This window comes from Hypanus sabinus, chromosome 17, assembly GCF_030144855.1.
Source record: "Hypanus sabinus isolate sHypSab1 chromosome 17, sHypSab1.hap1, whole genome shotgun sequence".
Classification (NCBI taxonomy): domain Eukaryota; kingdom Metazoa; phylum Chordata; class Chondrichthyes; order Myliobatiformes; family Dasyatidae; genus Hypanus; species Hypanus sabinus.
The window spans coordinates 70,247,257-70,391,435 of record NC_082722.1 but is presented as its reverse complement, the minus strand read 5'-3'; the positions used below and the strand labels follow the sequence as shown (position 1 = coordinate 70,391,435).

The 144,179-nt window shown below is 44.6% G+C and overlaps 1 protein-coding gene across 2 annotated transcripts; it reads left to right on the top strand.

The window, feature by feature from the left end:
* Positions 1–44,894: 44,894 nt before the first annotated feature.
* Positions 44,895–139,410, top strand: hprt1l (hypoxanthine phosphoribosyltransferase 1, like). 2 transcript variants are annotated; one of them, XM_059993275.1, is made up of 10 exons: positions 44,895–45,147; positions 55,045–55,166; positions 78,751–78,857; positions 98,297–98,480; positions 106,347–106,412; positions 113,883–113,900; positions 116,137–116,219; positions 118,287–118,333; positions 121,032–121,108; positions 130,897–139,410. In XM_059993275.1, exons 3-10 carry the CDS (start codon positions 78,850–78,852, stop codon positions 130,942–130,944), a joined length of 531 nt encoding a protein of 176 aa, XP_059849258.1. In that variant the 5' UTR covers positions 44,895–45,147; positions 55,045–55,166; positions 78,751–78,849; the 3' UTR covers positions 130,945–139,410. The 2 variants fall into 2 exon arrangements, with proteins under 2 accessions (XP_059849258.1, XP_059849257.1); XM_059993274.1 differs by lacking the exons at positions 55,045–55,166; positions 113,883–113,900.
* The last annotated feature ends 4,769 nt before the right edge of the window (positions 139,411–144,179 follow it).

Sequence of the window (144,179 nt, the reverse complement as noted above, 5' to 3'; positions counted from 1 at the left end):
CAGCAACTTACTGTGGCCAATTGACCTACCAACCTGCACACCTTTGCTTTATGGAGGGCACCAAAGCTCAAACGTAGTAACTGCCGGAATGTGCAGTCTCCAGTTAGACAGTAGGAGAGGTCAGGATTGAACTCATATTACTGGAACTAGGAGACAACATCTCTACCATTATCCGGAAACAGACGGTAACAGGCCCCTCTGGCACAATGAGCCCGCGCTACCCAATTAACCTACTAACCCGTACATCGTTAGAATGTGGGAGGGACCTGGAGCACCCGGAGGAAACCCAGTGGTCATGGGGAGAATGTACAAACTCCTTACAAACACTGGTGTGAATTGGACCAAGGTCCCTGACACTGTAATAGCGATGTGCTAACTGCTACCCTACTGTGCTGCGGTGCAGTTTAAAATTCAAAGTACATTTATTGTCAAAGTATGTATGCAGTACACAACCCTAAGATAACTGTGCTATTAAAAGCTTTGTGAAGTGTCTGGGGTCTCCTGTACTGCAGGAACAATCCAAACATATCAGTGTTATCATTACTGGTTTAATTAAATAAATTTAATTAAGCAGCTGTTTCCCGATTTGAACTCACATCTCTGGTTCACTCAACTTTAGCTCACAGTCCAACCCTTCTCTGCTATTCTCCTTCAGTCCCACCTCTAGATAAAACTATGGAAAATTCCTAATGCAATGTAAGAGGAATAATCTGAGATGAAAAAATGGGAACATCCTGTTGCAATTTCACTTTTCCACTTGGATCCAGATGTTTATCATGGGATGACAAATTTCCACAGTAGAAATGATGTGGATGCTATGGAGAGGGTACAGAAGAGGCTTACCAAGATGCTGCCTGGATGAGAAGGTACAGTACGTGAAGGAGATGTAGATCAAATTTGGGTTGTTTTCTCTGGAGTGGTGAAAACCGAGAGGAAGCCTAACGGACATGGATAGAATTATGAGAGAGGCATAGATAGACAGAATCTCTTTTCAGGGTAGATACATCAAATACTAGAGGGTATTCAGTGAAGGTGAGATGGGGCAGGTTCAAAGGAGAGGTACAGGGAATTTATTTTTAAAAAGAGTCTAACGGGTGCCTGGAAAATGCTATCATGGTTAGTGGTGAAGACAGGTACAATAGAGGCAATTAAAATGTTTTTTATTAGACAGATGAATATGCAGAGAATGTACCAAATGCCATCTCATTCATTCATTAAGTGCCCTGTCATGGGTGACTGTGGTCTTTCCATAACCATGATTGTTCTTGGCAAACTTTTCTACGGAAGTGGTTTGCCATTGTCTTCTTCTGGGCAGTGTCTTCACAAGACAGGTGACCCCAGTCACTATCAATACTCTTCTGAGATTGTCTGCCTGGCATCAGTGGTTGCATAAACCGGTCTTGTGATATGCACCAGCTGCTCATACGGCTGACCGTCCGCCAGGTGCTCCACCTTGCCCAAGGGCGACCTGCAGGCTAGCAGAGGGAAGAAGCGCCTTACACCTCCTTTAGTGGAGCCGTATCTCCACCCTGTCACATGTGCTGGTAGAAGGGTTTAATTGTCTTTAAGCACAAGAGATGCTGGAAATCTTAATTAGTCTAGGAAAGCATTGTGGACTGAAAGGCCATTTCCTGTACCGTACAGTTCTAATTTCCATGTCTTCGGTGCTTCGGGTATAATGGGACTGAATTTGAAGATTCTGGATGATCCATTCCCTCTCTGTTTTTGCTTATTTTGAGTTGCAAACCAGGTGACATGGTGATTTGCACATTTACTCCAGGGTATACAATAGTATGCCCCATCACTTGCTTGAAAGTTAACCATATTTTGCACATGTTATTCAAAATACATCCAAGTGCAGGTATTTGGAAGTCATTCTAGAGTTAAAAGTATTATGGGGTCAGTCTAATTTCCTGTAAGTAATGATATTCATTGTCAGAGTGTCATTTAAACTAGAATAATCATGAATAAACTCTTCTCAGGCTTCCAGCCGAGTACAGGTATCGATTTTAACTGATGTTTCGATGACAGACTCTGCCATTCTTCATCAGGGGTGATATCTGAGCATGTTTAGTCCGGTGATATTTATACCCCCATAGTCCATCCTTCCTGATTGGTTAGTCCTCATCCAATCAGGTTTCTGAAGTCCCACCTTGTTTACAACCAAGTTCTACTTACTTAGAGTGAGGCCTTCATCTTTGTTAAAATTCTTTTCCCCTAGTTTTATTTCAATGGCTTCCTTCTCCAGGTGGCCCCAAAAACCAGTGGAGCTGCACAATAGTTTTGTGCCATCAAAGTCAATCCAATGGCCTTTGGTGCAGGTTTGCGCCAAGCAACCCATTGGCCAATATACGCTGTGCCACATTCACAGGGAATCCTGTAAACATCAGTTGGCCTGAGACCAAGATTATCTTTGACCCACATAAGCTGTGATTTGAGCTTCCTTATGCGTTCATGGATAGAATTGTTTTGATATTTCTTCAGGATTCTGGTGATCCTTCCAGAAACTGTGGAAATATCAGGAAGACAGGCAGTAGTGATTGGTTCCCACTTGTTCTTAGTTCTCCTGGTTTTTCCATTGGCCCTTTTAAGGGCCCGATTGATTTCCTTTACCTTGTAGCCATTCTGTTTTACCTTAAAAGTGAAATTTATAGATCAGATCACAGCGAAGACCAACCAGCAGATGCAGAAGTGAAGGAGCAACAGGAACACGGAACACGGACATTCAGCTTGTGATTAGGTCAGTCTTATATGGAACTTTTCACCCGGGTGATTTGTTCTGAAAAAACACCACTTCACCAGCTTAAATCATCAGAAGCTCTTGTTTGGCGAGTCCATTTTGTCTGAGTAAATACCTTGATTGTGCTGAGTTAGTCTTTTGGTCTTTGGAAATTTAGCCATCTGTTGCTGGAATTAAGTAACTTTTTTTTTCTTTGCATTCCTGGCAAAATTCCAAGAAGCCAGGCTTTTTGATATTTTAGTCCATAATTACCAGGAGGCTTGTTTGTCCACCACAGTGTTTTTTGTACTAACCTCACCCCGAAGGCACAAGTCCAATTTGTAGTCCCCACCCACTCCGCCTAACAGATTCTAATTCCAATCTCTCTCAGATACTGATCCTCTTAAAGTGAAAGATCATCCCCTGTAACAATCTCTAGTCCCTAGTAACCATCTCTAGTCCATCATAACCATTCTTAGTAACTACCCCTAATCCCTAGTAAATATTGTACCAAGTAACTATCCCTAGACCCCAGTAACTCTTGTCCATAACTCCTAGTAAACATCCCTAGACACTAATAAGTGTCCTTCACCTCTAGACTTCAGTAAGTAATCCTGGTGCATAGTAACTACTGTTCCCTAGTTTGATAAACTGGACCCTTGGCCTCACAATTTATCTCATTATGAGGTAGATTGTGAACTTGCTGTCATCCTGCACTTCACTTTCGCTGTAGCTGTTCCACTTTATTCTGCATTGTTATTCTTTTACCTCAATGCAATGTGGAATGATCTGACTTGTATGAACAGTATGCAAGATGTGTTTTTAAATTCTTGGGGCAACACGAGGTGTAGCAGTTAGCCTAATACTATCACATTACCAACGACCTGCATTTCATTCCTGTCACGACCTGTAAAGAGTTTGTCTGTTCTCCCTGTGACCATGTGGGTTTCCTCCGGGTGCTCCGGTTTCCTCCCACATTCCAAAAACATACTTTTTAGTAGGTCAATTGATCACATGAGCAACTGTGGGCTTGTAGCTTTTGGGCTAGAAGGACCTGCTACCATGCTGTATTTCTAATTTATAAAAAAATTAAAAATTCCAATTCAATTTTTCCAGACAATCTAAGGTCAGATCCAACCTCCCTCATTGTTCTTTGTAACTTAAACATCTGATACCTAATGTCATATTAGCTTTGGTGGGGGGGGGGGGGGAAGTAGGAAGAAATATTTTAGAATTAAAAGTTCAAAATTCAAGGAAAAGAATTTTAACCCCATCATTTCTACAGACACTGCACGGAACTCTAAAAATAACATTAAATGCAAAAAATCATGTCAACAAAGCAGAGAGATCTGGGGATACATGAATCACAAAGCATTCACATGTAAGTACACCAAGTAGTTAGGAAAACTAACGGAAAGTTATGGTGGTGGGGTGGAGATACGTCTCTCCCAAAGGAGGTGTATGGTTTTCCTTCCCTCTGCTGGCCTGCAGGTCACCCTTGGGCAAACTGTAGCACCTATTTAGCTGCCTTCCCCACCCCTGATCAGAGTCACATGAAACCATGGAAGATGGTCACATGAGCAGCCGGTGCACATCACAAGTCCCGGTTATGTGACCACTGACGCCAGGCAGACAATCTCTGAAGTGGATTGATAATGGCTGGGGTCACCCGTCTTGTAAAGACACTGCCCAGAAGAAGGCAATGGCGTACTGTATCTTTCTAAAAAATCGCCAAGAACAATCATGGTCATGAAAAGACCATGATTGCCCAGGTCATACAACACAGCACATAACAAACTAACGGGAAGCTGTCAGCCTATCCTGTCAGGAGCATGTAGAGCACTGCTGATACTATTCACAGAGTGTGGGTGAGACCATACCTGGAATATACCTTCACCACCCTGAATATACTCTCTTCCCATGACTATGTCACACTAAATGTTTTAGAAACAGCTTCTACAGTCAGATTTCTGAACAGTCCATGAACCCATGAACACTAACTCACTATTTTTATATTTCTTATTGCAACCTACAGTAATTTCTCTTCATTGCACTGTAATGCTGCCTCAAAACAACAAACTTCACAACAGTGATAATGACCCCGAGTCTGATTCTCACAAACTACCTGGCTACATCAGCTGCCATCTGCCTCCTGTGGAAGTGCCTGCAGTTTCCACATTGACCTCATCTGTCACCTCAGAACACACAAAGCCTGAGGAAAAGCTGCTCCTCTTCCACTTTGAGTCATTGACTTAAAAAGCAGCAGGTCCCCACATTTAAGGAATGGTATATTTACAAAAGAGCAATGGTATACCTACACCAGGGGAATGGTACATTTACACCAGGGGAATGGTATACCTACACCAGGGGAATGGTACATTTACACCAGGGGAATGGTATACCTACACCAGGGGAATGGTATACCTACACCAGGGGAATGGTACATTTACACCAGGGGAATGGTATACCTACACCAGGGGAATGGTACATTTACACCAGGGGAATGGTATACCTACACCAGGGGAATGGTACATTTACACCAGGGGAATGGTATACCTACACCAGGGGAATGGTATACCTACACCAGGGGAATGGTACATTTACACCAGGGGAATGGTATACCTACACCAGGGGAATGGTACATTTACACCAGGGGAATGGTACATTTACACCAGGGGAATGGTATACCTACACCAGGGGAATGGTACATTTACACCAGGGGAATGGTATACTTACACCAGGGGAAAGGTACATTTACACCAGGGGAATGGTATATTTACACCAGGGGGAAGGTATACCTACACCAGGGGAATGGTACATTTACACCAGGGGAATGGTATACCTACACCAGGGGAATGGTACATTTACACCAGGGGAATGGTATACTTACACCAGGGGAAAGGTACATTTACACCAGGGGAATGGTATATTTACACCAGGGGAAAGGTACATTTACACCAGGGGAAAGGTACATTTACACCAGGGGAATGGTATACTTACACCAGTGGAAAGGTACATTTACACCAGGGGAATGGTACATTTACACCAGGGGAATGGTATATTTACACCAGGGGAATGGTATATTTACACCAGGGGAAAGGTACATTTACACCAGGGGAATGGTACATTTACACCAGGGGAATGGTATATTTACACCAGGGGAAAGGTACATTTACACCAGGGGAATGGTACATTTACACCAGGGGAATGGTATATTTACACCAGGGGAATGGTATATTTACAAAAGAGCAATGGTATACCTACACCAGGGGAATGGTATACCTACACCAGGGGAATGGTACATTTACACCAGGGGAATGGTATACCTACACCAGGGGAATGGTACATTTACACCAGGGGAATGGTACATTTACACCAGGGGAATGGTATACCTACACCAGGGGAATGGTATACCTACACCAGGGGAATGGTACATTTACACCAGGGGGAAGGTATTCCTACACCAGGGGAATGGTATACCTACACCAGGGGAATGGTACATTTACACCAGGGGAATGGTATACCTACACCAGGGGAATGGTATATTTACACCAGGGGAAAGGTACATTTACACCAGGGGAATGGTATACCTACACCAGGGGAATGGTATATTTACACCAGGGGAATGGTATACCTACACCAGGGGAATGGTACATTTACACCAGGGGAATGGTATACCTACACCAGGGGAATGGTATATTTACACCAGGGGAATGGTATACCTACACCAGGGGAATGGTATATTTACACCAGGGGAAAGGTACATTTACACCAGGGGAATGGTATACCTACACCAGGGGAATGGTACATTTACACCAGGGGGAAGGTATTCCTACACCAGGGGAATGGTATACCTATACCAGGGGAATGGTACATTTACACCAGGGGAATGGTATACCTACACCAGGGGAATGGTATATTTACACCAGGGGAATGGTATACCTACACCAGGGGAATGGTACATTTACACCAGGGGAATGGTATACCTACACCAGGGGAAAGGTACATTTACACCAGGGGAATGGTATACCTATACCAGGGGAATGGTACATTTACACCAGGGGGAAGGTATACCTACACCAGGGGAATGGTACATTTACACCAGGGGAATGGTATACCTACACCAGGGGAATGGTACATTTACACCAGGGGAATGGTATACTTACACCAGGGGAAAGGTACATTTACACCAGGGGAATGGTATATTTACACCAGGGGAAAGGTACATTTACACCAGGGGAAAGGTACATTTACACCAGGGGAATGGTATACTTACACCAGTGGAAAGGTACATTTACACCAGGGGAAAGGTACATTTACACCAGGGGAATGGTACATTTACACCAGGGGAATGGTATATTTACACCAGGGGAATGGTATATTTACACCAGGGGAAAGGTACATTTACACCAGGGGAATGGTACATTTACACCAGGGGAATGGTATATTTACACCAGGGGAAAGGTACATTTACACCAGGGGAATGGTACATTTACACCAGGGGAATGGTATATTTACACCAGGGGAATGGTATATTTACAAAAGAGCAATGGTATACCTACACCAGGGGAATGGTATACCTACACCAGGGGAATGGTACATTTACACCAGGGGAATGGTATACCTACACCAGGGGAATGGTACATTTACACCAGGGGAATGGTACATTTACACCAGGGGAATGGTATACCTACACCAGGGGAATGGTATACCTACACCAGGGGAATGGTACATTTACACCAGGGGGAAGGTATTCCTACACCAGGGGAATGGTATACCTACACCAGGGGAATGGTACATTTACACCAGGGGAATGGTATACCTACACCAGGGGAATGGTATATTTACACCAGGGGAAAGGTACATTTACACCAGGGGAATGGTATACCTACACCAGGGGAATGGTATATTTACACCAGGGGAATGGTATACCTACACCAGGGGAATGGTACATTTACACCAGGGGAATGGTATACCTACACCAGGGGAATGGTATATTTACACCAGGGGAATGGTATACCTACACCAGGGGAATGGTATATTTACACCAGGGGAAAGGTACATTTACACCAGGGGAATGGTATACCTACACCAGGGGAATGGTACATTTACACCAGGGGGAAGGTATTCCTACACCAGGGGAATGGTATACCTATACCAAGGGAATGGTACATTTACACCAGGGGAATGGTATACCTACACCAGGGGAATGGTATATTTACACCAGGGGAATGGTATACCTACACCAGGGGAATGGTACATTTACACCAGGGGAATGGTATACCTACACCAGGGGAAAGGTACATTTACACCAGGGGGAAGGTATTCCTACACCAGGGGAATGGTATACCTACACCAGGGGAATGGTACATTTACACCAGGGGAATGGTATACCTACACCAGGGGAATGGTACATTTACACCAGGGGGAAGGTATTCCTACACCAGGGGAATGGTATACCTACACCAGGGGAATGGTACATTTACACCAGGGGAATGGTATACCTACACCAGGGGAATGGTATATTTACACCAGGGGAAAGGTACATTTACACCAGGGGAATGGTATACCTACACCAGGGGAATGGTACATTTACACCAGGGGAATGGTATACCTACACCAGGGGAAAGGTACATTTACACCAGGGGGAAGGTATTCCTACACCAGGGGAATGGTATACCTACACCAGGGGAATGGTACATTTACACCAGGGGAATGGTATACCTACACCAGGGGAAAGGTACATTTACACCAGGGGGAAGGTATACTTATGCCAGAGGCAGAGTCAACTCAGAAGGTTAATTTCTGAAATTAAAGATTGACATATGAAGGGATTGAGGAAGGCCAGGTTCGTAGGCAGTGAAGTTTTATAGAACTAGAGGCAATCTTATTACAACAGACACAGAATGTCAGAGGAACTCAGCAAGTCTGGCAGCATTATGGAGGGGAGTGAATAGTTGGCATTTCAGGCTGAGACCCATCTGCAGGACTGACCTGCACAGTTCCTCCAGCATTTTGCGTGTGTTGCTTCAGGTTTCCTGCACCGGCAGAATCGCTTGTGTTTGAGGGGACTTTATTGCCTCCCGACTATCGAGGACATCTTCAGAAGGCAGTGCCTCAAGGCACGGCATTCATCACTAAGGAACATCTCCATCTGGAATGTTCCCTTGTCTCAATTCTACCATCAGGGAGGAGATACAGGAGCCTGAAAATCTATACTCAGTGTTTTAGGAACACGTTCTTCCCCTCCACCATCAGGTTTCTGATTGGTCCATGAATCCACGAACACTACCTCATTATTGCTCATTTGCATTATTTATTTACTCAATTGTATCTTATAGCAATTTTTTTTAGAGTCTTCTACTGTACTGCTGCCACAAAAACACCAGATTTTACAACATTCTGAATGTCAGTAACAATAAACCTGATTCGGATTCACATTGTTATTCGGAATAACATTGTTATTGTTATTGTCAGTAACAATAAACCTGATTCGGATTCTGGAACAGACACAGTAACATTGTTGAGAGGGTCTTTCCCTTGTGGGATTATGCAGAACTTCGGGGTACAGTTGTTAAATCACTGGTCACCTTATTCCCAGGGATCTGTGGAGGCTGAATCCTTGGTTATAATCAGGATGCAAGTTAACAGATGTGGAAATACAGAGGGTGTGAGGAGATGGAGGAAAGTGGTGTTCAGGCCAAGATTTGATCAGTCTTGATCTTATCAAATGGTAGAATGGTTTCGAGGGACTGATTAGCTTATATCCACCTCCAGCTTCCTACATTTTTGCGCACCTGCTCTCTGCTTCCATCGCAAGCAAATGTAAGCTCTTTTAACATCTGCCTGCAATTTCCTCCGGGGGGAGGTAGAGAGGAGGGTTCCAGATGTACCTCCGAACATCTGGTGAACACCTGGATGAGCAGCTGAGAATAGACCGACACTATTGATAGCGTTCTCCACTCTTAGAGGACCCAGATAGAGTCACTCATGGGAATTCCAGCACTCGGAACCTACTGCAACGCTTCCTGCCTTTTTGCTTGTTTCTTATAATGCTGCGATGGAAATCAGATCATTGAAAGTTTTCAGTTCCTAGCTGTTCCTGTTACTTCACCAACTTCCCATTGTGGGTGGGAAGGATGTTATTTAAGAAGTGAGAGACTCTCGCACAAAGATTTAGCAGTGGCCGCACTTCAGTTGATTCCATCCGGCCTCGGCAGCAGTATTGTGAATTCTGGAGACAAAAGCGACTTTAGATGCTGGAGCCTGAAGTGATAAAAAAGAGCTGCTGGAAGAATTCAGTGACTTGGGCAGCATTTAGAGACGGAAGCGGGCAATTGATATATTGGGTTGAGGCCTCACAAGTTGCCTATCCAGTTCCTGCCACAGATGCTGCCTGATCCAAGGAGTCCCTCCGGTTGCTCATTTTGTGCATCACCAGCCCTACCTGTTCTTACTTGGGGACAGAGGTATGAAGGAGGGGGCATAATTTTAACGTGATTGGAGGAAAGTATCGGGGGGATGGCAGAGGCAGGCTTTCACACACAGAATAGTGAATATGTAGAACATGCTGCCAGGAATGGTGGTCGAGGCAAATGCGTTATGAATATTTCAGAGACTTCTATAGATACAAGGATGCTGGACAAATGGAGGACGATTTTCAACAATTGAAGTTCTGAAGATTAAAGAGCAGGTTTAATATTTTTCAGAAAGATATTAAATCAGAACTTACTTCATGTAGGAGAAGTGTTAGATTGATTTTAGAGTAGGTTAAATGGTCAGCACAACATTGTGGGCCGAAGGGCCTGTAATGTACCATGCATATCGACTATTAGCCCCTGCCTGACCAAGAGCCTGGAGTTTGCCACAAGGTTGTAAAATAATGAGAGACGTTGATACAGAAGCCAGTTTTCTTATTCTCAGGATCCAAATGTTTAATTCCAGAGGGCAAGTAAGAGGGGATAGTTCAAAGGAAATGTGTAGGGCAAAATCTTAACAGAGAGAGGAGTGGGTGCCTGGGATACACTGCCAGAGATAGTGGTAGAGACAGATGTGATAGGGATGTTCAAAATGCTCACAAGTAAGTGGAGAGTGGAGGAATATGGATCTGTGTTTCAGCTCAATTGGTTTAGCACAGTTTCATAGGCCTAAAGGCCTGTTCCTGTGCTGTACTGGTCTATGTTTTACGTTCTAAATCTGAAGTTGTATGGGACTTTTGTACATTAAGGTGCTGACTCCATCTCTAACTGAGACAACCCTCCTTCAGTAGCTGGTATCCCTCCACAATGAGGTAGCATGGTAGCGCATTAGTTAGAGTAATGTTTTACATTGGCAGCGATCAGCGATCGTGGTTCAATTCCTGCTGCTGTCTGTGTGGAGTTTATACTTTCTCCCCATGACTGCACGGATTTCATCTGGGTGCTGTGGTTTCCTCCCACTTTCCAAAGATGTATGGGTTAGTGTTAGTAAGTTCTGTGCATTTGAAGTTGACATCAGAAGCATACTGACACCTATGGGCTGACTATGACTCCTCAGACTGAGGAAAACAACACATTTCACTCGGTGTTTTGTTGTTTCGATGTACATTGGACAAATAAAGCTAAATTTTCTCAGCCTCTGTTTTATAGTGCACAAATATGTTTTAAAATCCGTGCACTACTTGTCACTGTAATCTCTTCCAGTTCTATAACTCACCAAAGTAACTGCATTCCTCTAACTCCGGCCTCTTGTTTATCTTCACATTAAATTGCTCCCAAGCTGCCAATGTCCTAAGCTGTTTCTGACCTGCTGAGTTCCTCCAGCATTTTGTTTACAGCTCCAGGTTCCAGTATTCCTGACACTGCCCGTAAGGGGTTTGTATGTTCTCCCTGTGACTGCACGGATTTCTTCCAGGGACTCCAATTTCCTCCACAGTCCAAAGACATGACGGTTGGTAAGTTAGGGTCATTGTAAATTGAGCTGTGTTTAGGCTGGAATTAAATCGGGGGATTGCTGGTGGGCGTGGCTCAAAGACCCGGAAGGGCCTATTCCATGTTGCTCAATAAATAAATAGATCTGCAGTATTCTCTGATGTCTACACTATCTAATTTGTCTGCATAGCTGTACCTGCTCCGTTCTTAAAAGTCCTCTCTCTGGGACTTCCCATAATGCCAGGACATCAGCCATTTAAAGTTCACATTTTATTGCATTGATGTCCTGGCCTAATTCAGTTCCTGTGTTATACAGTCTTATGGTCTTTCTTCCAATGCACCTTGCTCTTTATTGTTGTATGAACTAACTTAGACTAGAGCTCTGCCTGAACTGCCAACTCTTTCCGGTAGTGTGAGATGGAGGTTGGTGAATTTTACTTCTCTTTCGTGGTCAAGTTTTTTTACAAGCTTGCAGATTCTGATGTCACAGCCTCAGGTGTTTCCTTCCTGTGTCACTGGAACTGTGTAATTGCATTGCAGTAAAGTGTCGCAGGTTTCCCTGTGGCCACACTTACAGGACAGTGATCAGACCAAACTGCACATTGACCCAGTAAGTAACTCCACCTCAGACAGAAACTCTTCTGGTACATAGAATAAAAACTGGAGAGAGAGGTGAGAACATGCAAACCAAATTTATTCTGAATGAATCAAAGCAGAAGATCATTTGATCTCTATCCTGTTGTTTGAAGACTAAGAATGATTGAGTTCCAGTGGTTCTTTGACTCACTGAGTCACAGATATACACAATATTGTTGAATTTGTTTATTCATTATGTGTCTTATCGTATGATGTAGGCGATCATGGTCTTTCCGTGACCATGAATGTTCTTGACAAATTTATCTACAGAAATGGTTTACTATTGCCTTCTTCTGGGCAGCCATTATCAATACTCTTCAGAGATCGGCTGCCTGGCGTCAGTGGTTGCATAACCAGGATGTGTGATCTGCAAACATAACAAACACCCACCACCTGCTCCTAAGGCTTCACATGACCCTGATCAGGAGCAGGTGCTACACCTCGCCCAAGGGTGACCTGCAGGCTAGCAGAGGGAAGGAGCGCCTTACACCTCCTTTGGTAGAGACATATCTCCACCCCACCACCCAGATTGTTGGATTTGGATGTAGATTTGTTACTTTTCCAGCATTTTCCATGTTTAACTTTTTATGCTCGCTTGTATTTTAATATAATCAGTAATATATATGTAATTGTTAAGTATATTTTCCTAGTATAGCTGATTCAGTATTTTTCTAGTAGCTACTCAGTCTTTCAGCTCAAGCTGGCACACACCTGAATCTGTCTATTTCTTACTGGAATATTATCTCTACTCTCAGTATGAGATGGCCATGGCTTCTGTTCCTTCATTCCTTCTGTGTTCATTCTTTGTTGTTGTAACGCTTAATAAAATGGCTGCAACCACCAAGTCAGAATACAACTCTGAGATTTGTCTTTTCCAGATAGCCATAGGATATAGAAAACAACATAAATATTTGAAATAAAGACATCAATCTCCCCTGCACAAAAAGAGAAAGAAACAAAACCGCACAAACCCCAAACCTCCCCACCCCTCTCTCGCACAAAAACTAACTGATTACCCAAACCCCCAGTCCACCAGTCAGCAACAAGAAAGAATGGGCGAGAACACGATGGAGGACATAGAAATGAAAGAGGCCCATATGAACTACAATTCAAACCATAAATCTCAGAATTCCAATAACGTCTCCACAGATTCTTATCAACGCCCCCAGTTCTACTACTCCTCTGCACACAAGAGACAAGTTACCATGGCCAAATAACTTGCCAACCCCAAAATCTTCAGGATGTGGGAGCAAACCCAGCCAGGCACAGGGAAAACCTCAAACTCTACACACACAGCACCAAAGATCATGATCAAACCCAGGTTAGAGAAACTGTGCTGATGTAGATCTTCAAATACTATAGCATATGATTTATAACAATGACAGCACGGAAACTATGTACTAACCTAACCAATTAGTCTCACTAACCTACTCTATGTCCTGTGCCCCAGCAAACAATTACCAGCTTCAAGTCTGAAATCTGAATAAAAGTCACTCTACAAACAAACTATTGTGTTTTCCTTGCAAATATAGCAATGGGTCAATAAATATGAACTATAGAATGTTAAAATAACAGCAATGATTTTTTTTGTGAATAAGTTTGTGAGGGAATGCTGCCCTCTGGTGTACATAATCAAATGTACACCAGAAAGAAAATGTAGAGATAGGGTGAGAACAACTTATGTTTGTTTTAAAATATTTTCAAAGTCAAAGTCAAAATAAATTATTACAAACACAAATACAAGATATTCTGCTGATGCTGGAAATCCAAAGTCTCACACACAAGATGCTGGAGGAACTCAGCAGGTCAGAGAGCATCTATGAAAATGAGTAGACTGTTGACATCTTGTGTCAACTCCTTTCTTCAGGACTGGGAAGGAATAAAAAGGTGACAGGAGGGGAAGGAGGATAGCCAGAAAATTATTATCAAAGTACATATACTGTAAGGTACCATATACTACTTAGAAATCCATTTTCTTGCAGCCATTCACAAGAAACTAAAGAAATACAATAAAATTTATGAAGAACTATACATAAGCAAAGACTGCCAAGCAACAAATGTGTAAAAGAAGACAAACTGTGCAAATAAATGTATAAATAATACAGTGAACATGAGTTGTAGAGTCCTTGAAAGTGAGACTGTAAGTATTTCTACCTTGCCTAAATGCTCAAAGTACATTCATAGTTGCAGCTACTCCAAAATGCTTTGGGTATTGTTACGATTGAAAATGGTTGAACCCTGACTTATAATTTTTACCAACAGAATGAGAAAACTTCATGTGGTATCAAATTCCAACTCACAAACATGAAGTTTAATCTCAAGAGCAGTATACTTCAATGCCAATAACTTTGATAGCTTCAATATTAAATTTATTGAAGAGTGATTGAGAGAAATCCAATCCCCTCTCAATTTACTTTTTCCAGTAGATTAAAAAGTAGGGTTGAATCTTTCAATCACTTGTTTAATTTTTATCTGTTCTTCTTCAAATTCCTCCTGACCTCAATGGGAACATTCTTTTACCCAGAGATCCTTGAAATTGAAGATTTAAGTAATGTGGCACTGTGATCCTAAGGTAACAAGCTCTCTCACTCTCAATGACCTCTGGAAATAGTCATTGCAGATTTTATTGAGCTGTTAGAAAGAAAATACAGGGCTGGTAAAAATAAATAGTGTTTCTACAGCAAAACTTTTAAATAAAACACTGCAGATACGGGAAATCTGAAATACAAGCAGAACCTGCTCAAATATAAGTACTGTATTGAGAAATACAATTAGTGAGTGCAGGAAGAAGAAGAAGAAAGCCCTTAACTCTGAGTGGAGTCATCACGGACGCCAACGTGACAGCATTTTTTTGGCAGGCTTTCTTATTTTTACAAGGCCAAGTTGCTAGGTCAATGCTCAACCCAGCACAGATGGAAAACATGTAAGGGAGGGAGCCAGCTAGATTTGAACTCAGGAGCCTTTGCTCTGAAGACCAGCCACCAGCTGGGTAAGTAAGTACAGGAGTTGGGATGTTATGTTGAGGTTATATAAGACATTGGTGAGGCCTTATATAGGGTATTGTGATAATCTAAAAACAATAAGACTGAAAGACTACAGAGAAAATTTACAAGGATGTTGCTGGGTCTTGAGCAACTAAGTTATAAGGAAAGGATGAAAAAGTTAGGACTTTATCCCCTAGAGAATAGGAGAATGAGGGGAGATTTGATAGAGGTATATAAAATTTTGAGGGATATAGGTAGGGTAAACGCCAGCAGGCTTTTTCCACTGTGGTTGGGTGAGACTAGAACTAGAGGTCATAGATTAAGTGTGCAAGATGGAACATAGATGTTTAAGGGGAAGATGAGGGGGAACTTCTTCACTCAGATGGTGGGGTGAGTGTGGAATGAGCTACCAGTGCAAGTGGTGGGTACAAGTTTTCATTCAGCATTTAACAAAACTTTGGGTAAGCACAACAGTGAGAGGGGTATGGAGTGTTATGGTTCAGTTACAGGTTGATGGGACGAGGCAGAGTAATAGTTCAGCATGGTCTAGGTAGACCAAAAGGTTTGCTTGTGTGCTGTGGTGCTCTATGACTCTGACCTCTGGAAATAGTCAGAAGGAAGGGTTACACATACAAAATGTTAACTGTTTCCTTTTCCACAAATGCTGAATGACTTGTCCCGTGTTTCCAACGTATTCTGTTTTAATTATCATATTTCTACAGCAACACATGATATTCCTAACTTCAGAACATTCCAAAGTGATTCCCAATCAATCTAGTACAGTCAGATGGTATAAACTCGGAAAACAGCAGTTAAAGTCTGCACATTCTCCTCTCCAGCACTGCCCACGTCTAGGACAGAATCACCTTCAACATCTTCTCGCTGACAATCAACACAAATGCAGCTCGAGGATGCGTACACCACCCACTGCTCTACTCATGACTGTGTGGCCAGGCACAGCTCAAACAACATCTGTAAGTTTGCTGATGACTCCACTGTTGCTGGCCGAGTTTCAGTTGACAAAGAGGAAGCATAGAGGAACAAGATAGATTGGCTGGTTCACAAACAGAAGAAAATCTGCAGATGCTGGAAGTCAAGGTAAAGCACACAAAATGCTGGAGGAGCTCAGCAGGCCAGGCAGTATCTATGGAAAAGAGAAAACAGTTGACGTTTTGGGCCGAGACCCTTCATCAGGTCCTGAAGAAGGGTCTCGGAGCAAAATGTTGACCATTTCCTCTTTTCCAGAGATGCTGCCTGGCCGGCTGAGTTCCTCCTGCATTTTGTGTAGGCTGGCGGTTGAGTGCTGTTGCATCAACAAGCTCACATTCACCATCAACAAGGCTAAGGAGATGACTGTGGACTTCAGGAAGGTGAAGTCAGTAGAAAACCCCAGTCATCACTGAGGTGCAACGGTGAGCAGCTGCAAATTCATCAGCATGGCAGAGACTGAATCCAATATATTGATACAAACACACAGAAACACTCCAATGGCGATACTTCATTAGGAGTTTGCAGAGAGTTGGTATGTCACAAATGACCCTAGCAAATTTCTTCAGATGTACCAATGCTGGAGAGCATTTTGATTGATGCTTCAACGGCCTGTACGGAGGCTCCAAAGCACAGGATCACACAGGGCAGTAGATACAGCCAACACCATCATGAACACAAGTCTACTCACAGACAGATAGACATACTTTATTGATCCCGGAGGGAATCGGGTTTTGTTACAGCCACACCAACCAAGAATAGTGAAGAAATATAGCAATATAAAACCATAGATAATTAAATAATAATAAGTTAATCGTGCCAAGTGGAAATAAGTCCAGGACCAGCCTATTGGCTCAGGGTGTCTGACACTCCGAGGGAGGAGTTGTAAAGTTTGATGGCCACAGGCAGGAATGACTTCCTATGACGCTCAGTGTTGCATCTTGGTGGAATGAGTCTCTGGCTGAATGTACTCCTGTGCCTAACCAGTACATTATGGAGTGGATGGGAGTCATTGTCCAAGATGGCATGCAACTTGGCCAGCATCCTCTTTTCAGACACCACCATCAGAGAGTCCAGTTCCACCCCCACAACATCACTGGCCTTACGAATGAGTTTGTTGATTCTGTTGGTCTCTGCTATCCTCAGCCTGCTGCCCCAGCACATAACAGCAAACATGATAGCACTGGCCACCACAGACTCGTAGAACATCCTCAGCACCGTCTGGCAGATATTAAAGGATCTCAGTCTCCTCAGGAAATAGAGACGGCTCTGACCCTTCTTATAGACAGCCTCAGTGTTCTTTGACCAGTCCAGTCTATCGTCCATTCGTATCCCCATGTATTTGTAATCCTCCACTATGTCCACACTGACCCCTTGGATGGAAACAGGGGTCACTGTTGCCTTAGCCCTCCTCAGGGCCACCACCAGCTGCTTACTATCAACGACATCTTCAAAAGGTGGACAGCAGCCATCATTAAGGACTTTCACCACCCATGTCATGCCCTCTTCTCATTACTACCATCAGGGAGGAGGACAGGAGCCTGAAGACACACAATCACTGTTCTTCCACTCTGCCATCGGCTTTCTGAACAGCCCATTGATCCATGAACACTACCTCGCTATTCCTCTTTTGTGCTTAGATAGATTTATCAATTTATTTATTTATAGTAATTATTTTATGTATTGCACTGTATGGCTGCCAGTAAACAACAAGCCTCATGACATATGTCAGTGATACTTTAGCCAGAGGGTGGTGAATCTGTGAGATTTATTGCCACAGGCGGCTGTGGAGGCCAAGTCATTGGGTGTATTTAAAGCCGAGTTTGATAGGTTCATGGCTTAGTCAGGGCATCAAATGTTATCTGGAGAAGTCAGGAAAATGGGGGCGAGAGGGATAATTAATCAGCCATGATTGAGTGGTGGAGTAGACTCGATGAGCTGATGGTTTGGTTCTATGCCTTTTGCGCTTATAATAAAACCGACTGATTCTGAACCCTGAGGATTGCATATGAAAGGTTAGCATTAGTCTCTCAGCAGATTCACTGTCTGGGGAAATAAACATCTCCCACATAACTACAGGGAAGTGCCTACCACAATCACCACTCTGCAGCTGCTGGTGTTATCTTTGCCTTCAGGCCAAAAATGCAAATTTCCACCTTTAATTTTTCTGGCAATCCAAAAAATGCACTGTCCATAACCTCAGTTCTATTTTAGCCTCCTTTAAAAGACCACAGTGTTTTAGAGAGAAGCAAGAAAATGCAAATATTGGGATCAGGAAAAATGAAGGTATTAGAGAACTACAGGCCCTTTGACCCATTTAGTCCATGCTAGCCCCATGTTCAGCCTAGTCCCATCTCCCTGCATCCGGATCATAGATCCATACCTCTCATTCGTCTCCCAATCCAAACTTCTCTTAAATTTTTGACGTTTTCAGAAGTCCTGATGCAGGGTTTCTACCAAAATATTGACAATTCCTTGCCTGCCACAGATGTTACTGGACGACCACAAAGTTCCTCCAGCAGATGCTAACAATGTCTAGGCAGCACAGTAGTGTAACGCTTACAGCAACAGCTGTAAGATAGGGGTTCAATTCCTGCCACTGTCTGTAAGGAGTTTGTATGTTCTCCCCATGACCACGTGGGTTTCCTCGGAGTGTTCCAGTTTCCTCGACACTCCAAAGGCACATGGGTTAGGGTTGATAAGTTGTGGGCATGCTATGTTGGTGCTGGAAGAGTGGTAAGACTCGTGGGCTGCCCCACGCACAACCTTGGACAGTGTTGGTCATTAAGCCAAACGACTCATTTCACTGTATATTGCGATGTTTCAAATAACGTGTGATAAATAAATCCAATTTTTAATCTCCTCAATTGTTTCAATGTTTCAAAATGATTTGATCTCAGTAACATTGAAAAGATATCCGTCATCAACAAGACCTGCATTGCTGATCATGCAAGATTAAACAGAGACATTTACAATGTTGTGCCGACCATGTAACCTGCTCTAGAAAATGCCTAGAATTTCCTTATCACATAGCTCTCTATTTTTCTAAGCTCCATGTACCTATCTAAGAGTCTCTTTAAAGACCCTATTGTGTCAGCCTCCACCTCTGTCACCGTCAGTGCATTCCACGCACCCGCCACTCTCTGTGTGAAAAACTTAACGCTGACATCCTCTCTGTACCTACTTCCAAGCACCTTAAAACTATGCACCTCATATTAGCCTCTTGGGGAAAAAGCCTCTGGCTAGCCACATGATCAATGCTAAACAAAGAGAACATTTCAACCCAATGACAATGATGTGACCGTATGCCTTTGGCAAGAGCGATGAAGCCCACACGGTCATGGAGAGAACATACGAACTGCTTACAGACAGCAGTGGACCTGAACTCAGGTCAGTGGCACTGTAGCGCTTACACTAACCACCACACTACCACACAGCCCACAAACCACCACAACAGGGCTCAAGCCTGCAATCTTCTGCTGACTTTGCATCAAACAGCAAAAGCTGGCACCTTATCCATTAGGCCACATGGTCACAATCCAGCGGTATGGACCAGCTGATAAAAAGGTGCTGAACAATGACAGATAGAATTTAAAGCAGTAAAGTGTAAGGAGTTGCACCTTGTGAAGACAAACCAGGGTGAGACCAACAGAGTGAATGGTAGGGCACTGAGGAGTGTGATAGAACAAAGCGAACTGGGAATACAGATCCATAATTCCTTGGAAACGGCAAACAGGTAGATAGGGTCGTAAAGTAAGTTTTTGGCACATTGATCTTCATAAATCAGGGCATTGTGTAAAGGATCTGGGATGTTATGTTGAAGATGTATAAGACATTGGTGAAGCCTAATATGGAACATTATCTGCAGTTCTAGTCACCTACCTACAGGAAAAATGTCAATAAACTTGAATGAGTGCAAAGAAAACTTACACAGACTTGAAAACTTGAGGACCTGACATCGATAGGTTGTTTAGATTAGAATTTATTCCCTGGCGTGCTTGGAATGAGGAGAGAACTTATAGAGGTATACAAAATTATGAGGGGTATATGAATGCTGGCTTTTCCCCCTGAGATTGGGTGGGACTATAACTAGTGGCCACAAGTCAAGACTGAAAGATGAAATATCTAAGTGGAACTTGAGGGGAACTTCTTCACTCAGAGGGTGGTACGAATGTGGAATAAGCTTCCAGCGGAAGTGGTAGATGCAAGTTCAATTGTAACATTCAAGAGAAGGTTGGATCGGTACCTGGGTGAGAGAGCTATGGAGGGTTATGGTGCAGACAACCAGATCAGTATGGACTAGAAGGGCCAATGGGCCTGTTTCTGAGCTGCCGTGCCTATAACTTTATGGCCCTAGTGGGGAAAAAGACTGGCATTGATAGTTCTGATTGTGAAACTGTAGGATTGTATAGAGATTGCTTCTCAAAATGATATTATTGATAAAGTTTGCCATCCTCACTCGTTCTTAATATGACTGAGCCTGAAGTAATATGACAACCCGCTCAGTTCAGGATGAGACACAAATGCTGAGCATTCCAGCTATTTCTGTCCAGTCCGTTTCTCCTTCTGGTAAACAAATTCCCTTCCCCCCACCTTTCTATTCTGACATCTTTCCCTTTCCTTCTCTCTCCTGAGTAAGAGGCTCAACCTGAGATGTTGACTCATAGATGCTGCCTGACCTGCTGAGTTCCTCCAGGATTTTGTGTGTGCTCCATTCCAGCTATGCCCACATCGGAGAACAGGGAAGAGCATAGCCCAGTAGAAGCAGTAGAGTGGCATCCTCTAACGTGTCTCTGTAATTCTCCTTTTCCCAGTTTAACACTGATACATCTGACTTTATCTTCTACTTCTCAAACTGTGGTGAATTCGATCATATTACGATCACTCTTTCCTAAGGGTTCCTTTACCTTAAGGTCCCAAATCAAATATAGTTCATTATACAACACCCAATCCAGAACTGCCTTTCCCCGGGTGGGCTGAATCACCATCGACTCTAAAAAACAATCTCATAGACATTCTACAAATTCCTTCTCTTGAATCCAGCACCAACCTGATTTCCCCAATCCACCTTCACATTGAAATCCCCGTGACCATTGTAACATTGCCCTTAATACATGCCTTTCAATTTCCCATTGAAATTTATATCCCACATCCTGGCTACTGTTCTGGGGAATGGGGTTCTATGTAACTCTCATCAGGTCTTTTTACCTTTGCAGTTTCTTAACTCTACCCACAAGGATTCTAAAATCTTCCAATCATACTGTATGTCAGCTCTTTCTAAGGGTTTGATTTCAGTTCTACCACAGAGCTGCCCCACCCCCTCTGCAGAACTGCCTGTCCTTTTGATTCAAGATGTATCCTCATATGTTAAGCTGCAGCTATAATCTTCACCACCTTTAAAGTCCAGGAGGCAGCAGAAGATTGAGAGACTCGTTCGTGAAAGGAGATAACTGAGGAAACAGTGGGAGAAAGCTCCTGGTAGCGAGGGGAAAGGCCTCAGCCAACCTCAAGTATACATCAGAATTGTGAAGAGCTGAGAAGCTAATGTAGCTGTGCAGAAGGAAAGAACAAGCAAACCATAGTTCTACAAAAAGATAATTTTAAGTTCATCAAAGGTTTGGGAAAAGGAGAGGGGAGAGAGGAGGGAGTAGGAAACACCAGAGAGACATTCTGTAATGATCAGTAAACCAGTTGTTTGTAATCAAATTGCCTTGCTTGGTGTCTCAGGGCAGAATGTGTCCGCACACATGCAACACTCCTCTCTGCCCCAGCACTCCTTCTCTGCCACCTGACCCATACCATTCCAGTGGCGACCCACTGCTCTCACTATTCCCAATATCCTTTGCTCCTGTCAGAGTTACAAGCTCACCCTCTGCTCCACGTTGACAAATACAGTACTGCACACGTGTCAATAAACTCTATTTGGACTTTATACTACTATTTGTTTTTAAAATTAACCCATGTACACAACCTCACTATTTTTTTCACTTCTGGCTACCTGAAAGAGACTATCTGGTCACTTACAAAATCACTATTGATTTGAGCCTGTTGAGCTCAGATTGCCTGCCAAGAACAACATGCTCAACCGAAGAATGTCATTGGGTTATGGATGATCAACGAAAGATGGCGAAAAGAATGAGCCAGGGCTTTTCTCTTTGGAGCAAAGGAGGGTGAGAGGTGACTTGACAGAGCTGTATAAGAGGCAATGATCGAGTGGGCAGTCAGAGACATTTTTTCCAGAGCAGAAATGACTAAAACCAGAGGCCTAACTTTAGGTGTTTGATAGAGAATACAGAGGGAATGTCAAAGGTAAGTTTGTTACACAGAGAGTGGAGGGTGTGTGGAATGTGCTGCCGGGGGTGATGGTAGAGGCACATACATTAAGAACATACAAGAGACCTTTAGATAGGCACATGGATGAAATAAAAATGGATGGAAATGTGGGAGGAACGGGTTAGAATTATTGATGTGCCTACTGCCACAATAGGTCCACAGCAGACGCAATCTCAATGGCTCTTCACACAGCCTTAGATCACCTGGACAACACAAACACCCATATCAGGATGTTGTTCGTTGACCACAGCTCAGTGCTTAACACCATCATTCCCTTAGCCCTGATCGATAAGCTCCAGAACCTGGGCCTCAGTACCTCCGTATATAACTGGAAGACTACAACCTGTGTGGATCGGTAATAATATGTCCTTCTTGCTGACGATCAACACTAGCACACTTCAGGGCGTGTGCTTAGCCCACTGCTCTACTCTTTATATATCCATGTCTGTGTGGCTATGTGTAGCTCAACTGCCATCTATAAACTTAATAATGATACAATTATTGTTGGTAGAATCTCAGATGGAGACAAGAGGGTGTACAGGAGTGAGAGATTCCAGCTAGTTGATTGATGTCACAGCAACAGCCTTGAATTCAACATCAGTAAGACCAAAGAGCTGATTGTGGACTTCAGGAGGGGTAAGGTGAGGGAACATGAACCAATCTTCACAGGGGGATCAGAAGTGGAAAGAGTGAGCAATGTCAAATTCCCGGCTGTCAACACATCTGAGGATCCAAACTCAGCCCAGCATATCGATGCAGAGATAATGAAGGCAAGACAGTGGCTATATTTCATTATGAGTTTGAGGAAGATTTATTCTGTCACCTAAAACACTCAAAAATTTCTACAGATGTACCATGAAGAGCATTCTGACTGGCTGCATCACTGTCTGGTACGGGGGGTGGGGGGGGGGGGTGGGTAATGCTGCACACGACCAAACGAAGCTGCAGATAGTTGTTAAATTACTCAGCTCCATCTTGGGTACTAACCTCCGTAGTATCCAAGACATCATCAAGAAGCAGTGCCTCAGAGGGGCAGCATCCATTATTAGGGACTCCAAATACCCAGGACATGCCCTCTTCTAATTTTTATGGTCAGGAAGGAGGCACAGAAACCTGAAGGCACACACTCAGCAATTCAGGAACAGCTTTTCCCCCTCTGCCATCTGATTCCTAAATGGACAATGAACCCATGAATACTACCTCACATTTTTATATTATTTCCTATTTGCATGTTATTAAATTCAACTATTTAATATAGGACCATAAGACAAAGGAGCAGAAGTCGGCCATTCAGCCCATCGAGTCTGCTCCGCCATTTCATCATGAACTGATCCAATCTCCCCTTTAGTCCCACTCCCCTGCCTTCTCACCATAACCTTTGATGCCCTGACTACTCAGATACCTATCAATCTCTGCCTTAAATACACCCAATGACTTGGCCTCCACTGCCACCCGTGGTAACAAATTCCATAGACTCACCACCCTCTGGCTAAAATTTATTTTTCGCATCTCTGTTCTGAATGGATGCCCTGCAATCCTCAAGTCATGTCCTCTCATACTAGACTCCCCCACCATGGGAAACAACTTTGCCACATCCACTCTGTCCATGCCTTTCAACATTTGAAATGTTTCTATGAGGTCCCCCCTCATTCCTCTAAACTCCAAGGAGTACAGACCAAGGGCGGTCAAACGTTCCTCATATGTTAACCCTCTCATTCCCGGAATCATTCTAATGAATCTTCTCTGAACCTTCTCCAACGTCAGCACATCCTTTCTTAAATAAGGAACCCAAAACTGCACACAGTATTCCAAGTGAGGTCTTACCAGTGCCTTATAGAGCCTCAACATCACAACCCTGCAACTATACTCTATTCCTCTAGAAATGAATGCCAACATTGCATTCACCTTCTTCACCACCAACTCAACCTGGAGGTTAGCCTTAAGGGTATCCTGCACGAGGACTCCCAAGTCCTGTTGCATCTCAGAACTTCGAATTCTCTCCCCATTTAAATAATAGTCTTCTCGTTTACTTCTTCTACCAAAGTGCATGACCATACACTTTCCAACATTGTAATTCATTTGCCACTTATTTGCCCATTCCCCCAATCTATCCAAGTCTCTCTGCAGACTCTCTGTTTCCTGAGCACTACCATCCCCTCCACCTATCTTTGTATCATCAGCCACAAAGCCATCTATTCCATAATCCAAATCGTTGACATACAAAGTAAAAAGAAGCGTCCCCAACACGGACCCCTGTGGAACACCACTGGTAACCAGCAGCCAACCAGAATGGGATCCTTTATTCCCACTCTCTGTTTCCTCCCAATCAACCAACACTCTATCCACGTATGTAACTTTCCTGTAATTGTATGGGCTCTTATCTTGTTTAGTAGCCTCATGTGTGGCACCTTGTCAAAGGCCTTCTGAAAATCCAAATACACAACATCCACTGCATCTCCCTTGTCTAGTCTACTTGTAATTTCCTCAAAAAATTGCACTAGGTTTGTCAGGCAGGATTTTCCTTTAAGGAAACCATGCTGAGTTCTGCCTATCTTTCATATGCCTCCAGGTACTCTGTAACCTCATCCCTGACAATCAACTCCAACAACTTCCCAACCACCGATGTCAAGTTAATAGGTCTATAATTTCCTTGCCCCCTTCTTAAATACGATCTTCCAGTCCTCCAGAACCAGGCCAAAATCAATCGACTTTTGAAAGATCATTGCTAATGCCTCCACAATCTCCACTGTTACTTCCTTCAGAACACGAGGGTGCATTCCATCTGGTCCAGGAGATTTATCTACCCTTAGACTATTCAGCTTCCTGAGTACTTTCTCTGTTGTAATCGTGATTGCGCATATTTCTCTTCCCTGACACCCTTGAATGTCCAGTATATTGCTGATGTCTTCCTCAGTGAAGACTGATGCAAAATACTCATTCAGTTCCTCCGCCATCTCCTTATCTCCCATTACAATTTCTCCAGCATCATTTTCCCTCGGTCCTATATCTACTCTTACCTGTCTTTTACTCTTTATATACTTGAAAAAGCTTTTAGTATCCTCTTTGATATTATTTGCTAGCTTCCTTTCATAGTTCATCTTTTCCCTCTTAATGACCTTCTTAGTTTCCTTTTGTAAGCTTTTAAAAACTTCCCAATCCTCTGTCTTCCCACTAATTTTTGCTTCCTTGTATGCCCTCTGCTTTGCTTTTACTTTGGCTTTGACTTCTCTTGTCAGCCACAGTTGCATCCTTTTTCCATTCGAAAATGTCTTCTTCTTTGGAATATATCTGTCTTGCACCTTCCTCACTTCTCGCATAAACTCCAGCCACTGCTGCTCTGCTGTCCTTCCCGCTAGTGTCCCTTTCCAGTCAACCTTGGCCAGTTCCTCTCTCATGCCACTGTAATTTCCTTTACTCCACTGAAATACCGACACATCAGATTTCGGCTTCTCTTTCTCAAATTTCACAGTGAACTCAATCATGTTGTGATCACTGCCTCCTAAGGGTTCCTTCACTTCCATCTCCCTAATCACCTCTGGTTCATTACACAATACCCAATCCAGTACAGCCGATCCCCTAGTGGGCTCAACAACAAACTGTTCGAACAAGCCATCTCATAGACATTCTACAAATTTACAATATACACGTATATATTAACTGTAATTGATTTACTTTTTTGTATTATCATGTATTTCATTGTAATGCTGCTACTAAGTTAACAAATTTCTCAACATACCTACGTCGGTGATATTAAAACTGATTCTGATTTTACAGTAGGTTAAAATGCCCATAAGACCATAAGATGTAGGACCAGAATTAGGCCATTTGGTCCATCAAGACTACTCCACCATTTGACCATGGCTGAGTTACCATCCCTCTCAACTCATTTCCCCTGCCTTTTCCTATAACCTTTGATGCTTTTACTAATCGAGAACTATGTCAACTTCTGCTTTCAATATACTGAATTGCCTGTCCTCCACAGCCACCTGTGGCAGTGAATTCCAGAGATTCACAACCCTCAGGAAAAATATTCCTGCTCATCTATGTTCCAAAGGGACGTCATTCTTTGGAGGATGTCGGCACAAGATTATGGGCCGAAGGGCCTGTACAGTTCTATGTTTTATATTCTGTGTAAGTTAATATGTTCCTTTATTGAATGTGGAAAGATTATACTCTGCAATGGTGGAGTCAGTGGTCTTCAGAAACAAGGAAAGAAAGCCTGCTTGGAATTTCACTTTGCAGCTAATTACTGTGGTCATGCAACGAGGGCTCATTTGATCCGGTGGGAATGCCTGTGCTCTGCTCTTTCCATGTGTAGCACATAACCAAAACCTCAAAATCTTGGACTCATGCAGGATCCACCCTTTTCTATCCTTGATGTGATTCCTGGAAGCCCTGGGGCCTCTGGTTGGTCTGCTTTCAGATCCAAATCCTATAAGCCAAAGAGGATTATTACTAACCAAAATACCAACCAGACAATTGGAAAACTATTTTAATAAGTAAATTGTGTCTGAAGTCAAACATTTTTTCAGGCTGCAGTTTTCTTCTATGCCTTATATTTTCCGCTTGTACTAACCTACATTGCTTCCCAGTCCATAGAGCCAAACACCATTCAATTGCTTCCATGTCAGATTTATTTAACATATGAACATTGAAACATGCAGTGAAATGTGGGACCCATAGCAGTTAGTGTGACACTAACACAGCCCTGCGTTCTGGAGGTGGGAGTTCAATTCTGACGCCGTCTGTAAGGAGTTTTCATTTTCTTCCTCCAGGTGCTTCAGTTGCCTCCAGAGTCCAAAGGTGTGCCTGTTAGTAGGTCAAGTGACCATTGTAAATTGTGCTGTGATCAGGAGGGTTGCTGGGCAGTGCGCTCGTCTGGCCAGAAGGGCCGGTTTCTCGCTGCATCTCTCAATAAGATAAATGTGCTGGGGGTAGCCTGCAACTGTGGTCGCACACGTTCCGGTGCCAACACAGCACTCCCACAATGCTCAGCCGAACAGCACAAGCAACAACACAAACAAAGGCAAAACAAGCCTCTTTCCCAATCTTGATCCAAGCAACACACACACACACACACACACACACACCATATTGGCCAGGCTGTTAGTGGAAGGTAGATTTCCCTCCCTTCACCATATTAGAGAAGCAGACTTTCTTTTACAATATTAACTTACACAGACACCATTATTCTTTTCAATTTCGGGTCCATCGACAGATTTCGAACATTTCAGCAGCCACAGTAGATTCAGAGTTGTGATTTGTAATACGGCTCCTGCCATTTCACTGTTATAATGCACCGAATTACAGTGTATTTTTTTAAGCTTCTGCTCCAATCTCTCTCCCTTTGGGACGCTGCTCAAAACTTCCATTCTGGTTGCTGTCTTAAGTTACTTAGCCTGGGACGGTTTACTGTGTTGAAGGCTCTACAAGAAAGAAGAATGATATTGCGTGATCACGATTTGCTGGCCGATACCGCTGGCATCCACAATGAGGGCTGCATAATAATGGGCAACATACAAAATGCTGGAGGTGTTCAGCAGGTCGGGCAGCATCTATGGAGAGGAATAAACAGAAGACCCTTTGGGACTGAGACCTTATATCAAGATTCTATCAAAGGATCCATCTATAATTGTGCAGGCTGCAGGACAGATCAGAACCAGAATCAGGTTTATTATCACTAACATATGCTGTGAAAGTTGTTGTTTTGTGCCAGCACTACAGTACAGTACATAAAAAACTACTGTAAGTTACATTAAATATATTTAGACAATAAATAAATAGTGCAAAGTGAGAGCTAAATTGAGAGGCAGTGTTTGTGGGTTCATGGACCGTTTAGAAATCTGATGGTGGAGGTGAAGAAGCTGATCCTAATGATGAAAGTTCAGCGATGGCCCAAGTGAAACAGGGGAGGTGCTGAAACAGAATGAACAGTCACAGAGTGTGATTCAGAACTGTACAGAACAAAGGAAAATAATAAATTGTATGCCAATGGGACCACTAACTAAAATCTCTCAACCTATCTAAAAACCCACATTGCCACTGCAGGTCAAAAGCAGTAACTAGAACTAGATTAATTCTGTTCCTTTAGCAGTGAATATTTAAACCACTGATCTTCATTCCCAGTATATGGACTGAGGTAAACCGGGCGTGCTGTCGTCGCTACGTTTTGATCAGGGCTTGACAAGACTGAAGCAAAAGGAAGGGAGTTAAATGCAGTTACAAAGAAACCCTAATTGTCTGGAATGTGTGCATTCTCACACGCACGATAGGTGCCGTCTTTCAGCTGCCTGCCTGTGACAGCGCCCACACTCCATGGTCGTGAAACCTGAGGCTTCGACTGTGTGCCTTCAGGCTCCTGTGTCTCGTCCCTGATGGCAGTTGAAGAGGTTACTTGAAAAGCAAACCAAAACTGCTGAGGGACTGAGTGAGGGAATTGACACTGTGTGACACTGGGTTCCAAGATGAAAAGAGTATGCTTGATCCTTTATTGTGAAACCAGCAAAGATGAGCAGGTTAGAGGATCAAAAATAGCAACAGCAAAATTAGTGGTCAACAAAAAAATATCTATTCCCTGCTCACCCCTTCCAACAGCACAAAAAATGAATATACTTGTCTGCCACACCCAGACCCATGTGACAAATTACCATAACCCATAATATAAATGCACAACACAAGATACAACACAGACAGAACATTGATACATGGCTCCCAAGTCTTTGCTCCTAAGAAGGTGGTGATGGTCCTTAATGATGCTGCCTTTTTGAGGAACTGCCTTTTGAAGGTGCCCTCGATAGTTGGGGGCTATCCACACTGGAGCTTTTGCAGTTTTTATCCAGCCTAGGCTTTGGAGCCTCCACATAACGCAGAGATCAGAAAGTCAGAAGATTCTCCATGTAGAAATAAACAGTTTGCATTTCGGGACGAGACACGTTCAAGTTCCAGCATCAGCAAAATCTCTTGTGTCTCTGCTGTTTCTGTAATAATATCTCTTTGGTTTGGTGACTATTTCTGTCAGCTGTGACGCTGGCTTTTACATGTTCCTGGAGCTATATATAAATGTGTGTAATGATTGCTATTCTGAATCATACGCTGCACAAAGCTTGCTACTTGTACTGCAATCCAGCAAACACTTGGCGTTGTTTCCACATCATTTTTTGCTGCTGCTTCCATTCTTATCTCCCCACCAGCCCATGACCTCCCTCTGGTGCCCCTTCTCCTTCCCTTTCTCCTATGAATCTATGAGTCTATGAATGAATTGGAATCTACGATTCCCATTTACATTCCAACATCACGGTCCACAGCCTCCTCTTTTGCCATGATGAGGTCACTCTCGGGTTGGAGGAGCAACACCTCATATTCTGTCTGGGTATCCTCCGATCTGATAGTGTGAACAATGATTTCTCTGACTTCTAGTAATTCCTCTCTTCTTCAGTTCCCTACTCTTACTCCCTCTTATCTCTTCTCTTCTCCTTACCTGCCCAGCATTTCCTTTTCTCCCATGTAACACTTTCCTCTCCTATCAGATTCCTTCTTCTCCAGCCTTTTACCTTTGCTACATATCACCTCCCAGTTTCTCACTTCGCCATTCACCTGGTTTAATCTATCACCTTCTAGCTTGTATTCCATCCCCTAACCTCCCCAACTTTCTTATTCTGGCTTCTTCTCCTTTACCTACCAGCTTTCCAGTCTAGATGAAGGGCCTCAGCCTGAATTGTTGAATGCTCATTCTTTGGAGGGCAGGAACAGACTTGTGGATCTTTGTTACATCCCTCTATCATCGTTTCTTCAACAAGAGGTCCTCAGAATGGGAAACATTCTTCTCAGCCAACAGGAATACAAAATGTTAACAAACATAAGAGATTCCTTGTGTTTTTGATCTGTAGAGCCTCTTTTGTGTTTGTTAAAATTTTGTTTCCTTGTTGGCTGAGAAGAAAGTTTCCCATTCCAGGAGCCTCTTGTTGAACGAACCACGGAAGAGGGATTTAACAAAGATCTATAAAACAAGCTCCTGCCCTCCTTCCCTTGACCAATGGAAGATAATCTGTGCTTACTTTGTTCTGCATTTTATTTTAGTTGCCTTATTAAAGACAATCGAGTTAAAGTCAGTCTAGTCCAATCTGGATGTAATCCAATTTCTAAGATGCTGCAGTCAGGTAAGGCAATCAAGCTTTATTACATTTTAGTAATTTTCTGAAGAACTTTTATAAATAGAAAATCACCTACTTATATATTATGAGTAGAAGATTAAATTTGAAGATTCCTCAGGGAAGAGCTACAGGAATCTGAAGTCACACACTCAATGTTTTAGGAGCAGCTTCTACCCCACCATCATCAGGTTTCTAAACAGTCCAAGAACCTGTGAACAGCACCTCTCAATTTTGTTCTCTTTTTATGCTATTTATTCGTTTTTTTGAAGATTGGGTTACCACAGTAACTTAGCAGTTAGCATAGCACTATTACAACTTGGGGTATCAGAGTTTGAAGTTCAATTCCATCCTCCTCAGTAAACAGAATTGCACAGTCCTTCACGTGTGCGCATGTGTTTCCTCCGGGTGCTCCGGTTTCCTCCCACAGTCCAAAGATGTACCAGTTACTAGGTTAATTGATCATTGTAAATTGTCCCGTGGCTAGGCTAGGGTTAAATTGGTGGGTGGGTTGCTGAGTGGTGTGGCTCAAATGTACAGAAGGATGTATTCTACGATGTAACTCTAAATAAATAAATACATTTGCAATAGTCAATTGACTTAGAAGGTGAAATAAACATTTAATAATTTGCCTACTCAAGCCCCTCGGACCTCTCTCATACACACAGACGAACAGGAGAGCACGCGTACATACATATGTGCAAACACTACACATGCACCACCACACGTAGCCTCATAAATCATGTTGGATAAAGGTCTAAACTGTTACTGTTATTTTTCATGTAGTTTAACATGCTTCCTTATATGTTTGTATGAATTCATCAAAAAGGCTGGATCCGACCTTGGCTACAACCCGGACTCTTTTGATTTAGTGGTGGAGGGGAGGTCTCTAAACAAATTGTTATCCATTCTGGACAATCTGGAACATCCTCTCCATGACCTACTGAGTAAGCAGCTGAGCACCCTTTCGAACAGACTCATTCAGCTCCGCTGTCACAAGGATCGTTACAGAAAATCTTTCCTACCAAATGGAATAACCATATACAACTGTTCATCTCTGTGTGATAGGAGAACAGACATCATAGTACAATGGTCTGTTTTATTATTTTGTACATTATTATTGCACATTGGTAAGTTATTATCATGTATATTATTATTCTGTACATTATTATTAGTTACATCTGCACACTGTTAAGTGTGTTTTTAAATGTTGCTGCTGTAATGAAGTATTTCCTGCTTGGGATCAATAAAGTATTTATTATTATTATTGCTACTACTGTTATTATTAAACATGTGTTAGTCTGTAAATGCTCAGAGTATTATTCTGTGGTAAACAAACGTCTAATATCTGTGTGTCTGGTTCTGAATCTGGGTCTGTTGGAGGCTGCCTTGAGATTAGAGGACTATGAATGTGTATGAGTGAGTGAAAGGAACAGGGTCTTGTTTCCCTGTCATTTTGTTGCTTGCTGTGATCCATATTGTTCTACCAAACATTGAAATCAATTGAATTGAATTGACTTTATTCCTTACATCCTTCACATACGCGAAGAGTAAAAATCTTTACATTAATTCTCTGTCTGAATGAGCAATGAGCAAACTATAGTAATTTGTAATAAATAGTAGGTACATTAAGATATACAACAGGAACGTCTATATAGCTTAGAAATACAGTTGTGTCAACGTGAATTAATCAGTCTGATGGCCTGGTGGACGAAGCTGTCCCCAAGTCTGTTGGTCCTGGCATTAATGCTGCAGTACCATTTCCTGGATGGTAGCTGCTGAAACAGTTTATGGTTGGGGTGACTCAGGTCCCCAGAGATCCTTCGGGCTCTCTTTATGCACCTGTCACTGAAAATATCCTAAATAGTGGGCATTCTATGTTGGCAGTGGAATATTTGCCCCCAGCATATCATTGGATACATTGGGTTTTAAAGTAAATGATGCATTTCACTGCATGTTTCAATTTGCATGTGATAAATACATTTGAATAAACTTGAATCTTTATTTTCAGTAATTTGCACTATAGCTGGTTCTGTACTAGATTTTGTTGTCTCCAGCCCGTGTTTCACCAGTATGAATCAAACTGTCTTTAGGCTATTCTTATGAAAAGAATTTCTTCATCTATCCATTTCTCAATATAAAGGTCAACCACGGCAAAGTTCTTTCTCTTTCTTTCTTTCCTTGGTCCTCCTTACACACAGAACAGTGAAAATACAAATGAGAAAATCTGCAGATGCTGGAAATCCAAGCAACACGCAGAAAATGCTGGAGGAACTCAGCAGGTTGGGTAGCATCTGCGGAAATGAGCAAGCAGTTAATGTTTTGGGCTGAGACCCTTCATCAGGACTGGGTAAAAAGATGAGGAGTCACAGTAAGAAAGTGGGGGAGGGGGAGGAAAACCCCCCCAATGTGAAAGGTGAAACTGGAAGGCGGAGGGATGAAGTAAAGAGCTGAGAAGTTGATCGGTGAAAGAGATATAGGGCTGGAGAAGGAGGAATCTGACTGGAGAAGATTGGAAACTGGCCATGGAAGAAAGGAAGGGAGGGGAGGAACATCAGAGGGAGGTGATCGGCTGGTAAGGAGGTAAGATGAGAGATGGAAATGTGAATGGGGAATGGTAAAGTTGGGGGGAGGGGCTTTTACAGTTAGAGAAATTAATGCACATGTCATCAGGTTGGAGGCTACCTAGATGGTGTTGTTCCTCCAACATGAGTGTGACCTCATTGCGATAGTAGGGGAGGCCATGGATTGACATACTGGAATGGGAATGGGAAATTTAATTAAAATGGGTGGCCACTGGGAGATCACATTTTTTTCTGGCAGACAGAGTGTAGGTGCTCGGTGAAGTGGTCTCCCATCTGCGTAAGGTCTCCCTGATGTACAAGAGGCCACACCAGGGGTACTGAGTAGAGTAGATGATCTCAACAAGCTCATAGGTGAAGTATCACCTCACCTGGAAGGACTGTTTGGGGCCCTGAATGGTAGTGAGGGAGGAGGTGTAAACTTGTTCCGTTTGCAAGAATAAGTGTCAGGAGGGAGATCAATGGGGAGGGATAAAGGGAGTCACATAGAGAGTGATCCCTGGGGAAAGCAGAAAGTGTGGGAGGGGGAGGGAAAGATGTGCTTTGTGTGGGGTGGGATCACTCACAAAGAATTATGTGCTGGACGCGGATGCTGGTGCAGTGGTAGGAGGGGACGAGGAAGGGCATCCCTGGTTGGGTGCAGAAGGATGATGTAAGAGTCCTTGGGCTTATAATAGACATCAGTAGATAAGCTATCTCCAGAGATAGAGACAGAGATGTCAAGAAAGGGGAGGAAGGTGCCAGAAATGGACCAGGTAAATTTGATGTCAGGATGGAAGTTGGAATAAACTTGATGAAGTCGATGAGTTCCACATGGGGTAGGAAACAGCACCAAAGTAGTCATCAATGTAGTGTAGGAAAAGTTGGGGAGTGATACCATTGTAGGCTTCGAACATAGACTGTTCCACGTAGCGAACAGACAGGTAGGCATAGTTGGGACCTATGCAAGTGCTCATGGCTAGACCTCTTGTTTGAAGGAAGTGAGAGGAGACTAAGGAGAAATTATTAAGAGTGAGCACAAGTTCTGTCAGATGGAGGAGAGTGGTGATGGAGGGGAACTGGTTGGGTCTGGTGTCCAGAAAGAAACAGAGAACTTTGAGCCCTTCCTGGTGGAGGATGGAGTGGTATAGGGACTGGACATTCATAATGAAAATAAGTTGATTGGAGCCAGGGAACACAAAGTCATTGAAAATATCAAGAGCACGTGAAGTGTCACAGATGTAGGTAGATAGGGAATGAACAACGGGGGATAAAACTGAGTCAAGGTATGCAATATAATTTCCGTGGGGCAGGAGCAAGCAGTAACATTAGGTCTACCTCGACTGACAGGGTTGTGGATCTTGGGTAGGAGGCAAAATGGAAGGTGCGGGATGAGGGAACTATGAGGTTGGTGGCAGTGATGGAAGATCCCCAGAACTAATAAGATTGGTGATGTGTAGGAGACGATGGCCTGGTGCTCCTTAGTGGGATTCAAAGGGTAAGTAAGAGTTGTCTGGCAAGGTGGAGTTCAGTCCTCCAGATTACTACAGCAACCCCCCCCACGATCTGCAGGTTTGATGGTGAGGTTAGGATTAGTGTGAACAGAGTGGAGAGCTGTGCATTCGGAAGGAGTGAGGCTAGAACTGGAGAGAGGAGTGGTGAAGTCAAGACGGTTGATGTCCTGTCAGCCGTTAGCAATGGAAAGATCCAGAGCAGGCAGAAGACCAAAGCGGTGTATCAAGGAAGAGGAGAGGGCTTGAAGACGGGAGAAGGGGTCATCGGTGCAGGGTGGAGAGTGTGTTGGTTACTGTTATTTTGTAGGGTAACGTAATTGGGAGAAAAGTACATAATTTACAACCACTGACATTCAGTTTAGGTTTCTCTTTAAAAGGTTGGTCTGACTTGGTGACGAATTTTAACACAACTTTATGTTTAAGCTTTGGAGTTCAATAACACCTGTTACTGGTTTCATTAAACATGAAATGCCTCACTTTGTTTTGTAACCCCCTGGATCGCCTCAGGCTTGCTCAGCTCGTTCTCGTCTAGGGGGAGCAGCCTTCGGCCCCGCCAAACTGGGTAATCAGCTGGTGTGGATGCTGTGTGATGTCCCCGCCTCACCCAAAACCAGACAGTACACCATATGCGATTAAATGAGTACAATTTATAAAGGTTACTATAACTAAGTGATTAATAACGATACAGTATATATGAAGAGAAAATTAAAGAAAAGGCGCCAAACTTATCAAAGTCCAAACCACTTCGTGCACAGCCGTTGGAGCTCAATTACTGAAGTCTTCTGGCCACCATTCGATCCCCTCCGAACTCCTCGACTCGCAGCTCAGGACCCTCCGAACTCCTCGATTCTCCAAACAGCTCAGGACCCTCCGAATTCCTCGACTCTCCAAACAGCTCAGGAGCCTCCGAACTCCTCGGACTCTCCAAACAGCTCAGGACCCTCCGAGTGGTCAACCAAGCACATCTAGCTTCATCCCCCCCCCCCTTGGAGAATCTCCCGGCCTCGGACCCCCCTTTGGGGTCCGATCCTCGCCCAGCTTAGAGCATTGCATCCTCTCTCTCGACCCCCTCGCGCCGATCTGCCCAAAAGCCCGTCAACAAAAGCTTACAGACTCAGAAGAAAGAACATTAATCCCCATTTGGTTTACAAAGGAATACCATTCTCGTTATCAGTAAATTAGCATTCCTGCTAGTTAACAAAAGGAAACCCTTTCCCAACAGTAACAAAGAAAAAAAGAAACCCCCTTTACAGTTTTATTTGTGAAAACCTACACTGGTGACCCCGATGCTCTAGGACGATTCCAAAGTTATTGAACATGTCGGCCAATGCAGCTGCTTTGTAACTACTGGAGTTTAGGGAGCAAAATGTCATCACTTGGTTTGTACAAGCTGAGGCCCAATTTGCTCTGCAAGAAATCTTTACCAACACCACCAAATTCTACTACATGGTAGCATCATTCAGCAACTCAACAGCGTGAGTTGTTCACCCAACTGAACACGATAAATACCGATCACTGAAAACTCACTCTTTACAAACTTCTGGAGAGTCAGAGTCTGAGCATACCAAATAGCTGCTCTCCTTATCTGGTTTCAGTGATGCTCGGACTTTGGAACTAATGGACCACGTGCTGTCCTTCCTGGGACATCACCATCCCTTTTTTAAAGAACACTTCATGCAGCAAAAGGCTGATCATGTTTGCATAGCCCTCGCTAATACAGCTGTGAAGGACTATAGGGAGCTTGCTAGGATGGCTGATGGTCTACACTCAGCCAGGCTCCTTTCTCTACCTCAATAAGCCCTGTTAGCAAAGCTCGCGACATAAGAATGCCCACGGCTGTGAAACAGACAATGCCAGGCCTACAATGTTATTATGCTCGCTTTGGAGGTAATGCTAGGAAGTGCTGACTGCCTTGCAGCTTCGACCATGCCAGCGCATCGGGACGTCAGAGGTCTGTGAACACCATGGGTTCCAGCCGCCAAGGCCATTCACTGTTCATAGCGGACACCCTTACAAGGCAACGTTTCTTGTGTGACACAGGTGCTCAAGTGAGTGTGCTGCCAGCAATGTCCACTGATGAGATGGCAAAGATCAACGAAACCTCGCAGGAGGCTTCAGCAAGATCCAGACTTACGGGACACGATGAGTGACCCTGCTTCAGAGATCGATATTACATGTGAAACTTTGTCCTGGCTGAAGTGGCTAGACCTCTTCTCAGTGCAAATTCTTGGCTATCGCATCTCCACAGAAGGTTTCAAAAGGTAGCTGTTATTATGAATTTCCCGCCACCCCACACTACTGAAAAACTACAGGAGCTTTTAGGCATGGTGAATTTCTATCACCATTTTATTCTGCGAGCCGCTGAGCTTATGCACCCCTGCTTAGTGTGCTTAAAGGCAATACCCCTAATCAAGTGCGTGACTAGTCAGTGGACTTGACTAGGGCAATTGATGATACGGAACGAACTCTTACAAATGCAACCCTACTGGCACACCCTCTCCACAATGTACCCATAGCCATTACTGCTGATGCTTCAGGCTATGCTGTGGGTGCTGTCTGTGAACAGTTGGTCCAAGGCATGTGGCGTCTGTTTGTCTTCTTCAGCCAGCAGCCCCATCCTCCCGAAAGGAAGTACAGCACATTTAACTCTGAGCTTTTCGGTCTCTATCTGACTGTCTGCCATTTTCTTCTAGAGGGTCACTATGTCACAGTGTACATTGACCACAGAAGTGCAAGCTCAGCAAACAGAAGTCACGGGTCTGCATTTGGCTGACATTAAGTTTGTGAAAGCTGGGTTTTCTCTCCTGTGTGATGTTTTAACCGGTCACCCTCACCTCATCGTGCCCGAGACAGACGGTTGACGAGTCCATAAATGGCCTTTCGTATCCCGGCTGAAAGGCCTCAGAGAAACTGGCTGTGCTAAAGTTTGTTTAGCACAGCCTCAGAAAGCACATGCGTGATTGGCCTGCAACCTGTGTAGAGCGTCAGCGGTAAAAATTAACCATTATTTTCAGACACCATTGGTGGCACCTTTAGAAGTCCCAGGATGATGCTTTGACCATGTCAGTGTGGACCTTGTTGCTCTCTTCCCCCCTCCGCAAAACAGAACCTGCAGTGGGCTGCAACTCTGTTGGTATACGGGCAGCCATCATGATGCCTGGTGATTTCATTCCCAACACCACGACCACCTCAACAGCTTTCCACCCTCCTCAGTAAGTTCAATTCCTTTTCACCTATTCCTACTCGCTATCATGGCACACAGCACTTGGTCTCCCTCTATAACCTATACAGCACCCCATACATTACATGGAACACGTTTGGTGATGATGGTTGGTTCTTCGCTCGTGAAGATCAGGAGAATTTTCCCACCTGGGTTGCATCGGTTTATAGCAAGGATTGATGCGCGTGGACCGATTCTACTCTTTAGGCTGGGGGATGTTCCCCAATGGCACAGTGAGCTGCGACAACTGTGGTGACCGCAAGGCTGTAGGTAGGTTGAGTATTGGAGTTTTCCCTCTGCTAGACAGACTGCCCGGCAAGGCAACGAGTCCCATTTACCCAGGTTTGGAATCTGAGTTGTCCTTCACTTAAGCTGGCTCCCAACCAAGGCTGATGAGCCTAGCTTGCCCACCCAGTCCAACCCTGACTCACCAGTTGCATGTGGACACACCATACCACACACACACACACACACACACACACACACAATAACACAGCCAGATACATATAAACACACACACACATGCGCACATTTATACACACACAGAGATACATAGACTCACACATGCATGCACACACACACAGACACACAAACACACACACACACACGTACAGACACACACACACACACACATACACACACACAAGCAGACACACACATGCACACGTGTATACACACACACACAGATACAAATAAACACAACACAGACACACACACATACACACACACACACACACACACACACACACACACAGAAACACACACACGCATGCATACACAAACTCATAGAAACACACACAGACAGAAACACACAGAAACACACTCAAACACACACACAGACACACATGTGCACACACACAAACTCACACACACACAGACAGATGCATGCACACAAACACACGCACATGTATACACACACACACTTAAACACACACAAACTCACACACACAGACACACACAAACAGATAGATACAGAAACACACACACAGGCACACACACATCGCTAGATCAACATACCACTAGCAAATAGTTAAGAATTAAGACAAAGAATATTCATTAAAGAAACATTTTTTGTCATATATTACAAATTTATAGTGCCCCCAAATATTTTATTAGTCACTTCAGTACTTGTAAAGTGTTCTCTTTGATACAAGTAGAATGCCACAAACAAAAGTGAGGGGAGATGTAGGATAATCCTTTGTGTGATGTGGAGGTGCACAGAATATAAGGCAAGGTAATTTTGTGGATGACCCTGGGTAGCATAAAGTTGCAATGTTGCTTGATTTCAGGAAATCTTTTATGAGAAAGCTGCTTCGTGTGTTTCACTGAACAGCCGCAGAAATGGAGGATTGCGACTGCAAGATTCACAAAATAATGCGGTATTATGAAAAAAACATATTGATGCAATTATGAAGTAGACACTGCAGCAGTTACATTTCATTCGGAGTTGGAGGAGGTTTCATATGTCACCAAAGACAATGTAGCAAATTTGTACAGATGGGCTGGCTGGTGGCATCACAGTTTGGTACGAAGATGCCATTGCACAGGATTGGAAAAAGCTGCAGAGAATTGTAGACACAGCCATGTCCATTATGACATTACCTTCCCTACTATCGAGGTCACCTTCAAAAGGCAATGCTGCAAGAAGATGGCATCCATCATTAAGAACCCTCACCTTCGAGTAGATGCATTCTTCTCGTTACTGCCTTAGGAACCTGAAGGCACACTCTCTCAGCAATTTGGAAACATCTTTGTCCCCTCCATCATCAGATTTCTGAATGGTTCATGAATCAATGAATGCTACCTCATTATCTTGCTTTATTTTTGCGTATTTATTTATTTTTATTGTAATATAACAAATTTTAGGTATTCCACTGTACAGCACTCACAAAACAACAAATTTCGCAACATACTCTATGTTTATGATAACAAACCTAGTTCTGATTCTGATCTGCTATAGGTAGTCATGGTCAGAGAGTATCAGAAAATAGGCAGGATGGAGGCATAAGAAACTACAGATACTGAATTCTGGCGAAATGCTGGAGGAATTCAGCAGATCAAGCAGCATCTATGGAGTGAAGTGGAGAGATGGCCCTGGTCAAGACCCTTCATTTAAACTTAAAGGTAGAGGGAAGATCATTCATTCAAGCTAGGAAGCACTGTGAGAATCATGTTCTTTGATTTCTCCAGTGATTTTAACACCATATGACCTGCTTTACAAGGGAGTAAGCTCACGGAGATGCAGCTGGATGCTCACTAGTGTCCTGGATCACTAGTGTTCCTATCCAGATGACCACAGGATATGAGATTGCAGAGCTGTGTATAGACTACTGTGGTAAGCAGCACAGGGGCCCCTCAGTGGACTTACCTGTCCACCATCTACTCCTTGGACTTCAGATACAACTTGGAATCCTGCCGCCTGCAGAAGTTTCTGAACGACTCAGCAGCTGTGGGCTCCATCAGCCGGGGTCAAGAGGCTAAGTGCAGAGGAGTGGTGGACAACTTTGTTGGGTAGTGTGGGTTGAATCAACTGCAGCTCAACATCACTAAGGCAAAGGAGTTGGTAGCGGACTTCAGGAAGGTGAAAACACCCTGCATTCCCATCTCCATCAAGGGAATGGATGTGGAAGTTGTTCAGGACTACAAGTACTTGGGAACTCACCTGGATAATAAATTGGCCCAACATACAGGGGCTCTGAACAAGAAGGGACAGACCCGACTGTACTTCCTGAGGAGGTTCCGACCATTCAAAGTCCGCAGTACAATGCTGCAGATGTTCTACGACTCAGTGGTGGCCAACATTCTATTCTACGCTGTGGTCTGCCGGGGCAGCAGGGTGAGAGCAGCTGATTCCAAGAAGATCGATGAGCTCATCAGGAAGGCTGGTTCTGGTCTGGGGGTGGAACTGGATCCCCTGGTGACTGTCTGAGAGGAGAATGCTGTAGAGGCTATGGACCATTATGGACAATCCCCCCCCATCCCCTCCATGACACACTGGAAAAACAGGAGCACCTTTAGTAATGGACTGATTCCACCGAAGTGCACCACTGAACGCCACAGGAGATCCTTTCTCCCTGTGACTATTAGACTCTACAACTCCTCCTCCTTAAGTATCTAACTATATGGTTTCATTGCTCATCCGTAATTTGCACTATGACTTTTTAATGCACATTTTGTTTTTTTCTCCATACCTTAATGCTTACATTTTAAATTTTGAAGTATATGTTTATAAAATATAAAGTTTATTATAAAGTATAAAGTTTTATCTTATCATGTTATGTGTCATGTCATATAATGTGGGCGATCATGGTCTATCTATGACCATGATTGTTTTTGGGAAATCTTTCTAAAGAAGTGGTTTTCCATTGCCTTCCTCTGGACAATGTCTTTACAAGATGGGTGACCCCAGCCATCAATAATACTCTTCAGAGATTGTCTGCCTGGTGTTAGTGGTTACATAACCAGGACTTGTGATATGCACCAGGTGCTCATATGACCATCCACCACCTGCTCCCATGGCTTCATATGACCCTGATTGGGGGCTAATCCGATGCTACCTCTTGACGCAGGGTGACCTGCAGGCTCATGGAGGTTAGGCCTTGCACCTCGTTTGGTGGGAAGATAGCCAGTATAGAAAGGTGGAGGGAATGGGTTGGACAGGAGTTGATAAGCACTAGATGTGGACAGGGGAGAGTGTAAATAGTGACGGAAGATGGAAGGTGAGAAAGAGTATGGAGGAGCTGGCAGCTTCACTTGCCCAGTGGATCAATTGTGTTTAGTGCCACATCTAAGTTGTCCATCTTCAGTCATTCTTTTCCTCATTTGACCCGAGGTTGCACTGGTGTATTGAAGTAAGTTGAACAAAACTTTTTGCTCCAGTTAAACACACAAGCTTTCCAATCAAGAACGCACCAGCAAACAATGATTCTTCAAGCAACATCTTCCACATAGTCAATAATTTTAGTTTTTCTATGTCTTCTGCCTATTCTTTTTATTTTACTTTTGTGTTTGAACCTCTTGGAGCTTGGGCCTTGCAGCCTATGGTTCGAATGAGTGAGGTAGCACCCTGCAGACCCTGAGAAAACTCCAGGAGAGAAATGTGAGCACAAGCTACACGAGGAAAAGCTCAGAGATGAGATGAGGGGCCGTGACCGACTACAGTTCTTGCTGATTAAAGTGCTGAGGTAGATTGAAACATCATGACAAATGCAGAGGAGAGTGAGTGGTTCTCGGAGAGGCCACTGGCTTGTGTTCTTTCCTTTGGAGCGGCCGCAGATCCAAGTTGCTGCCATCGGAGTGGCCAATGGTTTGAATCGTTTTCCTCGGAAAGGACAGAGGTTCGAGTTGCTGCGGTCAGAGAGGCCGCTGGCTGGAGTCTTTTTCCTCGGAGAGGATGCAGGTTCGAGTTACCGCCATTGGAGGGGCCACTGGTTTGAGTCACTGTGGTTGGAGAGGCTGTTGGTTCGAATTGTTTTCCTCGGAGGGGCCACTGGTTCGAGTTGTTTTCCTCGAGGGAGCCACTGGTTCGAGTTGTTTTCCTCGAGGGAGCCACTGGTTCGAGTTGTTTTCCTCGGAGAGGCTGTTGGTTCGAATTGTTTTCCTCGGAGGGGCCACTGGTTCGAGTTGTTTTCCTCGGAGGGGCTGCTGGTTCAAGTCACTGCTGACGGAGGGGCTGTTGGTTCCCGATGCTCTTGCAGACGTTATCGCAATTCTGAGATTTATGAATTGGACTGTAGGTCATATGGGCCTCTTTCAGTTCAAAGTTTGTTTCGTGTTCTGATCCGTTCTTTCTTGTTGCCAATTGGCTGGCTGGGGGTTTGGGTGATCTGTTCGTTTTTGTGAGAGGGAGGGGTTGGGGGTGTTTGGAGTTTGTGAGTTCTTGTTTCTTTTTCTCTTTGTGTGTGGGGGGGGGGGATTGATGTCTTTCTTCCAATTACTTATATGTTACACTCTCACTGCCCCCTGAGTGCAGAAGTTCCCCTCAGGTTCCCTTTAACCATTTCACCTTTGACTCTTAACCTATGAACTCTAGTTCTAGTCTCAAAACCTCATTGGAAGAAGCCTACTTGCATTTTTGTCCAAATCTCCTCTCAGTCTCCTGCACTCCAGGGAATAAAGTCCTAACCTGTTCAACCTTTCCCTATAACCCAGTTTCTCAAGTACTGGCAACATCCCTGTAAATTTTCTCCGACTTCTTTCAGTCTTATTGATATCTTTCCTATAGATAGATGGCCACAATGCCCCAGACGAGGCCTCACCAATGGCTTTTTATTTATTTATTTTATTTAGTGATAGAGTGCTGAGTAGGTCCTTTTCAGTCCTTCGAGCTGCATCACCCAACAACCCCAATTTAACCCTAACCAATTCGTGAGACAATTTACGATGACTACTAACCGGCACATCTTCAGACTGCGGGAGGAAAGCGTAGCAGCCGGAGAAAAACCCAGGCATTCCCCGGGGTGGACGTACCGAGATTGCTTCTGCCCGAAGGGAGTTGGAACAAGAATGAACAACCAGGGGAGATCCAAGATGGTGGCACGATGCAGCTTGCAGCGGCCACTCCGGAGCTGATTATCTGTTATTTGTGAAGTGGGGTGCCGTGCGCAATCGTAACCGATTGAAAACAGACGTGGGAGCACAGAGGAACATCGGGAAATCTCCAGGAAGACCTTCTTCGTTGCTGCTGCTGCTGTGAGGTCAGGGTCTCTGCTGGGATGAACAGGCCCCCAGTCCTCGGGGTCATGTTGCCGATGGCCGTTGGCAGGGCCGTCTTAATACGCTCAGCAGAGGATGGTACTCGGAGAAGCTGTGCCGGAGGGGATGGTTGTCGGCTCGGAGATTCAATGGACTTGGAGTCCGCTGCAGTCAGGTCGCTTTCAGTGTGTGCTGCGTCTGCAAGGCTGGGTTCGACAGAGCTTTCACTGTGTGCTGCGTCTGCGAGGCTGAGTCGGGCGGCGCCATGGAAGTCCATAGCAGGGGTATTCCCTTCTGCTGCCGGCATGGGATGGCGAGTCTGTCGGGACCCTGGGGACTTGTGGAAACCGTGTGGTGATTTCTTTTGAACTTATAGCCCTTTAACATCTTTGGACTATTTTTACTGTCCCTATGGTCTTTTTTTTTATCAATTATGCTATTGTTTGCACTGCTGTAACTATGTGGTTTTGTGCAGGTCTTGTAGCTTTAGTTTTTGGTCTTGTTTTTGTCTGGTGGATTTGGAGCTCTTTCCGGAAAACGCGCTAAGATGGTAGCGCAATATTAATACGCAGTAGCCTCTCCGGACTCTGGATTGGGGATTGCCAAACATTATGTGGATTTTCTGGTGTAGTCTGTTTTGTCATGTGCTTTTGTGATATCATTCTGGAGGAACGTTGTCTCATTTTTTAACTGCATTGCACTTGTGGTTTCTAAACGACAAATAAACTGAATCTGAATATGAATCTGAGATAGAATTAAATGTCACACACAAAATGCTGGCGGAACAGAGCAGGCCAGGCAGCATCTATAGGGAGAAGCGCTGTCGACATTTCAGGCCGAGACCCTTCGTCAGGACTAACCGAAACGATTAGTCCTGACGAAGGGTCTCGGCCCGAAATGTCGACAGCGCTTCTCCCTGCAGATGCTGCCTGGCCTGCTGTGTTCCACCAGCATTTTTTGTGTGTTGTTTGAATTTCCAGCATCTGCAGATTTCCTCGTGATAGAATTAAATGTGACAGGAAGGTATTACGTAAAAAAGGGCCGAGTTGCCTACTTCTCCACCACAATTCATCTCTGCAACTTACCTCCGCAACCCTTTGGACCTGGCAATGATTGGCAGAACAGCAAGGGCGCGTTGCTATGGCAGCAGCAGTGATTGACAGGGAAGTAAGCGGCAGGCGGGGCGGCGGTGCTCCTGTGCAGGTGCGCGGTTGCCAGGCGACGGCAGTGATTGGCGGGGTTGGGGGGGGGGTGGCGAGGAAGGAGCGAGCACCTAAAGGTGTCTTCTGAGCAGCGGGAAGGTGAAATTCGTCCGGCGGTCGGGGCTGGTAAAGCCGCCGGGACGGAGAAGACCGGCCAACCAGCGCTCGCTGCTGTTGCAATTCACCGCCAGCCGGACGGCGCAACAAATCCGCATCCTTTCCAATGGCTTCGGGGCTGTTGGTGAGTACCTACGTTCCCTTAATCGCGCGTTTTATTTCACAGATTTAAGTGCAGACGCATTTCTCCTTATTAATAGACCGCTTGATGCACCCAACAGACGTCATGCACGACTGTCAGCTTTCTACGCGAGTCAGGCTCGTCTCTGAGCCGCTCTGTTTATTTTCGCATGTCCAGTCATTGCGTGATTTTATTTTTGGTGGTAGAAGAAGGGAATTTAATCCACATTTATGCGCCTTCCGTTCACCAAGTGTGTTCGGCATTCAACGGTCCAGGAACCAGGAATAATTCATTGAAGGTATTCGTCAGCAATAAAATTTAATGCGTGCAAAGCAGGAGCTCATAAACGCTCCAAAATTCCTAAAAAAAAAATTGCTTTGGTTGTGATTCCTCCAGCGTGCGTTTTGCTGCAATCCTTTAGGAATAGGGAATATTTTAATTACTGTTTGTATCCTTTCCGATCGATACTTGGTAGGGTTATCACTTATTTCCTAGAATACAGCAGTGCATAACTCCTGTGGCGCCGAGCCAGTCGCTTGAGATGGCATTGAAACGTTTCCAGTCCCTTTCTGAAGGAACTGGGGAGGTTACTGTTCTAGACACCATCGCCCTCCGGAGCGGAGGAGGCTGAGTGAGGGGAATCTCGTAAAGTCACAGAGTGTTGGAAGCAAATCCTTCCGGACCACTCATTTGCACGGATCCGACATTAATCCCGTCCATTATTCCTATCAGTGACGCCCGCCGTTACCCATCGATGTACGTGGGGGCAGTTTACAGCAGTCAATTAAATTACCAGTCTACACGTGACTGTGGAAAGGAACCAGGGACACGGAGGGGGGAGTAGCATCATTCACGGGGCCACAAGACCGTGTATACTCCACACAACCAGCAGTGGAGGTCAGGATTTAACCCGGGTTCAGAAACGCCTAGGCAGAGTGGACACGGAGAGGAGGTTTCCCGTAGTGAAGGAGTCTAGGACCAGAGGCCACAGTCTCAGAAAAGAGATGAGGAACTTATTTCACCAGAGTGTGGTGAATTTTTGGAACTCATCGCTACAGACGGCTGGGGAGGCCCCGTCATTGGGTATATTTAAAGAGGAGATTGCTAGGTTCTTGATTAGTAAGGGTATCAAAGATTGCAGAGAGAGGCAAGAGAATGGCATTGAGAGGGATAATAAATCAGTTATGATGGAATGCCTGAGCAGACTCAATGGGCTGAATGGCCTAATTCTGCTCCTATAATGGCTGAATGGAGTTTTCAGGTAGAATTTCTACCAGTTGCCACACTGAACCAGATGGATGTACAAACATCCTCCTCACTCTCTCAGGGCTCACTCCCTCTGCGATTCCTTGTCCATTCATCCCTCCCCACTGATCTCCTTCCCAATACTTACCCCTGCAAGCAGCCAAAATGCTGCACCTACCCCTACACCTTCTCCCTCAACTCCATTCAGTGGCCCAAACAGTTCTTCCTGGTGAGGCAGTTCTCCACCTGTGAATATGCTGGAGTCGTCTGTTGTGTATGGTGCTCTCCATGCAGTCTGTTCTACGTTGGTGAGAACTGTTGTAAAATGGGGGACTGCTTTCTCGAGCACCTCTGCTCCATCCACCACAAGTGGAACCTCTCAGTAGCCCAACATTTTAATTTCAATTCCAATTTCCATTCTGACATGTCGGTCCATAGCCTCCTCTTGTGCCACAATCAACAGCTTGTATTCTGTCTGAGTAACCTCCGACCTGATGGCATGAATATCGATTTCTCCTTCTGCTTTTTTTTTAAAAATCCCTCCCTGTCCCCTCTTCTTTGTTCCCTATTCTGGCCTCTCACCTCTTCTCACCTGCCTATTATATCCTTGTGGGTCCCCTCCTCCTTCACTTTCTCTCATGGGCCACTCTCCTCTCCTATCGGATTCCTTCCTCTCCAACCCTTTACCTTTCCCACCCACCTGGCTTCCTTCTAGCTATCCTTCTTCCCCTCTCTCCCACATTTTTAAATTCTGGCATCTTCCCCCTTACCAGTCCTGAAGAAGGATCTTGGCCTGATACACAGACTGTTTATTCCTTTCCATTGAAGCTGCCGGAACTGCTGAGTTCCTCCGCCATTTTGTGTGTGTTGTTTTGTATATCCAGCATCTGCAGAGTTTCCTTTGTTTCGTAATGTGAAAGTCCAGGAAAGTGAAGCTAGCAAGAAATGTTTGCCCATGGCAGTGTGTCTGAGACCAGAGGGCATGCGCTACAAGGAGAAGATGGACAAATTGGGGCTGCCCCTGGAGTAGCAGGTGCAGAGGTTTATAATATTAGAGCTACAGCGTGGAATAGGTCTTTCCAGCCCAATGAGCCACACTGCCCAGTAACCCACCTACTTAACACCAGCTTAATCACAGGACAATTTATAATGAGCAATTAATTATGAAAGGCATAGCTGGAGTAGGCAGCTGTTTTTTTAATCAGGGTCAAATATATAATATTAGAGGGCCTGTATTTGAGGCGAGATGGGGTAGGTTCAAAAGAGATGTGGAAAACAAGTTTTTTTTCCAGAGAGGTGGGTGCCTGGAATGTGCTGCCTGGCATGGTGGTGGAGGCAGGTATGATTAAGGTTCAATGGAGGTATGTGGGCATTGTGCAGGCAGAAGAAATTAGTTTAGTTACCCATTGGATTACTAATTTAATTAGTTCAGCACAGCATTGTGGGTCTGTTCTTTGCCGTAAGAGGTTTTCACCCAAGCAGTGTGAAACATGCTGCCTGAGAAGGTGGTGAGGGCAGGGGCTTCCACAATGTTGACGAATTATTTGGAAATGCACTCAAATTGCCAAGGTATGGTAAGCTATGGGGCAAGTGCACACGCAGTAAGTAGGCCTGGTGTAGAAAGAGAGCTTGATGGTTAACGTGGACATTGTTGGTCTAAAATGCAGGGGTTCCAACCTTGGCACCCATAGATCCCTTGCTTAATGGTATTGGTCCATGGCATATACAGTGGCAGGCAAAAGTTTGGGCACCCCTGGTCAGAATTTCTGTTACTATGAATAGTTAAGTGAGTAGAAGATGAACTGATCTCCAAAAGACACAAAGTTAAAGATGAAACATTCTTTTCAACATTTTAAGCAAGGTTACTGTATTATCTTTGTTTCGTACAATTTTAGAGTGGAAAAAATGGAAAGGAGCACTATGCAAAAGTTTGAGTACTCCAGGAGATTTGAGCTCTCTCATAATTTTTACCAAGGTCTCAGACCTTAATTAGCTTGTTAGGGCTATGGCTTGTTCACAATCATTGTTAGGAAAGGCCAGCTGATGCAAATGTCAAAGCTTTATAATTACCCTGATTCCTCAAACCTTGCCCCAACAATCAGTAGCCATGGGCTCCTCTAAACAGCTGCCTAGCACTCTGAAAATTAAAATAAATGATGTCCACAAAGCAGGAGAAGGATATAAGAAGAAAACAAAGCATTTTCAGGTAGCCGTTTCCTCAGTTGGTAATGTAATTAAAAAATGGCAGTTAACAGGACCGGTGGAGGTCAAGTTGAGGTCTGGAAGACCAAGGAAACTTTCCGGGAGAACTGCTCATGGATTGCCAGAAAAGCAAATCAAAACCCCTGATTGACAGTAAAAGACCTTCAGGAAGATTTAGCAGACTCTGGAGTGGTGGTCCACTGTTCTACTGTGTAGCAACACCTGCACAAATATGACCTTCATGGAAGAGTCATCAGAAGAAAACCTTTCCTGCGTTCTCACCACAAAATTCAGCATCAGAGGTTTGCAAAGGAACATCTAAACAAGCCTGATGCATTTTTGAAACAAGTCCTGTGGACTGATGAAGTTAAAATGAAATTTTTGGCCGCAATGAGCAAGGGTATTTTTGGAGAAAAAAGGGTGCATAATTTCATGAAAGGAACACCTCTCCAACTGTTAAGCATGGGGGTTGATTGATCATAATTTGGGCTTGTGTTGCAGCCAGTGGCACGGGGAACATTTCCCTGGTAGAGGGATGAATAAATTCAATTAAATACCAGCAAATTCTGGAAACAAACATCACGCTATCTGTTTTTTTAAAAAAAAAACAACTGAAGATGACGATGGCTTCTACAACAGGATAATGATCCTAAACACACCTCAAAATCCACAATGGACTACCTCAAGAGGCGCAAGCAGAAGGTTTTGCCATGGCCCTCACAGTCTCCTGACCTAAACATCACCGAAAATCTGTGGATAGACCTCAAAAGTGTAGTGCATGCAAGATGGCCCAAGAATCTCAAAGAACTAGAAGCTTTTTGCAAGGAAGAATGGGGGAAAATCCACTAAACAAGAATTGAAAGACTCTTAGCTGGCTACAGAAAGCATTTACAAGCTGTGATACTTGCCAAAGGGGGTGTTACTAAGTACTGACCATGCAGGGTGCCCAAACTTTTGCTTTGGGCCCTTTTCCTTTTTTTGTTATTTTGAAACTGTAAAGGATGGAAATAAAAAAAGTAATCTTGCTTAAAATATTAAAGAAATGTGTCATCTTTTTACTTTATGCCTTTTGGAAATCAGGTCATCTTTTACTCACTTAGTTATTCACAGTAACAGAAATTTTGACCGGGGTGCCCAAACTTTTGCATGCCACTGTAACAGGCATAAACTGGTATAAAAGACCTGCTTCTGCACTGTATACAGATACAGTGTGAAATTGTGAAAAAGCACGGGACTGGAGGATTTGTCTTTCAAATAAATACTGTATATACTTAAGATTCTTTCTAATTTGCAATCTGTTTGGAATATTCAGTTCTGTCACTGAGGCCCTGACAACACCATGGAATAGGAATTTCAATCAACACACACAAAATGCTGGAGGAATTCGGCAGGCCAGGCGCCATCTGTGGAAAACAGCACAGTCGATGTTTCGGGACAAGACCCTTTGGTGGGAATTTCAATTTCTCGTTTGGTCTACAATTAGTTCTGCATCTTTGCTGCAAAGGCAACACTAATGGCCTTCAAGGACCCCCACCATTCAGACAACGCTCTCTTCCTCACTGCTGCCATTAGGAAGCAGGTAGAGGAGCTACAGGTCCCACGCCACCAGGTTCAGAAACAGTTATTAGCATTCAACCATCAGCCTCCTGAACCAGTGTGGATGACTTCACTCACCTCGACTCTGAAATGATCTCTACAACTTGTGTTCTCAGTACTTTTATTTATGTTTTTTGTATTTGTAAGTCTGTCTTTTGCACATTGGTCAGTTTTTGTGTGTAGTTTTTCTGTGGTTCTATTGTATTTCTTTGTTCTATTGTGAATGCCTGCAAGAAAATTAATCAGAATAGTGTACAGATACTGTATGTACTTTGATAATAAATTTACTTTGAACTTTAATGTTCCTAAGAAATGTTTGTAACCCAGACTGTTTGTAAGTTGTAACTGAAATCAGGGTGTGGGAAAGGATCTCGGAAGCAGTGATGATGGAACAGTGAGCAGGTATGGGAGGAGCCGGCCTCACAGGGCTTGGTGAGTGAGTCTGTTCACCACTTCCAGCTCTGTCTGGCTTTGCCCAGCCCCCAATCGTTGTGGCTCAGAGAGAGGGAATATTAGAGATACCCCACAGAAACGGGCCATTTGAGCCCTTTAAGCCACATCGCCCTGCTACCTACTGATTTAACCCTAGCCTAATTGTGGGACAATTTACAATGACATTTTTGGACTGCAAGAGGAAACCCGTGGGCACACAGGAAGGAACGCATAGATTTGCTTACAGAGGATGCTGCGATTCTGAATTCCGTCGCCCAAGTTGCAGCAGTACCGTGCTACCCATTGTGCTAACGTTGTGTTCCGGTGGGCATTCATAACCTGAGGTAGGAAGCCTGAGAATATCAGCCCTGGCGGAGAGAAGAGGAGATTCCCAAGGATGCTGCCAGAGTTTGAGATGTGTAGTTACGAGGAGAGGCTGATTCAACACAGAAAATGCTGCCATCACTCAGCAGGTTGGGGTCAGCATCTGTAGAAAGAGAAACAGTTGCAGATTTGGATATTTTTATCCCACATACATGGACGCATGCAGTGAAATGGATTTGACTAGGTTGCCAAAGAGAATCTACTTCTGCTAGTGAAACTTCCTTGCTAGTGTTTATTCTGCTGGCCAAAAAGCTCCATTTTGGTTTCATCAGACCATAGATTCTTCTTCCATCTGACTTCAGAGTCTTCACACGGGCCTTCTGGAAAACTAGCCAAGGTTTCATATGCTTTCTCTTAGTCACTCTCCCATAAAGCTGCGACTGGTGAAGCACCTGGGTAACAGTTGCTGTATGTACAGTCTCTCCCACCTCAGCCTCTGAAGCTTGTAAATTGTCTAGAGTTGTCATAGGTCTCTAGGGGGCCTTCCTCACTAGTCCCCTTCTTGTGGTCACTCAGTTTTTGAGGATGGCCTACTCTTGGCAGACTTACAGCTGTACCATATTCTTTCCAGTTCTTGCTGATTGACTTAACTATTCCAAGAGATAGTCAGTGACTTGGGAAATTTTCTTGTATCCATCTCCTGAATTGTAACCTTTTTGTGGAGTTGCTTGGAGTGTTCTTTTGTCTTCATGGCGTAGTTTTTGCCAGCAGTTGGACCTTCCAGATATAAACCTGTGTGCGGTCAAGTTGTTTCTATTGTAGTATTTTTACTATAATCAATTGAAACACCTGACTCCACACAGGTTCATATAAGGCTAGGACACCTTAACTAATTATGTGACTTCTAAAACCAATTGGCTGCACCAGTGATGATTGGTGAGCCGTAGTAAGGTGGGAGTGGGGTTGAACTCTTGTGCAATTAATTATTTTGTGCTTTATATTTGTAACTAATTTAGAATCCTTTGTAGAGATCTGTTTTCACTTTGACATGAAAGAGTCTTTTTCTGTTGATCAAAACTAAATCCACTGTGATAACTTCCCTGGGGAGGGGGTCTGAATATTTTTTATAGGCTCTGTTTTTATTTATTTATTGAGAGACAGCGTGGAATTGGCCCTTCTGGCACTTTGAGCGGCGCTGCCCGGCAGTCCCTCGATTTAATCCTGGCCTAATCATGGGGCAATTTACAATGCTTCATTAGCTTACTAATCGCCACATCTTTGGACTGTGGAAGGAAACTGGAGCACCCGGAAGAAACCCATTTGGTGATGGGGAAAAATGTAGAAACTCCTTCCAGGCAGCAGCAGGAATTGAACTTGGGTTGCCTGTACCGTAAAGCGTTGTCCTAACCATTACGCAACCATGTGGCCGTAGTCTTGGTCAACTTCTGAGCAAAGTCAGAATACTGTTCCTGACAGAAGGTTAGGCATGACCAGAAGTGCTCCTTGCCAAGCGCAAATGTATTGTGGAGCTTTCAATCTCCGCTGGAGAAGCGGTTCATGGATATGGCATAAAGGCTGGTCAGAGTAACTACTGTTCAGGCCTACCGTGAGCACAGTGAATTTTGAGGCACTAAAAAATGATGGAAGGAATACAACCTTCCCACAAGTAGCCGCAGGTATATGTTTTGCATGATACAAACTGAAGGCTTTATATTATTGTGCAACATTGGACTACCTTTGTTATGTATTTAAGTGTTACGTCCGTAGCCCCCTCCTTTGTGAGAATCGCCAGATCACTGTTGGGTTGAGTCAAAAGGGGGGCCCAAGACATGAGGGGGAGACGTGCAGGATGTCACGTTTCTCCCCCCCCCCCCCCCCCCATAGCAATGTAAAGCTACGGGACATGGCCATTGTCTCTTGGAGACAGATTTGTGGATTGAGATGCTTTGCTACGTGAATGCCCTCGGGCAAAGTGGGCTGGTTGAGGGGGAGAGATTGCATCACCTCCAACCTGATTGACATCAATGACCCTGCGAGTCAGAATAAAAGAGGGGCTGTAGGAACAACCCCTCAGACGCACCAGAAGAAATGTTAAGCAACCACGTAACAGCAGACGGTCATTGGAAACCAAGCCACGTGTGTTCAATTCTGTGGCTGGAATTGGTGGCTGAAACCACGGAAAACGGCTTTTTAGCTAACAACGGGGAAACCCGCTCCCCGACTCAACGGATTGACATCATAAAAGACTTGGGCAAGTTTAAATGCCTCCCTCTCTTAAACCCAAAACGCTGCAGCCTGAATGAGCTAATGACTTTTATATTTCCATCGGACAATGCATTATCCCCTAGACAACGATAAAGTTACGTTTTATTGGTTATGATCATACCTGAGCTTTAGATGTAGTATTGACAATGTATATTATCTGTATGTTTGCATTAATCTTAATTTTGTGCCCCTTTATCAATAAATACTTTATATAAAAAAATAGTACCATCAGACCTCAACAGACCTCTCTACCTTTGCTGGTAAGTGATCCAGTTACGGGAATTCGTAACATAAGTAACACCAAAGTAAACTATTTAGTGACAATGTTCCACTGGTAAACTGAGTACAAAATTAAGTCCTTGAATGATAAACCAATTTCAGTAATTCATGTGCTCTATAATAATTGCAGCACAAATACAAATGCCTTTTATTTTTTTGAAATTTTGAGGAATATAGTTTGGGTAAATGCATGCATTCCCCCCCCACCCCCGAGGATGGGTGAGACTAGAACTTGAGGTTAAGAGTGAAAGGTGAAATATTTAAAGGGAATATGAGGGGGAACCTATTCACTCAGTGATGGGAGTGTGGAATGAGTTGCTAAGGAAGTGGTGGATGTGGGTTCGATTTCAACCTTTAAGAGAAATTTAGATAGTACCTGGAGGGCTAAGATCAGGGTGGAGGTTAATGTAACTAGGCAAGGACTAGATGGACCAAAGGGCCTTTTTCTGTGCTTTAGTATTTTATGACTTTCACTCTAAATTGCTAGGCTTTAACTGTTCATTAACGAGCTTGTGTAACCCCTTCTTCATCTCACCTGCTGCACATTCGAAGGGCTTGTCACAAGGCACCTGAACTTGAGGGAGAGGTTGAGAGGTGGACAGTAGCATAAAGGTTAGTATTGCGCTTTCCTGTACCAGCGATAGGGATTCATTTCTGCCACTGGCTGTAAGGAGCTCGTACATTCTCTCCTTGATTGTGTGGGATCCTTCTGGGTATTCCGGTTTTCTCCTACATTCCAAAGATGTACCGGTTTGGGTTGGTAAGTTGTGGGCATGCTGTGTTGGTTCTGGAAGCATGCAGCAGTTAGTTGCATGATGCCCCTTACACGTACTAGGACTGTGTAGGTCTTTGACATGAATAACGATTTCATTGTCTCATTGCACGTCTCTTTGGCTGTCTATCGATTTCGATGTTGACTGTGCTGAGAGTTTAGTCTCTGCAGGCACGTTTATGGGCAACAAGACCAGCATTGGATCGGCACTGTCTCCCCACATCGGTTGCATTTGTGATTTGACTGGTCTACCACCGAATGTCTGCGTTCATGACCTGCTTCATATTTTTACTGCCTTTTCTCCTCGAAAGCTGGGATTGACCAATGAAGCACCAACTTCTTCTGTCCGAAGCATCTTTCTCCCAGGTGTTGACATTCATGTCAGTGTTCTTCATATGGAGCTTGAGTACATCTTTGTAGCCCAGCTTCTGACCACCACGCTTCCTCTTTCTTGTGACATGACCAGTCCAATGCAGCTGAGAAGCTGTGATGAGCGATTCTGCGCTGACTGTCCCAGCACATTTGGGCACCTCCACATCTGGTATCCTCTCTTGCCACTTGATGTGTAATATTTGGTGTAAATGCCTGAGTTGTGTCTTGGTCATTTTCTTGATGTGCTTCCGATACAATGTCATCGTTTCAGTTGAATAAAGTAGAGATGGTAAAACAGCTGTGTTATACACTTTGACCTTGGTTGCCATCTTAATGTCATGGCGGGACCAAAGTCGCTTCTGCAAAGCACCAAAGACTCTTGTAGCTGATTGAATCCTCCTCTCAACTTCCAGATCTGATGAGTTGGTGTTGGTCACAGCTCTTCCCAAGTATGTGAAAGATTCAGAACATTTCAGCGCTACCCCATTGACCGATATGACTGGTTGGGTCTCACTGGGACTGCACAGAGGAGGAGGTTGGTACAAAAGTTTGGTTTTGGAGACATTGATTCTTAGGCCAAAAAGAGTGGCAGTAAACAAGAAGTGGTCTACAATTTCTTGAATCACATTAACATCAGTAGCAACCAGGGCTGAATTATCTGCATAGAGAAGCTCTCTGACACATATCTCTCTTGATTCAGTTGAGGCTGCACATGTGAGAAATAAATGTAATCTTTATCCATGGAAAAGCCCCTGGAATCTTTGGCAGACATCAAATACCCATCTCCAGCTTTGCTGACTCTTAGAATGTGCTTTAAAATGATTCTGGTTGTTTCTGATGGTCTCCTGCACCTCCCCCCCCCCCCCCACCCCAACAAAGCCCTGCAGCTAGATCTTGTCCGGGACACTGGAAAAGGCCAGTTTTCCCTCACTGTCGTTGGCTGAAGTTGCGGTGACATTTCCTCCAGAACGTTTGCTGGGAGAAGACTACCAACAGCAACGGTGACCCCATTTCCTTCATGAGCTGATTATATTTTAATTTCTGAAATTGGATTCAATTGGTTTTTTTGTGTCTTAAATGGTTTATTTTGAAAGGTCCTTGCTGTATATTTAATGCTAAAGACATTCACATACAATCAATAACACTTAGGGATTGTAGTGGTTAGTGTAATCTGATTACTGAACTAGCAACCCCCGGTTCAATTCCTTTCACTATCTGTAAAGTGTTTGTACGTCCTCCCACGTCCACTTGGGTTTCCTCCAGCTGCTCCACTTTCCTCCCACATTACAAAGTTTTACAGATTAGGCAGGTAATTAGTCACATGGGTGTAATTGGGAGCATGGACTGGTTGGGCCAGAAGGACCTGTCACCGTGTTGTACCTCTTTTTTAAAAAAAAAAATGTTCACTCCTCCTCTAATCGTTCCTATCATCACCTTTCCTTTATCAGATTCCAGCACTTCGTGTTCCAGATTGTCTCTCCCCAGCACCTCTCTGTAGACTTCACCTTCCCATCCTCCCACATCACTCCTTTATTTTTCTTTGTTCACCTTTAGCTATCATCCATCTGCCACTGTCTCACAATGCCAAACCCCTTCCCCTCCCCTACGTGGTGTAACCGCCAGTCTATCTATCATCTTTTATCCCTCCTCAGTCCACCAGGTACCTAGGAGGCCTCTGTCTCACCACTCCCCCTCTGCTCTTTAGACTGGGCATCTACCGCTCTCCTCTTCGGATTCTGACCTGAAATGTCGGCGGTTCCGACTCAACCTGCTGAACTCCACCAGCTCATTGTCTGTAGCTCCACTCAATAACACCGACAGCTGGAGAGGCTGGGAAGAGGGATTTGCTGGCTGTTAGAACTGTTGTGTGAGAGCAGCTGGCTTCCTGCCTCACACTGGACCACAGAAGGAAGTGGGAGTAGAATTCCTGTGTAAACATACTTGAAGATAGGCTGGGACAAACTATTTGGCACAGGGATAGTTGATCAGTGATCCTGGGATGCAGAATACCAACAATTATTAAGATTATAACAATAAGGACATTTGGCCCATTGTGTCTGCTCTGTCATTCTATCATGGCTGATATATTATCCCCCTTAGCCCCATTCTCCTGCCTTCCCATAATCTTTGACATCCTTTATAATCAAGAACCTATCGACCTCCACTTTAAATATACCAAACAACTTGGCCTCCACAGCTGTTCATGGCCATGAATTCCAGAGATTTGCCAACCTCTGGCTAAAGAAATTTCTCCTCGACTCTCTTGTATTCTTGTTCTCTTGTGTCCTCTTGTTCTAGCTTTAATAATAGACCTATTCTTGTTAAGATACAATTGGTACTAGTTATACATTGGTATTGTTTTTTTTATTGTCACTTGTACCAAGATTTAGCAGAAAAAAAAATCTTGCATATTGTTAAAGATTAGTTTTATTTGCCACATGTACATTGAAAAGTGCAGTCGAATGTTGTTTGTGTCAATGACCAGCACAGTCCAAAGATGTGCTGGAGGCAGCCCACAAATGTCAACATGCTTCCAGTGGCAACGTTACATGTCCACAGTTCACTACTGTTATCTGGACGTCTTTTGGAATGAGGGAGGGAACTAGAGTGCCCAGAAGAAAGCAATGCTGTCATGGGGGAGAATAGAAAAACCTCATAACAGACAGTGGGAATTGAATCTTGGCTCGTGTGGTGAACTATGTGCCTGTCGGGACACGCCCCCTGCTGACTGCTCCTGTGGCTCCTCCCACAGGCCCCTGTATAAAGGAGATCTGAGGCCTGACGCTCGGCCTCAGTCTCCAGGACATTGTATGATAGACACTCACTCCTGGTTCCTTCTTCCAGTCAATAAAAGCTGATATCTCGCCTTACGTCTCAGTGTGAGTTATTGATGGTGCATCAGCTCGCTATTGTTGTAAAGTGTTTTGTTAAAGTTATACAGTGTAGCTGAGCTAGAATTTGCATGACTACACAGTGAAATTTAGTGCAGGTGGACAACTAAAATGCAAGATCATAATGAGGTAGATTGTGAGGCCAAGTGGCTGTCTAATCATACCAGAGAGCTGTTGAAGAGCGGGACAGAAGATGTCCTTCAGCTTGGTGCAAACAGAATTCAGCACTTCCTTTCATGTTCTCCCTGCACTCTCTCAAAGCCTGCTGACGTAAGTTGGCTTGTCCTTTGGGAACCTGCCGTGATCTACTGCCCATGTTTTCCTTCAGTTCTCCCCCTCGTTGACTGTTCTCTTGGGAATTGTGTGGTGGGCTGTGTGGAATAGTGATCCTGGTATCATTCTGTACACCTTCACCTGACTAAGTCTGCATTTGCTTCAGTTACAACAAGAATATCATGTTTACCGGCAAACTCCAGGCCATTATTAGTTCTGATGGCAGTGAGAGGTTCTTGTCGATAGGGTTCCTTAAGGCCGTTATAGCTGGAAGTGGTAGTGGGGGATAAACTCCCATTACCTATTTAAAAACTCCCAATGGTCTCAACAACTCTCAAATAGCCTTTGACAACAAAGTCTAGCTTCAAGCCTTCAGGTGTGGCTTAGCTACTAAGCCCAGTGGAACCATATCTATTGACAAGAGAATTGCAAAGGTGGGGATCTAGTGCCTTAAAACCAGTTGCTTTGGGCAGATGGGGCACATTAGACATGGTTGGCAGCTCTTCTAGGAAAACTATGATCTCAAAGCTCTGCTGTGTTGAGGCTATGTCCACTCATGGCGAAAGCTTCGGGACTAAACCCTGAGGAAAGCTAGAATTCTGAAGACTGTCTTATGTCGAGTTCAATGTTGATTGGCAATTCCCATGACTCTGCTGATGCCAAACTGCATTGGTCTCTGCCATTCCTTTGGGTTCATTAGCTATATGGAGAGTAGGGGCCTGCTGCATGTGCGGCAGCTTGCTCTCCATATTGTACTGCCCTGGCTTCCATATCACATGGACAGCTAGGATGCAACATCCATGGTTGACCATGAACGATGGAGAGCCTCACTCTAGTGATGGTCAGTCTTGAAATGCTAGGAGTTAACTTCATGGTTTCAACTTTTTTTTTCTGGTTGTAACGTTTTCTTTTATAGTGTAGCAGTTGGGATAAGTGCCAACCATCAGTGTTCAGTGTTTAATTCCCACTGTTGTCTGTAAGAAGTTTATACATTCTCTCTGTGGCTGCATTGGTCTCCTCTAGGTGCTCTGTTTTCCTCCCACATTCCAAATGCATACAGGTTTGGGTTAATAAACTATGGGCATGCTACTTTGGTTCTGCAGGCATCAAGATATTTGCGAGCTGCCCCCAACATAATTCTTGGACTGTGTTGGCCATTAATACAAAGGATGCATTTCACTCTATTCTGATGTAATCTTTATAAAGATGCCTTTTTTTTACGAATCTCTTATAAAAATATTCGCATCCATATTTCCTTATGCCTGAGAAAAGGGGTATCTTCGGCCGACAAATCTGTGTTGGTTCACAGTGCAGCCCCATCACTCCATTCATCTACCCTCTGACCTATTCTTCTATTCCCATTCCCATTAACTCATCCCACATCATAATACCCATTTTAACATTTGGGGCTGAAACTTTTTAAGCCTATTAACCCTTATTGAGGTATAGGCCACCAACAGCATCTCACCAGAGTCCTCAGTCCTGGGCCAAAGATTGTTTGGCTTTGTGGCTTCCACTTTCACAAAACTATTTTGCGTGTCGTCTTGGTGAAGATCCTCTCATTCCTGAGATGAGGGTTTTGGAGCTTCTGTTGGCATTTCTGTATTGTAACTCTGGATTTTTATGGAATGGAGTTGCTTGCCCCATGCCCAACCCTTCTCTGTGATGCAATGGGGACAAGGGTGCCGGGAGAGGACCCACACGCAGGCCACAAACACGTCTTTCTTAGGTACAATAAAATAGCGTTTATTACTCGCTACACAGAAAATCGGAAAATTGAGGACAAAGAGGAACACGAACCTCAGACTAGAGGACCAGGGACTAGGATCGCTGCGGACCTTGGACTTGGACAGGGGGAGCATGGACAGCTGCGGACCTTGGACTTAGACTCTGGGGACTGGAACCGCCATGGCCCTTGGGGAGCAATGGGTGAAAGGGGGGAACCCCCGCTGGGCAGTGGCAGTCCAGCCAGACCTCCCCGATGGAGGCAACGGGTAGGAACATCGAGTCAGGACTCCGCTTTCCACTCAGGCACTGAGCCGGAACTTCTTCGAAGGGTAGACATGGACAACGGGCAGGAACATCGAGTCAGGACTCCTCCTTCCACTCAGGCACCGAGCCGGGACTCTTCTTCAGGGGGTAGACACAGACACTGGGCATGACATCGAGCTAGGACTCTGCCTTCAGCTCAGGCACTGAGCCGGGGCTCTCCTTCGGGGGTAGACACAGACAAGGGGCATAAACGTCGTCAGGACTCTGCTTTCAACTCACCCCTGGTAGATTGACCTTGCCCGGACCCACTCTGGCGACGGAAGGTGAATTGCTGGTACTCTGATGTGGGCTGGATCACTCTTGGCTTGTTGTAGTGGCGGCAGTGACTTGCGAAGACTTCTTAACACTCTCGCCCCGAACGGCTAAAACCAGGGGCTTGTAAGCTGCCAGTTTGGGTTGAGGGTAGATTACCTTGATTGCCAAGCTCAAGGGACTCGTGAACCAAAATTAAAAGGGAACAAGGCGTCAATGGTCCAGATCACAACCTAACTAAATTTAAGTGGGAACTGATCCGGACCATGACATCCTCCTTTTGCCACTAGGTTTGGGACTATCCAGGGTGGAGTTTTGGGTCAACTTTTAATTAGGTTTAATATCCCTGGCATATGTCTTAAAAGTTGTTATTAAGTTGTTAAAAGCAGCAGTAGTACATTGCAATATATATAATCTTCATAAATTCCGAATGAAATATAGCTGCTACTGTGTCTTTGTAACTGCATCAATAGATTGGGCAGAGGATAGGTTCTCAGAAATGTTGACACCCAGGACTTTGAAATTGCTCACTCTTTCCACTTCTGACCCCTCAATGAGGACTGGTGTGTTTTTCCTCGTCTTTCCCTTTCTGAAGTGCGTAATCAGTTCTTTGGTCTTAGTGACGTTGGGTACAAGGCTGTTGCTGCAACACCTCTCAACTAACTGATATACCTCACTCCTGTGCACCTTCTCAACACCATGTAAAATTCTGCCAGCAATACTAGTGTCATCAGTAACTTTGAGCTATGCCTAGCCACACAGTTGTAGGTGTACAGAGTGTAGAGCACTGGGCTCAGCACACATCTCTGAAGTACACCAGTGTTAATTGTCAGTGAGGTGGAGATGGTATTTCCAATCTGCATGCATAGACTGTGGTCTTCTGGTTGGAAATTTGAGGATCCAGTTGCAGAGGGAGGTACAGAGGACCAGGTTATTGATCAGACCTGTAGGAATGATCGAATTGAAGTGTAGTGGCCAATTAACCTGTACGTCATTGAGAAATTGGGAGGAATCGGGGGCACCCAGTCACAGGGAGAGCATGCAAGCTCCACACAGACAGAATGAGAAGTTAGGATCAAGCTTGACTCACTGGAGCTGTATGCCAGTGACTCCAACAGCTACACCACTCTGTACAAGGTACCACTGGGACAGGAAACCTGCAGTAAACTGCTTTGACCTGTTGAGTTGTCTTGTTTATCAGCAAGAACCATTCAACAGAAACATAACTGTATAAAATAGATTCAGAAGAGAGTAATAAATCATTATCAGTATTTTATAAAGGCCTCAACAAGTTTTAAAAAAATGAACTTTGTGTGATTATTCAACTGAGCTGAGACAATTGCGTTTCCTTCCTCTGAGATGGAATGATGTGGGCTGAAGTGGGCTCAAAGACTTGTCTTCATAAACCCAGGCAGTACGCCAGTAAATCATAAACCCACGAAATTCTGAGGTTCTGGAAATCCAGAGTAACAGATTGAAAATGCTGGAGGAACTCAGCAGGTCGGTCAGCATTTATGGAAAGCAATAAACTGTAAATGTTTCAGGCTGAGACCCTTCATCAGGACCACAGTGTTGTTCTGAGAGAACTGCAGTCTTTCATACATTCAGTTCGAGCACTGTCTATTTTCCAAAGCAGGTGCCGGTGTCATATGAAGGGGAAAAAGCTGACATTTGTCAGTATTGGTTCACTATTATCACATGTACTGAGATACAGTGAGAAGCTTGTCTTGTATGCTGTTTATACAGATAAGACCTTGCACAGTGCATTGAACTAGAATAAGGTAAAACAGTAACAATGCAGGTTTCTGTGGACTTCTGGATTGGCTGTGATAATGCGTGGTTTTGTGAACCTCCAATCTGAATGCTGTTTGCTCGCTTTTATTGTTTGCATGATTTGTTTTTCTCTCTCTCTGGACAATTGCGGTCGTCGTGTTTTTAATGGGTTGCACTGGGTGTCTTTGTTTCGTGGATGCCCATAAGGAGACAGAGCTCAAGGTTGTATAAATTTTACATAATTTGATAATAAATGCACGTTGAATAAAGTGCAAAAGCTGATTTAACATCCAGGAAAAGAGCTAAGCAGTAAATAAAAACATAATGTACACAAAAAGTATTCAGCGGGAGGAACTATTGAAGCAGGGTACTTTTTAAGCATTAAGTAAATGAGTGTTAGCATTACGTGGTCATAATGACTACTAAAATAAATACCATAATGCAGAAATGGGTGGCAGGGCAGAGATGCATCTCTACCAAAGGAGACTTCCTTCTGCTATCCTACAGGTCACCCTTCAGCAAGATGTAGCACCTGCTTAGCCCCCTGATCAGGGTCACATGAAGCTGTGGGAGCAATTTGGCATATTGACCTACATAAATCAATGTATCTGAGTACAGGAGATGAGATGTTATGTTGAAGTTGTACAAGACGTTAGTGAGGCCTAATTTGGAGTATTGTGTGCAGTTTTGGTCACCTACCTACAGGAAAGACGTATACAAAGTTGAAAGAGTGCAGAGAAAATTTATAAGGATTTTGTCGGGGCTGGAGGGTCTGAGTTAAAAGGAAAGATTGAATAGGTTAGAACTGTATTCTTTACAATGGAGAAGATCAGGAGAAGATTTGATAGAGGAAAACAAAACTGAGGGGTATAGAAATGCATGCAGCCTTTTTCCACTGATGTGAGGTGAGGCTACAACCAGAGATCATGGCTTAAGGATGAAGGGTGGAAAGATTAGACCATAAGACGTAGGAGCAGAAATAGGCCATTCAGCTCATCAAGTCTCCTCTGCCATTCCACCATGGCTGAACCCGAATCCCACTCACCCGAATACACCTGCCTTCTCGCCATATCCTTTGATGACCTGACTGATCAGGAAATAATCAACTTCTGCCTTAAATATACACAAAGGCTTGGCTTTTCAACCTGTAAACCTGCATGAGTACTCCTAAGACCCTCTGCACCTCTGATGTTTGAATCTTCTCCCCATTTAGTCTTCACTATTGTTCCTTTTACCAAAAAGCATTATCATACATTCCCCAACATTGTATTCTATCAGCCACTTTTTTGCCCATTCTTTCTAAGTCCTGTTGCAATCACATTACTTCCTCAGCACTACTTACCACTCCACCTATCTTTGTATCATCTGCAAACTTTGCCACAAAGCCATTTGACAAAATCCACTATCAAGGTCCTATATTCATCCTCCTGTACTCCCCTTATACACCCAACTGTTACTAAGTCATTGGAGAATATCTGCAGATGACATGACTCAGTGTTGTATTTAAAGCCTGAGGTATGCAGGGTAAACAGGAAGGGAGACAATTCAGTCCCCTGTGCGGCCTCAGTGCTGCTTATAGCCATGTCTGACACACAGCTCTAAAGTTGCACAAACTGTGGTCTGCCAGTCAGGTCATCCATTATCCGGTATACAATGTTAGTGCCAATCTGCATTTAATGGAGCTTTCCCCCCAGCAATGAGGGCTGTTTGGTATTGAAGACACTTGAGAAATCAAATAACATGATCCTCACAGTGCTGCCCTGCTTTTCCAAATGAGATAGGCTCTGTTCAGATAGATGACCGCTTTATAGACTGACATATATTCCTTGTAGGCGAACTGCAAGGGGATTGATGGCTGATCTGACCAGGGGTCAGGGGTGAGCCAGGACCAACCTTTCTAGAGTCCTCATGATGTGTGAGGTCAGGGCCACTGGACGGCAGTCATACGGAACACCAAGTCATCACTGATGCAGCCAATTTATTTCAGAATTTGCACTATTAGTTAAGGTGTCCTAGCTATATATAAACCTATGTGCAGTCAAGGTGTTGCAATTGATTGTAGTAAAAATGCCCCTGTATCTGGAAGGTCCAACTGCTGGTGAGTCAGTATCTGGGCAAAAACTATACCACGAAGACAAAAGAGCATTCTGAGCAACTGCACAAAAAGATTATTGGAAAGCATAATTCAGGAGGTGGATGCAAGAAAATTTCCAAGTCACTGAATATCCCTTGGAGTACAGTTAAGTCGGTCATCAAGAAATGGAAAGAATATGGCACAGCTGTAAATATGCCTAGAGCAGGCTGAACTCAACAACTGAGTGACTGTATAAGAAGGGGACTAGTGAGTGAGAGTACGCAAAGACCCATGACAATGCTGGAGGAGTTACAAGCTTCAGTGGCTGAGATGGGAGAGACTGTGCATACAGCAACTGTTGCAAGGGTGTTTTACCAGTCATAGCTTTATGGGAGAGTGGCAAAGAGAAAGCCACTGTTGGGTGGAAAAAAAACTCGCATGAAATCTCAGCTAGAATTTGTCAGAAATCACGTGGGAGACTCTGAAGTCAGCTGGAAGAAGGTTCTATGTCTGATGAAACCAAAATTGAACTTTTTGGCCCTCAGTTTAAATGTTATGTTTGGTGTAACTGCACATCACCGAAAGCACACCATCCCTACTATGAAGTATGGTGGTGGCTGCATCATGCTGTGAGGATGCTTCACTGCAGCAGGCCCTGGAAGGCTTGTGAAGGTAGAGGGTAAAATGAATACAGCAGCAGAATACAGGGATATCCTGGAGGAAAACCTGATGTAGTCTGAAAAAGAGCAGCGATTTGGGAGAAGATTTGTTTTCCAGCAAGACAAACACTCCAAGAATAAAGTCAAAGCTGCACAGGAATGGCTTAAAAACAACAAAGTTAATGTCTAGGAGTGGCTGAGTTAGAGTACAGACCTCAATCCAATTGAGAATTTGTGGCTGGACTTGGAAAAAGGCTGTTCACTCATGACCCCATGCAATCTGGCAGAGCTTGAGCAGTTTTGTAGAGAAGAATGGGGAAAATTGCAGCGTCCAGCTGTGCAAAGCTGATAAAGACCTATTCACACAGACTCAAGGCTGTAATTCCTGCCAAAGTTGCGTCAACTAAATAGTGGCTTGAAGGGTGTGAATAACTATGCAATTAACTACCTTGTGTTTAATAATTGTAATAAATTTGGATCATTTTGTAGAGACCTGTTTTCACTTTGACATAAAAGAATCTTTTTCTGTTGATCAGTGTCAAAAAAAGTCAAGTTAAATCCACTGATTCAATGTTATAAAGCATTAAAATATGAGAGCTTCCAAGGGGGATGAATACTTTTTATAGGCACTGTATTTATTGTGTTTGTGTTTTCTTTTGCTGCATCAGATCTGGAGTATTGAATTCCCTTTACACTTGTATACTGGAGATGGCAATAAATAATCTTGAATAGGGATGTGGATGTAAGAACAGTGGAGGCTTACGGACTATGTAGGAGGGTAGGGCTAGATTGATGATGTTGTATGTTTATATAGGTCAGCACACAACATCATGGGCTGATGAGCCCATACTCTACTCCTCTGTGTTCTATTTTAAAGCACAGCATATCAAATATGAAACATTACTGATAATACTGTATAAAACATTCCTTAAGGTTGTTGAAGCCAGGGGTGGTAGTGGAAATAAGCTCCCACTATTAAATGTTCTCTATGGTGTGCATCTCATATAGTCTCTGCCATCCAGGTCCTGCTGCTGGCCTTCATGTGCAGCTTAGCTACTAAGCCGGCGGAACCACTTCTACTGACTGGAGAAGGGGCAAATGTGGGTTACTGGCCCCTTAAAAGCAGTCGCTTTGGGCAAATGGAGCTCATCAGCCATAGTTGACAGCTCATCCTGGGGAATGAAAGCTCTGAAACTCATACGCCTTCTACCTCGCAGCTTTACCCACTCATTGGGAAGGCTTCATGAGTAAAAACCCAAGGGGGGGGGGGAAATGAGGAACTGGAGTCCCTACGCCAGTCCTATGTTGAGTTCAACACTAACTTGAAACTTCTGTGACGCTGCTGCTCAGTGACAGGTGATTGACAGGTGGCAAAGGGCCAGCGTAAGTACGCGGTTGCCAAGCAAAGGGAGTGATAGGTGGGGGTTAATGAATGAGCACCTGTGGCATTCTCTAACCACTGGGAAGTTGAAGGTGGCCTGACAGTCGAGCCCAAGCAGCACTTACTGCTGTTACAATTCACCAACAGTCAGACGGCACAACAAATCTGTATCCTTTGCAATGGTTTTGGGACCACTGGTGTACATCTATGCTCTCTTAATCACAGGTTTAAGTGCAGATGCACTTAGCCTGATTAGTATACTGTACTGCTCGATGCATCCAACAGATGTCATGAAACAGTAATGGCTCTCCAGGCAAGTGGAGCTAATCTCGGAGAGGCACAGTTAATTTTCATATTCTCTAGTACTGTTATTTTTTTTTAAATTGGAAGTTACTGCAAACAAGCTTGAATGTATTTTCTTCTGTTTTTCATTTACTGACGGAATACGAGAGGTATAGATAGGGTTAAAGGGGTATAAAGAGGGGTTAAAGTTGTACGAAATTATGTGGCGTGTAGATAGGGTAAATGCAAGCAGGTTTTTTCCACTGAGGTTGGGTGAGACTGGAACTAGAGGTTGTAGGTTAAGGGTGAAAGGTGAAATATCTGAGGGGGAGCTTCTTCATTCTGAAGGGTGGTGAGAGTGTGCAATGAGCTGCCAGTGAATGTTGTGGATGTGGGTTTGATTTCAACATATAAGACGTTTGGATGTTAGGGTTGTGGTACAGGTGCTAGCCGATGGGGTGAGGCAGAATAACAGTTTGGCATGGACCGGATGGGCCAAAGGGCCCATTTCTTTGCTGTAGTGTTCTATGACTTAAATGATAATTTTGAAAAGCACAAATCTCTGCATATTGAAATCTGAAGTGAACAATATAATCTTGGAACTGCTCGGCAGGTAATGCATCATTTGCAGAGGTAAATCAATTCAAGGAGGGTTTGGCAATGTCAAGTTGGTGTTTCATTTGGCTGAGTAAACATCGTGTTGAACTTATAACTTGCTAAGATATTCCAGAGCCACCAAAAGTGTATCTGTGTGAAGGTCATGTTCCAAAGAAGTAAAATTCGTAGCCATTGAAAATCAAATCAGAACTTCAGATACTGGGAATGGAAACAGAAAATGTCAGAAATGCTCAGTAGGTCAGGCCACATCTGTAGGAGGAGAAACAGAAGTGACTTGTTAAGGCGGAGCCTTGGTGCTCTGGAAATACTTGCCCATTGGATGAAAATGCGACTCTAGAACAGTAGTTTGAATTGAAAATTATTTGTATTCAAAGTTACAAATGTGTTTATGTTGAGCATGCCTTCATGTTTTCATTGTTTTTAGATTAAATATGTTGTTGCAAGAGATCTTTGTAATAGTGGATCCCAAGTCAGCCATTGTCCTTGTTGGGATTTGTTTCTATTTTATATGCTCCCTGCGAGCATACAGTTACATTTTGTGCATATTCAGATATATATTGGTTTGTTGTGGAGCTGATCTGTGTTTGTCCATATCCAGATAGCTTCAGGGTTCCAATCACAACTGAGAAAACCTGCAGATGCTGGAGATCTAAGCAACACACACCATCTTCAGGATTGGTGTGTATCTTCAGGATTGCTGTAAAGGTGATCTGTTTCATGCATATACAGATATCTTCAAGGTTGCAGTGGAGGTGCTCAATTACTTGGGTTGCAATGATATGCCGACACCACAACTCTACATGGATGTTCAATCAAAAGAGAAATGATCAGGAATTGATTATTTGGCTCCTTGACTCTGAAATGCCAAAGCAAGATTTGTCCTCAATACCTTTATTTCTTGCTCATCCCCCTATTCCTTGATTCCTCTAATATCAAGAAAACCATAAATCTCTGTATGAACTAACTCTATGTTTAGGCCTCTGGTGAAGAGCATTCCAAAGATTCACCAAAGTGATGAATTAAGTATAAATTATACACAATTTTTATAAGAAATATCACAATTAGAAAAAAAAATTCAGTTAAGTCCTTTTCAGTCTGAAGTGGTCTAAGTGTTACTCAAATGTAATGATAATGGTTTTACCTTTTCTCTCCCACCAGATTCATGATATCCTTATTTCCTTTAACCTCATGGACTGCATTAACAAGACAGATGGAGTTATTTATTTAGCAGGAAATAATGTTCAAAACTAGGATAAAAAATTTAATAAATTAGCATTAGAAACATAGAAAAACCTACAGCACAGTACAGGCCCTGCGGTGCCGAACACATCCCTACCTTAGAACTACCTAGGCTTTACCCATAGCCCTCTATTTTTCTAAGCTTCATGTACCTATCCAGGAATCTCTTAAAAGACCCTATCATATCCGCCTCCACTACTGTCACCAGCAGCCCATTCCACACACTTGCCACTCTCTGCATTTTTTTAAAAAAAAAGCAACAACTTACCCCTGACATCTCATCTGTACCTACTTCCAAGCCCTTAAAACTGTGCCCTCTCGTACTAGCCAATTCAGACCTGGGGATGAAGCCTCTGACTGTCCATACGATCAATGTCTCATAATTTTACATACCTCTATCAGATCACCTCAACCTATTCTTAAAAAGGCATGCTCCCCAATCCAGGCAAGATCCTTGTAAATATCCTCTGCACCCTTTCTGTGGTCTCCACATCCTTCTGGTAAGGTGACCAGAGCTGAGCACAGTACTCCAAGTGGGGTGTGACCAGGGTCCTATATAGCTGCAACATGTTAATCATATCTGTAGTACTATGTGTAGAATTGGCCGTCTTTTTTTAAAGGAAATGTGTAAATATGTTGGAAGTAATCCAGGGAATGTTTACTGGGCTAATACCCGGAATAGAATTGGTTTATTATTGTTATGTGTACTGAGATATAGTGAAAAGCTTTTCTTGCATGCTGTTCATTTGAATGACTATGCATTGAGGTAGAACAAAGTAAAGCAATAATAGAGTGTAACAGTGACAGAGAAAGTGGAGCACTTGTATCCACTGACATTCTTGAGCTGGGTTGTACCCATATACGCAGCAGGTCTCCAAGGTGACTACATTCTCTTATATTGGAATACTGTAGAGAAGGGAGCTAAGAAGGATGTTGCCAGGACTTGAGGAACTGAGTTAGAGGTTGAATAGGTTAGGATTTTAATCCTGGAGCACAGGAGGAGCAGGAGAGTTCCTAGAGAAGTATACAAAATGATGAGGGTTATAGATAGGGTGAACACATTCAAACTCTTTCCCCTCAGGCTGGATGAGACTAGAATTAGAAGTAATAGTTTAAGGGTGAAAGAGGGAAATTCTTTACTCAGAAGGGGGTGAGAGTGTGGAATAAATTGCAGTTGAAATAGTAGATGTAGGTTCAATTGTAACAGAAGTTTGGAAATGTATGGATCGGCATGTGGATGGGAGGGGTTTGGAGGGATATTGTCTTGGTGCAGGTATATGGGACTAGACCAGGGGTCAGCAACCTTTACCACTGAAAGAGCCACTTGGACCCGTTTCCCACAGAAAAGAAAACACTGGGAGCCGCAAAACCCGCTTGACATTTAAAATGAAATAACACTGCATACAACGTTTTGTTTTGCCTTTATGCTATGTATAAACAAACTATAATGTGTTGCATTTATGAAATTGATGAACTCCTGCAGAGAAAATGAAATTACATTTCTGCATGCAACAAAAACATTTTGAACTCCGAAAAAAAGACGTTGGGTTGAAGGTTACTTTTAAGTAAAATACTCAACGTCTATTTGAGTCCTTCTTGTATTTATGAAAAACGCCAAACTTAAATTTGCCACCAGCAGCAAACCAAAAATAACGTCAGCCAGCTGTCAACCTGAAAAATAAAAGGACTATTTCACTGAACAATGAAAACATATGAATATACGTAAAATAATAGGCAATTAAAATATTTATCATACTTGTTCAGGTTGACTCACACCTGACAATGCAGTCGTATTTAGTAGGGATGGATCGATGCTTAGGGGAGTGACCGGGAAGGATAATGTGTTTTTTTCCTCTCTGAACTCACAGAAGCGTTTCCCAAACGATGTTTGCATTGCGATGATTGCAGAATGTAAATACTCCGAATTTATCATGTCGTGACCTTGTTTGAACTCTCTCAAATTGGGGAAGTGAGACAATGTGCCTTTCTGTAAATCTCTGGCAAGCAACGTCAACTTGCGCTCGAATGCCAAAACATCCTCCAACATGTGCAGGGCTGTACGTCCTTACCCCGTTGAAGAGCTGTGTTCAGCGTGTTCAGGTGCGCTGTCATGTCTACCATGAAGTGTAGCTTTTCCAGCCACTCTGGCTGTTCCAGCTCAGGAAAGTTGAGCCCTTTGCTGCCCAGGAAAGTTTTCACTTCTTCCAGACACGCGACAAAGCGTTTCAGCACCTCCCCTTTGGACAGCCACCGGACTTTGTTGTGCAGCAGGAGATCAGAATATGCGCTTTCCAGCTCGTCCAGTAACAAACGGAATTGACGATGATTTAAACTTTTTGCCATTATTTTATTGACAATCTGAATGACAACATCCATTACTTCTGTGCATTCCGGAGGAAATGTTTGAGCGCACAGTGCCTCTTGGTGCAAGATGCAGTGAAAAGTCAGCAGCTTTCTGTCCAGCGACTTCTGCAGTAAAGCCACAAATCCCTTGTGCGTTCCCGTCATATTCGGTGCCCCATCAGTAGCTACTGACACCAGATGGGTGGTCTTTATTCCTTTGGCTCTTAAACAATTCAAGACAGCCTCACAGATGTCCTCCCCCCGTGTTTGGTCTTTTAGAGGTATCAACTCAATCAGTTCTTCCTGTGGCCCGGCAGAGTTTACATACCGGCAGAACACCGCTATTTGTTCAATATCACCTTTGTCTTTAGACTCGTCACAGGCAATCGAGTAGGCCACAGCTGAATTGATGTCTTTAATTTGCTGTCTTGTGATGTCTTCTGCCATTTTTATGGTTCTGTCTTTGACAGTCTTTGCAGAGAGGGGCATATCCCTGATTTTCTGCACAATTTCACTCTTGTTTTTAAAGTCCGTGAATAGATGTTCTGAAATCTTAATGAAAGAGTCTTTTATATATTCACCATCTGTAAACTGCTTCCCGTGCCTGACTATTTCCTGAGCGGCAATATAACTGGCGTATGTCGTTGGTTTTCCAGACTTCATCCATTTCTGGAAATGATTTTTGCTCAGATCAACCTTCCGCATCAGTTCCGAAACGGCTTTTTTTCTCTCATCTCCATCCGGATATTTTTGAGCAAAGGCTGCGTGTTTATTCTGGAAATGCCTTGCGACATTTGACTTTTTGTTGTTTGCTAGTTTCTCATTGCATATTAAGCATACCGGTAAACCAGTCTCGTCAACAGTGAAAGCAAATGAATCTGTCCACGTATCATTAAACGTTCTGTTTTCTTCAGTCACTTTTCTTTTTTTAGAATTCTCCATAGTTGGCTTACCTTGGATCGAAAAATTAAAGAAATCGCGCACTGGCGGGTGTCAGGTATTGGCAGTGGTGACGTATATTAATAGCGATAAAAACACGTTGTAGCGGTGTGCTCACGCAGTCAGTAAACTGCAGTCGAATAACTTTATTCGAACTAAACAGCCTTGCTTTTAAGCCTCCCTCAACCCAGCCCCCATGGACGCAGATGCTGCAAAAGACGCGTACTCACAAACCCCCGTAGGCTATCTCCCTTAGCCTGAATGCTGGCTAATTGTGAGCCGTTTCGGATGTGCCAGGAAATGTGTCGCAAGATCACCATAATCTTCAAATTTAGAATTACATTTCAAAAGCTAACAAACTAACATAAAATACATTTTAATTAAATACTGACCAATTATTTCCCAAGGCCACAGGGAGCCGCAGCACAGAGGTGAAAGAGCCACAAATGGCTCGGGAGCCGCAGGTTGCCGACCCCCGGACTAGACAGAAGTCTGGGTCAGCATAGACTGGATGGGCTGAAGGTTCTGTTTCTGTGCAACAGTGCTCTGACTCTTGAGTTAGATCTGAAACTTCAGAGTTAGGATTGGCTGTAAGGGCTGGATCAGTTAGGCTGCGGTGAGTGTGAGTTGAGACTGCAACTTGCCCACTCACCCACCAGCTCCCCAGCTCCTCTGGGAGAGTCAGTGCTCTGGCACCTCTCCAGCAGGTCGCCCCACCTGACATGGAGCTGGTGTGGAGTAAGGTAGGCCAACTGCCTAGTTGAAATGCAACGCTACTGAGGCTGCAAGAACAGTGTCAACACGATGTGATTCCTGCTTAATGTCAATGTGGTGAACTACATATACCTGTCTGGACGCGCCCCCTGCTGACTGCTCCTGTGGCTCCTCCCACAGACCCCGGTATAAAAGCGATTGAGGCCTGAGCCCGGCCTCATTCTCCGGGATGTAGTATGGTGGTCAACTACTGCTTGTTCTTTCTTCCAGTCAATAAAAGGTGATATCGCGACTTCACATCTCAGAGAGAGTTATTGATGGTGCATCAGTCAAAGTGAAGAAATGATATGAAGGGCAGGTGAACGGCTGCAATCCAGTGTTGATCCAATGCAGTTTCTCCCCAGAATTCTGAATGTCACAATGAATTGCAGTCAGACAGCAGGAGTGACCTTGACGCATGATAAGCGGATTTTGAAGATGTTTCATCTTGTGTGAGAACCTGGAATTAGAAATCACTGTGTGGGGGGAGAAAATATAAGAGGTTGCCTGTTTTGAAACAAGAAATGAGGTGTTTCTTTTTCTCGCTGTCACAGGGTCATGTTTCTGTAGACCTCTCTGTCTTTAAGGGTCCCAGCAGTGTTCCGGCACATCCACATCCACATTTGGTATCTCTGACAGTTTATTCCCCTCCAAAGATGATGCTTGACTTCTGACTTTCTGAGTTAATCTGTGTTTGTGTTTGTGTGCGTGTGTGTGTGTGTCCCTCCCTCTCCCCCTCCCTCTCCCCCTCCCTCTCCCCCTCCCTCTCCCCCTCCCTCTCCCCCTCCCTCTCCCCCTCCCTCTCCCCCTCCCTCTCCCCCTCCCTCTCCCCCTCCCTCTCCCCCTCCCTCTCCCCCTCCCTCTCCCCCTCCCTCTCCCCCTCCCTCTCCCCCTCCCTCTCCCCCTCCCTCTCCCCCTCCCGAATCTGTTGTTTCTATTACTTCCCATTTTTATTTTATGGCCTTTATGTGTTGTCCATACAGAGAGTGAATATTGACCAGAACTAAATAAGACATAGGACAAAGGGTAGAAACAGGATGGTTTGGCAGACAAGTGCATGGCTGAAAAGCTGGTACAGGGGGCAGGGCTTCAGGTTCTTTGATCATTGGGATCTCTTCTGTGGGGGGTGGTTGGTGTATGAGGTATGACCTGTACAAAAGGGACAATTAGCACCTGAACTTGAGTGGGACCAATATTCTCATGGGCAGGTTTGTTAGAGCTGTTGGGGAGAGTTTAAACTAAATTGGCTGGGGGATGAGAACCAGAGTGAAGGGACTTGGGATAAGATGGAGGTTAAAAAAGCAATGATAGCTTGCAGTTAGACTGTCAGAAAGAGTAGTCAAATGATTGGACAAAATTCCAGCCAGCAGGGTGAATATTAGTACATTAAGGACGCAGAATCAAAAAGGGTAGCAAATACAGTGCTTACAGATTGTTGGGTATGATGTTGTGGGGTTCACTGTATCATGGTTGTAGTTGGGAGCTGAATGTCCAAGATTACACGATGTCTTGGAGGGATAGGAAAGTAGGCAGAGGGGTTAGTGTGGCTGTGCTGATTAAAAAAAAATCAAATCATAGAAAGATCTTGAATCCTTGTGGGTTGAGTTAAGAAACTGCAATGGTAAATGGACCCTGATGGCAGTTATATACAGGCCTCCAAACAGTAGCTGGGATGTGAACTACAGATTTCAATAGAAAATAGAAAATGTGTGTCAAAAGGATAGTCATGAGAGATCTAAATATGCAAGTAGATTGAGGGGAAATCAGGTTGGTAAGGGCTTGCAAGAGAGTGACTTTGTTGAATGCTTACAAGATGCTTTTTAAAGCCGTTTGTCATTGAGCCTACTCGGGGATCAGCTATACTGGACTGGGTGTTATGCCATGAACCAGAGGTGTTTAGGGAGCTGAAGATAAAGGAGCTCTTAGGTGGCAGTGATATCAAATGGTTGAGTTCAACTTGAAATTTAATGGGGAAAAAGTAACGTCTGACATAGCTGTATTTTAGTGGAGTAAAGGAAATTACAGTGGTTTGAGAGAGGAGTTGGCTAGAGTAAATTGGAAGGAGATGTTAGCAGGAGAGACAGCAGAGCAGCAATGGCGTGAGTTTCTGGGGAAAATGAGAAAGGCAGGATAGATGTATTCTAGAAAAAGAGAAATATGCAAATGGCAAAATAGTACAACTGTGGCTGACAAGGGAAGTCAAACCTAATGTAAAAGCAAAATAGAGGGGCATACAACAAAGCAAGAACTAGCAGGGAGATAGAAGATTGGGGAATTTTTTAAAAAAAACCTGCAGAAAATAACTAAAATAAAATCATTAGAAGGGAAAAGATGAAATGTGAAAGCAAAATGGCATACAATATCAAGGTGGGTAGATAAAGCTTTTTCAAGTATATATATATATAAAAGTCAGATGAGAGTGGATATAGGACCTCTAGAAAATGAGGCCAGAGAAATAATAATGGGGGGGGGGGACAAGGAGATGGCAGATGAACTAAATGAGTATTTTGCATCAGTCTTCACTGTGGAAGATACTAGTAGTGTGCCAGCTGTTGAAGGTTGTTAGGGAAGAGAAATGAATGCAGTTATTATATATTTTTTTTAAAAAGGGGAGAAGACACTTAAAAAGCTGAAAGACCTAAAGGTACGTGAGTCACCTGGACCAGATGAATTGCAGCCCAAGCTTCTGAAAGAGGCAGTGGTATTGTGTAGGCATTAGTAATGATCTTTCAAGAATCATTGGACTCTGGCATGGCTCAGGAGGACTGGAAAATTGCAAATGTCACTCCACTCTTTAAGGAAGTGGCAAATGAAATACAGTGTTGGAAAATGCATGGCCATGCACTTTGGCAGAAATAAATGTGCAGGCCATTTTCCAAATGGGGAGGAAATCCAAAAATCTGAGATGTAGAGCACCCTAAACGTTAACTTACAGGTGGAGTCGGTGGTGAGGAAGGCAAAAAAGTTCACATTCATTTCAAGAGGACTAGAATACAAGAGCAGGGATGTGATGTTAAGGCTTTATAAGGCACTGGTGAGGAATCACATTGAGTATTCTGAACAGTTATGGGCTCCTTATCTAAGAAAAGATGGCTGGCATTGGAGAGGTTTCAGAGGAGGTTCACAAGGATGATTCTGGGAATGAAAGGGTTAACATACCGAGGCCGGTTTGATAGTCCGGGCTTGTACTCACAGGAATTTTGAACAATGAGGGGGGGATCTCATTGAAATCTATCGAATGTTAAAAGGCCTGGACAGAGTAGATATGGAAAGCATGTTTCCTATGGTGGGAGAGTCTCAGACAAGAGGGCACAGCCTTGGGTTAGAGGAGTGTCCATTTAAAACAGAAAAGTGGAGAAATTTCTTTAGCCAGAGGGTGGTGATTTTGTGGAATTTGTTACCACAGAGAACTGTGGAGGCCAGGTCATTGGGGCTGGGCGGGGGAGGGGGGGTTATTGAAGGCAGAGATTGATAGGTTCTTGATTGGCTACTGCATCAAAGGTTACAGGGAGAAGGTTGAGGCTGAACAGGGGAAAAAGGATCAGCCATGATTGAATGGTGGAGCAGACTCGATGGCCAAATTCTGCTCCTATGTCTTATAGTCTACTAGGCCATTTTGCCCATCATATCTGTTCTGCCATTTGATCATGGCTGATTATTTCCCCTCTTGGCCCCATTCTCCTGCCTTCTTCCCATAACATTTGATCGAGAAAATGTCAACCTCTGTTTTAAATATACTCAATGACTTGGCCTCCACAGTCATAACTGTATGTGGCAATGAATTCCATATATTCTCCACACTCGTGACTAAAGAAATTCCTCCTTATCTCTGAGACATCCTTCTACTCTGTCTCTCTCCTCTCTGGTTCTAGACTCTCTTACTATAGGAAATGTCCTCTCCACATAAGACCATAAGATATAGGAGCAGAAGTAGGCCATTTGGCCTATCAAGTCTGCTCCACCATTCAATCATGGGCTGATCCGATTCTTCCAGTCGTCCCCACTCCCGTCTTCTCCCCTTACCCTTTGATGCTGTAGGTAATCAAGAACCTACCTATCTCTGCCTTAAATGCACCCAATGACTTGGCCTCTACAACCGCTCGTGGCAACAGATTCCGCAGATTTACCACCCTCTGACTAAAGTAATTTCTCCGCAATATCCACTCTGCCCTGGCATTTCAATGTTCTGTTGGTCTCAATGAGTTCCCCACATCCCCTCCATTCCTCAGTGAGTACAGACCCAGAGACATCACACATGCCTCATACATTAACCCTTTTATTCCTGGGATCATTCTTGTAACCCTATTCTGGACCCTCTTCAATGCCAGCACATCCTTTCTTAAATAAATGGCCCAAAACTGCTCACAATACTTCAAACATGGTCTGACCAATGCCTTCTAAAACCACAGTCTCACTGAAGGAGTCATTTATTCCCTGCTCAGAGGTGGCAGTCAAATCAGAAACTGGTAATGCATGCACTCTGTCTAATGAAATAAATGTTCATACATTTTATCAGATCATTTTGTTATTAAATGGAAAGGAACGTCCAGCAATAGCTGAGGCATGCTCTCAAAAAGGACATTGAATTCTAATTAGTTGTGAAACTCTTCCTGTGGTTGTTTTGTTCTTCCAAGGTGTCCCACAGAATTGGAATGTTTGAAAATGCTGTAGAAGATTGCGTGTACTCCGTAGTTTTCTTTTTCATTTTTTTTCAATTATACAGTTCAGAACATGCCCTTCCAGCCCGGTAGCACAGCTATTTAATGATAGCCTATTCACAGGACAATTTACAATGGCCAATTAACCTACTAATCAGTGTGCCTTTGACAGTGGGAGGAAACCAGAGCACCCAGAGTAAAGCCACGTGGTTATGGGGAGAACGTACAAACTTCTTACAGGGACTGTGGTAGGAATTGAACGCTGCTCACAGGGACTGTAAAACATTGTGCTAACTGGTACACTACCGTGCCACCTCATGGTGAAGATAGCAACCGACTGTGATTCTTTTTCCACATTGGATGACTGGGACTTTGGCCCCGGATTCAGGCTAAGTCTCAGGCGAAAATCGGAACTGATCATTAACGTATGTTGCGCAGGTTTAGGAGTATGGGCAATTTTTGCCCTGTCAGAGGTGGGTATCTGCAAAGAACTGAGCAGCGTTCAAGGGTTTCCAGGAAGATAGAACTGCCACCTTCCATGGGAAACATTAATCAGAAATATTCCCTGCTCGGAAATCCTTGTTATCTTGTGAGGATGAAAGGGGATTTCTCATAGTGCCGGGGTTCTCCCAGGTTCCCAGTCAAAATTTATCTCCTACCCAACATCAATAATACTGAGTTTTGGAGTCCAGTCCCAGGGCTGAAACACAGACTTTCCGACCTACCAACTCAGCACTGATATATTTTTATATTTGGGTGAGTGCGAGTCGGTGGGACTAGGTGAGAGTAAGTGTTCGGCATGGACTAGAAGGGCTGAGATGGCCTGTTTCCGTGCTGTAATTGTTATATGGTTATATAAGAGCTTTTGGCCTAGAGTGACAGGCTGGCTCCGAGCAACGAGCATCTAAAATTGAAAGTTATTTTGCTCATTATAAATTTACTCAGAAGCAATAACAAACAGAATAAATAAAATATCTGATTATATTGTAACAAACAATGCACTAAAGAAGTCAGTATCCTTGCCCAAACAGTTGGGTTATTTCGGCCTTGCCTCATTGTTCTTTGTAAAATGTTGCTGTGTGTATATAACACCATCTTGATGGTTGCAAAATCTTTGAAAATGTTCTCAAAGAGCTTTCTTTATCTCTATTTTTTCATTCTTCTGCCGCCTTCAAGCACCTGGATATTGCTGCAGGCCATTGTTTCCCTCTGCAGCCACCACCCCAAAGTTTTGTAAACAAGAGGAAGATCTGCAGGTGTTGGAATTCCGAGCACCACACAAAATGCTGGGGGATTTCAGCAGGCCAGGCAGCATCAACAGAAAAGAGTATTGTCGACATTTCAGGCCAAAACTCTTTGGTGGGACTGAAACACGATACTCCAAGCCCTGCTGAAGGTTTTGGTCTGAAATGTCGACAATTCTCTTTTCCATAGATGCTGCCTGGCCTGTTGAGTTTTCCCAGCGTTTTGTGTGTGTTACTCACCTCAAGAGTATTTTTATTTATTTAGAGATACAGTGCGGAGAACTCCCTTCCGGCCCTTTGAGCTGCAGCGCCCAGCAACCCACTGATTAAACCCCAGCCTGATCATGGGACAATTTACAAAAGCCTATTAACCTAATAGCTAGCATGTCTTTGGACAGTGGGAGGAAACCAGAGTATCTGGAGGAAACCCACATGCGCACGGGAAGGAATGTACAAACTTGTACAGAAGATGCTGGAATTGAACTCCAAACTCCGATGCTCTGAGCTGTTATAGGGTCGCACTAACCACTTCACTACAGTGGCTAGCTGTGCTTTTGTGAAGTACTGCAATTCTCAGTGAAAAGCAAAGTTAGCTCAAGTGAATCAGATCCATTTTTAGGTTTCCAAGGAGATACAATTATACTTTTTGAATGATTTGGAATTAATGATGACATTTTGATCTCTGCAGATCAGTGACGATGAAAAGGGCTATGACCCAGAGTTGTTTTGTATTCCGAAACACTATGAAGAAGACCTTGAAAGAGTTTTCATTCCTCATGGGCTTATTATGGATCGGTAAGTGAGTTTTGTACCTGGGAATTGGGCATTGTTGGAGATGTAATGTTATTTATGCAGTCTGACTCCTCTAAAAGCAGCAAGACTTTGACGAAATTACTTTGTGCTATCCGATTTCCCTCTTCTTCAGCTCTTCACCTTTTCTGCCCATCACCTCCCAGCTTCTCACTTTATGTCCCCTCCCCCACTCATCCATCTTCCTCCTCATCTGGCATCACCTATCACGCCAATGTACTCCTTCTCTCCCTCCCACCTATTCTGACTTCTTCCCCCTTTATTTCTATTCCTGATGAAGGGTCTCAGCCTGAAATATCAATTGTTTATTCCTCTCCTTAGATGCAGCTGTGTTCCTCCAGCATTTTATGTGTGTTGCTCTGAATTTCCAGTATCTGCAGAATCTCTTGTATTAAGGACAAGATTACTCAAACTGTTTATGGAATTCTTGGTTCCTTAAACTGAAGTGCAGAATACAGAAGTTCATGTAGCATCTATGGAAAAGAGTACTGTCTGAATACAGGGAGGGAATGGCTAGATTGATCTTGGAGTAGGTAAAGGGTTCTGCACAACATCGTGGGCCAAAGGACATGTACTGTACTGTTCTATGTTCCATACTCAGCAGGCCAGACTGCCTCTGTGGGAAGAGAAATAACTTAGATTCAGAGTCATCGAGAAGTAAAGCACATAAACAGGCCCCTCGGCCCACCTAGTCCAGGCTGAAACTTATTAAACTGCCTATTCCCATCAACCTCCACCTGGGCTGTAGCACTTCATACCCCTACCATCCATGTACCTATCCAACCTTTCCTTAAATGTTGACATAGAGACATAGAAAACCTACACCACAATACAGGCCCTTTGGCCCACAAAGTTGTGCCGAAGATGTCCCTACCTTAGAAATTTCTAGGCTTACCCAGAGCCCTCTATTTTGCTAAGCTCCACATACTTATCAACAAGTCTCTTAAAAGACCCTATTGTATCCACCTCCATCACCAATTTTGGCAGTCCAATCCATGCACCCACCACTCTCTGCGTAATAATAAAAAAACCCAAAAAAAAACTGACCCCTGACATCTCCTCTGTACCTACTCCCCAGCACCTTAAACCCGTGTCTTCTTGAGGCAACCATTTCAGCCCTGGGAAAAAGCCTCTGACTATCCACACGATCAATCCCTCTCATCATCTTGTACACCTCTATCAGGTCACCCCTCATCCTCTATTGCTTGCATGTTTTACTAGTGCTGGTAGCTTGTTCTACACTCCACAACCCTCTGAGTGAAGAAACTTCCCTTCATATTCTCCTTAAACTTCTGACCTTTCAACCTTAATCCATGACCACTGGTTTGAGTCTCCCCAAACCTCTTAATTCCGTATACCTCTGTCAAATCTCCTGTCATTCTTCTACATTCTGTGGGGGGGGGGGGGGGGGGGATGTTTCTTCAAATGTGTAAAGTGTAAAAGAGAGGTGAGAGTAGATATTGGACCGCTGGAAAACAATGCTAGAGAGGTAGTAATGGGAGACAATTAAATGGTGGATAAACTGTATGTTTTTTTGCACAAGTCTTCATGGTGGAAGTTACTAGCAGTATGATGGAAGTTCCAAGTATCACAAATCATGAAGTGGGTCAGGTTACTATAACTAGAGAGAAGGTACTTGGGGAAACTGAAAGATCTGAATGTAGATAAGTCAGCTGGACCAGATGGTGTATATCCCAGAGTTTTGAAAGGTGGCTGAAGAGATCGTGGACACATCAGCAATGATATTTCAAGAAGCGCTAGGAGGGGGAGAGGCAGAAGAAAGGAAACTATAGACCAGTTATTCTGACTTCAGTGGTTCAGAAGATGTTGGAGTCGATTATTAAGGATGAGTTGTCAGGGTACTTGGAGGCACGTGATAAAATAGGTCATAGTCAGCATGGTTTCCTCAAGTGAAAATCTTGCTTGACGTTATCTGGTGGAATTCTTTGAAGTAACAAGCAGGATAGACAAAGGAGAATTGGTTGATGTTGTATACTTGGATTTTCAGAAGGCCTTTGACAAGGTGCCACACATGAGGATGCTTAACAAGCTACAAGCCTATGGTATTACATGAAAGATTCTAGCACGGATAAAGCAGTGGCTGACTGGCAGGAGGCAAAGAGTGGGAATAAAGGAAGCATTTTCTGGCTGCTGCAGGTGACTAGTGGTGCAATAATGATTTTGATGATGGAATTGAGGGCTTTGTTAAAAGATTTGCAGACAACATGAAGATAGCTGGAGGGGCAGGTGATTCTGAGGAAGTAGAAAGGCTGCAGAAGGACAGAGAGATTAGAAGAAAGGGCGAAGAAATGGCTGCTGGAATACAGTGTCAGGAAGTGTATGGTCATGAACTTTAGTAGAAGAAATGAAAGGGATAACTACTTTCTAAATGGAGAAAAAAAAACTGAGGTGCAAAGGGACTTGAACAGGGTTCCCTAAAGGTTAGTTGACAGTCTGTGGCAATGAGGGCAAATGCAATGTTAGCATTCATTTCAAGAAGACTTGAATATAAAATCATGGATGTAATGTTGAGAATTCATGAAGCATCATGAGCCCAACTTGGAGTATTGTGAGCAGTTTTGGGTCACTTACCTCAGAAAGGATGTGCTGAAACTGGAGAGGGTTCAAAGGAGGTTCACGGATATGATGCCAAGGTTGAATGGCTTGTCATTTGAAGAACGATTGATGGCTCTGGTCTGTATGGACTGGAATTTAGAAGAATGTGGGGTGACCTCATTAAAACCTATTGAATAGTGAAAGGCCTTGACAGAGTGCATGTGGAGAGGATATTTCCGATGATGGGAGGGTCTAAGACCAGAGGCAACAGCCTCAGAACAGAGGTATGTCCTTTTAGAACAGAGATGAGCAATTTCTTTAACCAGAGAGTTGTGAATCTATCCTGATCCAAAACAGTCTTTTCCAGTCCTGATCTGAAACATCAATGCTTATTCATTTCTATAGATGCTGCCTGATCTGCTGTGTTCTATCAGCATTTTGTGTGTGTTACTAATATATCACATTTTTCAGTATATAGAAACCATCCAGTTAATAAAGTCTCTGGGAGTTTTGAAGCCAGTTATCAATTTGAAATGTTTCATATTGGCCAATAATCTGCATCATTTAAAATTTAAAAAACATGTCTTTTCCAAGTGGTTCATTCCTCGAGCATTTTTTGTGTATTTGTGTTGCTCTGGATTACAGAATTTATTGAATCTCTTGTGTTTAAGTATTTATCTATTTCTGGCAGCATCCTAATGTGTATGCCCTGCACTCTCTTTCTGTCCATGATACTCTTCCTGCGGTGTGGAGCTCAAGATTTTGCTCTTAACTGGCTCATAAAGATTTTATAAAGACTCATCATTTCTGCTTCCACTTTGTGTTTTATTCCCTAGTGATAAAGCCTTAAATTCTATTTTTATGTCCTCAGTGGCCATAAGAAGTTGTCTTTAATGCTCTGAACCTATTCCAAAATCACAGAGAATTACAATACAGCAAGAGACCACGACTACGGTGTGCTTTCTGGCTAAGTGTTCCAACAGTCCAGTCCTCGATCCATGTCTTTGCCTTTGCCAAATCAGTTTGAGGTCCTCCATTGGTCAGGGTCACTGATTCCCAACCTTTTTTACGCCATGGACCCCTACCATTAACCAAGGGGTCCGTGGATCCCAGTTGGGAATCCCTGGTCGGAGTTGACCATGATGTTTCATACCAGCAGTCTATGCAAGCCAGGGGCAGTACAATATGGAGAGCAAGCTGTTACCAATGTAATAGGCTCTCCAAGTGATGGATCTAAAGGAACGCCATAATCAAATACAGTTTGGCACCAGTGGCGTCACAGGAGTTGCCAGTCAGTGTTGAACTCGACATCAGACTGCCTTAGGGACTCGAGCTCCTGGTTTTTTTTTCCCCCTCTGTTTTTCTCCTGGAAACCTTCCCCAAGAGTGGGTATAGGCACAATGCAGCAAAGGTTTTGAGATCTGATTTTCCTTCTAGATGAGCTGCTAATCCTGGAAGATGAACCTCATCTGCCCAAAAGGACTGATTTTAAAGCTCCAGTAACCGGCCTGTGTCCCTTCTCCTGTCAGTAGAAATAGTTCTGCTGGGCTTAGTAGCTAAACCACATGAAAAGGCCAGGAGCTGGACTTGGTTGCCAGAGGCTATTTGAGAGGCACACCGTTGGGAACATTTACTGGACAGTTGGAGCTTATCCACATTACCACTTTCAGCTATAACAACTATAAGGAACCAAATCAATAAGCGCATTGAATAACAAGTGTCCCCAGGACTGAAACCTATTAGCCACTGCTATCATTAACATGAGATTCTGCAGATACTTGAAGTCCAGAGTAACAAATGCAAAACACTGAGAGGATCTCAGGGGGATCAGACAGCATCTATGGAAAGGAATAGACAGGTGACATTTGAAGGATCTCTGCCCGAAACATGAACTGTTTACAGTGTTCCTTTCCAAATATGGTACCTGACCTCCTGAGTTCCTCCAGCATTTTGTATTGGCAACTGCTGTCCTCAGATTTCTGAATGGACGATGAACACTACTTTGCTCCCTATTTTGCACTATTTATTTTCTTAATTATGTCTGTGGTGAACTACATATACCTGTCTGGACATGCCCCTCTGCTGACTGCTCCTGTGGCTCCTCCCACAGACCCCTGTATAAAGGCGGTTGGAGGCACTGCTCCCCCCTCAGTCTCCAGGATGTTGTTTGGTGGTTTCTTGCAGCTAATAAAAGCCTATTGTTTGCCTCCCGTCTCCGACAGTTGTCGATGGTGCATCAATGTCTCAATGTAATTTGTAGTCTGTTGCACGTATTGCACTGTACTGCAATCACAAAGAGGATTTCATGATGCATGCCAATGATAATAAACCTGATTCTGATTCTTAGTATCTCTGTGAAAACTGTCCTTGAATTTTGTTCTGATGATTTGTCTTTTCATTTATTAATTTAATATTGTAGCGCCTCATTTCCTAGCGTATCCGAACCGACTCACAATTAGATAGCCTACGGGGGTTTGCGAGCACAGAGCTTTGGAGCCTCTTCGCCATGGGGGGCCGGTTGACAGAGGCTTAAAAGTGAGGCTGAAGTTTTCGAATAAAGTTTTTCCTTCGACTGCAGTTACCGACTCCGTGTCGTAATTCTAGCGCTGCTTGTAGCACACCGCTACAATTGGTGACCCCGACGGTCCAAACGATTTTTGGACCAGAAATGACCGACGCCGCCTCTGTTCATGCGGTTTCGTTGAAACTGCCGGGTTTCTGGACACAGCGCTCGGACCTATGGTTCCAGCAAGCCGAAGCCCAATTCCACGTTCGCCGGATCACCTCAGAAGACACCCGCTACTACTACGTGGTGGGCTCCCTCGACCAGGACACAGCTGCCCAGGTCGCGGAGTTCGTACAGTCGCCCCCGGCAGACGGCAAGTACACGGAATTCAAAGCCCTGCTCCTCAGGACTTTCGGACTCTCACGGCGCAAGCGGGCTGCCCGTTTACTGCACCTGGACGGCTTGGGCGACAGACCTCCATCGGCTTTGATGAATGAGATGTTGTCTCTGGCCGAGGGACACACAGGCCTCATGTTTGAGCAGGCATTCCTGGAGCAGCTGCCCGAGGACATACGCCTGCTGCTGTCCGACGAGGATTTCAGTGACCCCCGGAAGGTGGCAGCCCGGGCGGACTTGCTGTGGAACGCCAAAAAGGTGAGCGGGGCGTCCATCGCACAGATCTCCCAGCCACACTCCCGGCAGCAAACCAGTCCAGGCCCGGCCGCAGAGCCCGCTATCCCCCGGCCCAATGACCACTGGTGCTTCTACCACCAGCGGTGGGGCGCAGAAGCCCGCCGTTGCCGCCCGCCCTGCAAGTTCCCGGGAAACGCCAGGGCCAGCCGCCGCTGATGGCTACGGCGGCTGGCCATTGGGATAGCCTCCTGTATGTGTGGGATAGCAGGTCGGGACGCCGGTTTTTGGTCGATACTGGGGCTGAGGTCAGCGTTTTACCTCCGACGAGTTACGACACCCGCAGCAGGGCACCGGGTCCCCCCCTGCGGGCCGTGAATGGCAGCACAGTAAGGACCTATGGCACCCGTCAGGTGCAGCTACAGTTCAGCCCCAGCCAGTTCACGTGGGACTTCACACTGGCCGCCGTAGCCCAACCGCTTCTGGGTGCGGATTTTTTGCGAGCTCACAGCCTGCTGGTTGACCTGCCCAGGAAGAGACTGGTACACGCCGAGACCTTTCAGACGTTCTCCCTGGGCGCGGCCCAGTTGCCAGCCCCTCACCTCGGCTCCATCACGCTGTCCGACAACGATTTCACCAGGGTCCTGGCGGAGTTCCCATCGGTTCTGGCACCGCAGTTCACAGCAGCCATGCCCAGGCACGGCGTACAGCACCACATCCCGACACAGGGACCACCCCTCCATGCCCGTGCTCGGCGGCTTCCCCCGGACAAGCTCCGACTGGCGAAGGAGGAGTTCCAGAGAATGGAGGAGTTGGGGATCATCCGGCGGTCCGACAGCCCCTGGGCTTCCCCCCTGCACATGGTGCCCAAAGCGACGGGGGGCTGGAGACCGTGCGGCGACTACCGCAGGCTGAACGAGGCTACCACACCGGACCGCTACCCTGTGCCGCACATTCAGGACTTTGCAGCAAACCTGCACGGCGCCCGGATCTTCTCCAAGGTCGACCTTGTCCGAGGGTACCATTAAATCCCGATGCATCCTGACGACGTCCCCAAAACGGCTCTCATCACCCCGTTTGGCCTCTTCGAGTTCCTCCGCATGCCGTTCGGCCTGAAGAATGCCGCACAGACGTTCCAGCGGTTAATGGACGCGGTGGGACGGGACCTGGACTTCGCGTTCATCTATTTGGATGACATCCTCATAGCCAGCGGCAGTCGTCAGGAGCATCTGTCCCACCTCCGTCAACTCTGCGCCCGACTGAGTGAGTACGGTCTTACAATCAACCCTGCCAAATGCCAGTTCGGACTTGATACCATTGACTTCCTGGGCCACAGGATTACTAAAGACGGGGCAACCCCTCTGCCCGCTAAGGTAGATGCGGTCCGCCACTTCCCCCGACCCACCACGATCAAAGGCCTTCAGGAATTCGTAGGTATGGTCAATTTCTACCGCCGCTTCCTCCCTTCAGCTGCCCGGATCATGCGCCCCCTGTTCGCCCTGATGTCGGGTCCGAGCAAGAACATTACCTGGGACGAGGAGTCCGCCGCCGCTTTCGTTCAAACGAAGGAAGCTTTGGCTGACGCCGCAATGCTAGTACATCCCAGAATGGACACCCCTACCGCCCTCACAGTGGACGCATCAAACACGGCAGTCGGTGGGGTGCTGGAGCAGCTCATCGCAGGTCGCTGGCAACCCCTGGCGTTTTTCAGCAAACACCTGCGGCCACCCGAGCTCAAGTACAGTGCTTTTGACCGGGAACTGTTGGCGCTCTACCTGGCAATCCGGCATTTCAGGTACTTCCTAGAAGGCCGGCCCTTCACCGCGTTCACGGACCACAAACCGCTTACCTTTGCGTTTACGAAAGCATCCGACCCCTGGTCATCCCGCCAGCAACGCCACCTGTCCTACATCTCTGAATACACAACGGATGTCCGGCACGTCTCGGGTAAGGACAATGTCGTGGCGGATGCGCTCTCTCGCCCTACCGTTCATGCCCTTTCCCAAGGGGTAGACTTTGAGGCACTGGCAGAGGCACAGCAGGTAGATGAGGAGATTCCGAGTTACAGGACTGCAGTCTCTGGTTTGCAGCTCCAGGACTTCCCCGTGGGCCCAGGTGAGAGGACCCTACTCTGTGACGTCGCCACCGGCCGGCCCCGTCCGGTCGTCCCCGCAGCCTGGCGGCGACGTGTTTTCGACTCCATTCATAACTTGGCGCATCCCTCCATCCGGACAACTGTCCGGCTGGTTTCCAGCAGGTTCGTTTGGCACGGTCTCCGCAAACAGGTCAGTGAATGGGCCAGAACGTGCATGCACTGCCAGACGGCCAAGGTTCAGCGGCACACCAAAGCCCCACCGCAGCAGTTCCATCCCGCCCACCGGCGTTTCGACCACATTCATGTGGATATCGTGGGCCCCCTGTCAGTGTCGCGCGGAGCGCGTTACCTCCTGACTATCGTGGACCGGTTCACAAGATGGCCAGAGGCGGTCCCGCTCACCGACACCACCTCCGAATCTTGCGCCCGAGCCCTGCTCGCCACCTGGATATCCCGCTTTGGTGTACCAGCCCACATTACCTCCGACAGAGGCGCCCAGTTCACCTCCAGCCTGTGGTCAGCTATGGCCAGCCTTTTGGGGACTCAGCTGCACCACACCACTGCCTACCACCCACAGTCGAACGGGCTAGTGGAGCGTTTCCACCGTCACCTGAAGTCGGCCCTCATGGCCCGCCTGCGAGGAGCCAACTGGGCGGACGAGCTTCCCTGGGTCCTTCTCGGCATCCGCACAGCGCCCAAGGACGACCTGCACGCCTCGTCGGCCGAGTTGGTATACGGCGCGCCCCTGGCCGTCCCCGGGGAGTTCCTACCAGCCCCGAGGGGGCAAGAGGAAGAACCCGCTGCAGTCCTGGGCAGACTTCGCGAGAAGCTGGGTAACCTGGCCCCCATACCCACGTCACAGCATGGGCGGCACCCGACCTGCGTACCCAAAGACCTACGGAACTGTAAGTTTGTGTTTGTATGAAGGGGCGGGCATCGGCCGCCGCTGCAGCGGCCATACGAGGGGCCGTTTACGGTGCTCCGGAACAACGGGTCCACGTTCGTGCTGGACGTTGGGGGGAAGGAGGAGGTTTTCACGGTGGACCGCCTCAAGCCGGCCCATGTGGACCTGGCGCAACCGGCCGAGTTTCCGGCGCCTCGGCGCAGAGGCCGACCTCCCAAGCAGGTTCTGGCCCAGGCTGTGGACATTGGGGGGTGTATCGCCGGTTCTGGGGGGGGGTTATGTAGCGCCTCATTTCCTAGCGTATCCGAACCGACTCACAATTAGATAGCCTACGGGGGTTTGCGAGCACAGAGCTTTGGAGCCTCTTCGCCATGGGGGGCCGGTTGACAGAGGCTTAAAAGTGAGGCTGAAGTTTTCGAATAAAGTTTTTCCTTCGACTGCAGTTACCGACTCCGTGTCGTAATTCTAGCGCTGCTTGTAGCACACCGCTACAATATGTTGTTTTTCTCTTAAGTGTCCTAACTCTTTTTTTTAGTTTGGTCAGATACCTTTATGGAGTCCAGGTACCAGCCATTCACTCCAACTTTTCCATCCATGTGATCTACTATATGAACCTTTTGACGGCACAACGAGCTGTCAGAGGAAGTCGTGGAGGCAGGGGGAGTAGTATCATTTAAGAAGCACTTGGATAGGTACATGGAGGGGTGAGGCTTACAGCTGACATTCCCAACCTGGGGTCCACAGACCACTCAGTTTGTGGTAGGGATCCATGGTATATATTAAAAAAAAAAGATTGATAACCCTGGCTTAGAGGGATATAGGCTGAACACAGGAAATTGGAAATGGCTGGCTAGTCATCATTGTTGGCACGGACTTGTTGGGCCAAAGGGCCTGTATCCATGTTGTGTTACTCTGTGACTCTGTAGCACCTCCTATCCACCTGGGTAGTCTCCAACCTGATAACTTGAGCATCAATTTCTCGAACTTGTGGTAACTGCTCCCTTCTGTTTTCCCCAAACCCTTTTTGCCCGTGTCCCATTCTGATGGCTCTTTCATTCATTCTCTTCTGGCTTGCCCTCATGATCTCTGGTTCCCCACCTCCTTCCCTTTACACCAAGGTCCACTGTCCTCTCCTATTATGTTCCCTCTTCTTAAGCCCTTTACCTCTTCCACCTATCACCTCCCAGCTTCTTACATCATCCCCCCCTCCCATTACCCACCTTCCCCCTCACCTAGTCTTACCTATCACCTGCCACCTTGTACTCCTTCCCCTCTCTCTCTGCGTTCTCATTCTGGCTTCTCCCTTCCTTTCTAATCCTGATCAAAGCCTCAAAGTAAATATATTATCAAAGTACATACTGTATATATCACCATATAACAACCCTGAGATTCACTGTTTATTTCCCTGAACAACATTTCATTGATTTTCAACAAGAAATGTATTGGGCTACAGTCGGGATATTGTGCAAATTCCAAGCCTTCTGCCACCTGCAGAAAGTTCACACGAAGCTTGCCAGCAACGATGCGAGGTTTGGTGACAAGTATAGGAACTTGGGATTAGTAAGACAATTCATGTGAAAGGGGAACCTTGTTGACCAGTTGGTGCAACAGCCACTTTTTAAAAATTGTTAATCTGAGAATGGGGAGCTAGGAAATTGTGCAACTGATAGCTTGGTATCCATTGTGAAGGTGAGACTGCAATTAAGAATATTTATCAACTCAGATTTCTCTTGGCACTTAGAGAGCCAATAATGACTTGTAAAGAATATCTGTTATCTGAGTGACCTTTTTGAATTGTTAAGGTAAAGAATAAATTGTAGAAGGAATTTGATAAGGTTTTACATAATCTCTTAATTTCCCTCCCACTCCATTTTACTGTTCCCTGCTCTGGCTTTTTACCTCTTATCTACCTGCCTATCACCTTCCCCCTGGTGCTTCTCCTCCTTCTGAAGGTCCACTCTCCCCACTTGTCAGATTCCCTCCTCTCCAGTCCTTTACCTTTCACACCCACTGGCTTCACCTGTCACCTACTGGAGAAAGGCTGCAGATGCTGGGAATCCAAAGTGCACACAGAAAATGCTGGAGGAACGCAGCAAGTCAGACAGCATCTGTGGAGAAGAGTAAACAGTCGATGTTCTGATCCAGGACCCTTTTTCAGGACAGACACAACCTTCGTCTTGCCCCTTCCTTTTCAGCCTTGAAGAAGGGTCCTGGCCTGAAATGTTATTGGTTTACTCTTTTCCATAGATGCTGCCTGATCTGCTGAGTTCCTTCAGCGTTTCGTGTGTGTTACATTACCTCTTGTTAGCTATCATGTAAACCTGTTGGAATTGAATCAGGTTAGGAGGAAGGAAGCAGTAAGTATTGATGATAGGTGTATAACATGAAGAAATTATTCTTTGAGAATCCCAAAAGGGATGTTTGACAGCATTAGGTCCCCAACAGGCCCTTTTGCTACCAAGGCAGCCCCACTGAAGTCAAAAATTGGGGTAGTGATCACGGACCAGAGCAAGCAGCTTGAACGCTGGGTAGAGCACTATTTGGAGCTGTATGCAACCCGGAATGTGGTGACTGAAGCTGCCCTGGAGGCACTGCCTGACATGCCAGTCATGGCAGAGTTTGAAGCATTGCCATCTATGGAGGAGCTCAGCAAAGCTATCGAAAGCCCCAGGGGAAAGATGGAATTCCCCCTGGTGTCTTAAAGAGCAGGAAGCCTAACTTGCTGCATCAACTACCCAAGTTTCTCTGTCTTTGCTGGGAGAAAGGCCACATCCCCCAAGATGTCCAAGATGGCAACATTGTCACACTGTACAAGAACAAGGGTGACCATAGTGATTGTAACAACCACCGTGGCATCTCTTTCCTTAGTATTGTGGGGTAAGGGTTATCCTATTTCGTCTTGGCACGATTTCAGAGCCTTGCATCCAGAGTCTACCCAGAGTCCCAGTGCAGGTTCCGAGCAGGCAGGTCTGCAGTGGACATGATCTTCTCACTGGGCCAGCTGCAGGACAAGTGTCAAGAGCAGCAGAAGCCCCTGTACCCAGTCTTCCCTGATCTGGCCAAGGTGTTTAACCTCATCAACAGAAGCGAACTCTTCAAACTCCTGCTAAAGATTGGCTGTTTCCCCAAGACTGCACAACATCATATCATCCTTCCAGAAGGACATGCACAGCACTGTCTGCCTCAATGGAGCAACTTCTGATGTCTTTCCAGTGCAGCGGTGTGAAACAAGGTTGTGTCCTGCCACCGACCCTCTTTGGATCATCTTTCCACGCCCCTTCACTATGCTTTTGCAGACTATACTGAGGACATCGACCTTCGCACAAGAGCTGATGGCAAGCTGTTCAACATTGCTTGCTTGCACTCCAAGACCAGAGTTAAGACAGTCCTCGTCCACAAGGTGCTGTTTGCAGACGATACAGCATTGACATCACACACTGAAGGCAGTCTCCAACAACTGCTGAACCGCTTCGCCCATGCCGGCAAGGAATTTGGGCTAACCATCAGTCTGAAGAAGACCAGCATCATGGCCCAGGGTGCAGAATCACCCCTAAACATCACCATTGATGGTTGCTTTCTTGATGTAGTTGACTCCTTCACCTATCTTGGGTCGACCATCACCAGCTCCCTGTTCGTCAAAGCAGAGGTGAACAGCTGGATTGCCAAAGCCAGACTGATCAAGTGAGTGTGGAACAACAGACAACTGACAAAAGAGACCAAGCTGTGCGTGTACCAAGCATGTGTGTTCACACTCCTCTACTCCAGTGAGGCTTGGATACCATACATCAGCCAGGAGAAGAGGCCAAACTGGTTCCACCTACGCTGCCTCGACGTGTCTTGCACATCTCCTAGCAGGACAGGATCACCAACACAGAGGTTCTGCAGTGGGCTGACACCTTCAGCATCCACGCACTACTCAGCCACAGACACCTCGGGTGGTTGGGTCATGTCAGACGGATGGACCAGGGATGCATTGCCAAGGATATGTTGTATGGTGAGCTGAGTGAGGGTTACCACCCTTGAGTAAGGGCCACAGTCAAAAATGGTGTACAATGCACTGAGATAGCGAGGACCAACATGCTCATCAACAAGGCAGCCAGAGTTGCATCACCTAGAGTACCTTCCTCCTTCACCTGCAGCTGCTGTGAACGAGACTGTCACTCTAGGGTGCGGCTGGACAGAAAGTGTAAATAGCCCCAAGTCTAAACCACCAAGAACCACCTGAAAAGTGTCACCCCATTGTCTCGCGAGATGTACGGATGCCGACAACGATGATCCCTGGCACTGGAGTGTTGGCGATTCCCTCTTTTTGTTAGTAGTTTAGATATTCAATGTCACAAAGATTGGTGGTACAGTATGTTGGGCAGATGGGATCAGGAAACTAGAAAGCTTTTGAAACTTGGTCGAAGGCAAGCATACCCAGATGGATTTCACCGTATGAGATAATTCATTTTGGATGTGATAGATCTGAAGATTATTCAAATGAAGTTGCTGATAGTCCTGATTGAGAATCCTTATGTACAAATGTCATTGTTACCACTAAGGTTCACATAATAAGCAAACTGTTGGTTGAATTTATAAATTGGAGGTGGACGGGAGAAGGTCTCTCAAAACAGTGAGGCCACAGTTGGAACACGAACACACACACACACACACACACACACACACACACACACACACACACACACACACACACACACACACACACAGACACACACACAGACACACACACAGACACACACACAGACACACACCCCTTCCCACCCAGCATTGTAGGCAGCATCTATGGTGGATAATAAGCACTCAACCTTTCAGGCCAAGACCCTTCATCAAGACTTCATGAAGGGTTTCAGCTCAAAACACTGACTCTTTGTTCCCCTGAATAAATGCTGCCTGACCTGCTGAGTTCCTCCAGCATTTTGTGTGCAGTGCTCAAGATTTCCAGCATCTGCAGAATCTGATGATTTTATGATCTGGAAGGTGGTGTAGCTTTGAGTCTGGCATGAAGGAAGGACATATTTCTCTCCGAGTGGATTCACCAGTGATACTAAATCTCCAGGGGTAATATTGGGAGGAGGGAATCTGTGATACAAGTTTGAAGGTCAGTAAAAGAATGGACCATCACCTTAATTTCCTGCTGTTGTCAGAGTCTGGAGACAAAAAGCATAATGTTGGAGAGATGTAAGAGAAATTTTTATTTATATATAAAACTAGACCCATCTGGCCCATACTCTTGTATACCATGAACCTGTCCAAATACCCTTTTAACGTACCTGCCCCTCAACCATTTCCAGTGGCAGCTCATTCTATATAGACAACCCTCTGGATGAAAAAAGTTGCTTCACTTCCTATTACCTCATGAGGAGCATAATCAGAGATAAAGTTGTGTTGTGTTGAAATTGTGTAAGATATTGGTGAGGCCAAATTTGAAGTACTGTGTGCAGTTCTAGTCTTTTATTTACAGGAAAGATATCAAAAAGATTGAAAGAGTACAGACAGTATTTACAAGGAGCTGAGTTACAGGGAAAGGTTAGGACTTTATTCCCTGGGGCGGGCGGGTGAGGTGGGATTTGATAGAGGTATACAAAATTGAGGGTTATAGATGGGTGAATGCATGCAGACTCTTTCCATTGAGGTCAGATGGCACTAAAAATAGAGTTCATGGGTTAAGGGTGAAAGTAGAAATATTTAAGGGGGATTTGAGGGTGATCTTTACTCATGGTGGTGAGTGTAGAATTGGCTGCAACCAGAAGTAAAAGAAAACAAAAGAAAAGTTTGGATAGGTACATGGATGGAGGGGTAAGGGGGCCTGTGGTCCAGCTGTGGGTCAATGGGACTCGGCAATGGGCCGAAAGATCAGTTTCTGTACTGTAGTGCTGTATGACTCCCTTCTCACCATCAACATGTGTCCTCTTCTTTACTCCCCAGCCTTGAGGGTGAAGGAGTGGAAAGACCAAGTCCATTCATTATCCTCCTCATGATCTTGTACACATTAATCAGATCAGCCCTTGTTCCCCTACGCTCCAATGAGGAACATCCCAATCTGCTCAACCCCTCCCTACTACGCAGTCCCTCAAACCCTGGCAACCATCCTCAAACCACCTCCCCACTCTTTCCAGCCTAATGGCAAGAGCATGATGGCCAAAACTGAACACGCTATTGCAAGCGTAGCCTCGCCAGCATCTTGAAACCATTAGTAATTCGATTAATAATTAACTGGATTCTTGCCGGTGGAGATTTCATTTTGTTTATTTATATAGCGATATACCATGAAGTAGGTCCTTCGAGCCATGTCGCTGCAGTAATCCAGAATAACTCTAGCCCTAACCTCAGAGCAGTTGACCATTTAACCTACCCGCTATGTCTTTGCATTGTGGGAGAAAACCAGGGGGAGGACGTACAGAAACTCCTTATGGAATGGCACTGGAATTGAACACCCAACCCCAGAACGTGCTCCGCTGTAATAGCGTCGTGCTAACTGCTATTCTACCATGGCTTGAAGAGACACAGAGCCAAGAAATGAATGAGGGAAGATAAATATCAAGCATAAAAGCTCTGGAACAGGTGGGAGGGGGTGAAAAGCCTGTTGTGTGTCTGTTCTCCTAGTTGAGAACAAGAATGGTGTTGAGTAGTGGTCCAGCACTGAAAGGGTAGGTCGTGAAGCAGTAACAAGGGTCATAAACTCGAGAGATGCCATTAGTAGGTTGAAGGCAGAAGTTGGAAGAGATGTTTTTCACATGGAGGTTTATGGAAGCAAAGAAAAACACATTTGTTTGTTGTGAAAGGCAGTTAAAGCAATGTTATACTGAGAATTGTGCAGGCAGTAGCTGAACAAGCATATACAGTCAGAACTGGAGGAGATGGCTGTATCACAGCTTGAATTGTCAACTCCACTGCTCGAAGCTGCGGGAAATTACAGAACGCTGTGAACACAGACATCATAGTCTTTCACACTCACCAGCCACTCTGCCATTGACTCCGTATACATATCCCACTAACTTGGGAAACCAGCCAGCATAATCAAGGATCCCCTTCCACCCAACCCATGCTCTCTCCTCCCTGCGTCCATTAGGCAGAGGAGTGACAACATACACCGCCAGGATTCAGGATGGCTTTATCCCACTGCTATTAGGAATTCTTGAATGATTGCTCTGTGCTGCCCTCCAGTGTTCGCTTGTGCTCGGTGGAAGACAAGCTGGACATCCCATCCCATGCACCATCAATGTACAGGCCGTGCCACTCAGGGACTTAGACTATTTAATTTTTTTTGGTGACTCTGCCTTTCTGCCATCATAACTATATGTGCTACGTGCTGTTGGTACTGTGTTTTGCAGCTTGGCCCTAGAGGAGCACTGTTTCGTCTGGCTGTATGGTTGAACGACAATTGAACTTGAAGCTAAATACTTGATCTCTCAATCTATCATGAATCATTTGCACTTTATTTGTTTATCAGCGCTGCACTTTCTACGGTCTGCTATATTTTTTCCCTCTGCACTACTTTGATGTACTTGAATATGGAATCAATCTGGATAGCATGTGGATATTTCAGTGCATGTTATTTCATTTTTATTTAGAGGTACAGCCCAGAACAAGTTCTTCCGGACCCACGAGCCACATTGCCCAGCAACTCAGTGATTTAACTCTAGCCTAATTTACAATGACTAATTAACCTGCTAACTGGTATTCCTTGTAATGTGGAAGGAAACCGGAGCACCCAGAGGAAACCCATGCGATAATGGGGAGAATGTATGAACTTCTTGCAGACGGTCAGCATTGAATTCCGAGCTTCACCCTGAACTCTAATAGCATTGCTATGCTGCACTAGCGTGATAGATAACAGTAATTAACCAGTTACTAGTTGTTCTAGTAGTGGTGTAATGGAATGAGAGTTATAAAAACCATCGCAAGGACATTAAAGGTTATGAGGAGAAGCTAGGGAAAATAAGTGAGTCATGATCAGATGGTAGACTGGGCTCAGTAGGATAGATGGCCTAATTCTGCTCCCTTGTCTTATAATGTATGACAAACCAGAAGCAGGAAAAGTACCTTTCAAGATCTTGCATGAATAAGTACATTGCTTGATATGTCAAAAATGATATCAATATTCTTGGGCTTAATGACTTACTGGTATCCTTGGGGGGGGGGGGAATAGAATTAGTTTTTGTTGCATATTGGATGTTATTTCTTAAGAAAATTTGTCTTTTTATTCCGGACTCATTTAATTAACTTCACCCAGCTACTGTTTTAATAGGAATTGTCTCTGCGTCTTAAGACATAAAACTAAGGAGAATGAGTCATGCACCCAAACCTTGAGTCTGATCACAATTCATCAACATCATAGTCGACCTTGTAGCTTGGCTCTGTTATCCTGCACTATCCCCATTTTCCCTGGTTCCATTAAAATCAGTCTCTGTTCAAAGTAAAAATATATGTCACCATATACAACCTTGAGATTCATTTATAGACAATAGATGCAGAAGTAGACCATTCAGCCCTTCGAGCCTGCACCGCCATTTTGAGATCATGGCTGATCACCTACTATCAATACCCGGTTCCTGCCTTGTCCCCATATTCCTTGATTCCCCTATCAAGCTCCTATCTAGCTCCTTCTTGAAAGCATCCAGAGAATTGGCCTCCACTGTCTTCTGAGGCAGTGCATTCCAGACCCCCACAACTCTCTGGGAGAAGAAGTTTTTCCTTAACTCTGTCCTAAATGACCTACCCCTTATTCTCAAACCATGCCCTCTGATACTGGACTCTCCCAGCATCTGGAACATATTTCCTGCCTCTATCTTGTCCAATCCCTTAATAATCTTATATGTCGCAATCAGATCCCCTCTCAATCTCCTTAATTCCAGCGTGTACAAGCCCAGTATCTCTAATCTCTCTGCGTAAGACAGTCCTGACATCCCAGGAATTAACCTTGAATCTACGCTGCACTTCCTCTACAGCCAGGATGTCCTTCCTTAACCCTGGAGACCAAAACTGTACACAATACTCCAGGTGTGGTCTCACCAGGGCCCTGTACAAATGCAAGAGGATTTCCTTGCTCTTGTACTCAATTCCCCTTGTAATAAAGGCCAACATTCCATTAGCCTTCTTCACTGCCTGCTGCGCTTGCTCATTCACCTTCAGTGACTGATGAATAAGGACTCCTAGATCTCTTTGAAAAAGAGATCACTTGTGGCTAGTCACAGGAAATACAAAGAAACAAAAAATAATAAACAATAAATATCCAAACAAGAGATGAAAAGGCCTTGGAAGTGATTCCATAGGTGGTGGGAACAATTCAATTTTGGGTTGAATGAAGTTGTGTGCAGTTATCCCCTCTGGTTCAGGAGCCTTATAGTTGGAGGGTAATAACTGTCCTTGAACCTGGTGGTGTGTGTCCAGAGGCTGCTGTACCTTATCCCCGAAGGGAGAAGAGAACATGGCCTGGATGGTGGGGGTCCTTGATGGATGCTGCTTTCCTGCGACAGTGCTCCATATAGATCTGAGGGCTTTATCTGTGATGGACTGAACCGAAACTCCAGGGTAGAGATTCAAAGGTTCCATCACCTTGTAGGTGAGGAATCTTCTCCTCAGCTCAGTCAAAATGACAAACTCCGTATTCTGAAAATGTGATCCTAATTTCTAGACTCCTCATTCTGGGGAAGTGTTTCACTCTGACAGCTCAGTAAGAATTATAGATTTATAGCTTAGCTTTATTGGTCACATATAAAATCAATGCCTACAGTGCAATGTATAATTTAAGTCAATGACTATCACAGTCCAAATGTGTGCTGGGGGGAGCCTACAAGAGTCACAGTGCTTTTGACACTAAGGTAGCATGCACACAACTTATAACCTTAACCCGTATGTGTTTGGAAAGTGGGAGGAAACTGAGGCACCCATAAGGTCATGGGAAGGACATACTAACTCCCTACAGTGGTGGGAATTGAACCCTGATTGCTGGTATTTGTATTGCATTGTGCTAACGTGTTGCTCAATTTGCAGATTCCTATGAGATCACCTCTCAAACAGTGGGCTTGTCTTCTGCTTTTTTATCACCAATTTTTATTGCAACACCCACAAATTCCATTCAATACAACCAGTTGCTGATTACATTTTGACTGTTTAACCCAGCCACCCCTCAACCCTCATCACCATTTCCCCCCTCCACCCCTCATCCTCTTCATCATCCCCACCTCCTCTCCACTCCTACCCCCTCTCTACCCCCCATCCCTCTCCCCTCCACCAACCAACTGAATAGTAATGCACGCACAGACAGTGCATTCCTTTTTTAACAGAAGATCATTTAAGTTAGATATCAAATTTATCCACATTAAGATTGTGTTTGGTCATGCATCATTTACTCTTGCTGATGATAATTCCAGGTAAGCAATGTCCAAAAAGCTCCGAAGCCAGTGAGTACTTAAAATATCATGAGGAGGTTTCCAATGCTGGACTACAATCTTCTTAGCTGCAGTCAGGCCTGCCAGCCAGATTTTGCATGCCCTTTCTGCAAGGGAAAGGTGGGAGTCGTCATTTAGAAGATGTACAGAGGGGTCCTTTGGTAATTGTACCCTCATTAGTTCTGCTTCTGACCTATAGACCTCTGGTCTACTAATCCAGTAATTTAACCGTCATGTCGCCATATCATCTGAAGCTAGGTTTGGTATATGAGCTGGTGTTGTAGGGGGTCCAGTGCCATTTGACAATAATAACCCATTTGTTCTTTCTCTTCGCAAAAGGACCGAGAGGCTAGCCAGAGATATAATGAAGGATATGGGTGGCGATCACATCGTGGTGCTTTGTGTACTGAAGGGGGGTTACAAGTTCTTTGCTGATCTGTTGGACTACATCAAAGCTCTGAACAGGAACCAGGAAGAGTCACTCCCAATGACCATCGATTTCATCAGGTTGAAGAGTTACTGCGTAAGTACAGCGGCTTCCTGAATTGGGAATAACTTGGCGTGCGGACACCTGATCTTACACAGACTCTCTCGCAGTTCAAAAGTAGTTTTCAATATGGTAATCAAAAATATGTCATGGTATTCATTTAATAACTGAATTACTGGTAGAGTATGGGTCAATAATACAATGAAATCAATTATAGCAGTGTATGTAGAGAGGTTATTATAGAAAATAGTTGTATAATGTTGGGCACCCTGTTATAGGAAAGATATTGTAAAACTGGAGAGGATGCAGAAGAAATTTTCAAGGATGCTACCTAGAAAGACTAAAGATTAGAAACGAGAGAAAGTCTGCAGATGCTGGAAATCTGAGCAACACACAAAAAATGCTGGAGGAACTCAGCAGGCCAAGCAGTATCTATGGGGGTGTGGGGGGGGGGGGGGAAGTACAGTCAACATTTTGGGCCGAAACTCTTTAGCAAGGTTGGAGAAAAAAGCTGAGGAGTAGATTTGAAAGGTAGGGGAGAGAGAAATGCCAGGCGATAGTTGAAATTTGGAAGGGAGCGAAATATGGCAAAGAGCTAGGAAGTTGATTGATGAAAGAGACCATGGGAAAAAATGAGAGAGGGGGGAGGAAGAGCTCCAGAAGGAGGCGATGGGCGGGCATGGAGAGGGACAAGCGGGTGGAAAGATTAGCTTTATATGTCATGTGTACATTAAAACATACAGTAAAATGTGCCTTTTGTGTCAATGACCAACACAATCTGTGGATGTGCTGGAATAAGCCCGCAAGTGTAACCATACTTCCTCCACTGATATAGAATACCCACAGCACTAACCGGTACGTCTTTGGAATGTGGGAGCAAACCAGTGCACTAGGAAGAAACACACAAAGTTACAGGGAGAACGTACAAATTCCTTACCGACAGCATCGTGAATTGAACCCCGATCTTCTAATTGCTGGCATTGTAAAGAATTACATTAAACCCTTATGCTACTGTGCTAGAGGGCCTGAGTTACAGGGAGAGGTTGACGATGCTGGGTCTTTATTCCCTGGAGTGCAGAGGAATGAGGGGTGATCTTGTAGAAGTTTATAATATTATGTGGTTTATGGATAAGGTGAACAGTCTTCTCCCCAGAATTGCAGAGTCTGAAACTAGAGGGCGCAGGGATGAGATAAGAGGGGAGAGATTTAAGAGACCCAAGAGGTAACTTCCTTACCCGGAGGTTAGTGAGTGCCAGGAATGAGCTGCCAAGGGAAGGTGTTAAGGCAGTTGTTAAGAAGCATTTCAGTAGGTACTTAAATGGCAGGGGTTTTGGTGGGTTTATGAGCTGAATGCAGGCAATGGGGGCTAGCAGGGAGAATGCTGTGATCAGCATGGGCCAGTTGGGCTGACAGGCCTGTCTTCCTGCTGTATTGCTTTATAACTCTGTGCTCTAACATGGATGTTTCTGACTTGAAGAGAAATTAGATTACTGGCAGTCCTCAGGAGTAGAACTCTTACATAACCCAGGGACTGCCTGTTCTTTGCCTCTGACTATTTTTGTATTGGTGTAGGTGATGTGTTCAAAGTTGCAGGGTACAATGGAATAGCAAATGTTGGCAATGGATCTCATAAGGTACCAGGATCTGGATTGTAGTCACTATGGTCCCTGATATTTATGGAGTAGAATGTCCAGGCATTGCGGTACCAGAGAAAATGGCTCTGAGTGTGTCCCGATTTCCCCAGTGGCACGTCGTTTTGTTCCTCAATGGTTCTCCACCCAGAATCAGTCACATGGTTAGTCATTGCTTCCTCTACCCTAGGAGAAGGCTGCACCAAAGGATGCAGTGCTGGAATGGGGTTAAGTGTGTTGCCTGAGTGGTGTTGGTAGCATCTGGGCCATCAGTCAAAGACAGATGTTAGGGTTTTGGGGACTGGTAAATGAGCAGAGGTTAATGAACTTTGGCTGGGAGAGAAAGATAATAGTTGTAGAGCACTACAGCACAAAATTAGCCCTTCAGCCCATCTAGTCCATGCCAACCTGATCTTCTACCTAATCCAATCTATATCCACCTGGACCATCTCTCCATACCCCTCCAATCCATGTATTTGTCCAAACTTCTCTTAAATCAAGTCAAGTCAAGTCACTTTTATTGTCATTTCAACCATAACTGCTGGTACAGTGCATAGTAAAAATGAGACAATGTTTTTCAGGACCATGGTGTTACATGACACAGTACAAAAACTAAACTGAACTACGTAAAAAAAAAACAAAAACAGAGAAAGCTACACTAGACTACAGACCTACACTGGACTGCATAAAGTGCACAAAAACAGTGCAGGCATTACAATAAATAATAAACAGGACAATAGGGCAAGGTGGCAGTCCAGGCTTTGGGTATTGAGGAGTCTGATAGCTTAGGAGAAGAAACTGTTAGATAGTCTGGACGTGAGAGCCTGAATGCTTCGGAGCCTTTTCCCAGACGGCAGGAGGGAGAAGAGATTGTATGAGGGGTGCATGGGGTCCTTCATAAAGCTGTTTCCTTTGCAGATGCAGTGTGTAGTGTAAATGTCCGTGATGGCAGGAAGAGAGACCCCGATAATCTTCTCAGCTGACCTCACTATATTACAATTAACCCCATATCCACCTCTTTCACTGACAGCTCCTCCACCATCTGAGTGAAGAAAAACCCTCATAATTTTGTCATTTTGCCACAGCAGCTCTAGGGATCCAGGTTCAATCCTGACCTCTGGACCTTGTGAAGTTTACACCGTGATCTTGTGGGTATTCTGGTTTTCGCCTGCATCCTGAGGATCTGCTGCTGGGTTCCTCAGCCACTGTTGACTGTAGGTTTGTGACACAAAGAGTCAAAAGGAGAGATGGGTGTGTATCGGGGGAATAAATCACAGGGGCGCAGGGAAATGCAGAGCGGTTTTTGGAACTCTCATGGCATGGATCTGCTGGGCTGAATGGCCACTGGTTGTGTTGTTTTACTGGAAGAATACTTTGGTCAGCTGTCTATTCTTTACCTGTGCACTGCAAGGAGCAGTTACATCAAATGTCTAGATGTACACTCAGTTGCCACTCTACTAGGTACAGGAATGGGACCTGGTTGGTGTGGTCTTCTGCTGCTGTAGCCCGTCCATTTCAAGCTTCGATGTGTTGTGTGTTCAGAGATGTTCTTCTGCTCCCCACTGTTGTAATGCGCAGTTAATTGAGTTACTCTTGCCCTCCTGTCAGCTTGAACCAGTCTGGCCGTTTTCCTCTGACCTCTCTCATTAACAAGATGTTTTCACCCACAGAACTGCTGCTCGCTGGATTATATTTTTGCAGCATTCTCTGTCAATTCTAGAGATGATTGTGCATGAAAATCCCGGGAGATCAGTTTCTGAGATGATCAAACCATCCCATCTAGCACTTACGGTCAAAGTCACTTAGATCACATTTCTTCCCCATTCTGATGTTTGGTCTGAACAGCAACTGAACCTCTTAACCATGTCTGCATGTTTTTTTAAAAAAAATTTGAGTTGCTGCCACTTGATTGGCTGGTTAGATATTAACATTAACAAGCAGGTGTGCCTAAGGAAGTGGCTATTGAGTGTAACAATGATAATATCATGTGTCTGTTTCCCAGGAGGTGTGACTGAATAATGTTCATAGTAAGATTTTTTTTTCCCCCTTTCCTGGAGTACTGTATGTAGTTCTGGTCTTTTTATTGAGGAATGATATATTGGCTTTGGGGGCAGTGCAGAGGAGTTAATTCTGGAGATAGGGGGTTAGCCTGTAAGGAGAGTTTGAGTCATCCATGACCGTACTTGTGTTAAGACAGAAAAATGAGAGGGAATTTTGCAAAAACACAGGAGCTTATATAAAATAATAAAAATATTAAATCAGGGAAGTTTGATAGAGGTTTACAAAATTGTGAGGGTATAAATAGAGTAAATACAAGCAGGCTTTTTTTCCTGCCTTTGAGGTTATGTGAGACTGGAACTAGAGGTGATGGGTTTAGGGTGAAAGGTGAAATATTTAAGGGACCATGAGGGGACCTCTTTGCTCAGAGTGCAGTGAGAGTATGGAATGAGCTGCCAGTGGAAGTGGCAGATTCGATTTCAGCGTTTAAGAGAAATTTGAATAGGTACACGGTTGAGAGGGATATGGAGGGCTATAGTCTGGGAACGGATCAATGGTACTAAGCAGATTAATAGTTTGACGTGGTCTAGAAGGGCCAAAGGCCCTGTGTCTGTGCTGTACTGTTCGATGACTCTATGAAAGGGATAGATAAAGATGGAGGAAGAGAAGTTGATTCCACTGGTAAGTGGGTAATACAGTAACAGAGTGGTTAGCATGATTCATTGAAGTCTTTGCACCAGCACCAGCTCTAAGATCAGGGTTCAATTCATCCTGCCTGTAAGGGGTTTGTACATCCTCCTCATGATTGCTTGTGGTTCTTCTGGCTGCTACAGTTTCCTCTCATCTTTAAAAGACATACAGTTTTGGGTAAGTGTGTTGTGGGCATACTATGCTGGTGCCAGAAGCATAGTGACACTTGCAAGCCGGCCTCCCAGCACGTCCTCGGACTGCATTGATGGGTGACGCAAACAACTCATTTTGATGTGTATTTGAATAGACATGTGGCAAATAAAGCTAATCTTTAAAAGTGTGACCAGAACTAGAGGCAGAACCTCAACACTCAGAAGAATAGATTTAGTATTGAAATGAGGAGAAATTGCTTTTCCCCAGAGAGTAGTGAAACTGTAAAATTCTCTGCACGTAGAAGCAGTAGAGGCTGCCTCTTTAAATATACTTAAAGCACAGTTAGATAAATTTCTGCGTAGCAAGGGAGTTTAGAGTTGTGGGGAAAAAACAGGTAGGTTGGGTTTACATAACAGCCAGGTCAGCCATGTCTAAATTGAATAGCAGATTAGGCTCAATGGGCCAGATGGCCAACTCCTACTCCGGTTTCATCTGTTCTTGCGTCCCCTGGCCCAGAATGACTTGAGGCCAATTGTACCATTTCTGCAATTGCTTAGCCCTGTTGTTTGATGATGTTCGGACTGGGGAATGAAACCAGTGCCTTGCATTTCTGTGCAACACATTTACACATGGATCCCATCAAAAGCACCATCTGGCTGATGCATACCCTTGAGATAGCATTACTGCCCAGCTCTGAATTCATCAGCTTAAATATTGCATTTGTTTTGAGGTAATAATTTGTTAAGTACAGTTGAGGGAACACATGGACTATTGCCAAATGTGTCTTTAGGAACTATAGAAATGTGAACAGCAATCTGCTGATAACTTGCCTCCTGATTTCCTGAAATCTTTATACCAGCTATGAGGGACATCAGTAACGTGATGAGATGTTTCCCACTTACCTGAATGAGTATATTCTCAGATAAAGAATCTTGGCCTGAAATATCGACTGTTTATTCCTCTCCATAGAGGTTGCCTGACCTGCTAGGTTCCTCAAGCACTTTGTATATGGATTTCCAGCATCTGCAGAACCTCTTGTTTTTATGAGTGTAGTTCCGGTAGCACTCAGCATTATGCTGGGTAAATGTGGACCCTGTCGACCCCCTTAAACACTTGTTTGCTCCACTGGTTGTAATTTGTGTCTTCTTCAGAATGCACTATGGGAGTTTGTCAAAAACCCTTCACAAACACGGCATCTGACACCAAGAAAGACGACAGGGACAACTGAAGGTTCTTTAACACCATTCCTTCATCGTTGCTGGACCTAATCAGATTCTGATTCAAATTCATTTATTGCATCTATATTGAAACATTGAGTGAAATGTGTCAATTTGTGTTAGCAGCCATCACACTTAAGGATGTGCTGGAGGCAGACAGCAAGTGTTGTCCCCCCATTCCAGCACCAAGGGAGCATGCCCAGTGTTCAGCAGAACATCACAAGCAGCAGCAACAGCAAAACAATAGCCAAACAAGACCCCTTCCCACCACACACACACCCTTCCAACCCAAACAACTTTCCAACACCTCCAGCAAACTTTCCACCTGATCCACATCCTGCTGTGGTTTTGGATAACATTCTTCCCTATCCACAACATGAAAGCTGGATTTTCCTGATGGCCACCAATTTTTATTTAACTTCCCATTCCCATATTCCTCCTCCACTACCATGATGAGGCTGCTCTCAGGTTTGAGGAGCAACGTCTCGTATTCCATCTGGAGAGCCTCTGATCTGATGGCATGAGCATTGATTTCTCTTTCTGGTAATTTCTTCACCCTTTGTTCTTTCTTTTTCTATTTCCCTATTCTAGCTCCCTGCTTACTCCTTCTCTTCTCCCCACTTGCCTATCACCTCCCTCTGATGCCCCTCCTCTTTCCCTGTCTCTCATTGTCCCCGGTCCCTTCCTCTCGGACCCCTTCATCAGCCTTTTACCTCTTCCACTTAACCCTCCCCCCCCCCCCGAACTTCTCACTTCCTCCCCCTTCACCAACCTAAGCTGGTCACACCAATCACCTGCCAGTTTGTACGCCTTCCCCCCCCTCCCACCTTTTTGTGGCTTTTGCCCTCTTCCTTTCAATTCCCGATGAAGGGTCTTGACTTGAAACGAAGACACTTTATTCCCCTTGGTAGATGCTGCCTGACCTATGGTTCCTCCAGCATTTTATGAGTTTTGAGGTATCTGCAGACTTACTAATCGCTCATGCTACACTCAAAAGTTCAAAGTATGTTTATTATCGAAGTGTGTATACTATATATGTACCACATCAAGTCATTAACCAACATCACAAACAAAAGGTGGCAGTACACCACTGGTCTCCGACTTTGCCAGAGAACCATCCAGCACCCTCCATCCCTGCTGGACCCATCTAGCCCACACACACTGAGGGCTCTCTTCGCCACTGAATAAACAGGCTCCTACTCCAGCGACTGCCAGCTCCTCCTCCTCACTTGGCTCAGTGCAAATAATGACTCCCTGGAATTCTTCACTCAACAGCACAATGGCAGCATCTTTCAACAGAAGGACTGCACAGTGCAAATGTGGGGCTCACTTTAACCCAGAGAGTGATTGAGGATGGGTGATAAACGTTGGCCGTTATCAGGAGCAACACATCCAGTAAACAGAATAAAGCAAAGTAGAAACAGCTCATTGTAAAACTGCATCGCCACCCACAGTAGATTAGAACCAGAGACATTATAATGTCATGTGATTTATTTCTCGGCAGCAATAGAGAAGTATATATAGTATAATATATAGGAGGCCTTTATGGATCACAGTCGAATATAGATATTACGTGGTAGCTGTCTATGTAAACCATGAGCAGTACAATATGGAAAGCAAACTGTTGTCCATGTAGCAGGCTCTCCATCTCTATGCAGCTGATAAATCCGAGAGAACGGCAGAGACCAATATAGTTTGGCAGCAGTGACAGGAGTTGCCAGTCAGTGTTGAACTCAATGTAGGTCTGTATTAGGGATTCCAGCTCCAAATTTTTCCTCTGGGGTTACCCCATGAGTGGGTACAGCTGCAAGGCAGTATCGGTTTGAGATTAGAGTTTTCCTTATCCTAGATGAGCGGCCAGCCATGGCTAATGAGCCCCATCTGCCCAAAGTGACTGGTTCTAAGACACCAGTAACCCACTTTTGCCCCTTCTGTTGGTAGAAATGGTTCCACCAGGCTAGTAGCTGAACCACACATGAGGGCCAGGATCTGGACTTGGTTGTGGGAGCTTTTCATATATGAATGGTATGTGTATGTAGTGCAAAAAAAAGAGGTGGTGTTCATGGGTTCATTGTCCATTCAGAAACCTGAGTTTACCTTGATTTGGAATGATGTCGAGTGAGACCAGAATTAAATGCTGATGAAGCTCTTCTGATAGTTGTTGACACAATAAAACTTAATTGCTTCTCACTGTTTTATTGTGCATTATATAGAACGATCAAACTGCAGAGGAAGTGAAAGTTATTGGAGGAGATGACCTGTCTTCACTGGCTGGGAAGGTAGGTATAGTTCTCTCATTGATGTTGGAATGGTTTACCCAAAGCATTGATGTTGGGTACCACTTCAGACTAGGAGAAATTTGGTACTTCTAATACAACAATGATGGTTTTGTTAACAACTTTCTCCAACAAGATAACCGTTAGCTTAATAATTCCATAATGGCTTTTTTATGCATCCTTGAACTATCCTCTACCAACTCAAGTCTCGTTCTCACAAGTAACAAGATGGATAGAGTGACCACTTCCAGTGCAGGAAATTTCTGTAGATTTCACTTGTTACACTCACCATTTGATGACCTCCTGTACCCACCCCCACACATTGTTAGAACCCTTGTCCTAGTTGGCAGATCCCCACCATGTTGCCCTGTTTTCTTTGAATTTCTTCAGAGTGCTCTACTCGACTCTTTGCTTCATTCTCCTAACTCTGCTCTCGTGTGCATTGTCCCCCAAAGTCTCTGCACCCCGGAGCCTCCTGCCTGGATGGATAGAGTCTGCAGATGATTGTAAACTCAGCCAGCTCCATCACGGGTACATCCCTTCCCACCAATGAGAACCTCTTCAAAAGGCATCATCAAACAGGCGCTGTCCTTCATTAAGGGCCCTCACTGTCCGGGACGTAGCCTCTTCTCATTACTACTATCAGGAGGGGTTACAGGAGCCTGAAGACACACACTCAATGTTTTAGGAACAGCTTCTTCATCTCTGGCATCAGATTTCTGAATTGCCCATCAACCTGTGAACACTGCCTCACTATGCCTGTATTTATTTTATATTTCAAATTTGGTAATTATTTTATGTCTTATTTTATGCACTGCTGCCACAAAGCAAGCAATTTCATGATCTTTGAAAGTGATAATAAGCCTGATTCTGATTCTGAATCTGAACTCCTTCCTCTCACCACCTTCCCTTTCCACCACTGGCCTTCCCATTAACTTCGTTTCTCTAACTTCATTGATGTGCCTCCTTTTATAATGGAGGTGCACTCTCTTCATAAGAAATAAAAGCAGGAGTGGGCCAAGCAGGCCAGGAAAACCAGCTCCACTATCCAGTTACTTCAAGGAATGATCACCATTCCCACTGAAATTCTGGCACTGAAATTCTCAATGCCAGAGCAACCACAGCTCACGGGTGTTCACCATGAACTTCCCCTTCATCTCTATCCCTGGAGGCTGACCCTTCATCCTAGGACTTTACCTCGATGGTCTTGACTCCCCACGGGGAGAAGCATTGCCACTGCCACTGTCCTCTCAATCCCATCATGCCTTGAAGCACACACAGAGCAAGGACTTGACATATTCCTGACTCCATTCAGATTTATTTATCATGTGGACATCAAAACATACGGTAAAATGGATCATTTGCGTTAACAATCAAAACACCTGAGGATGCATTGTGGGCAGACATAAGTGTCGGCATACATTCCAGCAACAACATAGCACACCCACAATGCTCAGTAGAGCAAAATAGAACATAAAAACAACAGGTCAAAACAACAGCCGAACAATCCTCTTTTCTTCCTTCCTGTCTCCCTCCCTCCCGTCCACATGCGTGGACACTCCAAATCTAGGGCAGCCCTACAGGCTTCGGCAATCAGGCTTCAATTTTTTCTCAAATTATGACTCCTGGACTAGTCAGTGATAGGACCCTGAACTCCAGGCTCAGTCTCTAGCTTATTTGGCTCACCAGTGGCCAACTGATCTGGGAAAGCCTGATGTCCTTGTCAGCCATACACGTTGCTGGCCTTTGAATGCAGAGTGGAGACTTGGGCTTGACCTATAACTCTTCTACATCCCTGACCCTAATCTCTAATTGGACCACTAACTCCCCAAGTCATTGTCCCCAGACCCTAACCTGATCTCTAACTCCCCTCTCTGCCCCCAAAACAATCCCTATGAACTTAAAATAAAACAATTCATTTTAAGCAATGATCTCAATGGAGAAAGCAGCTTGGAGCCGTCTTGCCCAGACTGCCTTTCATCAAATATCTGACCAGAATATGATGACTTTCTCAATTTCAGGGGTAATTATTCTAGATGGCAGCTTCTGGGTATGGTACCTAAATCCAAATGTGTTTTTTTTCCCCTGGTAAAATCCAATTCTTTCATTTAGTTGCGTAAATTATTAACTAAATGTCATTCCTCCAATTGGATGACCTCTGGAGAACACATGAATCTGTTCTCAATACTCTACAGCAATCGAAGGTTGTGCTTGCTTTTACCCTGCTATTACTCAGCATTACTCAAGCTATTACTCAGATTTAATCCTGTCCTTGGATGCTGTCCATGTGGAGTTTGCATGTTCTTCCTGTGTGTGCCTGTGTTTCCTCTGTGAGCTCCAATTTCAGAATCAAAACTGGGTTTATTATCACTGACATGCCTGTCACCTTTTCATTCTGGCTTCTTTCCCCTTTCTTCTCAGTCCTGAAAAAGGACCTCGGACCGAAAAGTTGACTGTTTATTCATTCCCATAGATGCTGCCTGCCCTGCCAAGTTCTTCCAGTATTTTGTGTGTGCATATGTGTTGCTTTGGATTTCCAGCATCTGCAGACTTTCTCCTGTTTTTTCCACTGAGTTTGGGTGAGATGAGAGCTAGAGGTCATGATTCAAGGGTGAAAGGTAAAATATTTCAGGGGAACATGAGAGTGGTGAGAGTGTGAAATGAGCTGCCAGTGGAAGTGATGGATCCCGGTTTGATTTCAAGATTTAAGAAATATTTGATAGGTACATGGATGGGGCAGGGTAGTAATGGAGGGCTCCGGTTCAGGTGCAGATAGATGGGGCTGGGCAGAATTATTATTAACGATGTGTATGTCTGAAATTTGTTTTTTTTTTGCAAGATTAGTTTAGTGCAAAGACATGAAAAAATTACTATAAATAATAATGCATTATATTTATTTTACATTATTTCCACTATAAATAGTGTAAAGGAGAAAAGGAATAATGAGATAATTCTTCCCACATCCCAAAGACGTGTGGGTTGGTAGGTTAGTTGACCACAGCCTCAGCTAAGACTGCACAAATTTTGTTTTTACTGCCACTTTTGAATGAACTCCAAACACTACTGTTTATTCCAAATCTGCAACTCTCCCTGAACCATCTGGTTTTCAAATCAAAGTCTTTTAGACAAGGCTGCTTGATTGGTTTCACTAAATCCCTTTTGAAGAACAGTTTTCATGAACCATTATCTTTCCATTCTATGGTTAACTGGTCTCTCTACCTTCAATCATTACAGAAACCACCAGATGTAACCACTGTATGGCTGCTGTTATTTTTTTTTTCACAGAAACCTATCTTGCCTTAAAACACCGGGCAATTCCAGACATTTCAGAACCACCTTGTTTAAGTTGGAAAATTTAAAAGATACAACCAAGTCCAATCATTCATTCTTAACTCCCCAAAGTCTCCATAATAAAACTGCCAGGTTAAACCAACACCCACACAGTCTCCTTCATTTTCAGAGTGTTTTACTCTTTGTAAACTAAAATGTACACAGGATATTTTCTGAAAAATTTAAATCTGCTTTTTAACTTTCAACAATTCAGTTGTTGGAAATTGTCTTTTTCTGGTTAATCTATAACTTCTCTCATTGTTTAACAGCTCCCATCAAATGTCTCTTTTTCTAATGAAAATAGAATCTTATGGTAGTTCAACTTCATACCAGGTGTTATTCTGGTAGCTTCTACTTCTATTGGTTCAACATTGTGTTTTGGAACCCAAAATTGCTCAGAGTATTCCAAAAGTGGTTTCTTTAATGTTTTATATAGAATAGTCATTATCAGTGCCTTAAATAGAACAAAAAATAGTAGAGCAGAGTACAGGCCTGAGAGCCAAGATGTTCTGCCAACCTTTATAAATCTATACCACCATCAATCTAACCTAACATTTTACACAGCCCATAACCCTCCATTTTTCTTACAGCCATATGCCTATCCAAGAGTCATTTAAATGTCTCTTCCTGGGCTGAAGGGCCTGTAATCTGCTGTTAATGTACTGTGTTCTGTGTTCTATTTGCCATCCTCCAATCCTCCAGTACTACCCCTTGTAGCCAGGGTGAACACAGGGATCATCATCAATGCCCCAGCAATGTCTTCACTTCCTGGAGTAACCTGAGGTAAATCCAGTCCGGCCCCAGGGACGTGTTTCTAGATATTTTTTTCAGTAGCCTCCAGCATCCCCTCTTAACCTCAGCATGATCCAGTACATTAGTTAATTCTGTACTGGTCTCAGATTCATCATTCTGTGGTGAACACTCAGGCAAAGTATTCATTAAGGATCTTCCCAACCTCCTCCATCTCCAGGCATATGACATTATCCCTCATCAACTTCTTCCCTGATTGCTCCAACCTTCACTTTAGCCGTCCTCCTGTTTTTCATGTACGCCATTCTTAATCCTACTCTCCTATTCACCAAAGCCTTCTCATGTGCCCTTCTAACTCTCCCCAGTCTCTTCTTTAACTCCTTCCTGGCCACTTTTTAACTCTTGCAGACCCTGTCTGGTCTTTCCTTCCTAAATCTTAAGTATGCTTCTTTCTTCTTCTTGATTAGAAATTCCTTTACTCTACCCTCCTTTCTCTGTTTATCCAGCACACCATGCAAGTGGTCCCTAAATAATCTCCCCATTTCGGCTGTGCATTTTCCTAATAACATCTGTACCCAGTTTATGCTGCTACCAATTGCCATCATGAGCCTTCCCTCAATTAAATCCTTCGCCATATCATTCATTCCTGTCCTTGTGCACAGCTGTGCTAAAGGTTGGGAATGATGGTCACTGTCTCCAAAATGCTCGTCTACTAAAATGGTGTACTTAATTTGAAAAAAAAAAAATTTTTCCATTTTCTACCTTGCAGTCCTGGACGTCGCAGATATGATAGTGGTGCTAAAAAGGCTTTTAGATAGGTACAAGAGATATGAATTGTGCTCAGGCAGAAAGGAGTGGGTTAGTTTGACGTCATTTGTGGCACTGTGGTTACGGGCTGAAGCACATGCTGTGCTGCTCTGTGAAGTGCAGCTGTTCCAATGTTCACTTTTTTTTTAGGCATTGCCTTTTGAAGATGTTGTTGATGGTGGGGGAGGATGGAGCTGGCTAAGTTTACCGTCCTCTGTATGATGAGTGTGAGGGGAGAATAAAAATAGAGATCAATATAAATAGGGGTGGGGGGGTGTGGTGTTCATGATGGACACCAACTCAGTGGGCCAAAGATCCTGCTTCTATACTCTTTTATTGAGATACAACACGGAGTGGGCCTTCCAGCCCTTTGAGCCATGCTGCCCAGCAATCCCATTTTAATGCTTGACTATTCATCGGCCAATTAGAATGACCAATCAACCTGACCAGCCAGTACGTCTTTGGACTGTGGGAGGAAACCCACACGGTCACGGGGAGAGCGTACAAACTCCTTACAGGCAGCGGTGGGAATTGAACCCGGGTCGCCTCTACTGTAAATTGTCATGCTGACCACTACATTACTGTGCCACCCCATGTGGCAAATAAAGTCTTAGTTCTGCTTTGGAGCCATGGTCAATGTGCAAAATCCAAAATAATCTGGGTTTTTCACTCTTCTTCCTTTGGAAACAACAGCACCACCAACACTCTTTTTTTTTACACAGCTGCAAGGACCAGCCATTGCTCTCAGCAAGAAATTTTTACACAGCTTGAAAAGTGCACAGACCTTTAATTTCTTTTTGTAGCATACATACTATGAATACTGAGAATGAAAGTTGAAAAATCACATACTTTTGATTTTATTAATTGAAGGGTAATGGAAATGCAGTACAATAAAGAAACTTTCACATTTTGTAAACATCTACCTTTTATTCTATTTGCGTGGCAACGAAGGCTATGTGTGCAGGAGCATTTTGGTTACTGTATTGCCGTGCAACCATGCAGCTTAGAGGGAACAATGATCAGATCTGCATTGCCCATTCTATTTCTGCATTTATTAATCTTTAATTCTCATGTGGTAAATGTACATTTTTTTAAAGAAGAAAAATGTTGCAGAAAATGTTGTGTATGAGAGATTCCAACCTCATCATGAAAAATAGTTGTACACCACAGAAATGGACCCTTCAGCCCATATTACCCCTGCTAATCCTCTTGACCAGCTCCACTAATTCCTATTTAACTGCATTAGCCTCGCTTATTCATGTGTTTATGTATCTTTTAGACGTGGTAATTGTATCTGATTCCTCCACCTCTTCTGGCAATGCATTCCAGACGTCAACCACCCTGTTTTAAAATATATTGTACCTCTCCCTTCATAGTCCATCAATAGGTGACATAACATTAAATTAACTGCTAGTGCAGTGATCTGCAAAACAGACTAGGAGTCTGAAGCTTGAATCCAGGGATGACATGAAAATTGGTGGCATTGTTGAGAGTGAGGACAATTTTGAGCCTGTAGGTAAATTGGAAAATTGGGTTGGAAATATGGCAGATAGAATTTAATCCTGACGAGTCCAAAGTGATGCATTTAGGAAGACGGATAGGGGTAGAGGTGCCAGATGAAGAGACAAAATCAGATACAATTACTACTGTGTGTATATGAAGCATTTTGACAGATACTTAGAAAAGTAAGGCACGGAAGGATGGGGATCTATTGTGGGTTTTAGTTTAGATTGGCAAAAATGTCAGTATTGGAGTTTGAAGTGCCTGTTTATGTGCTGTACAACTCTATAACATCATAATATCCATAAAAAATATTTTTAATCCATTTATGGGAGTTAGAATGCTAGATCATAGCTTCTGGATTTAGCAGTATGGAATCTTGGAGCTGTTTAGAGAATGGATGAGCCCTTTTCACTTGTTTATTATGTATTGTGTCATATGACATTGATGTGACCATGGTCTTTCCATGAACTTAATTGTTCCTGGCAAATTTTTCTACAGAAGTAGGCTGCCATAGCTGCCTTCTGGGCTGTGTTTTCACAAGATGTGTGACACCAGCCATTATCAATACTCTTCAGAGACTGTTGGCCTGATGTCAGTGGTCAAATAACCAGTACTTGTGATTTGCAGCAGCTGCTCATAAGACCATCCACCACCTGCTCCCATGGCTTCATGTGACCTTGATCAGGGGTGGGTGAGGGAAGGGGTGGAAGCTGGTACTACACCTTGCCCAAAGGTGAACTGCAGGCTAGCAGAGGGAAGGAGCACATTCCACCTCCTTGGTAGAGACGTATTTACACACTGTCACCCACTTCTAGGTGAATTAATCATCTTTCTAGAAGGCAGTCTTAGCAGGAGAAGAAATGGAGGAGGGTTGAGACTAGAAGAGATGTGGCTAAGAACGTTGATTAGTGAAGACTAATATAATGAGGTAATCAAGGCCAAGTCAAAACCCAAAGCCTGTGCCCAGATCACTTATCATTCTCTCAAAATTGTGCATACTGGTAATTTAATATTTAATGCAAAGTGAAATGAAATTAAAATTATTTTTGTTTTCTCTCTCCCAACTGCTAACACATGATGCAGAACATCTTGATAGTTGAAGTAAGTTGCTTGTATTCTGATCTATTGCAGCATTGTTTAATATTTCATTGGAAGCATTATTTGTAAGATTTATATGTGATTTATAACCATTTAGGGATTTGGAGGGGGAAAAGCTTACTTTGCCCTGACTAATCAAGAATCTATCAACCTCTGCCTTAAATAAACACAATGACTGGGTCTCCACAGCTGCCTCTGGCAATGAATTCCACAGATTCATTATAATCTGGCTAAATAAATTCCTCTTTATTTCCATTCTAAATGGATGTCCCTCTATTTTGAGGTTGTGCCCCCACATCCAAGACTTCTCCACTATAGGAAACATCATTGCCACATCCACTCTATCTAGGCCTTACAACATTCAGTAGATTTCAATGAGATCCCACCCCTCCATTCTTCTAATTTCCAGCAAATACAGGCCCAGACCACTAAACACTCCTCATATGATGAGCTTTTCATTCCCGGATTCATTTTTGTGAACCTCCTTTGAACCCTGTCCAATGTCAATACATACATCCTTAAAGCTGCTTGCAACACTCCAAGTGAGGCAGCAGAGCCTTATAAACCTCAGGTTTACATCCTTGTTTTTATATTCTAGTCTCTCAAAATGACATTGCATTTGCCTTCCTCTCAACTGGCTCAACTTTCAAATTAATGTTTAAGGAATACTGCATGAGGACTCCCAAATCCCTGTGCACCTTGGATTTTTGAATTTTCTCCCCATTTAGAAAATAGTCTATTCTTTTATTCCTTCTACCAAAATGCATAACCATACACTTCCCTACACGGTACTAAATCTGTCACTTCTTTGCCCATTTTCCTAATCTGTCCTACTGCAGCCTCCCTACTTCCTCAAGATGACCTGCCCTCCACCTGTCTTCATATTGTCTACAAACTTGGCAACAAAGCTATCAATTCTGTCATCCAAATCATTGACATGCAACATCAAAAGAAGTGTTCCCAATGGCTAGCTCCAAGGAACACCACTAATCATTGGCACATAATCAATAAATGCTTCCTTTATTCCCACTCTTTGTCTTGCCAATCAGCCAATGCTCTACCCATTTTTACTTACTAGTATTTTTCCTGCAATACCATGTGCCCTTAACTTTTTAAGCAGCCTCATGTGTGGCACCTTGTAAAAGGCCTTTTGAAAATCCAAGTTTAAAATATCAACTGGTTCTCCTTTGTCTATCCTGCTCATTTCCTCTAAGAATTGCAAGCAATTTATCAGACAAGATTTTCCCTTGAGGAAACCATACTGGCCTATTTTATCATGTGCCTCCAAGTACCCTGAAACCTTATCCTTAACAATTGACTCTAACATCTTCCCAACCATTGAGGCTAGGTAGGCTAACTAACCTATACTTTTCTTTCTTCTGCCTCCTTCCCTTGAAGAGTGGAGTGACATTTGCAATTTTCCAGCCCTCTGGGACCATGCCAGAATCTAAAGATTATTGAAAGATTATTACTAATGTCTCCACAATCTTTCAGAACCATGGGCTGTAGTCTGTCTGAGTCAGGTGACTTGTCTACCTCCAGACCTGACTCGGTTTGTATCGCTGATAACACAAAGCCACTTGGGAGCTGTTGCTATATTGAAGATGTTACATGACTATGTGGTGGTTTTTACGTACTTTAAATAGATGTTCAGCATGAACTAAATATGCATGAATAGGACACATGCTGTGCGCACACTAATATCCAAAATTCTTGTTTCCAAGATTTCAGGGAAAAAAACAGACTTCTCACATTTTTTTACATTCCCCTTTCACCACTTTCTCTTTTGCTCTCACCACCTTCACTTTTGTTCACTTTCCAGCATCTCCCTCTGGTACACCTCCTCCTACCCTATCTTCTTTCTGTGATGCACTGATTTGCTCCAGTGACATGAAGGAATTTGGACATGGCGTGAGGTAGTGGCTTCATAGATCAGTGGGCGGTCAGCTTGTGAGGAAATTGACCTTTACCAAAGGAGTGAAGTGTGAGGCTATAATGTTCTGACCCTGAGAAGAAGTGATGACCAAGGCTCAATTTAACTCAATGGAGTAAATCTGAGGGAGTAATTTACAATGGATTAGGGACAATTGGGACCAGTATATATTAGCAATAACGTAGGACTTCTGAAATAATATCCTGCATTCCACCGCCTTCCACCCCCTAATTTAAGTAATCCAGCTTGCCAACAAACTTGTGTAATTTGGGAATAAACCATTACCTCATGTTGTTTCCTCTCCAGGACATTGTGGAAACTGGGAGAACGATGAAGAAGCTCCTTAAACTTCTGGAGAGCCACAAGCCCCAGATGGTCAAAGTGGCAAGGTAGGGGAATGATTGAACATTCGTCCTGGCTTGACTTAGCTAACAATGGAGAACATAAACAAGAGAAAGCCACATGCCTCTTCGAGCCTTCATCACTATTTAAAATGTATGTGGCTGATTTGATCTTGGCCTTGGCCCCGGCTCCAGTTTCTAATTCATTCCACAAAGTGCCTTGGTCTCTTAGGACAAAAGTCTATATCTTGCTTTTGAATGTATTCAATAACAGTTGTAACCTTCCTTGGGTTAGAGACTTCCAAATATTCTCAACACCCCTTTCCTTTGTACTAAATAGATGACCCGTTTTGCAATGACTAGGCCCCAACACATTTAGATTCTCTTACCAGGAAAACACTTTCTCGGGATCTACCCTGTCAATCCTCCTTGCATGTTTCAATAAGGCCATCTCTCGCAATTCTAAATTCCAAAGAGCATATGGAACATTACAGAACAGTACAAGTCCTTCAGCCTTTGTTGTTGTTAACCTTTTAATCTACTCAAAGATTAATTTAACTCTTCTCCTTCCCAAATGCTCTTCCATTTTTCTATCATCCTTGTTCCTATCTAAGAGTCCCTTAAATGTGCCTAATGTAACTGTCTCTGCCACCATCCCTGAGTGCATTCCAACCATCCACCATACACATCTGTGTAAAAGCAAAATTACTGACTCTCACTGCCCAAACATTCTCACAATGCCTTCATTCCAGGAATCAACTCGATAAGCCTCCCTGGACTATCTCCAGTGCTTATTTTTGCTTAAGCAAGGAGGCCAAACTTAAAGGGAAAGAGTTAGAGGATCTCTTGGGTCAACATCTATTCTGTGTGGTCCGTAAGGTGCTTGGGGATATAGGGGGAAGATGGCATATGATTAGCAGTGCCTTTGTGTGAAACTCTCTGCTGTATATGTGAGTAATCCACACCTGATCCTATTTCCATAGGCTTGACCTCAGGGCTGATTTATGATCAGACCTCACACGCCTGTCTTTTGTTAACAAATTCTGGTCTAACAAAGATACTGTGAATTGAGTTCGGTTGATCAAACCCAAAGCACCCAAGCAATTCAAGTTTCCAGGAGATCCAGTAATAACCCTACAACCACAAAAAAGTAACTTGAGCCTAATTGATTATCATAAAACAGAAAGCACAAATAAACCACACTAAATACTATTTAGCAAGTTACAAATATTTCCGGGCTCATGATTCGTAGTCTCCACTTGATTGTTCCTTTCGTCAGGGGAAATCTGAATTCCAACTTGTGGGAATTCAGATCCACCCTGTATCCATCCTGGACACCAATTGCTTGCAGTGTCTACAGTGTCTACTATTGTCTACAGTGTTTAACTTGTACAGCCACGTGGGTTCACAAAGAGTTAAAGTGTTACTTGGAGCTATTCGGACTTTCAAGCGATACTTTACAAAATTTAATACACCACAACATATGCTGCCAGGCCAATGGCTAATGGGAACTTCAAAGTTCCAAGATTTGTGGAAGTATTTCCCAATTGCATTCCTTTAAGTCTCCATCCCACTCCCCTGTTATGCCAAGACCCAGCACAAGGTTAATGAACAACACTTCACCTTCCATCTGGTCATGTTGCAGCCTTACAAATTCCCCCTCTCCCCCTCTCCCCCTCTCCCCCTCTCCCCCTCTCCCCCTCTCCCCCTCTCCCCCTCTCCCCCTCTCCCCCTCTCCCCCTCTCCCCCTCTCCCCCTCTCCCCCTCTCCCCCTCTCCCCCTCTCCCCCTCTCCCCCTCTCCCCCTCTCCCCCTCTCCCCCTCTCCCCCTCTCCCCCTCTCCCCCTCTCCCCCTCTCCCCCTCTCCCCCTCTCCCCCTCCTGAGCATTTCCAGAACTTTCTTGATGGTATTTAACTCCCAAGAGGCCTAGCTATAATTTTCAACCTGCTAACTCATTTGTGTGACTCCCTAAGCAGTGAAAATGGCTTCTCCTCAGTGTCTTCTTATATATGCTACCTAGAAGATCAGCCCATCAATTTTAAACTTTGAGTTTTAAATATTATTTTACTTGCACATTTCAAAAGTGACATGGCTTTCATTTTAACCTGTTCACAGCTTGTTGTTGAAAAGAACTCCCCAGAGCTTGGGATACAGACCGGACTGTAAGTACTGCAGTTTCTTCATTGGAATAACACCTGAGATGTAGTGTGGTACTAGTTTCCCTTTTAATGGCACCAGTGACACCCAGTGGGTGCAAGTCAGGAACATCATTCACAGGTCTAACTCAGCCTGGAGATGAAACGACTACATTATTCTTTTTGGAGAAATGAGACTTGGGGCCAGCTATCATTCTAAGTTCCCCTTGGGCCTCTTGCTTTGTTTCCCATTTCTACTCAAAGATGGACATAGAATGTTCTAGCAAGCTGGCGCTTGTATCATAGTTATAATGGCTGCCGAAGGGAGATGAGTTGAGTTTAGGGAACATCTTGCAAGAGGGCAAGATGCTCATAAAGGGGCAGTGATGCTCATAAAAGGGTGTTGTAGAGTTTGGGACCTAGCCTGCTGAAGGTCTGGAATAGATCAGAAGAGGCAAGGCTTCTGCTAGAGTTGCACAAGGCAGTATGGTCAAAAAGGTAAAAGCTCAAAGTGCAAAGAGTGGAGAATCGATGCAAATTAGACTCTGCTGACATTTTTGCAACCGTTACCAATGGGTTCGATTGGCTCAGTTATCCGTCCCTTTTTAATTTGGTTTAAATTCTCATTCTCCTACTTGGTGGGTAGAAGGAGGCCATTTGGCCCATTGATTCTATTGTGACTGCCTGCAACCTCTTTTCCTTTCTCCTTGTAACCTAGTCTCTCTCACCAGCCCATGAACTCCATCTCAGTTTACCAATTAATCACCTACACTTTGGCTATTTGGTTGTAATAAATTATCCTATCAGCCAGCACACCTTTGGAATGTGAGGGAATCCTGAGCACCCAGGGAAGGTATATTAATAATTGTTGTGTTAAAGTTGGGGACCATACCTTGATGATTCAAGTAGTCAACCGAATAACAAACTAAGATTTAACAGTTTGCTCTGCTAGGCATTCATCCCAGACTGTAACCACCTTGTGGATGGAAAAAGTCTTTCTCAGAACTCCTAAGCCTTGGATGAAAATATGTAAGGTGGATGAGTAAATTTGCAGATGATACAAAGACTGATGATATTGCGGATATGGTGTGATATAGATCAGTTAGAGATATGGGTAGAGAAGTGGTAGTTGAAGTTTAATCTGGACAAATGTAAGGTGCTGCACTATGGGAAATCCAATTTAAAATGAGAGTACTTTGTTAATAGTAGGGTCCTTAATCACGTTGATGAACAGAGGGATCTTGGGTTCCAGGTACATGGCTCCCTCAAATTGGCTCATAGGTTGATGGGCTGATAAAGAAAGCGTATGGTGCCCTTGCTTTCATTAGTCAAGGCACTGAGTTCAAGAGCATGTTAGATAAATTGTAGCTTCTTAAAACCCTGGTTTGGCCACATTTTAAAGTATTGCATTCATTTCTGGTCGCCTCATTACAGGAAGGATGTGGAGGCTTTGGAGAGGGTGCAAAGATCGTCTGCAGGGATGTTGCCTGCTTTTAAAGATGAACACTAGTTTTACTTGTCATATGCACATCGAAACAACAGTGAGATATGTAGTTTGCATCAACGACTGACACAGTCTGAGGATATGCTGGAGGCAGCCTATCCAGCTCCAACAGAGCATGCTCAAACTTACTAATCCTTACTAGTTTGGAGGACATGCTTTCCGAAGAGAGTTTGGACAAGCTGGGGCTGTTTTGTCTGGAGTGTCAGAGGCTGAGAAGAGAACCTGATTTAAATTTGTAGAATTATGCAGAATATAGACAGCCAAAATATTTTTCCCAGGACTGAAGTATGTAATTCTAAATGACGTGAGAGAGGGGAAAAATACAAAGGATACGAGGGAAGTTTTATTTTACATGGTGGTGGATGCCTGGAATGTGCCTCCAGAGGTTGTGGTGAAAGCAAATAGCATAGGGTGTTTAAGAGAGCTTTAAATGGGGACGAGAATATGCAGAGAAGAGAGGAAAACAGTCAACATCTAGGAAAGAATCAGATTAGTTAGGAGTCATTGGGCACAATTCAGTAGGCTGAGTGCTTTACAGTTCTATGTAAACCTCGTATTCTCCCTCTCGTTTCAAATGCCTCTAATATGCAAGATTTTACAACATTGATGGGTCGAATGGCCATTAAGCTCATTGCACCTTTTTTTTTAAAAGAACTCTCCAGTTAAACTCATTCTTCTCCCATAATCCTGAAATATTTTCTCCATCAAATCTTTGTTGAATTCCATTATAAAACAATGACTGAGACCTTTCAGAATGTGTTTTCTAGATCACAACTGCTAGCTAGCTGTGTAGGAGAAAAGTACTTTTCCTTGTCATCTTTATCCTATTTATTTAACTTATGCACTTTACTTTGTTTATTTTCGTGTAATTCATCTGTAGATTTTACCCTTTTCTAATTTATTGTGTGTTATAAGTTCTATGCTTCATACCTTGGTGCAGAGAAACGTTGTCTCATTTGATAATGTGCATATATATATTTAAATGACGATAAACTTGACTTGATTTTCCAATAAGTCTAACCCCTCTGCCAATAGAAAGAGGTTCCCATTGCTCATTGTATTCCATCCCTCCAGCAGCTGGATACTGTGGTGGGAAGATGGTAGAATAAATATGATTAAAAGACTGGAGTCCAAATACACTGTGGATAGATTTAAAGAAAGACCTGTTTTGTGATGAGAAGTGCACCAGCAGACACTGTGCTAATTTTTCTTCTATTACAGTTGTAGGATTTGAAATTCCAGATAAATTTGTGGTGGGATACGCCCTGGATTACAATGAACATTTTCGGGATTTGAATGTAAGTGTCCAATGCTACCAGTTTCATTTCAGCTGTCTTTTACAAGTTGGTTACATTCTTGAAAGGGAGAAGGCAGGAGAATGGGGCTGGAAGGGATATTAAATCAGTCATGATCGATTGGTGGAGCAGGCTTGATGGGCTAAATGGCCTAATTCTCCTCCTATGTCTTATGGTCATGGCCTTGGCTCAGACAGAGAAGTCATTTGATTAACCAATCCTCATTAAGGATCAATATTTCTAAAGGGAACACCTGGCTGGTGTTAGTAGTGAAACTACCAGATTGTTGTTAATCTCACTTAATCTTTCCTCATCCAGGCAGCACCCTGGTAAATCTCCTCTGCACCCTCTCTAAAACTTCCATATCCTTCCTTTAATGAGGCCACCAGAAATTAAAGCAATACTCCATGTGTGGTTTAATCATGTTTTGTAGTGCTGGAGATTACCTCGCTACTCTTGATCTCAGTCCCCTGACTAATGAAGGCCAACACACTCCATAATCCTTCTTAGCCGCACCATTAAACTATGTGATAACTTTGAGGGATCCATGGACTTGAATCTCAGGATCCATCTGATCCACCTCACTGCTAAGAATCACTCCAGCTCCAAAGGGAAATGACAGCATTAAAGATAGAGACCCTTCACCTGGATTTTGTTTCCTGCCTAATCCTACAACCTCTCAATTACTAGTGTTCAGAAGTCTTACGATTTTAGCTTTGAAGGTGCTTGGCCCTTCCACAGACTCTTGGGAATGCACATCAGATAGTAGAAATGCAACGGGCTATGTTACCTACTCAGATTTATTTATCCGTTCATGCGTGCATCCAATGATCGATTGGACATTTAAACATGCAGCAAAATGTAACATTTGTGTTAACGAATACAACCTAAGGACGTGCTGGGGACAGCCCACAAGTGTCACCACACATTTCTGCACCAACATAGCATGCCCACCATGTTGAGCAGCATAACATCAAGAAAACACTCCCTTGTACCCACTGTCCAGCTCATGCACACGGATAGAACTGTGGCGACCCATTTCCTGGCACATCCGAACCGGCTCACAATTAGATAGCCTACAGGGGTTTGCGAGCACAGAGCTTTGGAGCCTCTGCGCCAAGGGGGGCAGGTTGAGGGAGGCTTAAAAGTGAGGCTGAGGATTTCGAATAAAGTTTTTCCTTCGACTGCAGTTACCGACTCCGTGTTGTAATTTTAGCGCTGCGTGTAGCACACCGCTACAATTGGTGACCCCGACGGTCCAAACGATTTTTGGACCAGAAATGACCGACGCCGCCTCTGTTCACGTGGTTTCGTTGAAACTGCCGGGTTTCTGGACACAGCGACCGAACCTATGGTTCCAGCAAGCCGAAGCCCAATTCCACGTTTGCCGGATCACCTCAGAAGACACCCGCTACTACTACGTGGTGAGCTCCCTCGACCAGGACACAGCGGCCCAGGTCGCGGAGTTCGTACAGTCGCCCCCGGCAGACGGCAAGTACACGGAATTCAAAGCCCTGCTCCTCAGGACTTTCGGACTCTCACGGCGCGAGCGGGCTGCCCGTTTACTGCACCTGGATGGCTTGGGCGACAGACCCCCATCGGTTTTAATGAATCAGATGTTGTCTCTCGCCGACGGACACATACCCTGCCTCATGTTTGAGCAGGCATTCCTGGAGCAGCTGCCCGAGCATACGCCTGCTGCTGTCCGATGCGGATTTCAGTGACCCCCGGAAGGTGGCAGCCCGGGCGGACTTGCTGTGGAACGCCAAAAAGGTGAGCGGGGCGTCCATCGCACAGATCTCCCAGCCACGCTCCCAGCAGCAAACCAGTCCAGGCCCGGCTGCAGAGCCTGCCAACCCCCGGCCCAATGAACACTGGTGCTTCTACCACCAGCGGTGGGGCGCAGAAGCCCGCCGTTGTCGCCCGCCCTGCAAGTTCCCGGGAAACGCCAGGGCCAGCCACCGCTGATGGCTACGGCGGCTGGCCATCGGGATAGCCTCCTGTATGTGTGGGATAGAAGGTCGGGACGCCGGTTTTTGGTCGATACTGGGGCTGAGATCAGCGTTTTACCTCCGACGAGTTACGACACCCGCAGCAGGGCACCGGTTCCCCCCCTGAGGGCCGTGAATGGCAGCACAGTAAGGACCTATGGCACCCGTCAGGTGCAGCTACAGTTCGGCTCCAGCCAGTTCACGTGGGACTTCACACTGGCCGCCGTAGCCCAACCGCTTCTGGGTGCGGATTTTTTGCGAGCTCACAGCCTACTGGTCGACCTGCCCAGGAAGAGACTGGTAGACGCTGAGACCTTTCAGACGTTCTCCCTGGGTGCAGCCCAGTTGCCAGCCCCTCACCTCGGCTCCATCACGCTGTCCGACAACGACTTCACCAGGGTCCTGGCGGATTTCCCATCGGTTCTGGCACCGCAGTTCTCAGCGGCCATGCCCAGGCACGGCGTACAGCACCACATCCCGACCCAGGGACCACCCCTCCACGCCCGCGCTTGGCGGCTTCCCCCGGACAAGCTCCGACTGGCGAAGGAGGAGTTCCAGAGGATGGAGGAATTGGGGATCATCCGGCGGTCCGACAGCCCATGGGTCTCCCCCCTGCACATGGTGCCCAAAGCGACGGGAGGCTGGAGACCGTGCGGCGACTACTGCAGGCTGAACGAGGCTACCACACCGGACCGCTACCCTGTGCCGCACATTCAGGACTTCGCAGCAAACCTGCACGGCGCACGGATCTTCTCCAAGGTAGACCTCGTCCGAGGGTACCATCAAATCCCGATGCATCCTGACGACGTCCCCAAAACGGCTCTCATCACCCCGTTTGGCCTTTTCAAGTTCCTCTGCATGCCGTTCGGCCTGAAGAATGCCGCACAGACGTTCCAGTGGTTAATGGACGCGGTGGAACGGGACCTGGACTTCGCGTTCATCTATTTGGTTGACATCCTCATAGCCAGCAGCAGTCGTCAGGAGCATCTGTCCCACCTCCGTCAACTCTGCGCTCGACTGAGTGAGTACGGTCTTACAATCAACCCCGCCAAATGCCAGTTCGGACTCGATACCATTGACTTCCTGGGCCACAGGATTACTAAAGACGGGGCAACCCCTCTGCCCGCTAAGGTAGATGCGGTCCGCCACTTTCCCCGACCCACCACGATCAAAGGCCTTCAGGAATTCGTAGGTATGGTCAATTTCTACCACCGCTTCCTCCCTTCAGCTGCCCAGATCATGCGCCCCCTGTTCGCCCTGATGTCGGGTCCGAGCAAGGACATTACCTGGGATGAGGAGTCCGCCGCCGCTTTCGTTCAAACGAAGGAAGCTTTGGCGAACGCCGCAATGCTAGTACATCCCAGAATGGACGCCCGTACCGCCCTCACAGTGGACGCATCTAACACGGCAGTCGGTGGGGTGCTGGAGCAATTCATCGCAGGTCCCTGGCAACCCCTGGCGTTTTTCAGCAAACACCTGCGGCCACCCGAGCTCAAGTACAGTGCTTTCGACTGGGAACTGTTGGCGCTCTACCTGGCAATCCGGCATTTCAGGTACTTCCTAGAAGGTCGGCCCTTCACCGCGTTCACGGACCACAAACCGCTTACCTTTGCGTTTACGAAAGCGTCCGATCCCTGGTCGTCCCGCCAGCAACGCCACCTGTCCTACATCTCTGAATACACGACGGATGTCCGGCACGTCTCGGTTAAGGACAATGTCGTGGTGGATGCGCTCTCTCGCCCTACCGTTCATGCCCTTTCCCAAGGGGTAGACTTTGAGGCACTGGCAGAGGCGCAGCAGGCGGACGAGGAGATTCTGAGTTACAGAACCGCAGTCTCCGGTTTGCAGCTCCAGGACCTCCCCGTAGGCCCGGGTGAGAGGACCCTACTCTGTGACATCGCCACCAGCCAACCCCGTCCCGTCGTCCCGGCACCTTGGCGGCGCCGTGTTTTTGACTCCATTCATAACTTGGCGCATCCCTCCATCCGGACAACTGTCCGGATGGTTTCCAGCAGGTTCGTTTGGCACGGACTCCGCAAACAGGTCAGTGAATGGGCCAAAACGTGCATGCACTGCCAGACGGCCAAGGTGCAGCGGCACACCAAAGCCCCACCGCAGCAGTTCCATCCCGCCCACCGGCATTTCGACCACATTTATGTGGATATCGTGGGCCCCCTGTCAGTGTTGCGAAGAGTACGGCACCTCCTGACTATCGTGGACCGGTTCACAAGATGGCCAGAGGCGGTCCCGCTCACCGACACCACCTCCGAATCTTGCACCCGAGCCCTGATCGCCACCTGGATATCTCGCTTTGGTGTACCGGCCCACATTACCTCCGACAGAGGCGCCCAGTTCACCTTCAGCCTGTGGTCAGCTATGGCCAGCCTTTTGGGGACTCAGCTGCACCACACCACTGCCTACCACCCACAGTCGAACGGGCTAGTGGAGCGTTTCCACCGTCACCTGAAGTCGGCCCTCATGACCCGCCTGCGAGGAGCCAACTGGGTGGACGAGCTTCCCTGGGTCCTACTCGGCATCCGCACAGCGCCCAAGGATGAACTGCACGCCTCGTCGGCCGAGTTGGTATACGGCGCGCCCCTGGTCGTCCCCGGGGAGTTCCTACCAGCTCCACGGGGGCAAGAGGAAGATCCCACAGCAGTCCTGGGCAGACTACGCGAGAAGCTCGGTAACCTGGCCCCCATACCCACTTCACAGCACGGGCGGCACCCGACCTGCGTACCCAAAGACCTACAGAACTAAGTTTGTGTTTGTACAAAGGGGCGGGCATCGGCCACCGCTGCAGCGGCCATACGAGGGGCCGTTTATGGTGCTCCGGAACAACGGGTCCACGTTCGTGCTGGACGTTGGGGGGAAAGAGGAGGTTTTCACGGTGGACCGCCTCAAACCGGCCCATGTGGACCTGGCGCAACCGGCCAAGTTTCCGGCACCTCGGCGCAGAGGCCGACCTCCCAAGCAGGTTCTGGCCCAGACTGTGGACATTGGGGGGTGTATCGCCGGTTCTGGGGGGGGGGGTTATGTGGCGACCCATTTCCTGGCACATCCGAACCGGCTCACAATTAGATAGCCTATGGGGGTTTGCGAGCACAGAGCTTTGGAGCCTCTGCGCCACGGGGGGCAGGTTGAGGGAGGCTTAAAAGTGAGGCTGAGGATTTCGAATAAAGTTTTTCCTTCGACTGCAGTTACCGACTCCGTGTCGTAATTTTAGCGCTGCGTGTAGCACACCGCTACAATCTAAGGACGTGCTGGGGACAGCCCACAAGTGTCACCACACATTTCTGCACCAACATAGCATGCCCACCATGTTGAGCAGCATAACATCAACAAAACATTCCCTTGTACCCACTGTCTAGCTCATGCACATGGATAGAACAACCTTTAGTTTTTGACCTTTAGCACTGACTCCAGGACTCGCTGTTTAGGGACTTGGAACTCCGGACTTGTTCAGGCCATTCATCAAAATCCTAGCTGATCTGCAATAGAGAGTTCCAAAAATTCTCCAGCATCTGATAATAGAGTTTAAAAGATTCAGAGTCTTAATTTCTTCCCATCTTCGTCACTGATCTCTTATCTCATTTAGTCTAGATTCTTCACTGCAAGACAACATTCATTCAGTTCAACTACATTCATCCTGTTGACAAGCATCAACCTATTTAAAATAAGCTCACCTCAAAGGGTGCAGTCTTATTGTGTTAAGGGTAACAATTTCAGCTTGTATACTGTAGACATTCACTGATATTAAATTGAACCATTTAAACATCGATAAAAGAATTATAGGAATTCATTGCATTACAGGAAGTATGTAAAAGCTTTAGAGAAGATGCAGAGGAGATTTATCAGGATGCTGCCTGAATTAGAGAGCATGTCTTGTGAGGATAGATTGAGCAAACTACAACTTTTCTCTTTGGGAGTGAAGGTGGATGAGAGGTGACTTGATGGAGATTTATCAGATGATAAGAGGCATAGAGTAAATGGACAGCCAGTGTCTTTTTCCCAGGGCAGAAATGGCTAATATAAGGAGACATAACTTTAAGGTGATTGGAGGAAAGTATAGGGAGGATGTCAGAGGTAGGTGTTTTGTTTTTTTTTACACAGCGATGGGAGTGTGGAACACACTGCCAGGGGTGCTGGCAGAGGCAGATACATTACAGACATTCAAGAGACTGTTAGATGGATGAGAGAAAATTCAGGGCTGTATGGGAGGGAAGAGTTATATTGATCTTGGAATAGGTTAAAATGTTGGCACAATATCATGGCTGAAGGGCCTGAACTAATCTACGTTCTATATTGCCATTTTTCACAACCTCCAAATAGCCTAAGGGATTTCTGACAACTGTTGACATATGGCTTCCTTCCAACTTATGAAGACCCGGTAGAGCCTGAACATATGACCAGTTGTTTGAGCACCTAATGGGATGGATTTGGCAGCTGCTGTGGCATCTTCTCCTCACCAGAAATCTTGGCTGCATTTCTGCTCAGCAAAACTGTTCAGGTTATGATCAGATCCTGGGGATCGTCCTCTACTTCTTGAAACATGGTCACTCCCCTGATCTAAGATAGGAAAATTAGCAGTCTGTTTACATAGACTGAGCTCCATATAAACGTTGTTAGGAGAAAGGAACATGAAACAGGAAATCACAGAAGCGGACACTTTAGCCCACAGTGTCTATGCCAATCATGATGCCAAATTAAATTGCACATCTGCCTGAACATAATCTATATCCCACATTTCTGTGCTGAAGTACCTCTTAAATATTACTGTTGTTTACTAGACATTTTCAGCTGATAGCAATTCATAAAGAAAGCTTACCATTTCCCCTGCAGTTCTTTGAAACATTAGTGTGGATTCCTTAATGATAATTACCTGTGCGTGACTTTGTTTAACATGGGCAGGCTGATGCACAGGCAGCCACTGTATGGTCCTTGACCGAACAGGATCAGGGTCCAGTAGCATGCAATGAAAGTCATCGGGGGGAACACTTCACTGCTGCCGTTGTGATGTGTCATCATTTTCCACCAGCTTCACCTTGAGGTCTTGGTTAGATTTCTCTGTGTGTGGAACTTCCCTCTTGACCTTACCACCATGGGTGACCCTGTATCGAGCTAAGCTCCAGATGGATAACTGTAGACTGCATCACTCTCTGGAACTCCAAAACCTCTCCACCATGACAAGGTGATGATCCTGGGAGAAGTTCTGAAACATTAGTATCTAATGCAATAGATGTAACCTCCGACATAACTTCATACCTTCATTTCAGAAAAGGGCCATAGAATTATGGAAGCACTGAGCAAGTCTGTTCAGATTAAGATTCAGACACGTACATCAAAACATACAGTAAGATGTGTTGTTTGTGTTGGCAACCAAAGGATGTGCTGGTTGCAGCCCACAAATGTTGCCATACCTTTGGCGGCCCATCAAGTGCATGCTAGGTCATAGAAGCCCGTTTTCCCAACTCATTCCCAGCATCGAAAAGAGTTCTAGAGTATTCATTTGGGTAGCTGAAATGGTCCATCCCACAAGCAAGGGTGACGATGAGTAGGAGAAGTATCCACGATGACCTGCTAAATTTAATTCTTTGATCCTGTAAACAGGACTGACAGAGGAAAGGGGGTATAGTGAAGTGTTAGCAACACACACAAAATGCTGGAGGAACTCAGCAGGCCAGGCAGCATCTATGGAAAAGAGTACAGTTGACATTTCGGGCCGAGACCCTTCATCAGGACTGGAGAAAAACAGATGAGGAGTCAGAGTTAGAAGGTTGGGGGGGAGGGGAGGAAGAAAAATGAGGTGATGGGTGAAATGGTGGAGGGGGTAAGGGATGAAGTAAAGAGCTGGAAGGTTAATTGGCGAGAGAGATATGGGGCTGGAGAAGGGGGAACTTAATGGGAGAGGACAGAAGACCATGGAAGTAAAAAAAGAAGTGAGGAGCACCAGAGATAAGGCAATGGGTAGGCAAGGAGATGAGGTGAGAGAGGAGAAAGGGAATGGGGAATAGAGAAGTAGAGAGATTACTGGAAATTTGAGAAATTGATGTTCATGCCATCAGGATGGAGGCTACCCAAACAGAATATAAGGTGTTGCTCCTCCAACCTGACAGTGGCCTCATCACTTCAGTAGGGGCAGCCATGGATGGATATGTCAAAATGGGAATGGGAAGTGAAGTGTTTTTTTGCCAATAGCTATGGCATTGGATTTGGGCTCAATCCCAACCAGAGTTGTATTCAAGGAAATTAATGCCACCATGACTTCACTTTTGGAGGAACTCAAGACAGGCAAGGCAGCATCAATGGAGGGAAACGGGCAGTCAGTGTATTGTGTGGATACTCTTAATCTGGACCCTCCTTCAGTCCCTGATACATTACCTGTTCATTTCCCTCCACAGATGCTGCCTGATTCACGGAGTACCATAGGGCAACATGGTAGCTTATCACTTTACAGTGCCAGTAGTCACTGATCAGGGTGCAATTCCCGGCACTGCCTGCAAAGAGCTTGTACATGCTCCCAGTGTCTGCATGGGTTTCTTCTCCCATTCCAAAGACATAAGATTAGGATTAGTGAGTGGTGGATATGCTATGTTGGCAATGGAAGCACGGTGATGTTTGCAGGCTGCCCCAGCACAATTCTGGCTGATTTGATTTGACTCAAAATGATACAGTTCACTGTATGTTTGAATGTTCATGTGACATATTCCTGTGACTAAGTGATAATTTAATGATGCTAATCTCTCTTCAAGCAGTTTGTGCTTTGGCCCATATTCTAGCATCTGTTGTCTCTTGTGTCTATCATCACTAATATATTTTTCTCTCCACAAGCTAACTATTTGGAAATAAGTTAACTACTAGCATGAATTGTCACATTGGTCTGAATTCTCAAGTTGGAGTATAGAATAAATAAGCAACAAAGTTGGACTGAACCAGCCATGTCAGATATAGGACATCACGCACTCTCATCCTGCACTTGTCACTTACATAACCATGCACCACACACAACTGGTTCCACTCAGGGTCCTGTACTACTGGTATTATTTTGCGACTGTATGTGCTGGATTATAACTATGTGCTGTGGGTGACTCTTGAGGTCCTCTGTTGGCCGGAGTCGACCATGGATGTTGCGCCTCAGCTATCTACATGTTACGCAAGCCAAGGCAATACGATACGGAGAGCAAGCTGCTGCCCATGTAACCAGCTCTCCCTCTCTAAGTAGTTGATGGATCCAAAGGACAGCGGAGACCAATACAATTTGGCACCAGTGGTGTCACAAGAGTTGCCAGTCAGCATTGAACTCAATGTAGGACTGTCATAGGGACTCCAGCTCCCAATTTTTTTCTGTGAGGGTGGGGTGGCTCTCCCAAAAGGTCCCTCATGAGTGGGTATGGCCGCAAGGTAACAGAGCTTTGAGATCAGATTTTCTTCTCCAACCTGAGCTGCCAAACACAGCTGACGTCCCATCTACCCGAAGATCAGGTGGTGGATGTTCGTATGAGCAGCTGGTGCATATCACAATCCTGGTTATGCGACCACTGACGCCAGGCAGACAAACTCTGAAGAGTTTTGATAATGGCTGGGGTCACCTGTCTTGCAAAGACACTGTCCAGAAGAAGGCAAACCATTTCTATAGAAACCTTTGCCAAGAACAATCGTGGTCAAAAGACTTACGACACAGCACATAATAATGATGATTTTATTATTAGACTTCCACTGAACATGTTAAAGTACAATTTAACTTAAAAATAAGCAATGCCACAGTCATTGAATTTATTTCTTTTTATCTTTTCTATGTAGCACATTTGTGTGATCAGCGATAAAGGCAGGCAGAAATACAAGGTCTGAAGAAAGGACGGATTCCCTCACAATAACCTGGAGAACTGAACACAGTAGCTTCCTAAATATCCTTATCATATCAATTTATTTGTAAGCAACAGAATATGGGGGGAGAATACTCCATCTGGAAATATACATATCTGGAAATAATTCAGATTATTTCACTATTTTTGTATTGTGTTTGATGGAAATGGCTTAAAATTTTATATTTAAAGCATCCGGTAATATTTTAATTCAGCCCTTCTGAAAGTGGTGAGAGCAAAAAATATTTTTGTATTCAAATGTTTTGCTTGTGCAAGGGCGCAGGGGTGCCGAGCTTTCTGAAGGCAAACGTGCCCTTCAGGGGACACGGCTCACACAGTTCGAGGGCTGTGGTCTCGACGGTGGCTTTCAATATACTGAGGCGCCCACAAGTAAGGCACCGGCATTCCTTAGAAGGTGATCTGGGTTCTCCTGATGGACATTTCCTACCTGCTTGATGCCCGGGTGGAGTGGCACTGGTAATTCTATTGCCTCAGTTCTGCCAGAGACCAGGGTTCAATCCCGGCCTTAGCTGCTGCCCGTGTGGAGTTTGCACATCCTCCCTGTGATTGGGTGGGTTTCCTTTGTGTGCTCGGGTTTCCTTTGTGTGCTCTGCTTTCCTCCTGCATCCCAAAGAAATAGCTGTTGTAAATTGCATGTAGGTGATTTGGTGGGGGGGGGGGGGGGCATTGAATCAAAATCAGGTTTATTATCACAGACTTCTGTAGTTGAATGTGTTGTTTTGCAGCAGCAGTACCGTGCAATATGTAAAATATTATAAATTATAATAAAGAATTTACATATAAAATTAGCAGTGGAAAAAGAGCAAAAATGGTGGTGAGGTAGAGTTCATGACTTTGTGAACACATGAAATCTGACAGTAGAGGGGAAGAAGCTGTTCCTAAAATGTTGAATGTATGTCTTCAGACCTCTTCCCTGATGGTAGAAGTGACAAGAGGGCATATCCTGGGTGTCAAGGGTCCTTAACGATGGATGCTGCCTTTTTAAGTCATAGAAAAGTACAGCACAGAAAGAGACCCTTATGATCATCTAGTCTGTGCTGAAACGTTTAAACTGCCTACTCCCATTGACCTGCACCGGGACCACAACCCTCCATATCCCTACCATCCATGTACCTATCCAAACTTAAAGGTTGAAATTGAGCTCACATGCACCAGTGGCGCTGGCAGCTTGTTCCACACTCCACAGCCCTCTGAGCGAAGAAGTTTCCCCTCACGTTCCCAGCAATCTTTTCTCCTTTCACCCTTAACCAGATGATGTACCCCATGGTTAGAATCCCATGGTTCTAATAGATGGCTGTAGAGATTGTGGAGTCATTAGTAACGATCTTTTAAGAATCACTAGAGTCTGGAATGGTTCCAGAAGACTGGAAAATTGCTAATTTCCAGAGGGAGAAGAAAGGAAATTATAGGCCAGTTAGTCTGACCTCTGTAGTTGGGAAATTGTTGGAGTCAATTGTTAAGGCTGAGGTCTCAGAGTACTTGGAGGCACATGATAAAATAGGCAGAAGTCAGCATGGCTTCCTCAAGGGAAGATCTTGCCTGTCAAATCTATTGGAATTCTTTGAAGAAATAGCAAGCAAGATAAACAAAGGAGAATCGGCTGATAAGTATTTTGGATTTTCAGAAGGCCTTTTACAAGGTTCCACACATGAGGCAGTTTAACAATCGATGAGCCCATGGTATTACAGGGAAGATTCTAGCAAGGATAAAATAGTGGCTGACTGGCAGGAGGTAAAGAGTGGGAATAAAGGGAGCCTTTTCTGGTTGGCTGCCAGTGACTAAAGGTGTTCTATAGGCGTCTGTGTTGGAACCAATTTTTTCTTCGTTATATGTTAATCATTTGGATGATGGAATTGATGGTTTTGGTTCAATGTTTGCTGACAATACGAAGATAGGTGAAGGGGCAGGTAGTTTTCAGGAAGCAGACGGGCTACAGAAGGTCTTAAACAGATTAGGAGAATGAAAAAAATAAGTGGCAGATAGAATACAGTATTGGGAAGTGTATGGTCATGTACTTTGGTAGAAGAAAGGCAAGGGCTAACTTTTTTAAATGGAATGAAAATACAAAAAAAACTGAGGCTAAAGGGGCTTGGAATTCTTCTGCAGGATTCCCTAAAGGTTAATTTGCAGGTTGAGTCTGTGGTGAGGAAGGCAAATACAATGTTAGCATTCATTTCAAGAGGACTAGAATATAAAAGCAAAGCTGTAATATTGAGACTTTATAAAGCACTGGTGAGGCCGCACCTTGACTATTGTTAGCAGGTTTGGGTCCGTAATCCTAGAAAGGATGTGCTGATACCAGAGGGGGTTCAAAGGAGGTTCACAAACATCATTCCTGGCTTGAACGGCTTGTCATATGGAGAACATTTGATGGCTCTGGGCCTGTATTCACTGGAATTCAGAAGAATGAGAGTCGACTTCATTGAAACCTATCAAATGGTGAAATGCCTTGATAGACTACTACCTTTGGAGACATCCTCTCTACATCCACTCCAAGTCCAGAGGACACATTCTCAGAATAGAGGGATGTCCTTTCAGAATGGAGATGAGAAGGAATTTCTTTAGCCAGAGAGTGGTGAATTTGTGGAATTTGTTGCCACACACAGTTGTGGAGGCCAAGTCATTGGGTATATTTAAGGCAGAGGTTGATAGATTCTTGATTAGTAAGGGCATGAAGGGATACAGGAAGAATGTAGGAGATTGGGGCGGTGAGAGAAAATGGATAAGCCAAGATGAAATGGCAGAGTAGACTCAAAGGGCAGATTGGCCTAATTCTGCTCCTTTGTCTTATGGTCTTAAAAATCCTGCTTGCATTTACCCTATCTATACCCCTCATAATTTTCTATACCTCTATAAAATCTCTGTTCAGTCTTCTATGTTCCAAGGAATGCAGTCATTGCCTTTTGAAGAGGTCCATGATGGTGGAGAGGCTGTACCAATGATGGAGTTGGCTGAGTTCACAGTCCTCTGCATGATGAGTATGTGGAGATAATAAAAAAAATAAAATCAATATAATTGGGGGGTGGAGGAGATGAGATAATTGGGAAGGGTCTGTTTCTGGACTGTATATGTGCCAAATTAAGTCTTGTTCCTTCTTTGATGCCATGCCAGTGAGCAAAATCAAAACTGATGTGGGTTTCTATCTCTTCTTCCTTTGGAAACAACAGCACCACCTACATTCCCTCTTTTTTTATATATATAGCTGCGCAGACCAGCCATTGCTTTGAGCAGGAAATTTTTACACGGTCTGAAAACTCTGTGGTATGTTAAATGATTTTGTTTTTGTAATATGCGTACTAAGAATATTTAGAATGAAAATTGAAAAATCACATAATTTGGATTTTATTAATTGAAGCGTGTATTGAAATACAGCAAAGAAAATCTTTTACGTTTCAAAAAATGTTTTCTAGCAGTGTCCAATTCCGGCTAGATGGCAACAAAGGCTATGTGCACGGGAGCGTTTCAGTTACTTTGAGGGAGTGTATCCATGCAGTTTGGAGGCAACAGTGATGAGCATAAAGAAGTAATGAGGGAATCAAAAGATCTAGGATGCCCATCCCATTGTTCCTTACAGGATCATGAAGAAGGTATATGCCACACTTGTCTTCATAGGGTGATGTAGAATATATAAGTTGGGGCATTATGTTACATCTTCAGAAAACACTGGCTAAGCTCTACATGGTATGCAATTCTGGTCATTACACTACATAAAGGATGCAGTTACTGTGGAGGGAGTGCAGAGGAGATTCACCAGCATGTTCCCTGCACTGAAGGTCTTCAGTTATCGAGAGAAGTGGCTTTGGTTTGGCTTGTTTTCCATAGAGTGAATTAGAATCGGGTTTATTATTGCTGACATGCATCGTGAGATTTGTTTTGTGGCAGAAACACAGTGCACTGCATTAAAAATATGAAATGTAAAAGATATATAAATAGTGCAAAAAGAGAACAGAATGGTAATGTGGTATTCATGGGTTTATGAACTATTCAGAAATCTGATGGTGGAGGGAAGAAGCTGCTCATAAAACATTGAGTGTGTGTTTTCAGGCTCCTGTTCGTCCTGTATTGTCACGTGGCCAAGTGGTGTTTGTCTAGTTATCTGAAGGTCGCTAGTTCAAGCCTTGGCTGAGGCTGCATGTGTGTCCTTGAGCAAGGCACTTAACCACACACTGCTGTGCGACGACATCGATGCCAGGCTGTCTGGGTCCTAATGCCCTTCCCTTGGACAACATCAGTGGTTTGGAGAGGGGAGAATGCCAGTCTTCCATTATATAAAAAAAAACCTTGCCCAGGCTTGTGCCCTGGAAACTTTCCAAGGTGCAAATCCATGGTCTATCGAGACTAACACATCCTGTACAACCTATTGGTGGTAGTAATGAGGAGTCTTCTGATAGAACTTGTATCTACTGCACAGGATTGAAGTGAGCCGCAGAGAGTTATAAAATTAGTCAACTTCATTATGGGTACTAGCCTCTATGATAATCAAGACATCAAGGATCGGTGCCTCAGAAAAGAGGCTTCCATCATCAAGGACCCCCACCACCCAGGACATGCCCTCTTTTCATTGTTACCATCAGGAAGGAGGTGCAGAAGCCCACAGACGCACACACTCAGTGATTCGGAAACCACTTCTTCCCTCTGCCATCCAATTTCTGAATGGACATTGAACCCATGAGCACTAACTCACCATTTCTTTTTATTAATTTCTGTTTTTGCACAACTTATCTTAATTTAACTTTTGTTTATTGTACTGCTGCCACAAAGTTAACAAATTTCATGATGTATGCCAGTGATATTAAACCCGATTCTATTTTGATAGTTATATAAGAATATGGAAACATACAGAACTGTGCAAAAGTCTTGGCACATGTATATAGCTCGTGTGAAAACAACTTTTGCACGGTACTGTATTTGCCAATGTGGAGCGGTGAGCAAGTTAGTAAATCTGGTGGGAGCAAAGGTTGCTGGGAGTAGCAAGGGTGGCGTGCCAAGGAAGGGGTATGGGGCAGGTGAGAGGAAAGGAAAGGGTATGGGGCAGGTGAGAGGAAAGGAAAGGAGCTGGCACGGATAAAGACACCCGGACATTAGACACCAGGCAAGGTCATTTGATTCCAAACAATTGGTTTATTAATCATCATGGAATCTCGCTCTAGTACTTTCCACTCCCTCTGCTCTCCCTTCCCCTCTTCTCAGCCATGATTCCCCTCTCCCTTCCCACTCTCAGTCCACAATAGAGACTCATATCAGAATCAGATTTATCATCACTCACATATGTCATGATTTTTTTTTTGGCTGCAGCAGTACATAGCAACACATAAAACTACTACTGTACTGTGCAAAAGTCTTAGGCACCCTAGCTATATAAATGCCTTGGCTCACTACTATGTCTCATATAGATATTCAGCCCTGAGGAAAGGTCTCGCTCTGAAACATTGACTATCTATTCTTTTCCATAGATGCTGTCTGACTTGCTGACTTCCAGCATTTTGTGTGTGTTGATCTGGATTTTCAGCATCTGCAGACTTCCTCGTCTTTGTAGATACTCAATTTTTTTTTCCCCATGGTAAGGTGGATCAACAATGAGGGTTCAGGGTTAAAATGTGGGGATCGAGTTTTAAATGGGATGGAGGGGTAAGATTTACACACACACAGTGTGTGGTTAGTATCTAGATCATGCTGCCAAAGGTGGTGGTGGAACCAGATATAATTACAATGTTTTAGAAGGTACTTGGACAAGTACTTAATGGGCAAAGTATAGGCCGATATGGTCCTAATGTGGGCATGTAGTATAGCTATGCTACATGGTTGGCATGGATGTAGGAGGCCAGAGGCCCTTTTTCTGTTTTGTACTCTACTGTGTCTTAATGAAAAAGTAGACGGGAATAGGCCTGCCTTGTGGTTTCAGCTCCTTTCAGGAATAAAATTGAGGATCAGGTTCATTATCACTGACTTATCATGAACTTTGTTGTTTTGTGGCATTAACACAGTACAAGACTTAAAAATTACTTTTAAGTTACAAAAAAATTGAATAATGCCAATGACGGATAATAAGGCCGTGTCATGGACTCTTCAGAAATCTGAGGGCAGAGGGGAAGAAGTTGTACCTAATCACAAACAAGAGAAAATCTGCAGATGCTGAAAACCTAAAATGTTGAGTGTGGGTCTTCAGGCTTCTGTACCTTCTCCTCAATGGTAGTAATCAGAAGAGGGTATTTCCTGGATGGTGAGCACCCCTAGTGATGAATGCTGCAATCTTGAGGATATCCTCTTGAAGATATCCTAAATCAGGGGTTCCCAACCTTTTGTATGCCATGGACCAATACCATTAAGTAAAATGTCTGTAGACCCCATATTGGGAACCTCTGTCCTAGATGGACATGGTTTAAAAAAAAACAGTGACAGGCAATAGGCTTGTAGTATATCACAGATCCACTCAAATGCAGAAGGTAAAGCATAAACACAAGTGAGTCTGCAGATGCTGGAAATCCTAAGCACCACAATTGCTGGAGGAACTCGGTAGTTCAGGCAGTGTTTATGGAAATGAAGAAACAGTTGACATTTCGGGCCAAGGCCCTTCTTCAGGACAGAAGATGAAGCAGGACGTGAAGTGATCTGCAGCTTTGCTGAGGGTTACCTCAAGCCAATCACGGTCCAGATGATTTTCTGGCAGAGTCCAGTTATATTGTGGGGAGGTGGGATCTAGCTGGCTGTGTCAGATCTGCTGGTTTGAATGAAGCACAGTCCGGGGATTCCAGATTTGCTGGCTTGAATTCATCACAGTCTAGAGATCGCATGGCTTAGTTAGATCCCCCTGACTGTACCATGTCCAATCATAGTGCAGGGGCTCCAGTTGCCCTTGTTGCATCTGCTGGCCATTGGAAAAGGGATTGTTATTGTCACATGTCCTGAGGTACAGTGGAAAGCGTTGTTTAGCATGTCATCCAGACAGATCAGATCACAACAACTGCATTGATGTAGTATCAGGGAAAAGAATAACAATGCAGAACAAAGTCTTACAGAGAAGGTGCAGTGCTGGCAGATAATAAAGTGCAAGGACCATAACGATGTGGATTGTGAGGTCAAGAATCTCTTATCCCTTTAGGGAATCATCCAGTAATCTTGTGCCAGTGTGGTAAAAGTTGTCCTTGAGCCTGGTGGAACATGCTTTCTGGGTTTTTGTATCTTCTGCCCAATTGTGGAGGGGGCACAGAAGAGAGAATGTCCAGTGTGGGTGGGGTGTTTGGCAGGGAGGAGTATGGGCTGAGATTGGGGAGGGGGAGGCTGGTTTCCATGAAGTCTTGAGATCCCCCTCCATGGACTCGGTCTACACTTGGCATAGCACAGGGAAGCTTGCTGGTTCTATGAACTCATTTGGCATTAAGCACTCACCAGACCATATTAGTCTGTGTTGTAAATGAGTACAAGATGTCTTCATTCTCATCTGCTGAGTTGCCAATCGTATGGTCCATCTCCAAGCAGCCTGGTGGTAAAGTGACCCTTCCGCCCAGTGCAGCATTCCTCGAGGAACTTCCCAGCTCATTGGATCACAAGGGTGCATCTGATTCTCCCATCTTGAGTAGATCCACCAATGGCAGGGTGGAAAAATGCAGATTAGATTGGCAGCATGGTGGAGATATGAGGGAGCAGGTGGAGTCAGATTTTTAGAGTAAGTCTTGGATTTTACACTCTGGGGTTCACCAGAAACCTAAACTCTGTTCGCCTGTTTTTGAGGTTCAGGTCTCAAGTACAAAATCCTGGTATGTACTGGGGAGTTGGTGCTGTCTTAGGGAGGAACTGTCAGGGATTTATCCTGGTATGTATTGAGGAGTTGGAGGTACTGTCTTGGGGAGGAACTGTCAGGATTTATCCAATATTCATCCTTCAGTATTGTTAAAGTTGGATCATTTAGTTAATCTCCACCTTCATGTTTGTAGGATTTTGCAAGTTGTCTGTCAAGATCCCCAGAGCAGTTCATAAAGTACTCGGCGTGTCCCTGACAGGGGAATGAAAGAAAACACAAGTCTTAATCCTGCAAGTGAATGGGATATGTCGTCATTATCCAGTTGCTCCTCCCCTCTCCAACCAAGATGGAAATTCCACACTATTCTGGCCCCTTATTTTGTTTGATTACATTGGCTTCTATTTGTATCCATTTGTTGAGGGTGTAAAATGCATGTTCACTGCCTACTGCCACTGCATGTATTCATGGTGGTCAAATGCCTCTACGCCCAAACCCAAGACACCACAAGCAGAGAATTTTGCACTCCAAGCATTCAAATAATGAATGTAATGCAGAAATGCCCTTATGGTGTACCTTGCATGTATATTTTTGATGGTGTATCTGCTATTTTGAAGTCAGTCTATAATCGTGGATTAATGTATATTTTTAATTTGGAATGAACTGAAATGAATGTATCTGCAATAAAATAATGCAACAGGAAAAAAGAATGCCTCGACAATGTTTGCTTGTTCTTAACTACCCACCCTGCAAAGGATCTTTTCCAAAAGCTCCCGTCTGGAAAACATTGCAGAACAATTCAAACAAAAACTTTGTGCCATCTTAAAAGTTTCTTCCCGCAGTTTAATTAACATTCAACCATATATGGGTACAGCTGAATGTGACAGTGTTCCTCTGGGGCCAAGGTGATAAAACATACACGTGTATTCAAAATAGCAAGAAAGGAATATCAAAACAGTCACGCAAGAAAAGACACTTTTAGTCCCAAGATCCTCAGTGACAAATCCCGTGAATTGATGGTTACTGACAGTCCACTGACTGTTATTCCACCAACAGAGAGCAGCACCAATGGGAGAGGCCAGCCCCAACCAAGCACAGACACCACGCTACCTGCCTCAGGAGTCTCCTCGTCAGGCAATCCCACAGCTTGAGGCTATTTGATAGGGTCCCACATAGGAGATTGGTGGGTAAAATCAGAGCTCATGGCATCGGGGGGAAGACATTGACATGGATAGAAAACTGGTTGGCAGATAGAAAGCAAAGGGTAGCGGTGAATGGGTGTGTCTCGGAATGGCAGGTGGTGACTAGTGGGGTGCCACAGGGCTTGGTATTGGGACCACAGCTGTTTACGATTTACGTCAACGATTTAGATGAAGGCATTGAGATTAAGATCAGCAAGTTTGCTGATGTTACTAAGCTGGGTGGCAGTGTGACGTGATAAGGATGTTAGGAGAATTCATGGTGACTTGGATAGGCTGAGTGAGTGGGCAGATACTTGGCAGATGTCATTCAATGTGAATAAATGTGAAGTTATCCACTTTGGAAGCAGGAACAAGAGGGCAGAGTATTGTCTGAACGGTGTAGAGTTAGGTAAGGGAGAAATGCAAAGAGACCTAGGAGTCCTCGTTCATCAGTCAATGAAGGTGAATGAGCAAGTGCAACAGGCAGTGAAGAGGGCAAATGGAATGTTGGCCTTTATTACAAGGGGAATTGAGTACAAGAGCAAGGATGTCCTTTTGCATTTGTACAGGGCCCTGGTGAAACCACACCTGGAATATTGTGTACAGTTTTGGTCTCCAGGTTTAAGGAAGGACATTCTGGCAATTGAGGAAGTGCAGCGTAGATTCACTAGGTTGATTCCTGGGATGGCAGGGCTGTCTTACGCAGAGAGATTGGGCTTGTACACACTGGAATTGAGGAGATTGAGAGGGGATCTGATTGCAACATATAAGATTATTAAGGGATTGGACAAGATAGAGGCAGGAAATATGTTCCAGATGCTGGGAGAGACCAGTACCAGAGGGCATGGTTTGAGAATAAAGGGTAGATCATTTAGGACAGAGTTAAGGAAAAACTTCTTCTCCCAGAGAGTTGTGGGGGTCTGGAATACACTGCCTCGGAAGGCAGTGGAGGCCAATTCTCTGGATGCTTTCAAGAAGGAGCTAGATAGGTATCTTATGGATCGGGGAATCAAGGGATATGGGGACAAGGCAGGAACCGGGTATTGATAGTAGATGATCAGCCATGATCTCAAAATGGCGGTGCAGGCTCAAAGGGCCGAATGGTCTAATTTTGCACCTATTGTCTATTGTCTATTAGTCCTCACCACCAGCAAGGCTATGCTGGTGCCTCGCTGCCTGTCTCACCACCAAACAAGCAGAAATCAATGTCCAACAGGGTCCTGCAATCACAAGAGAAATGTCCAAGACAGTTGCTCACAATTTCACTGCATGCCACCTTCACACTCCAACTCCGATGCCTCCGAGTAGCAGGCAGCAGCACTGTCTGCACCCAGATCAGCTCTTCTGAATCACTGTCCGGCTACTACGAACAATGAGTGACTCATTGATGTGGTAGACCTGCTGTTACCATAGCTCTTGGAGTCTAGCATAAATCTTACGATCATAAAAAAACGTGTTTAACAAAGAAAAGGACATCTTTGTTTGGTCTCCAAGAGGCTGCAGTGTTCAAATATGCCACCATTTTACCACCTCAACCATTCTAGTTTGACCCCCCCATCCTTTATTTCCCCCTTCTCTGCACTAGACATTTTAAACCACGTTTTATATTTATGTTCACACTGTGAATACATGCTAGTGTCTGTACTTTTTATAACCATCCTGTCACCTTTATTAGAACATAGAACAATACAGCACAGTACAGGCCCTTCAGCCCACAATGCTGTGCCGACCCTTAAACCCTACCTCCAATATAACCCCCCACCTTAAATTCCTCCATATACCTGTCTAGTAGTCCCTTAAATTTCACTAGTGTATCTGCCTCCACCACTGACTCAGGCAGTGCATTCCACACACCAACCACTCTCTGAATGGAAAACCTTCCCCTAACATCCCCCTTGAACTTCCCTCCCCTTACCTTAAAGCCATGTCCTCTTGTACTGAGCAGTGGTGCCCTGGGGAAGAGGCACTGGCAGTCTACTCTGTCTATTCCTCTTAATATCTTGTACACCTTCATCATGTCTCCTCTCATCCTCCTCTCCAATGAGTAAAGCCCTAGCTCCCTTAATCTCTGATCATAATCCATACTCTCTAAACCAGGTAGCATCCTGGTAAATCTCCTCTGTACCCTTTCCAATGCTTCCACATCTTTCCTATACTGAGGTGAACAGAACTGGGCACAATACTCCAAGTGTGGCCTAACCAGAGTTTTATAGAGTTGCATCATTACATCGCGTCTCGTAAACTCTATCCCTTGACTTATGAAAGCTAACACCCCATAAGCTTTCTTAACTACCCTATCTACCTGTGAGGCAACTTTCAGGGATCTGTGGACATGTACCCCCAGATCTCTCTGCTCTTCCACACTGAGTTAATATCCTGCCATTTACTTTGTACCCTGCCTTGGAGTTTGTCCTTTCAAAGTGTACCACATCACACTTCTCTGGGTTGAACTCCATCTGCTACTTCTGAGCCCACTTCTGTATCCTATCAATGTCTCTCTCCAAACTTAGACAATCCTCTATACTATCTACAATACCACCAACTTTTGTGTCATCTGCAAACTTGCCAACCCACCCTTCTACCCCCACATCCAGGTCGTTAATAAAAATCACGAAAAGTAGAGGTCCCAGAACCGATCCCTGTGGGACACAAGGACATATTTGAAGAATGCCTTGGGGTTTTCCTTTACCCTACTCGCCAAGGCCTTCTCATGCCAACTTCTTGCTCTCCTCAGCCCCTTCTTAAGCTCCTTTCTTGCTACCCTATATTCCTCAATAGACTCATCTGATCTTTGCTTCCTAAACCTCACGTATGCTGCCTTCTTCCATCTGACTAGATTCTCCAGCTCACTTGTCACCCATGGATCCTTCACCCTACCATTCTTTATCTTCCTCACTAGGACAAATTTATCCCTAACATCCTGCAAGAGATCCCTAAGCATCGACCACATGTCCATAGTACATTTCCCTGCAAAAACATCATCCCAATTCACACACACAAGTTCTAGCCTTATAGCCTCATAATTTGCCCTTCCCCAATTAAAAAATTTCCTGTCCTCTCTGATTCTATCCTTTTCCATGATAATGTTAAAGGCCAGGGAGTGGTGGTCACTGTCCCCCAGATGCTCACCCACTGAGGGATCTGTGACCTGACCCGGTTCATTACCTAATACTACATCTAGTATGGCATTCCCCCTAGCTGGCCTGTCAACATACTGTGACAGGAATCCATCCTGGATGCACTAAACAAACTCTGCCCCATCTAAACCATTGGAGCTAATCAGGTGCCAATCAATATTAGGGAAGTTAAAGTCACCCATGATAACAACCCTGTTATTTTTGCACCTTTCCAAAATCTGCCTCCCAATGTGCTTATATGTGTGGTGGTTGTCCACCATCTCTGATGATGGCAGGAAACTGGTGTGGGAGAGTTTTTAAAGTGGCACTGGGGCAGTTCCCCTCTCTCGACCTCAGAAGTCCAGGTCCAATGGTTTGAACCAGCATCACAAACTGGAGTCTTCTTTGGTTGTAGTTGATGACCATGACATCTTCTGGCACAAAAGATGTCATGGTCATCCCTTCACTCCTCGTGGAGCATTGCAGTGCCACCTTCCAAGCCACTGGATCTTATTGTTGGTCTCATCTGCCCAGTCTGCCAGAGCTGAATTTGCATACTAGGACAGGCATAGGTATTTATATAGCACCTTTTAATCCTACTTCATTGGAGCCATGTCAATCAATTCAACTTCTACAACATGACCAAAGTTTTAACAAGTGTCTCAAAGGGAGAGGACTAAGGAGAAAACATCAGAGGTTTACTTGCAGTGTAATTGAAGATCTCCGTCAAACAACAAAAAAAACCCAATTTCTTTTGGTTAGAGATGCAGGCCCAACAAGCTACACTGCCCACGGAGACCTGCATGTTCACGGGGAGGAACATACATACCTTTTACAGAAGATGCCAGAATTGAACTCCGATGACCTGAGCTGTATTAGCATTGTGCCAGAAGCCAAAATTGCAAGACCGGAGAAGTTATAGGGGCGGAGTTGATAAATTGGGTAGATTTGAAGACGAGGAAGAGAGTATTTCAATAATAAGGACACAGCAACAAAGGCTTGAGAACATGAGAGCCAAAGGGCAGGGGTCAGTGTGAGGTGGCAACCAAGATTTGGGTGTCCTTGAGTATAGAGAATGAACGATGGTAGACTGGTCTGAGAGAATGGGGATCTATTTCTCTGACACCTTCATTTCTCTTTTATGTCCACTTTGATTCTTTTTAATTCC

Coding starts and splice junctions, on each gene's coding strand:
- hprt1l (XM_059993274.1), top strand. Junction 118,334..121,031: donor CTTGGGATACAGACCGGACT/GTAAGTACTGCA, acceptor CTTCTATTACAG/TTGTAGGATTTGAAATTCCA. Junction 121,109..130,896: donor AACATTTTCGGGATTTGAAT/GTAAGTGTCCAA, acceptor TTTTCTATGTAG/CACATTTGTGTGATCAGCGA.